Source organism: Cavia porcellus, unplaced genomic scaffold, assembly GCF_034190915.1.
Source record: "Cavia porcellus strain 051 isolate PalLab524CR breed Dunkin Hartley unplaced genomic scaffold, mCavPor4.1 scaffold_10, whole genome shotgun sequence".
NCBI classification, from domain to species: domain Eukaryota; kingdom Metazoa; phylum Chordata; class Mammalia; order Rodentia; family Caviidae; genus Cavia; species Cavia porcellus.
Genome location: NW_026947493.1, coordinates 49116831 through 49261009, shown reverse-complemented (window position 1 = coordinate 49261009; position 144179 = coordinate 49116831). Strand labels below are relative to the sequence as shown.

The window sequence follows — 144179 nt, the reverse complement described above, 5'->3', positions numbered from 1 at the left end:
GGAACTTTGATGTGTTTTATTGTTTTTTGGATAATTAAAATGGGTCCATCTCTAAAAGTTGAGAACAAAATAAAGAAAGAAAATGCAGGATGTAAACAGCATGGGTGGCTCCTGCCGGAAGGTCAGACTGGCCCAGCCCGAGGCTGAGCTGGCTTTGCTAAGAGCTCTGTAGTACAGTTTCGTTGTTTGCTTGTTTAAGGTTGCGGACTCTGAGGTCACTGAACCTGTGTGAAGTCTTACTTCTCAGCTGAATACCTGGAGAACCTTGGAATTGTTACCAAACCATTCAGAGCCTCAGAGAACAATAAAACAAGATGATAGCAGAGGCCTTTGCAGAGTTAGTTGCGTTGAGACTGTGTATGGTTTTCCACAGACACAACGACTTCAAATTTCTCACAGTGGCCTGTGGGTCCCCATGTGCTTTGATGTCTGTGTATGACTGTGGCCTCTCACATCCTCTTTGGACCTATCTCCTCTTCCAGGTACGCAGGACTCTGCTATTTCTTCCAGCTTCTGCATCTGCTGGCTCCTCTGCTCAGCCCCTTCTTGCTTTTCCCCTTTCATTCTGGTCTCCGCTCAGTGTTGACAGCACGGTGAGCTTGTGCACCTGTCCTCTCAGGTAGCTTTCCTGCTGCCCGCCCTGCTGCTCTGTGTCACTGCCATGCCTTCTGTACTAGCCCTCACTCGAGCCTGGCATAGTTACTGCTGTGGTGTTTTCCTGGAGTGGAAGGATCATGAGCACAGACGCCTGTTCTGTCTCCTTCACTGACATCTCCCAGTGCTTAGAGCTTGGTAAATATTTGTGGAATAGCTGACACACTGTCAGCATGCATTAAAAATTGCTTGTGATGCTAAATGTGATCATTTATCCCTGCAGAGAAGCGGTTGTCTGGGCTGGGGCATGGACACTAGAGCAGCGCCTGGCCTCGAGTTCAGTGCTGGGCTTTTCTTTCTGTACAGTCAGGGGTGCAGTCTCGGGTCCAGGCTCTGCAGTGTGCTGAGGAGGAAAGAGCTTAATCCTCATGAACCCCGTGTAGCAGTCCTGGACAGAGGAAGCCTCTTCTGAGAACCTACTCCACTGTGTGATGGTGATTGCAGTTCATGCTGAATCATACTCAGCCAAACAGTCAGGTTTTTAAAAGCACAGAAGTCAAAATAACATGTCCTCCCTCCTGTACAACTTGTTTACTTTTTGCCTTTTAAAAAGCAAATTGAGTTAAAATTCAAATATAAAATTAAGCATAAAAGCATATAGCTCAGTGGCATTTAGTACACTCACAGAATTGTGTGAAAATCACTTGTCAAGTTCCAAAGTGTTTCATCACCCCCAAAGCAAATTCTGTACCTATTCCATAGTAATAGCAGCTACCTTGATTCCCCTCCCACAGCCACTGGAAACCATTAATCTATTTCTGTCTCTATGAATTCACCTGCTCTGCATGTCCCACGTAAGTGGAATCATGAACTGTGAGCATTTTTCAGTGACTTCTATGTAGCATGTTCTCGAGGCCCATCCGCATCGTATTAGGTGTCAGTACTGCATTCATTTTCATGGCTAAATAATGCTCCAGCCGTACTGCCACAGTGCTTCCCAATGTAGTTGTACCATTTTACACTCCCACCAGCAATGAGGGAGAATTCCAATTTTTCCACATCCTGTAACACTTGTTATTTTCTGGTTTTTTGACTATAACCATCTGATAGGTGTACCATAGGATCCCATTGTGGTTTTAATTTGCATTTCCCTTATGACTAATGATGTTGAGCAGCTTTTCATGCATGGGATGTTGCCAAATCAGAGGTAGACCCAGTCTGGTGGCCCTGATGGAGGTTTACTGCATGGGAAAATGTATTTAGAGGATGTGCTGATTCTCCTTGCTTTTCTTTTCATTGCCAGGATGCTACTGGGTCTGTGTTATCTCCACGTGTGGCCCAGGAACTGGGGATCATTCCCCTCCTCTGTTACTTGGGAACAGTGTACCTGGCCCAGAGTGAGGGTAATTAAGCTAGGGGGTAGCTCACAGTGTAGATTATGGCTGTCCCTGACCCATCTAACTTTTGACCTTGGGCGCCATGAATCAAGATCTTTGGATTGGTGTTTTCTTGTCTATAACTGAGTTCAGCAATAGGAACTGCCTCAAAGATTGTTGTAAAGGTTAATATCAAAAGAAAGAGTTAATATCAAAAGCCAGCATTCAGTAAGGGCCAGCTGTTTTGTTCTCAGCACTTGGTATTTCAGCTTCTGGGGGACACAGGCTATGGAGCTCCTGTTTGTTCTTCTGCTCTGCTCCCCAGCCCCCTCAGGGTTCTTTATGAGCTGGGTCTTCCACTGAACTACATAGGGACTCTCTTCTTGGTTATGTCTGTGCCAGTCTTCAAAGCAAAAGGAATGTGGTCTCATGTAACAGTGTATCTCCTGTCCAAGCAAGACTTTGATGAAACTTTTTGTAAGCGGTATGTCTCTGATCATCAGACATGGGGCCAGGAACACAGGGAAGAAACAGAATTTAAAGGCCAGATTAGTCCCCATACCACAGTCACCTGTGCATTTTGTGGCGGAGAGGAAACCTTGCTTCTTCTTGGTGCTCAGGCCTTGGTGCTCCTGCAGTGACCAAATCCTGCCTGGATCCCTACAGTGTGCAGCTGGGCCAAGCTAACCTGAACCCATGGCTTCCTCTGCCCCATCTGTGATTCTGTTTGGCCTTAAAAATCTTAGTCAGGAAAGCTCTTAATTTGAGGGAAGAAAAGAAAATTACTTTGAACTTCTACTTGAACTATCCTTTTGAAGCCCTTTTCCTAGCTACAATGAACAAAACTGTTTTAGATGATAAGAAGCATTTCTTTTTTAGTATTGGGCATTGAACCAGGGCCTGATGTATGCTAGGCAAGTTCTGTCACTGAGCTACAGCCCAGCCCAGTGGAAAGTATTCTTGCAGTGGAGAAGCTCGGTGCCAGATAGAGTATAAGGAAAGCAGGGAAACTACCTTGTCTGTGTCACAGGTTCTGGCCTAAGGGAGGGCCTGGGGCCTCTCCTGCCTATGCGGGGCAGGCAGACTAACCGCTCAGGGACCCTGCTAGCCACCTGTGGAGCTCTAGGCAGGTGACAAGAGCAAGGGCTGAGGGTCACATCCAGCTCATACTTGTAGTTGGTTCTAATGAGTGCAGTCTGGCACAGTGGGGTCTAATCAGTGCATTCTGCGATCAGCATGGTGCCATACCAGAGCCTCACAATGACTGACCCAAGAGAGAACAGCCCACGGCCTCAAGTCAGCAGATTCATATGGAAATCCAGCCTGCTTAGCCCAAGGCCAAGCGAGGGCGGACTCCTGCACAGTTCCAGGATGGGATCAGGACAGCTGGGCTCCCTCTCTCTCTCCCTGCAGAGTTCCAGAACTTCTTCCTGGAATGCTCAGCCTTGCCTACCAGTCATTTGTGGGTGTACAATGACAGAAAGCCCAAGTTCGTTGCAGAGCTGTAGCCCACAAGGCCTCATTTCTGACTACTTACCAAATAAGCCCATCGGATCGCTCAGCCTGTGAGTCACTCCTCTCCTCATGTTGCCTGTTAAGAATCACCAAGAAGAGGCTGGAGGCTGAGTTGGGACAAACTGACACCTTTGTGTTAAGGATGAAGCCTCAGAGAGAGGAAGGGAGGGGTGGCCACCTAGCTTCTGTTTGTGCCATGGGCTCCAAAGCCCTGGCAGAGATACTTTCTGTCTCCAAATCTGTGCACATCTCTTTTGTCCCACAGTGACATAGTGCTTTCTTTCTTCCTTTTCTTTCACCAAAATCTAACTCTAGAGGTGTGTGGTGTGGGATAATCCTATATTCTGTGATTAGGCCTTAGGAGACACTTTGGAAAGGGTGTACATAGATACACTTAGTGGTGTATGAGTGGGGATCCACATCCACACACCAGCTCTTAAAGAACCAAGAAATGTGTGCATATATCTACCTATCTATCTGTGGATCAGTTGTGATTGGATGCCTCTGTTGGATAGACTCAGTATGAAATGGAATAGGCTGCGCGCTGTGCTCCAGCCTCAGGACCTTTGGACCGGTTGTTGTCTTTGCCTAAAATACTTTCCTCTCAGATTTCTTCACAGCTCACCCTATCTCCTCCTACATGTCTTTGCTCTTCTCAGGTTCAATGCCCAATACTAAAAAAGAAATGCTTCTTATCATCTAAAACAGTTTTGTTCATTGTAGCTAGGAAAAGGGCTTCAAAAGGATAGTTCAAGTAGAAGTTCAAAGACATGTAGGAGGAGATAGGGTGAGCTGTGAAGAAATCTGAGCAAAAATTACCTTCTCAGGGCCAGAGCTGTAACTCAGTGGCACAGTGCCTGCCCAGCAAGCACAAGGTCCTGAGTTTGATTTCCAATACCAAAAGAAAAAAAAAATTTACCTTCTCAATTGACACGCACCCTCTCTCTCTCTCTGATCCTGATTTATTTTCTTCTAAGTCATAAAACATCCACAATTTTACTGATCCTTTGTGTTTACTGCCTGTTTCAGTGCATTATACGTAAGTTTCCTGGAGACTTATTTTGTTACTGCAGTATCCCAGTGCCTAAGGCAATACCTGAATGAACTAATAACAAAAAGACATGAAAGGGACCTTTTATACCTAAGCCAGTGACCATGACAGTGGAGGGAAAGAAGACTAGAATCAGACAGTCTGGACTTGAGTTCTGCCCATGTCACCCAAAACCTGTCCTACCTGAAATCCCTGAAAGTGTGGGAATCTCGTTTTCTTCACCTGTGGAAAGGGAATGATAATATTTAATAGTTTATTTTGGGCTTGCTGTGCTCCGGCCATTTAAAGTTCATTGTGATCTTAGCCAAGCAACAGTGGGACCATCAGAGACAGTGACTCCTGATGAGAGAGTGTTCGGTACTCAGTGTCATCTATGAAACGTTCTTACTGAAAACACTTACCCTGAGCATAACAGACCATCTGACCCAGATTCAAGGTAACAAGAATATCAGGTCTAAGTGCCGGGAAGACAAAACAGGAAGATTCAGCATGTGGGGTATCTGTCAAGATGAGTGGCCCAGTCACTGCCAGCACATTTGTTTCACGAAAAATTATAAAAATAAAGGGCTATTCCAGATAGAATAATGTATGGAGATGTGATCTTTGGTTGGAATACAGGTTTTTTTGTCTTTTTCCTTTTTAACGGTACCGGGGATTGAACTCACGACTGCCTGCTTACAAGGCAGGCGCTTATGCCGCTGAGCTAAATCCCCAGCCCCTGGAATACAGTTTTTAAAAACATCTTTTTGAGGGAGGGGAAAAGAAAAGAAGGGAAAAGTAAAAAGCCTGAAAAAAAAGCGGGGGGGAGAGAACATCTTTTGGCTAGGCAAAATAGGAAACACATAATGTGACAATCACTTGACTGAACATATAAACATGTATACAATATAATGAACAAGTATAAAACATGTATACAATATAATATTGTGCCAATAAAAGAGAATGTACGATTGTATAACACAACATAAATCTATCTCAAAGCATAGCATGCGTTAAATAAAACAAACTCAAGAAAAGAAAACTGACATTTAGATACATTTGAATATGAACTAAGATCTCAATGGTGTTAGAAAATTGTTAACACTGTCAGATGTGACATGGTACTGTGATTTCACATGAGCATGTCCTTACTTTCAGATTTTAGTGTGGAAGCATTTGAGATGAAGTGTCAGGATATCTGCAAACTAGAGAGAGAGAGAAAGAAAGAAAGAGAGAGAGAGAGACAGAGAGAGAGAGATCAGTTTAGCTAGAAGTAAATCAGGCACTTCAACAAAAAATTGACAACTATTGAATATAGTTAATATATCATAATGGATACTTTTTACTTTTTTACATGTAAAAAATTTTGTATAATAAAAAGATGAAACAAAATTTCATGGATGGCAGGCATGACTAGGAGGTGGGAGGATTATTTGAATTTAGGAGCTCAAAAATTTGGGCAATTCAGCAAGACTCGAAGCTCCAGAAGAAGGAAGGAAAAAGAGAGAGAAAGGGGAGATGAAGAGAAGGGCAGGGAGGAAGAGAAAAGGCCTCCCCCAGAACCTCTGTGTGTCCGCAGTGTCTGAGAGGAACATTTGGCCCTTGACCTCAGCAGTCCTGGGGTCCCCTTTGCCACAACTAAAAGGTTGTGTGAGTTGGTTTTGGTTTTGTTTTTTAAAGACAAGGTCTCCAGGCTGGCCTTGAACTCACTGTATAGCCCAGGGTGACCTTAAATTTGTGGCAATCTTCCTGCCTCAGCCTCCTAAGTGCTGGGATTACAGGTGTGCACCATCATACCCAGCTTGTGAGTTGATTTTTAAAACGTTCTTTGATAAGAAATTTGTGTATATTTCTGTTAGTTTTCAAAATTGTATTCAATTTGTTTAAATAATACATTGGAAAAAAGCCCTCTCACTTTCTCTAAATTTTTAACTTCAACTGACAACTTTTATTTATAAATTCACTACATTTTAACATTGATTTTTAAAAGAGATTTTTACATCTTACTTAATTAAATCCCCTTATATATTTTAAACTGGATTTATGAATTTAGTATACTTGGGTTTATTTATAAGCACTTCAAATGCCTAACAATCAGAACATTCCCAAACACTTAAACTATCCTAATAAGTGTAATAAATTACACTTAAAAATATCATGCATCTCAAGTTCCCATAAACATTCCAGTATTGTTTACAAACCTAGTAAAATCACAAATCTAAACAATTACTCAATTACACAATTTTAATTGGAGTCACGAGGCTAATATCTTAGATTCTTTAATACTGACTCCTCTTAAACTTTGCAAACACTTAAAATGCCCACTGTGCACAGATTATTCTTAACCCTAATAGAAAATTAATCATCCTTCATTTGAACTCTTCCCAGTCAGCAGGCAACTTAGACGGGAAGAAGCAATGAGGTTGAGCCAAGAAACTCACAGTCTTCCGTCTCAGTGGATCAAGGTAATGCGGCAGATGTTGCTGTGACATGAGATCCTTTCCCCTGACCCTGGCACACACGAGGAGCCGTGATGACAAGATTGCCCACCTGGGAATGTTCAAGGGGCTCCATCGCCTGAGGCTCGCGTGGTTTGCGTCTCTGCCTGTTGATTCTCAAACTGCATCACCACATTTATTCTTGGCCTGACTCTGCTAGAACCGGGCCCCACAGCTCACCCCCACATTCTTTCTGCCTGGAGGAACCACAGCCCTAGCTCTCGAATGGCCAGTGGATTCTGTGATCCTCCAATGTGTTGTTGAGCTCCACGCTCAACACAAAGTCATGCCAGGAGCCCAGAACTCATGATTGCCTGCCTTAGCGCCATGCTGTGGTGGCAGGTTCTCTGGGACAGGGCCACAGGTCCCTTCTTTAGGGAGTTTTATAAATCTGTCTTGGGGGCTGACACTTCCCCAGAGCACCAGGGGCCGGGGGGAGCAGCGGTTCCTCACCAGGAGCCACACAACCCAACCCATGTGCTCTTCGAGGCCCTCTTCCACCTTCTCCAGTCCCCAGCCCCGGGAGCACCGTCCATGTGTGAGGGTGAGTGAGGTCACTGCAGCTTCCTTGCACCTCCGAGCCCAAGAACTCTGTCTGTGCGACTCTTTTCCTGAAAGAGTTTTAAATTCTTAGAGTTTGAGAAGGAAGATGCAGGAAGAGATTTTCTCCAAATTTCTCTTCCTTTCCTTCTCTGTCCCTCTCCTCCTGTTCCCTTCTTTTCTCATGTCATTCTCTTCTTTCTTTCCTTTTCCCCCTTTCTTCTTTGTCTTCTCTTTCCTCTTTTTACTATTTAACCTTTTTGCTTTTAGAAAAGTATAAAGTATTTCATGCATGCAAAAAAGAATAAAGGTTAATATTAAGAAGACTCCATTATCTCCCACCCAATGTATTAAGAGTTTAGCTTTGCTGTAATTGTATCACATATCTATATATTGGGGGGGGGGGGAATTGAAGCTCCTGAATACTCATCTTGTGTTTGATCTTTGTTTTATTTTACTTTATTTTGTTTTGTTTTTGAGACAAGGTCTCACTGTAGTTCAGGTTGTCCTTGAACTTACTGTGTAACTCAGGCTGCTCTGGACGTCTCGGTGAGGCTCCTGCCTCGGCCTCCTGAGCACTGAGATTATGCACCACCATGCTTGGCCTTTTGTCAGATCTTCTTCTTCTTCTGCAGAGGTCAGCAGTATTGGAATTTGGTGCTTTAGCATCTCATGTGTGCTTTTATTTAATATGCACATTCATAATAAATCAAAATAACTTACTTCTTTCGAACTGTTAAGTAAATGGTATCTCATTATGTATCCATTGCCATTTGTTTTTTTCTGTGCAGCAATATGTTCTGACATTTATCTATGTTGACATATAAAGAAATAGTTTATTCCTTCTTTCACCACGTTTCAATACTCCTTTGAATGAACACATCTCAGTGGAATCACTTTTCTCTTGATGGAAATTTATTTTCCTTTTAGCTGTAGAAACGTACTGGAGTGGCTCTCCCATTCACATCCTCTGATGTGCAAGTGAGGATTTTGCTAGGCATTCTGTAAAGGAGTGAGGATGCTGAATAATCCAGCAAATGCATCTTAAATTTCACAAAATATAGGAGTGTGTGTATTCCTGCCAGCAAATTATGAGAATAATTCTTTTCCACACCTTGGACAGCCTTTCATATTGTCAGAGTTGTTTTTTGGTGTTTTCCCCCCACTTTTGTGTATGTGATAGGCACAAAATATCCCACTTTGTGGGTTGAAATTGCACTTCCATACTGGGTATAGGGGTGCACACCTGTAATCCCGGTACTCTGGGAGGCTGAGGCAGGAGAATTGCAAGTTCAAGCCCATCCTGGGCAACTTAGTGAAACCCTGTCTCAAAATGAAGCACTGAAAAACAAAAGCTCTGTGGATGTAGCTCAGTGCGAAGGCCCTGGTTCTATCCCACTATCAAAACAAATTTTTAAGAAAATTTCTCTGATTACCAGTGAGGCTGAACATTTATTTACTGGCCCTTTATTGCAAACCTTTTCAGTCTGTGGCTTTCTTCTTCCACGGTCATGGGCAGGGGCAGCCCAGCTGTTTTAAAGGGGACAGTGGTGACAATGCAGAGGAAGCAAGAAACTAGTAGTTCCAACAGACATGCAGAGAGAGATGTTTCTTTTTTGTTTTGAGGTGCTGGGGATCGAAGCCTCGCGTGTACTAAGCAAGTGCTGTGCTACTGACATATGCTCGCTACCTCTGTAACACTTGCTTTGTTAGTCTGTAGTATACAGTAGTCGCCTATATACATAGTTATAGGAGGAGCCACTGCTCACGGTTTTCCTGTTCCTCTCCTGCCGACTCTTGACTTACAGGCCCTCCACTGCCCCACTAGTTGGGTTCCCTCCTCTGATCGTCCATCGCTGAGCTCCCAATTCTTAGCTGAAGTTCATTTACCTGGGCTTGGGCCATACACAGCCCCTGGCCCCTGGCAGCTATACATTAAGATCTTCCTCTCCCGTCAGGATGGTTTATTTTTTCCCTGGTGCCAAGGCCAGCATGAAGTCACCTCTGTGGCATAAGAACTGTGAATCTAGATGTTCTGTCTCTGGACCCATGGTGACTTCTTCCCCTCTGCAGAAGCTGGATTCTAGATACACAAGACTCAATATTTCCCAGAGAAAAGCAAAGACTTTCTTGGTGTCCTAAATCAGAGAATAGCACCTCTTATTTTTTTGTACTGATTGACTTTATGCCTCACTCCATTTTTTCAGAAAGAAAGAAAATGATATTAGAGTTTCTGTCACTTCTCTTTGTCGTAATTTATAAAGAACACGCCTTCCTCACCAGGGAAGATGCTGACTGGTCTCTCATCTCCCCACTTGACCAGAGGACTCAAGTGTGCCAGCCTTTTGGACCTCAGCAAATTGTAAACAGTTCTATGCCATGGACTTTTAGAGGTACTGCATAAATATTCTTGGTCATGAATGCTAACACTTAGACATTAAAAAGTTTATTGAATATGTTACCTTTTTTAAAGAGCTCCATTGAAATATAACTGGAGTATAACTTACCTTTTGAAGTGCACAGTTCAATGATGTCAATATAGTCATAGATATGTACAACCATTGGTACATGAATTTTAGATTCTTTTAATTACCCCAAAGAAAAAGTTGTACCCTTGGGGCTGGGGATTTAGCTCAGCGGCATAAGTGCCTGCCTTGCAAGCAGGCAGTCGTGAGTTTGATCCCCGGTACCGATAAAAAGGAAAAAAACAACAACAAAAAAAATTGTACCCTTTAGCTAGTATGCTTCTGTCACCATGCCCACCCTTCAGTCCTAAGCAATTCTTGATCTGATTACTGTCTCCATGAACTTTCCTCTTTAGCATATATAAGTGGACCATATAATACATGGATTTTTGAGAACGGTGTCTTTCACTTATCAGACTGTTTTCAAAGTTTATTTTTAGTGTAGCATGTACAGAATTTCATTCCTATTTAGTCAAATAATATCTCATTGTATGGCTATATCTCTTTTCATTTATCCATTCATCTATCTATTGATGGGTATTAAGACTGTTTCTACCTTTTAACTATTGGAAACAGTGCTGCTATGAACACTTGTGCATACATTTTTGTTTAAATACTTATTTTTAATTCTATTGAGTGTATATTACCTAAAATTGGAGTTGTTGGCTCATTTGGTAATTCTGTTGAGGCAGGAGATTAAGGCATAGCAAAGTGTTTGGGCAAGTTGGTGTGGCCTGTCAACCACAGAGATCCAGCATAAACGTGCAAAACATGCCTGCATCTGGTACTAGAGAATGCTGTCTTCAATTCTTCAGGCACAAGATCAAGTGGGTGAGCCAGGCATGATGGCACACACCTGTCGGGTGGCTGAGGGAAGAGGACTGTAGTGAGTTTGAGGCCAGCCTGGGCTACATGTGTGAGTTCAAGGCCAGTCTGAACTATACAGTGAGACCCTGCCACAAAAACAAAACAAACAGCCGGGCATGGTGACTCATGCCTGTAATCCCAGCACTCAGAAGGCTCAAGCAGGAAGATCATTGCAAGCTTGAGAACAACCTGGGCATTAAAGTGAGCTCAAGGTCACTTTGAACTGTGTAGTAAGACCCTTCTTCAAAAAGAAGAAGCAGGAGGAGGAGGGGTGGGAGGAGAAGGAGGAGAGGAACAGAAAGAAAGAAACAAACAAACAAACAAAGAAAGGAAGAAAGAGAAACAGAGAAAGAAAGAAAAGAAAAGAAAAAAGGTCAAAAAGGTAGAATAAGGAATATAAAAATGACATCCATTAAACTCATGGCTGCCATGAGACTTTTTACCAGCCTCCTCGGCACTGTCTCTGCAGAGTGTATTTTTCTATTTTTTTCCTACTTTAATGGCTTTCCTTTAACAAATGACCTTGCTACTTTGTTTCCTGTCCAGTTCTTTGCTCAGATCAGCAAGAACCTGAAAGGGACCCCTGGAAAGAGCACAGCAGCCCAGTACCCCAATAACACTATGCTTAACGGGTTTTTTGGGGGGGCTTCTGAACCATTTTCTATGACAGTTGCATCACTGCACATTCCCAGCAGCAGTGTACAGTATTCCAGTTTCTCCATGTCGTCACTAACATTTATTTTCTGTTTAAAAAAAGTTATGGCAGCCACCCTGGTGGATATGAAATATTTCACTGTGGTTTTGATTTGTATCGTTATGATGACTAATGCTGGACATCTTTCATATGTTTGTTGGAGATTCTGTTCTTCTTAGGAAAAATGTCTATTCCAATTTCTTACTCGTGTTTTAGTTGGGATATTCTACTTTTGTTGCTGAGCTGCTTAGATGTGTTTAACCAACACTTTCCAAGAATAGCTTGTGTGCCAAGTATGAGACTATGACATTTGGGGAAAGAAATACAAGAGGTAAAGTTGTTGACTTGTTTTAGCTAAGCTGTGACCATGAATACCTCTAGCAAGGGACCTGATCTATGAGAATTCAGTGCCGAGGAGGAGGTAGCATCTTGGCTGATCAATTCTGTTGCAATTCTGGGGTCGCATGCAAAGAATAAGACCTCAGCTGGACCCAGGGAAATGGGGACTAAATGAAGTTAGAAATTGTTGTTGGAGTTGTGAATACAATAAAAATGCCCAACAGAGCCCAGGGAGCTAGTAAATACACAATGCTAAGAGTGAAGATGGGGGAAGGCAAGCAAGTGGGAAGACAACCATGAATGAGATGATATACAATGAAAAATGGACAAGGCAAAGCAACAAAATTAAAAAGAAAAAATAGGCCGGGGATTTAGCTCTGCAACATAAGTGCCTGCCTGGCAAGCATGAGATTGTGAGTTCAATCCCTGGTACAAAAAACAAAAAACAACAACAAAAAGAAAAACATACATGGAAAAAACCAAAGTGTAAACCTTGCAGCAGCCACCAAGAATGGTTCATAGATACAGCAACAGTGAGATGTGGCAACCTGTGCTTTGGCTGCTCTTGCTCAGGTTTGTGAGTATAGCTGAGGAAAGGTGCCTCAAGGTTTTGACACCCAGTGGTGTCCTATTTCCTGCGGGGGGCTTTTGTACTAACCTCTAGACTGGGGTTTGCAGGGCCTAGGACTGCCCCAGGAATCTCTGCTGAGCATCTCTGGAGTCACAGTTAGCTCTGCCGTATGTTATCACCAGTCAGTTGCCCATCAGTATCTCAGCTTGATGGCCTCTCATCATGCTTCAGGTGAAGGATTGGAGCCTCTCTGGAGGGTAGAAGTTTCACTTTCTACCCAAGTTCAGTTGGAGAGCTAGTTCGCAGCTGGGTAAACTGCTCTCTTGGCCTTGTCGAGAAGCCATGCAGTGCCACAGCTCCTGTGTCCTGAGCGCCAAATGCCAGACAGAGAGGAAGGAACCCAGGATTTAACCTAGACTCAGGTGGGCACCTCAGCCAGCCAGGACTAAACACCATGAAGCATAAAAAAACAGCTACGCTGCCAGGCTTGCTCCGAACTGAACCTTCAGTACAGAGGGGAGTGAGTGATGGGCTGGGAACAGTCTTTGGTCCTGCAGCACGTTTTCAGTAACATCCGCTGAGCTCAGTGTTCCAGGGGACACAGCTGGGCTAATGGTGCCCATCACCCCTTGTGCATGTTGGACATTCCTAGGTTACTCCCAAGGTCACAGTGACAAAAGTCTTCATACTATGGGTGGAGACATTTTTCATCAAATATTTTGGCCTTTGGTCCCTTGAGGACAGAGAACCTGTATCCCTTGGTCATCTTCATTTCCTTGGCACTCAGCAAGTGGCATCAGTTTAGGAGCTGCATGTTTGCCTTGTGGTTCTTTCATTTTTGTCACAGTCAAGAATGACACTGGGTTATGAAACTACTCTAGGACCTCAATAAGGGATATAAGGGAAGTAAGTGTAACTCTCAACCTGCTAGATGCCAGATACACTGAGCTCGTGATCCACAAAGTCAAAGGATGGGTTCTGAGGAACAACAGAGGCTAAACAAGAAAATGTTTTCAATGAGAAACAGCTCCTGAGAGAGATAGGAGGGAACCTGGAAAATGGGTTGCCAATGAGCCCACTTCTCAAAGGAAGTTTTATGAAGCAAAATCATGATGTGGGTACAAAACTACATTTTTCAAAGATGGTTTCCTCCCCACCTGGCTAGCCAGCTCAGGTTACTCACCATCCTCACTGTTGCGCATCCTCGAGCTACCTCCTTCTTCACAAGATAATAAATTCTGGGAGAGGCCTTGGGTCAAGGCCTTTGTCTCCCCATGCTGTCCTGGATCAGGCTTAGGACCTCCTGGCTGACCTTAACTTTGAACATGTCTTGGTGTCTTTACTCTCCCCATGGGTTGCATTGGAGATGGTAAGTTGGAATTAACTTGCTGGGATTCCAATGGCTTTTCAATGGGATTACAAATAAAACTTTCTGAATTATAAGGAAGATTAGAAAAAGGATTGAAATACTTAGATTGCAATATTCATTACTTACATTGCAATAGAAAGTGGGTCACATAGCAAGTGTGCCTGGAAAGAACAAGGACCTTTTTTTTTGAAGAGATGAGTCAGGAGGTCAGGGTTACCTACTCAGGTGACTGATGGGTATCTAGACTTTATTGCATCAAGTAATATTAATTATAGTATAATGTGTTCTCATCTTCTGCACTGACTCCTTTGAGGGCCTCACCCTGTCTGACTGCCTATAATATTTCTATCTAACTTAACAGTCTACAATATTCCCCCCTCTGAAGAGGGGTGATGACCATTCTGACTACATCTGGCCAAAGAGCGTTGTGATCGACAGTCAGAGATATCCCACAGAGGATCTATCTAAAAGCCCTCAATAAATGCTGGGCTTTCTTGTCTTAGGTAGGCATCTAGCTTAAATCTAGAGAAGGCCACAGAAACAGTTTGGTATGGATGGACCAAATAATATAAATGACACTATTATGAATATAACCAACAAATGTTTCTGCCAAGAGGAACCCCAAAGAGCCCCAAAGAGGATAAGAAGATGATCCAGGTAATTTCAGAATCTATGATATTAACTCATCTTTATTAATTTTGTTGTTGTTGTTTGTCTTTTTTTTTGAGACAGGGTCTCACTGTGCAGTCCAGGCCAGCCTTGAACTTATGGCAATCCTCCTGCCTCAGTCTCTCAAGTGTTGGGATTACAGGCATGCAGCACCATACCTGGCATTAACCTGCCATTTAATATTTTGAATAGCCATTGAGATATTAGTAGAAGGATCAGGAATGCATGAACAATATTCAACTTTTACAAAGTACCTCCTTGTGCTGCTGTTAGAATGTCTAATGCCATTTGTTTTTGGAGTTGGCTTCCTCATTAATTTACTTCTTCATTTAGGACAGAGACCAGTTGAGGTGTAATTTAAGACCCATTGAGTACAGTCAGTCAAGGCCTCATGTATAGATTGACATCTTCTAATCCTAGGTGGAGAAAGATAGAAGCCAAATAATCATATCAATGAAACACACTTCTAGCCTATTGGTGCCATAGGTGGGGGTAAGTTTGCAGTTTGGTCAGTATTTTTGATACTCTTGTTTTGTAACCACTCAAGTCCCAGCACGAATCTCTCTATCCAGGGACTAGCCAGGGTCACAAATTGGTTCCACAGGACCAATGAGTGCCACTGGGGGCTTCCTTTTTAATTCTAGAAAGAGTAAACCAGTCTATCAAAACCAGTCTTAGACCTATAAAGTTCTACATACACAGCTAGGGTAGGGTCCCGCCCAAGTATTTGATAAGAGTTAGGCCAATGAGAGTAGGAGTGATTTCTCTGTTCCCAACATAAGGGAACTTTCTACTACGTTGTCCTATATTTATAACCATCATCATATAAATACTGACTTTCTATCCTTCACTGAGGTATAAAGCCTTGTCAGATAAATGAATTCTTCTACTGGGTACTAGTCCCAGGGGAAGATGAGGAACTTTCAAGCATCTGATGTAAAGTCACTACTGCATACTTTGCCTTTCTCATCCCATTTTCTGTGAAGGAACTACCATCACAGAACAGGATCAAATCAGAGTCAGTAAGGGGTGTGTCTAACAAGGTTTCTCTGGCTGCATACTGTAGGAGATGACCTGGGTGGCTCCCCTTGAATGCAGAACAATTGTTTTAGCATTAGTAAAAGCAAACCTTGTCTCCTTGTATTGATATGCACAGAGCTGGCTCTGCTCTTTCCTTCTCCCTGCAGTTGGCTCTAAGCAATGCTAGTTAGGCTAGCTAAGGTACTGAACTGTAGTCCTGAAGCCAGCCGACAGTTTTCTATTTCCTTGCACCATGTTCCTTACAAATGGTTGAGTATAGCAAGATGGCAGAGCTATATAGGTCCAGAAATGTCAGCTGGGTTCAAGCCACAAGATAAGCGCCTATGATTTCCCAGGGCACAAGAGTTTACATATCAGAAACTAAAGCCTACTAAATTATTCAAATGCTACCTCAGTTGAGTTGCGCAGATTGGTTTTTCTGCATATCCTTCTCCCTGCATATTGCAGCGGTGTGTTTTTTCAACCTGGCCTGCTCAGCTCACATTAATTCCTGCCAATCTCACTGTCACTCACCCTTGAGCCACTCCCTTCTTCATGAGATAATGAATTCTGGGGGAGGCCTTAGATTAAGGTCTTTGTCTGCATATTCTCACCTGGACCAGACTCAGGACCCCTTGATTGCCCATGACTTTAAATATGTCTTAGCCCTTTATTCTCACCATGAGATGATGGATTAAAATTAACTTGCTAGGATTCCAACATTTCAATGGGATTACAAATATAAGTTTCTTGAGCTATAAAGAGGATAAAAAGGGGTTATAGTATTTGTGTTACAATATACACTATTTGGACTAAAATACATATGAATGGAGAATTACTTGTTCAAAGTCATGTCTTTCAGCCTCAATTTCTTTTTTTTCCAGTAGAAAGGTAGCAGGGTTTAAGGGGGAACATGTCTTTATTTGAATGGTAGTTCTTTCTATCAGCAAAGTGTGGTATTTATGATGTTCTTTGTCTGATAATCATAGGTGTCCTTCGGAGGAAGGAAGTCCTGCCACAATATGAGGTGTAAATACAATGAGATCTTTGCCTAAATTCAGCTTAGATGCTGCTGGTATTAGGAGAGCTTCAGTAACCACAGCTCTAAGACATACAGGCCATTCCTTGGCTGCAGTGTCTAACTTGTGACTCAGGTACCCAACAGGCTGTTGAGCAGGTCCTCAATCCTACAAAAGCACTCCCAAAGCCCTGCCCTGCCTTCCATCAGCACACAGATTAAAACGGTGTCTTGTCAGTAGGCTCGTGCTGGGGCATTTGGAAGCACTTGTTTAAGCTTCTGGAATGCAGTTTGGGAATCAGGTTCCCAGGTTAAAATATGGGTATCTAAACCAGGCGTGGTGGCTCACACCTGTAATCCCTGCACTCGGGAGGCTGAGGTGGGAGGATTGTTGTGAGTTCGAGGCCAGCTTGGGCTACAAAGTGAGCTCAAGGCCAGCCTGAACTACATAGCGACACCCTGTCTCAAAAAAGACAATATATATATATAGTTTTTGGGCTTTCTTTATAAAGGAGTATAGGAGTCATGTGATTGCACCATACCCTGATATCCAAAGGCAACAAAAGCCTTTATTCCAAGGGATCCACTTAGCTGTTCGGGGGTCTTGGGTTGTAGGAAGGAAAGCATTCCTTTCTGCAGCCTTCAGAATATGATAAGACCCAAGTATTTTACCTCAAGGCCGCAAATTTGTGCCTTAAACCTAGAGACATGTCTTCAGGAATCATTTATGTCTCCATGAGAAGGAGACAGCATACCTGATCTGGGTGCATGTATATTACAGAGCACAATAAGATATCCCTCCCCAGCCAGGTATGGTGGCATGTGCCTGTAATCCCAGCACTCAGGAAGCTGAGGCAGAAGAATCACCATGAGTCTGAGGCCAGCCTGGCTACAAGAGTGAGTTCAAGGCCAGCCTGCACTACATAATGAGACTCTGTCTCAGTGCCCTTCCCTAATACCCCAAAACAACTACAAAACAAAAATGAAAACAACCCCCAAACCTCTTATCTCCCCAAGTAGAGGAAATAGACTTTCAGGCATAATTAAAAAGGAATGAGTTGAAGTGAGAGAAGAGAAAGCCAACCCAGTTACAACCTAACGGTTGTAAAAAATAGCAAGTTACCTCCTCTTTGACGACTCCTTTCACTGAAGTATGATGGCTGGAAGGAAGGCCAGGGGTGAAAGGAAGGACCAAGAGATGTGCCAGTGTCCAGCAGTAGGCTTGTTTCTTTTCTCTCTATAGTCATGATTGCCCAGGGCTCCTTCATAGAGATGACAGTCCAGTCATATGGAGAGGACAGAGAGTGCCCCCAGCCCTTCAGTCTCACAGGACCAGCTGGTAAGTGGGTGTGATCCCTGGGTCCTCCACCTCAGGGGGCAGTCTGATTTCCCATGGTCACACCTATACAATCAGGGAGTGGCTCAGGGGGCCTCTTGTCATGATAATTTTTATCAAGTCCTTCCTAAGGTGGCTTATCTTTCCAAAACAGCAGAGGGTGAGTTATGGAGCTTTCTTGGCGCTCTGGGAATTAGACTTAGGGTCTATTCCCTTTAAGACCACAACCAAGACAACCACTTTCTCTTGGTCTTTTTGTTTTCTTCCCTTGGCCTCTTCTGGGTCTTGATTATAAAATAGAGTGGTTAATTCTCACTAAAGAATCAAGTGAGCTATCTGAGCAAAAGCTATCTTTTGTAGCTTTTTCCTAATATCTGAGGTTGACTGGGTTATAAACTTGACTTTAATGATAATCCACCCATTTAACATTAGTAACCAGGGATGTACATTTCTTTTTTTTTTTTTTATTTTAAAGAGGGTAAAACAAAACATGACAAAACAGAACAAAGCAGATCAAAAGAAAACAATGTAAGTGACACAGATTTCAAAGCAAGACAACAGGAGATCAATATTGGCTACCATAATGTCTGTTTTCTTCTAAATAGTTGCCTATATTTTCATACACAGTGAATTAATACAAAACAAAATAGTATAAAACTGATCAAAACAGAATAATGAGGGCATTACAGGTCTCTAGACTGACCTCCACAGTGGTTGCATTAGTTTACACTCCCACCAACAGTGCAGAAGGGTTCTTTTTTCTCCACAGCCTCTCCAGCAGTTAGTTATTGGTGGTTTTCTCATCCTGGCCATTCTTCCTGGAGTGAGATGGAATCTCTGTGTGGTTTTAATTTGCATTTCCCTAATGACCAATGATGCTGAACATTTTTTCATGTATTTATTTGCCATTTGTATTTCTTCATCTGAGAACTGTGTATTCATCTCAGATGCCCATTTTTGGATTGGATCTTTCAATTTCGAGGGTCCAATTTTGTTTCAATTCTTTATATGTTCTAGATACAAGTCCTTTGTCTGAGGGACAGTTCACTAAGATTATTTCAAAATTCATAGATTTCCTTTTTGCTCTGTTGGAGATTTCTTTTGACATATAAAAACTTTTTAATAAGACAAGATCCAAGTTATTGATTCTGGGAAGTATTTCCCATGCAGTTTGATTTTTGTTCATGAATCTCTGCATATCCCTATGTCTTCAAGATTTCTACCTACTTTGTCTTCCAGCAGATTTAGTGTTTCTGTTTTCATATTTAGATCTTTTATCCATTTTGACTTTAGTTTAGTACATGGTGATAGGCATGGGTATAGTTTTAGTTTTTGGCATATGGAGAGCCAGTTTTTCCAGCACCATTTATTAAAAAGACTATCTTTATTCCAGTGAAAATATTTGGCCCTTTTGTCAAAGATAAGGTGGCTGAGTGCGTTTATAGTTGTAGTTGTACCTTCTAATCTATTCCATTGGTCTTCAGATCTGTTTTTATTCAGGTACCATGCTGATTTTGTTACAGTAGCTTTGTAGTGTAACTTCATGTCAAGAATTGTGATGCTTTCTGCCTTGCCTTTGCTGCTTAGAATTGCCTTTGCTATTCTAGGTCTCTTCTGGTTCTGGATGAATTTTAGGAATGATTTCTCTAGATCTGTGAGGTATGCTAGTGGCATTTGATTGGAATTGCATTAAATCTGTATCACAATTTTGGGAGAATGACCATTTTTACAATATTTGTTTTTCTTAGCCATGAATAGGGAATAAGGAATTTTCTGAGATCCTCTTCAATTTCTTTTTTCAGGGTATTATAATTTTCACTGAATAGATCTTTTGCTTCTTTTGTTAGATTGATTCCCAAGTATTTCATTTTATTGGATGCTATTCTGAAGGTTGTGGCTTCTCTTATCTCTCCTTCAGTGAGTCTGTTGTTTGTGTATAGGAATGTTACTGATTTTTGAGTGTTGATTTTGTAAGGGATGTATGTTTCATCAATATCTCTTGTAAACAATCTAAGAAGGCAAAAATGTTCTCATGATGAATAGTTGATAGTTTAAAATAAAGACATTTCTCATCCCTCTTAGACATTCAAAAATATATATCTGAAGATGTCTCCTATTCCAATCTCCCATCTAGTTGTAGGCCAGTAGGATGGGGACTGCTTTGACTCCAGTAGGAACTGGCTATTTCTCCAACTATTGATCTCCTAGTATTCTAATATTAACAATGTGGTGGTCATCTCCAAGTGTAATGGCAACTTTAAATTCTGCTTATCCCTCATTATAGGTCAATGTTTGATTTAAGAGTAACACTACATCTTTCCAGCCTAGTTCACAGGTGTGCGTAAGTCCTCTGCAGATCAAGATGCCTATCAGGGTCAGCTGAAAAGTTTTCCAGATCTTGTTTGATCTGTTTTAGGTTACTGAGGGAAAAGGACTCAGAGATACAGATAGTGCCATGTTTGCTTTTTACTTCTTAAAAGGAATAATGTCTCTGAGGGGCTGGAACAAAATCATTAAGGATGGATATTAGCCCAGTAGAGACTTGACACATAGCTGGCTTAGAAGCCCTGCTTTTAGGATCTGAAGGGCCAGGAGCAGAAACTTTGGGCACAATAGTAGTAGACAAGGCTTTGATTAAAGTTGCCTTGGAAAACATATCTTTAAGACCCAAAGGGCAAAGGAAGGCTATCTCAGCCTCAGTGATAGTAGATGCATCCGATTATGTCTGAGGGGCCAGAGGTGTCTTGTTTTCTCATGGTTTACATTTACATCTCAAGCACCAGTAAGGATTATTGCTTAATATAAAGAAAGTCTGAACATAGGGCAATTCTGACTGGTTTTCCTTCTCTTACAGTACAATTTTAGTTGTGAAATAGTATCATAACCAATACTTCCCTTCAGACTCCATTTTGTCTCTAGAAGTGAGACAATTTGCCTATGAGTCATCACCCTGTTTGGAAAGGTGAGAATGGGGGCTCTCAAGAGCCAAGATCATCTTCTCACCAGGAGAAGATCAGACCAGAAAGAAAACCAAACCAGGTTCCACGTTCCTTCAAGAGTGCAGAAGGGGATTGGGCCTGACTGTCACAGTGAAATCTGTCCTCTAAGTCTGAGGAACAGCTGCAGGCCTATTGCTTTTTAGCTGGCAGATGGAGGCCTGTGACTGATTATTAGGCATGTGTATTTCCTAAATATAAACTAGATTTCATAAAAAGCCATTTTATAATATTTCATAAATTTACATCTTGGTTAGTATCAAAGTCCACTAGGGGACATGCTAATGTTACTTTTCCTTAGCACTGGTGTCTAATACATTAAACAGCTCAAGCAAGGAGCACCAAAAACCAGCAATTAGTAAGTCTAAATGCAGCATACACAAAACAGTAATACACAAAATGTCCCATCAAAGAAGCATCATAATTTTCCCATATTCTCAATTGAAATTTATCATCATTTTAACAAGAACAATGCATTATAAGGCAAGGCATAAAATTCAATCACAATCAATTAAGAAATAAGGATGACAATTTTTGATTACTTAAATGAGGCACAATCTAGAACCCATGAAACAAAAAGCCAACTCTTACTTCCTTCCAATTATCTCAAGGGGGCCTCCAAATAATATTAGATTTCCAAATGCTACCGGGGAAGTAAATGTCATTTCTTCTTGCTAGATGTCCCATATGCTGAAATTTTGTACCACAAAGTCAAAGAATGAATTCTGAGGAACAGTGGAGGTTAAGAGTAGGAGCTCCTGAGAGACAAGAGGAGACCCAGAAAATGTGTTGTCAGCCAGCCCACTTCTCTAAGGAAGTTTTATAGAGCAACATTGGGAGGTGGATATAAAATCATGATGTGGGTATAATATGGGATAAAATCAACCAATGTGATCACAAGAATGGCTTACTAGGTAATGTTTATCCAATGGGGAATCAAATCACATAGCAAGTGTACTTGGAAAGAATAAGGATTTTGTTTTGGAAGAGATGAGCTAGGAGGTCCTGGTTACACACTTGGGTGACTGATGGGTATCTAGACTTTATTGCACCAACTAATATTGATTATAGTATATTATTTTTCCCTTGGGGAAACACATAGGTTTTGCCATTCCAAATTTATCTTTAGGTCTGGCCTTCAACAAATTCACATTCAGCCATGGTTGTAATGCATTTTCATCTTCTGCAATGACTCCTTTGAGGGCCTCATCATGTCTGACTGCCTATGTTTCTACCTAACTTAAGTGTATATAATAAAGCCATCTGCTCTGGTTACTTATGGATAGAAATCCACACTAAAGACAAGCCTCTGTGGTCTTTTAAAAATTGTGACAGCCAAACTGAGGAAGGAGGATCACTTGAGCCCAAAAGTTTGGTACTATCTTAGTTAACACAGTGAAGTTTCATTTCTTAGGAAAGAGAGAAAGAGAGAGAGAGAAAATGTGGTGATGCTATCCAGGGCTGGAAGTATAGCTCAGAGGCTGGCTGTGGGCGGCTTAGCATACATGAAGCCTTTGGGTCAATTCCCAGGAACTCCACAAAAAAACTGTGGTAATAGTCACATAACATAGAATTTTCAATCTTGCTTATTTTTAGATATACAACTCCATGTGAAGTATACTCATACTGTTGTGCAACTGGTCTCTATGTATTTGTCCTCCTTCTAGGTTGAAACATCTTACCCATTAAGTAACTTTCTTGTTGGCAATCTCAATTCTACTTTATATCTCTATGATTTTTGAAAATTCTAGGTGTGGGCTGGGAATTTAGCTCAGCGGCATAAGCACCTGCCTTGCAAGCAGGCAGTCGTGAGTTCAATCCCCGGTACTGATAAAAAAAAAAAAAATTCTAGGTGTAACATATAAGGGAAATCACACAATATTTGTCCTTTTGTGACCTTTTTGCTCAGCATAAGGTACTCAATGTTAATCCATGTTGGAATATATATCATTTTGTTTGTTTGTTTGTCTTTATTTTTTATTTTATTTTATTTTATTTTATTTTTAATTTTATTTACGAGGAAAAAGAGAAAAACACAAAACAAAACAAAGCGGTGTAAGGTTACACATAATACAGAACTACAAAAAAAAACATAACAGTAAGAAATCACCTGTTAATAGATTACATATTATCATCTTGGAAATAGTTGCTCAAATCACAGTATCAAAGAATACAAAGTAGACATTCAAACAGAGAGACTGCAAACAGCTGTGTTCAATGATCCAAAAACATTAATATAGTCAGCTATTTAACACCCCTAAACACACTTGCTGTTATATCCCTTAGAGCGCTTTTGTTTTTTTCCTCCCTCTCTTTTTTACAACAAAATTTACACATTTTGGATTTTATTACTCCTTAGTTCTTATTACTTTTTTCGGGGGGGAGAGAATAAAGTCAAATATGGCAAAACAAAGCTGTCAGTCAAAACCAAGGATAGACATAGCACATGATGTAGAACAGAGTACAAGGTTATCAACAATGGTTATCAACGTTGTCTCTTGTTTCCTTAAAAAGAATTGTCTATCTCATTAGATATTATAAAGTTGGACAAAACAGTAGAGAACAAGACCAATAAAACTGAGGCATTGTAAACATTACAGGACTTCCAAAGGAGACAATAGTTAAACCAGAATGGGTATCTTAGTGAATCTTATTGCCTTCAAAGTAGTTGCCTATACCCTCAAACTTGATACTATCGCACAGAATGGAACAGAGTCTAATCAGTCAAAACAAGATCGTGGGAGTATTACAGGACTTCAAAACAAGTTAATAGGAAATCAAAAAGAGTTACTATTATATATCCTAATTTTTAAAATTTTTCCCCTTAATTAAAATAAACATAAGAAATAACTAAATAATTTTTTTAAAGAATAAGGGAGAGATTGAGTTAAAACAGGACATAACAATATAACAATAGAGGTCAAAGCATGACTGTTTCAGCAACCTCGTGCTTCATCACCAAATAACCTGATTTAATAGTAGTTACCATAGTGTCTTTTTCCTTGAAATATTTGGGTAAAACTTCATATACTATAGCTTCAAATGTTTCCATATCAAGAAGCCCGGAATAAAGCCTTTCTAATTAATAAGTGAAAATTTTATGAGGCTTCAAGGCCACATAATGGGGAATCATGATTTCCACATATTTTTATATATTTGAATCATTACTTACATTAGGGAAACTATTCGGTATTCATACATGCGAGATTGATTTATTTCACTTATGAGTATGGTCTCAAGCTGCGCCCATTTATTGATAAATATCTCCATGTGATCCTTCTTTATAGCTGAATAATACTCCATTGTATAGAAATACCACAGCTTTTTAATCCATTCCTCAGCTGATGGACACTTGGGTTGTTTCCAAGATCTGGCGATTACAAATTGTGCTGCTATAAACATAGGTGCACATATATCACTGTGGTATGATGCTTTCAGTTCTTCTGGGAATATGCCTAGAAGTGGAATAGCTGGAATAAATGGGATTTCCAATCCCAACTTTTTGAGAAATCTCCAGACAGACCTCCACAAAGGCTGTACCAGTCTACACTCCCACCAACAGTGCAGGAGAGTTCCTTTTTCCCCACAGCCTCTCCAGCATTTGTTGTTGGTTTTCTTGATCCTGGCCATTCTTTCAGGAGTGAGATGGTATCTCAGTGTGGTTTTAATTTGCATTTCTCTAATGACCAATGATGATGAGCATTTTTTCATGTATTTATTTGCCATTTGCATTTCTTCATCTGAGAATTGCGTATTCATCTCAGATGCCCATTTTTGGATTGGATCTTTGAATTTTGGAGGTCTGAGTTTTTTTTAATTCTTTATATGTGTTAGACAAGAGTCCCTTGTCTGAGAGAGAGTTCACTAAAATCTTTTCCCAGTTTGTGGGTTTTCTTTTCACTATGCTGGAGATTTCTTTTGACATGCAGAAACTTTTTAATAAGAAGTGGTCCCAGTTATTGATTCTGGGAAGTATTTCCCGTGCGGTTTGAGTCCTGTTCATGAATTCTCTACCTACTCCTATGTCTCCAAGGCTTCTATCCAATTTGTCTTCCAATAGATTTAGTGTTTCTGTTTTAATATTCAGATCTTTGACCCATTTAGATTTTAATTTAGTACATGGTGATAGACATGGGTCTAGCTTTAGTTTTCGGCAAATGGAGAGCCAGTTTTTCCAGCACCATTTATTAAAGAGACTGTCGTTCTTCCAGTGAACCTGCTTGGCTCCTTTATCAAAGATAAGGTGGTTGAGTGTGTTTGTAGTTGTGGTTGTATCTTCTAATCTATTCCATTGATCTTCAGCTCTGTTTTGATTCCAATACCATGTTGATTTTACTACTGTTGCTTTGTAGTATAATTTCAAGTCAGGGATTGTGATGCCTCCTGCTTTGTCTTTGCTGCTTAGAATTGCCTTTGCGATTCTAGGTCTCTTCTGGTTCCAGATGAAATTTAGGAGTGATTTCTCTAGATCTATAAGGTATGTTGATGGTATTTCTATTGGGATTGCATTGAATCTGTATAACAGTTTTGGGAGAATGGCCATCTTCACAATGTTTGTTCTTCCTATCCATGAGCAAGGGATGTCTTTCCATTTTCTGAGATCATCTTCAATTTCCTTTTTCAGTGTATTATAATTTTCACTGTATAAGTCTTTCACTTCTTTCGTAAGAGTAATTCCTAAATATTTCATTTTTTTGCTTGCTAATGTGAATAGTCCAGTTTCTCTTATTTCCCTCTCTGTAATTTTGTTGTTCGTGTATAGGAATGCTATTGATTTCTGAGTATTGATTTTGTATCCAGCCACATTACTGAATTTATTTATTGTATCTAAGAGTATTTCAATGGAGTTTAGGGGGTCTTCTATGTAGAGTATCATGTCATCTGCAAACAATGATAATTTAACTTCTTCTTTTCCTATCTTTACCCCTTTTATTTCTCTTTCTTGCCTAATTGCTCTGGCTAGTACTTCCAGTACTATATTAAATAGGAGTGGTGATAAAGGACATCCTTGTCTTGTACCCGATTTTAAAGTAAAGGCTTTCAATTTTTGGCCATTTAGTATGATGCTGGCTGTTGGTTTGTCATAAATGGCCTTTATTATATTGAGGTAAAGACCATTTATTCCAATTTTCTGTAAAGTTCTTATCATGAATAAGTGTTGGACCTTATCGAAGGCTTTTTCTGCATCTATAGAGATGATCATGTGATTCTTATTTTTGGCTTTATTGATATGGTGGATTACATTTATTGATTTGCGTATGTTGAACCATCCTTGCATTCCTGGGATGAATCCCACTTGGTCATGGTGTATAATCTTCTTGATGATTTGCTGGATCCTATTTGCCAATATTTTATTGAGGATTTTTGCATCTGTGTTCATTAGGGAGATTGGTCTATAGTTCTCTTTTTTAGTTGGGTCTTTCTCAGGTTTTGGTACTAGAGTAATATTTGCTTCCAGGAATGACTTAGGAAGGATTGCTTCCCTTTCAATTTCATTGAATAGTTTGAGGAGTGTCGGCATTAGGTCTTCTTTGTATTTCTTGTAGAATTCTGCAGTGAATCCATCTGGGCCTGGGCTCTTCTTGGTGGGTAAGGACTTAATTACATTTTCAATTTCAGTAACAGAGATTGGGTTATTCAACAGTTTTACATCCTCTTGATCTAGCTTTGGCACTTCATATGCTTCTAAGAATCTGTCTATTTCTTCTGTGTTATCAAACTTTTGAGAGTAGAGGTTTTCGAAATAGGTGTTGATGATCTTCTGTATTTCTATTGGGTCTGTAGTGATTTCTCCTTTTTCATTTCTTATTGCATGAATTTGAGCCTTTTCTTCCCTTTTTTAAATAAGGTTGGCTAGGGGCTTATCGATTTTATTTATTCTTTCAAAGAACCAACTCTTTGATTCATTGATTCTTTGGATTGTTTTCTTAGTCTCTATTGCATTGATTTCTGCTCTGATTTTTATAATTTCCTCTCTTCTTTTGGCTTTGGGCTTGACTTGCTCTTCTTTTTCTAGCTGTTTGAGGTGTAGCATCAAGTTATTTATTTGTATTCGTTCTGTTTTCCTGATGTGGGAACTCAGTGCAATAAATTTTCCTCTCAGGACGGCTTTCATTGCATCCCACAGATTCCGGTAAGTTGTATCTGCATTTTCATTTTCTTTTAGGTATTGTTTAATTTCTTCTTTAATTTCCTCTGTGACCCACTGATTACTCAAGAGTGTGTTATTCAGTTTCCATGTGCTTGTGGGATTTTTGCAGTATCTTTTATCATTAATTTCTAATTTCAGAGCGCTGTGATCCGATAACATGCAAGGGATGATTTCAGCTCTTTTGCACTTGTTTAAATATGTTCTGTGAGCTAATATATGGTCTATTTTAGAAAATGATCCATGTACTGCTGAGAAGAATGTGTATTCTGATGTTGTTGGGTGGAACATTCTGTATATGTCTATCAAACCCATTTGTTCACAGGTATGATTCAGTTCTGTTATTTCTTTGCTCATTTTCTGTCTGGTTGATCTGTCCCTTGGTGTCAATGGCGTATTAAGGTCTCCTGTTACAATTGTGTTACTGATAATTTGAGTTTTCATTTCTGTTAATAATTGTTTTATATAACTGGGCGCTCTGGAGTTTGGTGCGTATATATTTAAGATAATTATCTCTTCCTCTTGGAGTTTTCCCCTTACGAGTATGTAGTGACCTTCTTTATCCTTTATGGTCATTGTTGGTTTAAAGTTCATGTTGTCTGCAAACAGAATGGCTACTCCTGCCTTTTTTTGGATTCCTGCTGCATGAAGAATTGTTTTCCATCCTTTGACTTTCAGTCTGTGAGTATCCTTCTGGGTTAGATGGGTTTCCTGTAAACAGCATATGGTTGGATTTTGTTTCTTGATCCATTCTGCTAGTCTGTTTCTTTTGATTGGTGCATTGAGACCATTTACATTAATGGTTATTACTGTTAAATGCTGGTTAATTGTAGGAATCTTATCTCTCTGCTGTTGCATCTTTATCTTTCTGTTCTGTTTAATTATTTGCTTTGCTTAGTGGTTTTTTCCTTTGTGTATCTAAACTGTCTTTCAATATTTTTTGCAGGGTTGGTTTGGTGTTCATGAAGTTCTTCAGCTGTTCTTTGTCATGGAAGTATCGTATTTCACCATCTATTTTGAATGATAGTTTTGCAGGATATATCAGTCTAGGTTGGGAATCATTTTGCTCTAGGATCTGGAATACTTCACTCCATGCTCTTCTTGACTTTATTGTTTGTGATGAGAAGTCTGCTGTGATTCTGATAGGTTTTCCTTTATAAGTGATCTGTCTTTTCTCTCTGACAGCTTTTAATAATCTATTCTTGTGTTGGATTTCTGGGATGGTGATTATTATATGTCTGGGTGTAGTTTTATTTTGGTTATGACTATTTGGAGTTCTATATGCTTCACTGATCCTGATGTCAGTTTCTGATCTCATGCTTGGGAAATTTTCAGCTATTACTTCTCTAAATATCCTCTTGATATCCTTTATGTTGTCTCCTTCTTTTTCATTAATCCCTATCATTCTTATGTTATTCTTCTTTGCATCGTCTTGCAGTTGTTGAATTGTTGTTTCCTGATTCCTTGTTATTTTTAAAAGATCTTTCCTTTCCTGTTCACTAGCTGCAATCCTGTCTTCAAGGTCTGAAATTCTATCTTCACTTTCATTAAGGCGGTTTTTACAACTTTCAGTGGAGTTTTTTATTTCCTGTATATCTCTGTGCATCTGCATTATGTATTCTGTTTGTTTCTTATATTGCTCGTCTAGGGATTCTCTCTTTTTGTTTAGTTCCTCCAATTTTTTATCTGTGTTTTCTTTAGATATATTTAGAATCTCTTTCATTTCTTTTATCATTTCTTCTTTTATCTGGGAGATTATTTCGAGTTTGAATTTCTTTAAAGCTTCCTGGAGTTGCTTGTCAACTTCAGTAGCTATTGTGTCTGATATATGAGGTGGATGGGATATATTTTCTTCTAAATACATTCCTCCTAGGGTTTCCTGAGATGGGCTGGAGGTTTGAGGTTGTAATTTGGTCTTTCGTTTTGTCATTTTCCTATATTTCTGTGTTTCAAGTGTTATTTGAAAGCTTCCTCAGGATCTGTTGAAAATCCCCTTCTATGTTTGCAGCTACTGAGACTCTGGCACCATGCTACCCCAAGCCATTGGGCCTGCAGAACCAATGGCCCTCCTCTGCTTGTTCAGAACTCCGCAGTTCCAGACAAGCTGGGTCTCAGGGACACTGTGCGCCCACCTGCCCCTTGGAAGCTCCACAGCTCTTCAATTGCAGCCGGGTTAGGGTACTCACCACAGGCCACGGTGCCTCAGGAGCCTGTGATCCCTCCCTGCTTGCAGAGATATCCACAGTCCTCCAGACAAAGGAAGGCACGGCAGCAAAACAGGCTGGGCTTGAGGGATAGTGTGGGCCCGCCCACCGGTCGGAAGCTCAGCAGACCTCCAAGTGCAGCCAGGATGGGGAGGCGGATGTAGTGGTCTCTAACCCGCTGCTCCACTTCACTGCACCCAGAAACCTGGGGGGTCCGGAACAGTCTGAGATTTGGGCAGAGTGTGCTGAGCACTCACCACAGGCCGAGGTGCCTCAGGAACCTGCGATCCCTCCCTGCTTGCAGAGATATTCAGTCCTCCAGACAAAGGAAGGGGCTTCTCTGTTTGTTTGTCTTTAGAGGCAAGGTCTTATCAGTTGCCTTTGCTGATCTCATACTCCTGGGCTCATATAATCATCCTTCAGATTCCCAAGTAGTATTGTTAGGGTACATTTATAATGTAAGGGTACATATAAAATAGCAAACTATAGAAATTTCATGACACAAATTAGAGAGCAATTAGAGATTTCTAAATTTCTGCTGCTTCTGCTGAATTCAAGTGACCTTGACAGTGTCTAAAGCCTATCTGTACATCTCTGATAAGCACTGAGTCAGAGTAATTGTCTATAATTTAAAACACACTGGGTTAGTCAAAGATACCTTTAACTCTTACTGTGCAAGGGCTTCCTCCCCTTGTTCCTAGAGTGTTTCTATATTATGATAAACAACTCCTTTGTGTCAACAAATCTATTTAACAAATCTGTCAACATATGGCTCAATGCATGTAACCAATTATGTAATGTTTTGTCACTTGCTTTGTACTTCCCACTTCTAAATGGCTGTATAAACTAAGCTCTTTGTAAACTCAGGGCTGTTGCCTTTGGGAATGATCCTGCAACAGTCCAATGGCATGGAGATTAAGCACTGCCTTCTTATCTCTTCAGTGCAAAGAGTCTTCCTTTTGGTTTGACTTGGGAATTTCCCTGTTACATGTCCTCAGACTACAGGTAGTAATTTCAGTGCCTAGCTTATTTCTGTCTTTGCTAAAGCTGAATAATAGTCTATTATACATACATGCCATAATCTGTTTAGCCAATCATCCATGGGATGTTTGCTTTGCTTGTGCCACTTAGCTGTTGTGAATAATGATACTACAAATATGGGTGTAAAAATGATCTCTTTGAGCATCTACTTTTATTATAGACAGCTAAGTTAGGTAGAAATATTATAGGCAATCAGACGGGCCTGGGACCTTGAAGGAGGCAGTACATAGGATACAACAGTGGGTGGAGTTGCATTTGTTGAAGACCAGTCCTCAAGACAAAGATGAAGTGACTACACCTACTTCCCCAGGAATAAACAGTAATGGTGGATATTCTAAATAGGCATCAATCACTTGAGTGGAGGACCAAGACCTTGACCTATCCCTTCCAGAAAAAGTCCTTTCTCTTCCCATGTGCACTTGCTGTGTAACCTGTTTCCCTGTTGGATCAGTATTACGCAAGTGACTGTACTTGTAATCTCATTGGTGGATCATATTGATTATATCTGCCTCACGACTTTGTACCCACCTCATGATTTTGCTCTATAAAACTTCCTTTCAGAAATGGACTTGGAGGAAGCATGGTGTGGTAGCACATGCCTGTAATTCCAGCACTTGGGAAGCTGAGGCAGGAGGATCATTTCATTTCGAGTTCAAGGCCAACCTGGGCAACAAAGTGAGTTCAAAGCCAGGTTGAAATGCATAGTAAGATCTTGTTTTAAAAAGATGAGAAGTGGGCTCAGGGCACACACATTCTGAGTCCCCTTTGTCTCTCTTAGATAGAATCTGTCATTCTCTCAAAAAATATTTCCTACTCTTAATATTCATTGTTCTTTAGTATTCATTCTTCGATTTTGGGGAACACAAACTCAGTGTATTGGACATCTAGCAGGTTGGGAGTTATAATATTTCCCTTATATCATTTGGATTATTTAGATGTCTTATATCATCTCTATATCATTTTCAGTTCTTTTTAGTATATTCATAGAAGTGGAATTGCTGATTCATATGGTAATTCTTTCTTTTTAAATTTGGCAATTCTGTTTTTAATTTTTAAGGAACTATTTTCCAGAGCAATTTCTTTTCTATTCTTTTCTTATTTCTCTTCCTCCTCCTCCTCCTTTCTCCTCCTCCTCCTTCTTCTTTTTCTTCCTCTTCTTTTTTTGAAAGGGTCTCACTATGTAGTTCTGGCTTGTCTTGAACTCACTTATATAGCCCAGGCTGGCCTCAAACTCATGGTGATCCTCCTGCCTCAACTTCCTGAGTGCTGGGATTACAAGCATGTTCTGCCATGTCTGGCTATTCAGTGCAATTTCTGTCAAATAAAAATAATTATGTTGCAGTCTCATAATTTGGCACAGTGCAATTTCTGGTTCTTTCTCAGTCAAAATGCCCCTGAAAGGTAAAAACTTCTAAATTGTTTCAGGACATGGAGGCAGCTGTGGACAGTGCAATTAAAGAGACTCACAAGGACTTCTAGAAACTACTTCAGAAAGTGGCAAGAACAATAGAATAGGTATGCTTGAAGTGAGGGGGCAGTACTTTGAGGGGATTTAATGGCAATTTATCTTTTATTGCAATCAATTCTTTAAAATTTAAGCATTTATATATATATATGTATATATATATGCATATATATATATAAAATATATATCTCACACCCTGTGCATTCTTTCCAACAATGGCATTCTAATCTTTTCAGTAACTATTCTCCCAAGACTCACATCCCCTGAGTAACTGTCACTTGAGTAAAAAATATAGACTCTTTTCTTCTGTCATATCTTTCAGACTCCCTAGTTTTTTGTCTTATAACTGGGTTTATCTGCAAATAAATCTGATTTTGGATATCTAATAATGGGATATGATGGAAAAAATAATAATAGGTAGAGATGAGACAAAAACACAATTTTAAAATTAGACTTTTAGAAAAACAGCACCTTCAGGACACAAAGTTATCTAGTATTAAAGTGCCTTTTTCCCCCTCCAGGAAATTCATTCCTAAATTAAAAAAAAAAAAATACAGTAGATTGTCTCTGTGCTTTTCTCCTGTTGAGATGAGCCTTTCATCTGAAAACAGGCCATCCTTTTACATGTAAAGTAGGGCTTTCCCCTGTTAAAGGAACTCCCACCTTTCTACCTGTGGGTGGGTTGTCACTTTTCTCCTGTACACTGAGCCCCTCCTTTCCACAGATTTGCAAATTCCAGGGTTCTTAAACATATAACTCCCAGCTCCATAGCAAAACAGTTCTCTGGACAGTCCATGTTCTATTGTCTCTGAGTGTGTACTTCTTTAATTCTGCCTAATAAAACCATTCTAGGCCTCTCACTGGTGCATCTGTGACTGTGTTCTGGGGAGCTGGGGACTCCTTCTAGAGATTTATTTCTAGGTTTTTTTGTACTGAGCACAGAATTGGATAAAATGATCACAAAAGGTAGCAAGCTTTTATATTTATTTAAAGTAGGAAAGAAACATGCTATGCAGAGCAAGTGATGGGCCAATTAAAAGTAGAAAAAGAATTATTCTCTACAGGATGAGAGCAGATCACCGTGAAAGAATACAGTGGCCAAGAGCTTAATGGCCAACATGTTTGTATCTCCCATTCCTTAGGCTGCAGACCTAGGCCACCCTATCAAAAACCTGCTTGCATTCTAGTTGAATTGTTAGCATTTTCTAATTGGTTCCAGATGCAGGATTTTGCAGCACATGTCCTGGATCTCTGTGACTCACAGGTCACACCAACTGGTTGGCCACACCCTAGTCTCCAGTTGATGTCTTCTAACTCTTGTTTGATGAGCCTCAACTCAGAGGTTCCCAGCTCCTTCTTGGATCTCATATGTGACAATATACTAGAAGCTTGAAGGCTGATTACGGAATCTGTTTCAGCCCACAAGCTTCCCCTGCCAGAGAGGATGTAGTGGAATGACCTGGTAAATTCTGCTATTTTCTGCATTTTTCTCTAGCTCACAAGAACCTCATTCTTTTCTTCTTAGCTGACATTTAACCTATCTTTGAAGTTAGTTAATTTTCCCCCATAAAATACTTCTTTCCTTTTAAGATGAATTATATCAGACTGATATTTCCTCGTGGAGAATAAAGCAGAAGTGCCCCAAATTGAAAAAGTTTCCTATCCTGTGGCTCACTGAGTTAAACCTGGAGGCCAGAATGAAACTAGTTCCCCAAAGCCAGGTCCAGAGAAGGAAATCTGGCAGGTCTGTGTTCTCCAGACTGCACAGGGGCTCACTGCTGGTCTGTTCAGGTAAGGAGGATGGTTCCGGGCTGTCAGCTGGCTGTGAGAAAGTCTCTGGGGACGCGCTCCAGGCGGTGGAGGAGCAGGAAGTCGGAGCAGCTGGAGGAACTGTGGTTAGGGAATCTCCCCCGGGGCTGCAGCTTTCGATCCTCTGAGTTCCTTCTGTGACAGCCTATTCATTTCTCCATTCCTTGGCCAGATTCTTGGCTTCCCAGCTCTCAGGCCTCCAGGGCCTGTGCTCCAGTGGGCTGGATTTGGGGGTTGTCATGAGAAAAGCATCCCAGGTTCCCTTCCAGGAGCGTTTTAAAGACCCTTCAGCATCTCATGGTAAATCTCAGCAAAGGTAACACGGCCAGGCACTGGCAAAGTTCAGAACACAAAGGACAGCCTCTGCACAATAGGGTCTTCTATTTCTTCTTCATCTTCCTTTTCTTTATTTTTCTTGAAAGGATAAACTTTTCCATTGTCATTTCAATCCTGGAGAAAATGTTATTTACAAGAGTCAGACTGAAGTTCTCTTTGCATCTGCCTTGGTGCTCATCTGTTTCAAAACATAGCTGATTTCTGTTTTACTCTCTGAACTCGCCAAGGCTGGCCAGATGTTCTGAGGGCCGAGGGAGGGCTCTCCCTGTTTGATTAGCATCACTGCAGTGTCAGTGGGGCAGCCTCTCACACTTTTCTGGCCTCCCCTTATCTTTGCACACAGGTGAGGAAAATGAGAGCAAAGGGCATATAAATAGTAAATTCCTGTCTTCAGAGCTGCTCTAGAAACAACAGAGCAGGAAAAAATAAAAAAATAAACAATGTTGTTAGGGCACTTGGGAAAGTCCCTCATGTGGGAAGGCAGGAGGTAACATATACATGCTTTATAGATTAGAAGAGGACCAGGGATTTGAAGTGCCTAAAAGTCATACAGAACAACACTTACTGAGCACCTACTGTATGCTTTGCTCTATGAGAGATGTCAGGATGAGCATTACTGAGATAAATAAAAGAGGACCTCTGTCTCCAAATAACTAATTCCAGATACTAGGTATTTGTGGCATATTAGAAATGTATTTGGTCTTTGTCCTTACTTCCTGGCACAGAGCTCCTAAAACCATTTCCAGTGGTGGGAATGTCCTTTGTTATCCATAACCTATTGCAACCATACCTGAGTTTATGCTGTAAGGTGACATTGTGAGCCCTTAGGGAATTTACAGGCCTCCCACAGAAGGTACTGGAAAATTTCAACACCCACCCAGAAGAGAGAAGACAGGATAGAGACAGAATTCATTCACAGTGACCAATGATTTGATCAATCAGGTCTACATAGTAAATACCTGGATAAAAATTCTTTTTGGAGGGTAGGTACCAGGAATCAAACTCAGAACCTTGCACTTTCCAGGCAGGTACTGTACCACTGAGCTATATCCTTGGCTCCAAAAATTCTTGAACAGCAAGGCATAGAGAGTTTCTGGGTTGGTAAACACATCTGCATTCCTTCCCACACATCTCAGTGTATGTAGCTACCTTGTGGTTCATCTGTGTCCTAACTGAAATTGTTCAGTATTATTTTCCTGAGTTGTAGGTCATTCTAGGGAATTAGGAAGCCTGACTAGGGGTTATGGGAAACCTGAAATTTGTAGTCAATTAGGCAGATATGTGGATAGCCTGGGGACCCCATTTGCAGCTGTCATCTTAAATGGGGACAGTCTTGTGGGACTGAGTCTCTAACTTTGGTGAGTCTGCATTACGTAATTCCGGCGAGTGTCAAATTGGATTGAGTTAAATTGGTGTGACACCTGTAATCAGTCCCAGCACTCTGGAAGACAGAGGCAAAAAGATTACAAACTCAAGCCCAGCCCCAGTGACTTAGGAACCTAGTGAGACCCAATTCAAAGTGAAAAAGAGGCGGGTAGAGTGGTGATGAAGCTCAGGCCTTGGAGGTTTGGACTCCAACATATCTTTTGGAAGGGTTCGGTTCAGTCCATAATTCTGAGCTTTCGAGCAGGAATGCTACAGGATGCTGCGCTGAGGACGTTCATATGTGTATCTGTGTCAGAGCAGAACACCCAGGCCTGGATGAGCAGGGCTGGTGGGGGAGACAGCGAATGTGCTGGCGGGCTGGGATGGAGGAGCCAGGCTCAGTTCCTCCCTAGGGGGAGGGGCTGCCTGCGGGGTGATGTCCAGGTGGACCACCCAGAATGCGTGGGCAAGGCAAGGGGACATTTTTCATGACTGCTATGCGCACACATCTCTCCCTGCAGCATGGTTTCCATCACCTTGACAGGAAAACCCCAAACTTAGCATCTGGGGTGAAGATGCTTTGTTTTTCTTGCTAATCAAGCCTCGCTTTTGGCTAGTGGTGAGAAATGTTTCAAGAGACACAGCTCAAAAGCTTGTTAGGAGTTTCTGGATGACACTGTGTAAATTCTTTACAGAAATAAGAGCAAAGTAAATGAGAAATAATTACTCGGTGGGCAGAATTCACTGGAGTGTGAGGCTGTTGATCCTTAATACTTTTTTCAAAGACCAGGTAGGTCATGCTAGTGTTTTAAGATAGCCATCATAATGCAGAGACTATGAGGCAAAGTAATAGCTGGAGGGTAGTCAGCACCGCTCTACCTTGGCACTCCCAGGGAAGCAAGGCATGTCCACTTTGACTTGGGAACGGTTCTTGGCAGATTAAGTTTGGTGTTTCAGAGACCAGATAGGCTGTCTCTGTGTGCAGACTGATAGCGGTCAGTCCTGTCTCATCTTTGGCACATGAAGACAGTTCATTTGAACTTACATGTATCCATTTGGTGATAGTTGAAATGTATTTTGTTTTCCCCCAGGGTTCTCATGAAACACTGCCTGCGCATTTAAGCGAATGCTTCTGAAGCCAAGCAAACAAAATTGCCAAAGAACAACAGTTTCCAGGTTTCACTTCAGAAGAAATTTTCCTTTGGTGGCTTTAACAATGGATTCAGTTACTAGAAACCCCAGTGCAAGGTTAAAAACTCCATGTGCTATCTGTTAACACTGCCCTTCACCTTTTGGGCCTCTGCCCCGGGGCTGGCCACACAGACTCTTTCTTGGGCCAGAATAAGGTTTCCGACATGTGACTCAGCACAGGGCTTAGGTCCAGGCAGCAAAGATCATTGTTTCTTGTCTAGTTTCTACTAGAAGGAAGTTCCCCTCCTAACCTTATCCATCAGCTTTTAGGACTTCTGCTGAGGCTCCTGTTAAGTCCCCAGGTTGGGTCCCTGGGCATGTTACTTCTCAGCAACTATGCAGAGAATTCCTGGGTCCTAGCATCTGTGTCTTTCCTGAAGACCACTGCTAGATGTCCAGGCTGACAGTTCTTATCATCCTGCATCCCAAGTGCCACATTTCTAAATCAGATTCCCTGTCTGTGGATTCTGTTCCTTCCCTTGGCTCCTCTTAGATGCTGAGCTGTGTTCAGCCACCTGAGCTTCCTAGATAAATCAGTGCAGTCAGCTGTTCAGCCCGAATGCTCAGAAGCTCCCATGCCGCTGCTCCCTCCCTTGCGGCCCCCTCATAGCTGAACAGCAGGACTCCCCCAGGATCTGCCCTCATTACTCATCTGCCTGTTTCCTGTCTCTTTTCAGTTTAAGACAAGTCGTTGCTAAGTTAATCAGGCTTGCTTAGCCTGCAGCTTGCCATCTTTCTGCCTCAGTCTCTCAGCCAGTGTCTTGAAATTTTTACAGTAGTGTAATGGGTCCTCTTAATTCACAGCTCTGATCATGTTTCTGTGTTCCTAAAGATTTTTGCAGAGTTCCTCTCTTCCCTATTGAAGGACCCATTCTTCACCCTTGAAGAAAGCTGTTCCCTGGATAAGAGCTCTTGATGTAACATGTCATTCTCTTCCCTTACTTTATATTTTAGCCACAGTGAGAACAATTCTCCATTTTTGGACCTGTGGCTCTTTCCTGTGATGTCCAAGCCTCAATTCCAACCTTTCAGATTTATCTCAACTGCTATTTCTCTCCTCCTCACCTTGCTGAAACCTTACCACACAGTGAACCTTCATTTGTGGGATGCACACATAAATGACAGGCCAGAGAATGTATTCAAAGTCACATTTATACTTGATTAACTTCAAGCTACTTGAGTATAGGCCCTTAGGCCTAACAAATGCCTGTGGGCGAATACTGACCCTATGTTGCTGGCCCTGAGCTCAGCACTTCTGGGCCTTATCGGCCTTCCATTCCCTATTCTTCCTTATAATCAGACACAGGCAATAAATGTGGCACGGAGAGAACTACTCCCCTCTCCCAATCCCCACTAACAGTATACTTTGTTGGAGGCAAAAGCAAATTTCCAAGATTCGGGTCAACATCAATTTAGAATTATTTCTGCCAGTTGGAAAAGAAAACTTTGAAAAAAGAGATTTAACTTGATTTTCCTTTTTTGAACTTGGGAAAAATTTGAAAGAGATAGCCTTTCAATGAAACAGGATACTACACACACACATACACACACACACACAGCCTGGCTTTATGTAGCTCAATCCTGTCAAGCTAATCTAATCTTTTGTGACATAGCAGCAGACTTGGTAAGTCAAGGGAGAAAACAATAGTTGGAATTTATCTTTGCTGGTTTAGAAACTTTTGATTCCTGGGTTCCACTCAATATGATTATAATTAAACTGGTTGAAATGTTAGAGAGAGGGACAGGACCAGGCCTGGCTGAGGGCAGAAGTGGTGCTCCCTAGGGAGTGAGTTTTGAGCTCAGTGGCCCTGAATGCTCACATGAATGGATCAAATGATAGGCCAGAGAACATATTCAAAGTCGCATTAACGTCAAGGTGTGTGTGTGTGTGTGTGTGTGTGTGTGTGTGTGGAGGGGAGTGGATGGGGGGTAAGTATAGATGAACAACCAGCCAGAGAAATAACTTTGTAATTACATAAGTGATCAACACAAGTGTGGTAGGCTGATTAGAAGAGATTTCACGTTTAGGAAAAACAGCAGCACATACCCATGTTAATCAGCAAAGCAGTGCTGTACTGAAAATATGATACTGGGGAAAGAAATATAACATATAGGAATCCTGCAGCTCTAAACTCCACAGCCAGAGATGGGAAGAATTTGGATAGCACTCAAGGGAGAGCTCCAGAAGTAAACTGGACTGGGATGTGGGAATAAAAGACTTGTACAAAAATGTTAAATGAATTAGGTTTATTAAACTTGGAGATGGACAACCTTATAAGGGCATAACAAACAAAAAATAGAAATTGGTTTAAGACTCCAACAGATAATAATAAAAGGAAGTGTAAAGACGACTTTTGGTTTTAAGGTTGATAAATGGATCTTTAAATTAGAAGAGATTCTACTAGCATGGTTTGTTGTGTGCTCCAGGCTAGCGGGGAGACAGGCTTGATAAACTGAAAACCATTGTCCTCACATCACACTGTATGGTACCACTTCAAAGCACTTACATAAAACTGTAATTGAAAATCAAGAGGTACCAGTGTTCCCATTGCCTTCAAATCTAAACATATGAGGAAGGTCTTCCTTAAGACCTGAGCTAGGAACATTAGCAGTGAGATGGGACTTTCCTTGAATGTGTTTGTAGATACGGTGCAGATGTAATCTGTGGTACAGTCAACATAACACAGGTAATACTATCCTTTCTGTTTTTTTGTTTTATTATAAGCAAGCCCTTGATAGTCTCTAACCTAGAGATTGGGATTGCTGGAAATTTGAGTGCATGGTACCCTAAATTGTTGTCTGTTCTCAAATATTATCCTACTCAAACATGTTTTTAACTAAAACAGAGCATGGCATGTGGGGAAAAAAAGAGCATAATGATTTTCCTTACAACCCTGCTGATAACTAATAATCACACAGTCAGTGGCATGTAAGTTAATTCTTTAAATTTAATCAGTCCTTTATAAAACTTCCCAATTAGTAAAAGTTGGCTTATGTAACAGCCTTTAATATTGGTCACTATTTAAACAAGACATTCTAAAAAAAAAAGGTAATCATATAATAGTTCATAGTAATTTACAAGTGGATGGTATACATTTAGATACAGAGGTAGAAGTTCACTTTTACAATGTTTCACTAATACACATATACCAAATTCAAGGCACAAAATAGTTTGTTTTACAAAAAAATACTGTAAAAATGTCATTTGCTGTTCTATAATGTGAATAAACTTTTTAAAGGAATCTTTACACCCTTCCATAATACTCTATAGAATAAGATTTGTTTCCCCTCACTAATCACAGTTGGCACAAAACAGTGACTTTTTAAAAGTGTGGAAGTTCCCATTATTAGAACCTGCTTCTTTGCAGAGCTGCTGTGTATTCTAGACAAGAGTCCATCCAACATTACAAAACACAGCAAATCCCCGAGGAAAGGGCACTTTCTATATGCAGCAAAATTCATAGGCAGAAAATGAGTGATCTTTTTTGAGTAGGTCTCCAAACAATGGTTTTTCAGAGATATTTAAAACTTAGCTAATGCTTTAGTCATTATAAGCTTAAGAAAAGGACCTCATTACTTTACTGTGATGCTCAGGCATCATCCTGCCTCCAACTGGTGGGGTTTTCAAAATTCATTTTTTAAAAGAGCTGAACATACAAACACCACAAGAAAGCCACACAGGCTTTGCAAACTGGAGCTTAGAAAACATAAGAAAACACAGCACTATCAGTCCTTGAAGTTGCAAGGATGTCAGTTGGCTAGAGTTTAATAATAAGAATGAATATGGGAATTCAGAAAAATCATACACATGAAACACACTGTAGTTATCAATTCTAGACTTTCCATTCATTATAAAATGACAGCCCAAAGACATCTTACAGTGCTCGTCTAAAGATTGGATTGGTTTTCAGGTCCTGTCTAAAAGGACCCTATTGGCAGTAATCTATACTCACTTTTACTGATCAAATTTCCCAAGTACTTTAGTCAGTTAATTTACATTTTATTATTTTAAAAAGTTGATTTTAAAAAAGTCAACATGGGGTTAGAATCCACAATGTCAGTAATGCTGATGTGTACTGGACTGAAATATCTTGATCATCTTCTGATAAAAATGATATTCCATACAAAAAGATTCTTAGATTCCATTTTTTGCTTCATTATTATTTGTGGCTTGTTTTCTTTGAGCAATAAAAGGGTACATGCATTTGTCTGCTCCCAGGAACCGGTACATGCATACAACTGCTTCGAAAGGAAGGATGCTAAAAAGAAAAGGCAGAGTTAGCAAATCCAAGCCTTGCATTAATTGAGGTCTTGGGGCAAGCAGGGAAAGACCTGACCAATGAGGGGACTCAATTACCTCTTCATGAAGGTCACGATGTACATGAGGCGGGGGGTGCAGATCATGGGTTGGTCCGTGAGGATGGCCTTCATGGCCTGCTTCACACAGTAATCAGGCTTCAGAGGGGGCAAAAAGGGCTCGATTTCTTTCCTGAAAGTTTCATATGGTTAAAAATGAAATTAAGAATACAATAGGGGAGATTGAAAATGTGTATGAAAATGCTAACCATGATGTTATCTGGGCCACAGAAGTTTCAGTGTTTTATTTTCTTTACGGTGCTTTTCTATTTTTCTCCCAAGCTTCCCTACTATGAACATGTTTTATTTGCAAAAAACGAGTTCGAAAAAAAAGCACATTGGTCTGATTTTCTGATTGTAAAATCAGAAACTTGTGTTTTTAAGATGCTGTAGGATGTGTTTCAAAATGTTTTTCTGTATTTGTCTTTTGACAAAAAAAAAAAAAAAAAAGAGGAGTAATGTTTGGCATAGCAAACATTACTACTAGGTGTAATTAAAATGAGTGTGTGTAAACAGTGGCATGAGTTCTGAGGGCAATAACAGCTCTGTACTTTCCAGGACATGGAGTAGGGAAGGCTACAGCACACTCTCTTGGGGCCTCTGAATGAAGGGCACACAGACATGCTACCTTTGGCTAAGTCATTAAAGTACAGGTTGAAATTATAATACAGTTTATTGCTTTGCCTCTTCATTGTCCCACCACAGCTTCAAATACCTGCACCTGCCACTATGTTAAATAGGAAACAGCTTCTCAAAACCCTTGGCAATGGGTTCCTATGTATGAAAGAGGAAAGGACTATTCACCATAGACATGCATATACACACATATAGAGGCTAATATGCAGAGCTAGAGTTCATTTCTTTTTTCTCTGATGCTGAGGATTGAACCCAGGGCTTTGCACATACTAAGCACATGCTATACACTGAACCAAAACCTGTCCCACCCCTAGAGTTCATTTCTCAGTACAGACTTGGTGTCCGCCTGAAATCTGAATGACTCAAATCATCCTCCACCTACTTTACTAATTTGTCTGGTTAAGAATGGCCTGTAACCAACAGGGAGCTGGGAACTGGTTGGGTTATCTTCCTTATGCTGCAAAGCACCCAAGCAAAGATCTCAAAGCGAGCATGTCTCTACAAGTTCCTCTTAATGATTCATGGTTGCGTTTATTCTGCTGAGCTCACGTCAGCTGTAACTTGGTATTTATATTCCATTTTCTTCCTTTTAAGTATGTATTTTATTGCAGTTTTAGTAAATTTAAATGGCTTTTCTCATTCTGTCAGAATGAATCTAACTATATAGATGTGCTCTAAAAGAGAAGTTTCCAAATATGGAGTGCAATATTAAAGCCTTTTTAGGAAAAGATTTGTTCCCCTCTGTAACAGTGACATTGTTTTACATGCAAACCAAAGTCAAAACATTGAGAACTTTGCTTGTGGACACTTATCAACACAGTGTTAGAAAAATAAAGTAACTCTTAAGGATGTAGCTTGTAAAACTCTGAGCTCTATTTTCCTTGAAGGTATAGAGAAGTTGTTTCCTATCTGGTGATTCTGGTAATTTCTGCAAGTTAATTCCAGAGTGGCACCGGTCCCTTGCTTGTCAATCTTATATACCAGTTTACAAAGCTTTCAAGCCTCGTCCAGTAGAAACTACAGGTATGTAATTGTCAAATGGCAGCTCAAATGCAAAGTGACTGTGTGAAGATCCAACTCCACATATTCTCCCCGTGTTCGCCTTCTATCAGTAACAGGGTAAGTTCCCACTGACCTGATTCGGCAGCCTCTGAACATGCCAGTGTCTACAAGGTAAGGGCAAACCAAAGTTGTTTTAATTCCATCTTTTTCTGCAGCCTTTAGCTCATGGCTCAGGGATTCATGAAAACCCACAACTCCAAATTTACTGGCACAGTAATCCTGAGTTAGAGGGGAGAGAGAACAGAAATGCTAAATGCAGGCACGAATCCCACCGCCAGCCCCAAGTGTCCTTGGTCTCACTGCTTTATTATACGTCTGCCTCAAAAAGCCGTAGGTGACCAAGTGAAGAAAGTGAGACCATTTGAAAAGATATCTGATGTGGTTCAGTGCAGAAATAATATTTTCAAAGCAACAGCAGAAACAGATGAACACTTTTTGCCACATCAACTAAGTATCACATTACGTTGAGGAAGTTATTGCAAAGGATTATGAACACTAACAGGCTGAAGTTAAAAATGCACAGAGGTTCACTTTGAAGTGTCTGGAAAATTTACAAATGGTCTCTTGTTCAGTGAGAAAGGCTGAAAAACCTGTTTGTTTAAATTAATGCAAAAAGAACAAAGGCAAGTCTCACTTAGGCTATATGTTGTTACCATCTGACTTTCTCTTCAAGGCAAAGTTAAAATGAAAATGTAAGTATACCTTGTAAACTTGAATTAGAATTTAATGAAAAGGCATATGATATAGACAGTCCTTATCTGTGACCCAAATTTAAGCTTAGGAATGGAAATACAAATCCCTTAAATGTAGAAGCCATCTATCCTGTGTCCTTTTGCATATTCCTATGAAATGGCTTAAAAAAAATTCTGTAGCTGGCGGTGGTGGTACACACCTGTAACTCCAGCACTCAAGAGGCTAAGGCACAAGAATCCTGTAAATCTGAGGCCAACTGGGCTACATAGTAAATTCAAGGCTCGGATACACAGTGAGACTTCGTTTAAAAAAAAAAAAAAAGCAATCCTCCTGCCCCAGCCTCCAGAATGCTGGGATTACAGGTGTGCACTACCATGGTTGGTGGTATTTTCAATTGTACATGCACCCACAAGACACAGAGCACAGAACAATATATGCACACATGCTTTATAATTTGAGCATGGTGAAGAACGGTTTGCTGAAGCTCTGTTTTATAAACTTCCAATGTGGAGCATCGACACTGGCCATAACCACCTTGTCTGATGAGCTAACACAAGGTATCTCACTTTCACAGTAAGTAGACCAAAACAGAATGTGAACCTTTGGCCTCACTTATCTGTTCCCATGGCACTGCCACGGCCCTCCACAGTTTCATATTTGACCCTGTGCCTCCCACCATCAACAAAAGGCTGCTGATAATACGGGGCACACTGGGAACTAGGCCATCTGTGTCTCTTGTCGCTACTTTGTCGTTTAGTAAAAATGACTTCATGGCAAGAAGAGGTAGAATTCTATTTTTGCAGCTGGTCCTAGGGTACTGGGAAACTCAATGTAGTGTGCCAGCAGTGTGCCTTGGTGAATGTTCAGGCAGTGGTACTCACAGATATATGAATATTCATCACAAGATGAACTGACGGAAGGAAGGAAATGCTTTGTATCTCACTAACCTCGACTCCAGCAGTACTGAACAATCCCAAGGAACTTGCAACTGTCACAATATGACCATGATTAATCTCCAGCATTGTAGGAAGAAAGGCTTTAGTTGTCTGAAAGAAAGGTAAGATTCAACCTTTTGAAATGATATCATGAGTTTCCACCAGAACCCATCCAAGATTAAAGAACACACGTTGGCCCACATGATGTCACATTTCCCAATTCATTCATATTTTGCATTTCTCCCAAAGGTTTAGTTGCCTGGTTATCTTAGTATGCATCACTGGCAGGGAAGGCTTATTATAAGTCATGACCAAAAGGAGTGTAGCACATGACAAGTGCTATTGGGGACAATGTCCCAAGATGAAAAGAAAGCCATTATTAAAAGTTTCTTTATCATCTTCCAAGTAATAACTATCTGCTAATCTGAACTACTCCCAGGTCAGGGATGTTCCTATGCTCATGACATCACAGTGCAGCCATCTCCTGGTCCTTGGGTGACCTCCAGCCCTACCTATACCAGGTGCTGCGTGATGGTGGTACTGTGGTTCACAGACTCATTTCTCCCCGATTCTGGTTACACATGGAACTACACAAGAACCAAATCAAATTTCCCCATAAAGTCAACATTGAGCCTAACCATTGAATTTGATTTGGTTCTCCTCTAACTCAGTTTGTGACCAGAGCTGCAGAAAGAATCAAGTTTGTGAATGGAGGTACTACGGCATTAACATCTTCCGTATGCCTGTGTCTAAATGGTGAGAGGCCCATGAATAAAGAGCATCGTGTTCCAGCATCCAAAGATTTACTGCCAGAATGTACTAGGAGGTATTTTATGATGTAAAAAATAATAAAAGTACTATTTTAATGAAAAAGGCATCATAATTCTAATGCTTCACTTGTACAATTCTGAAGGATCACACTCCACTATCTGGGTCCCTGTATGAATTCTCCCACAGGAGTAGGAGGCTGGTCACTTAAGGAGGCAGACTGTGGCAGATTCACTGTGGAGAGGAAATCAGGGGAGACAGTGATTTATTTGTGTGTGTGTGTGTACTGGGGACTGAGTCTATGGCCTTCAAACTGAGCTACATCATTAGTTCTTTTTTAAATTTTTGATACAAGGTCTTGCTAGGTGGCTCAGGCTGGGCTGGAACTTGTGGTTCTTCTGCCTCTGAGCTGCAATTACAAGCATGTGAACTGTATATGGTTGGCACTGATTTCGTTTTTTCTAAATTCTCTTTTGCTTCCATTCTCTTTTTTAGATACAAAACTGAATTTAAAAAAAAATGCTTCAAATTAATATGATCTGTTAACCATTCTACCCAGTTCCAAACAGTTTTATAATCTGCTTCTTAAAGGAAAGCAGCAAAGAGCAATCTGTCTACTGTTGAGTTACAGTCTGCTGCCAACACAGCTTCTCAGGATTTATGAAGTTAAAAAACAAAACGCTACACAGCAGACTGAAAGAGGAGTTGCATTCCCTTTTTGGAGGATTTTCTGGCTAAGGTGTCATTGAGTTTTTGCATGAATTTTTAGTTTGTGATGGTAACTATTACATATATGAGATAAGTTACAGTGATTCTGTTGATTTTAAGTTTTTCTTCTTTCTGATCCATGAAAATAGTAATCAGATAAATTCCTGTAGATGTAAGATCTTCCCAAATCTGTCTGCAATATTCCTATCCCCCAGCACATGTGCTGTTTGTCCAGGTCTCCTTCTAGGAACCAATGCTATGCTGCTTTTTACCTGTGTTTGTATCCACGAACTCTTCTATGCCAATCTATCCACAGTTCCTTCCTATACAAGTCAACTATGATTCTGATCACATAATTATATAGTCTTTTATGCATTTCAAATGCTTCAGGTCAATTTTATCACTGGAGTCTCCTAATAACTCTTTTATTTTAAAGGTACTTAAGAGAGGTAAGCCATTGTCATCATAAGCACCATCATCAGTGCTGGGGGTTGACTCTGGGCTCTTGTACAGGCGAAGCACACACTGTATCACTGAGCCATATCTCCAGCCTGTGCTATCTAATATTATTTTAGACCAGCTTGACTTTGAAGTTCTTTATGATATATAGTTGGTACCACTATATTTTATGGTGTTTTAATTTTGATTGTTTGGTACTTATTTGTCCAGCAGTTCCTGGAAGATACAGGTGAGGCATCCAAACATTAAGGCAGAATCACTACACAGTGCCAGGTGCTGCACAGCAGCAAGTAAATGCCTGCCCCCTTCTCTCTCTCTCTATTGTTGGTGGTGCTGGGGACTGAACCCAGAGCCTTTTTTTTTTTAAATTTTGTGACAGGGTTTTAATAAGTGCTAAGCTGCCCAGGGCGGCTCACACTTCTGATCCTCCTGCCTCTCCCCAGGCAGGCATGTACCACCACACCTGGCCGAGCACACCTCTCACTACTGCATGTGCCCATCACATTACTGATGGAAGAGAGAAACATGTGTTTCTTTGTAGTACTAAACAATATATGGTAAATACAGCAATTATTACATTACTATTATTTTGGTGTACCTGATATTTAAAAATGTCAAGAACTGGTATTTCAGGTCACTACAAGTTTTAATTTTAGACTCTATAACATATATAACCATTATACCACAGAATTGAAATAAAGTAACACCCAAAAAAGGAACACTATATTCCAAACTAAAAATATATCCTTAAGTAATCAATCTAAAAATCTTTTAAATATCTAATTTGAAGTGGATTATTCACATATTAGCTAAAAAGAATAAAATTATCCTTGATATTAACCAGAGATCATTTTTAAGGACAGATACTCCAGAATGTACAATGGAGTTTTATCTCCTGATAAGCCCAACAGAAGCTGAAAATATTCCTAAGTCAAAAGTGCATTTAATACCCCAAACCTACCTATACCATGGCTTAACTTGGCCTACCATAAACACGATCAAAACACTTGTGTTAGTTGGACATTAAGAGTATCATATACCATATTATCAATAGTCTGGGAAAAGATCAGTCAGAAATTCAAAGCATAGTTTCTAACAAATATGTTATCAATTTCAAACTATCACAAATTGGGATGATATTCATATTTCAAGTTTGCCTATTGCTGGAAAGCAGAGATAAATTTAACATGAAGAGCCATTTTTTTTCCTTCAGTATTTAAGTTTTTGGAGACAGGCTCTCACTATATACCGCAGGCTATCTTAAACTCACTTACGTAGCCCAGGCTGGCCTCAAACTCACTGCAATCCTCCTGCCTCAGCCTCCCCGTGTTGGAATTACAGGCATGTGCCACCACACCTGGCTTGAAGAGCCATTTTTTAAATCTTACATTCTTAACCTAGATCAAGTACAAGGACTTATTACTAAATCCTAAGAAATCATATGCAATCTAAATATCATAAAGAATGTGCTACTTGCCTACCAGGCAAATCTGAACCAGTGACCTGCTTGCTTATGTGGCCAATGTCCACACTAACATCAGCTGGAAGCTGGCTGATTAGAAACTCAAGACACAAAGCAGATCAGTTTCTAATGAGGTCACCAAATTCATGTGTTACGGTGCTGCCTGCAGGTTTTAAAAGACTAACCCATATCTCCACCACAATATAAATGCAGGTGACAGAAGATTAACACATTCCTAACTGTATTTTAAATTTCATTTGGTGCTAGGTTTGAATTAATGTTCTTTCTCTTCCCCTGAAACGAGTCTAGCACTACTAACTTATTCATTCAAGTAATTCTTAAACATATATGCAGGTATTGTGTTATGATCTGGTCAGTGATAAGTATAAAAGATAAGAGCTGGTCCCAATTCTTGTCTCTCAGCTGAATTTACACTTTCTAGCATAAATGCTAGAAACTGGGTTAACTGGGTTAAAACAGTATATCAAATGTAAGCCAGTTCTAGTTTATCTCTCATGTAAGAAGGGTGCTGTGACTGCATATCCTAAAGAGTGTAACCTGTGTCTGACTCTGCTTCTATGTTACACCTGTACCCCAAATTGTGGAGGGCAATTAAGCTAGTAGCTTTGTATTTGAGGGGGAAAAATGAAAAAAGAAAAAGAACCTAAGTATGGTTATATAAACCAATCTTTTCAAGTATACTGTTTGAGGAAATATATTTCAACTTTGATTAGCAAGTAAAGTGAAACATAAGTTGGTCTGTTCTCTTAATGCGAAGCCTATTTTGGAGAGGGACTTGTTTTTAATTTTTAAAGTAGTAGTGGTTTAATGTTCAATTTAAAACGTGATTTCTTTGCCTAATCAGAGACAAATTTGACCTTCTATATATAAATGTCTGCATACTGCATAATACAAGATAAAGGTCTCTATTCTTTACTTAGGAAGGCTTATCAATCTTATGTAATAATACAGTTACCACAACAATTTGTAACAGTATTAACAACAAATAAGTTACTGAGGAAAGCAGTAGGTAAAGTAAGCTAACCAAGCCACAGTCAGCCTTGGAACCCAGACTTGTTTTCTGAAGCTGCATCACTCTCTTGGTTCCAATGGTGCACTGAGGAAAGGCGAGCCTAGGACAAGAGCACTCACATGAGGACCGCTTGGGGTAGGTTCTTTTAAGCCTGTGCTCAGGGTTCTGCTGGAGCCTATGGACCATGTGACTACTATGTACTTAGGCTGTTAATTATTTTCTTGCTGCCTGAATGGACATGAGTAGTGACAGCTTGTGCATTATTTTCACAAGCAAACTCCTGCTGAGGAGTGGGATACATTATTAAATAATCTTTGACCAACACTAACTCCATTCCTTACTTTGCAAGAAAAAAAGTTATAAGTGGGTGACTAGAATGCATCACATTTTGAGGAATTTTTCCAAGTAACCTGACTAGTTTTCCTTTCTAATTACTCTAGCCCTCAGCAGTCTGGTAATGACATCTGAGATAGCACAGCATATTCTGTCCTTGACACAGCCTGACAGCACAAAGAAACCCGGCACTTTGCAATGAATTATTAATGTGCACAAATATTGTAGCATGTATGAATTGGGGACCAGCAAAAGGTGAAGTGCTAGTTGCCATGACACCAGTCAGTTCAAGCTAAGGTTCATGATCTTTAACTTCGTCTCAGAGAGTCATTAGAAGCACACACAGGGCAAGTGTGAAACACACCAAATGACTTAAGTACAAATTCATGCACCTGCTACCCTGGGGAATCTAAAAGGGACAATTCAGAGGATCACTGACCAACAGGGCTGCAGTGTTGGATCAACTATAAGGAGATATTATCTACATCATTTAACACCTAGTGATGGATTTCTACATGTGATTAGTCTCCAGAGTGAGCTGGAGTGCACGATGGCTGGTAAGGTTTGCTAGATGCTAAAGCCACAGAATTGTACCAATTGTGATTAGTCTCCAGAGTGAGCTGGAGTGCACGATGGCTGGTAAGGTTTGCTAGATGCTAAAGCCACAGAATTGTACCCCATTGTTATCTTCTCTTATTCAAATATCCAGGAAACAGGAGGAAATCTAGTCCCTCATGAGGAATATGAGTGGCTCTTGATTTTCATGGTCTCAATGTCAGTAACCTATATTTGAATGAAGAAAGCTCAGAGAAGTTGGAAGGTCTTAAGGTTTTTATTTGCAAAAGAAACAAAGAAAATTCTTTAATAACTGGACTCTGATTTAAAGTACAAAGGCAGAACTTTGATTACTTATGCTTACTTGTATCAAGAGCCTCCAATATCATAATCTACTAGCTGACAGAATTGCTATGTGACTAATAAGGAAAAAAGAGATATTCAAATGGAAACTGACATTCCCATGAGCCATGCTTCGCAAGTCTAATATCTCCATAGCTCCTCAGGGTTGCTCTTCAAAGCACTGGGCACTCTGAAAGATAACTATAAAGGTCACTTTTACAGTATAAGCAAGATCTGAAACAGCAGTGTAAGTGACTGCACATGGACATGACATGTCATAGCTGGAAGAATCTTTGAATGTTAGGTTTACGCCAAGTTAACTTCCAACATTTCTGCCCTCCAGGTCACTCTTGGTGCTCTTAATGACAGACTGTGCTGTGCACAGCCTGCAGCTGCAGTGTCAGGACCAATTAGCCAAAAGCCAAACCACAGAGAAGTGAAGAAACCTGCTATCTGGCAGTCTGGCTTTTGAAATTTTGAGACAGATGACATCTCAGAGGTGTAGGAAAACACTCAGAATGTGTTTTCCATATTTGTTGCAATCCTAAGCTCACAGATACAGAGAAAAAGCAAAGTTAATTTCTTACAGTAGAAAAGGGCCCCTATTTTGTATTTTTGTATATTTGTATAACAGTCCCATGACTCATTTAAGAAAATGTTATGTTCTATAAGAATTACTTTCAAATATTTATCTCTTTTTGAATGTCTAAGAAGTAGATTAATTTCCAGAAATAATCACAAATTATATTACATTGAGAAATGGATTAACACCACCAGCATACAAAGGGTGAAGTTTTCTGATGTAGGTTGAAGGGTTTTCAGATCTCCAAATGATTATATGGCATTTGAAGAAAAAAAGTACAGTCAAAATTCCATTGAATAAAGAACACCTAACTTTAAATGCTTATGATAACCCTCCACTGCAAACAACTTTTCCTTGTATTTTGTTTTTTCTGCCGTATTACTGCCATAGTAACATCTCTACCAGAATCAGGAAAGATTATTCTCTTGCTCATTTACAAGGCTAAAATGACATCTGGTGGCATTCTTCTCTGAGCACTCAGTCACTGTTCCTGCAAAACCACAATTCAACAATAGTTTCTTTTTTTTTTTTTTCTTTTTTTGGTACCAGGGATTGAATTTACAACCTCAGGCTTGCCAGGCAGGCGCTTAAGCTGCTGAGCTAAATCCCCGGCCCTAGTTTCTTTTTTTTTTGAAGGTGCTGAAAATATGTAGTAAACTTTGCTAAAAAGACTAATGGGATAAATCATGTGTTTAAGGATTAGAAATGGTGATGTACCACCAATTATCTAGTGCAAGGAATACACGGTCAAATGCTCTTAATTTTGTAGATTTAAAGGTATGACCTTAATAACTGTAATAACCATCAGGTGTGATAGCGTACATCTGTAGTCCCAGCACTGAGGAGACTGAGTGAGGATCACTGTGAGTTTGAGGCCAGCCTGGCCTACAGGTGAGTTCAGGACCGGCCTGAACTACACAGAGAGATCCCATCTCAAACAAACCAAACCAATGCAACACAAATATATAAACCAAAGATTAGAAAGTTTATTTTGATCAACAGTATTTTTGTTGTTGTTGTTTTGGTTTTTGTCTTTTTGAGATAGGGTTTCACTACGCAGTTTAGGCTGGCCTCAAACTTACAGCACTCTTCCTGCCTCAACCTCCCAAGTGCTGGGATTACCAGCAAGTCTGGGATCACAGGCATGTGTCACCATCCCCAGCCTCAACAGTGTTATCTGAAAACAGTAATCTTCACTATAAAATTATTTAAATTGGGAGATAAAGCCTAATGATTTCCTGCTAATATACTGGCTTTAATTATTAAGCTGCAGTTTGACAGGAGACATTCTGAACTTATGCAGCTGCACAGCAGTTTGTTCAGTTTACTACTTGGGTATGCTGCAAAGAAAGGTCTCTGAGTCAGTTATGCAACAGAGCCCTAAGATACTGAAACCTGGAACTATTGTCCGACTTAACAAAATGTTTACCTTACTTTCTATCAGATTGAGAAAAATATTCTCTCTGGATGTAAAAGAATATAGAATATGTCATAAGAACCAAATTTGAACCTATCTTACGTTTGCCATCCTTGAAGGGAGAGGAAAGGAATGGGGGAAAACGAATTATGATATATAATGTACAGATACAACTTCCCCATGACAAATGTGATTATTATGTATGGCAAACGTGTGCTAATAAAAATTTAAAAACCTTCAATAAGAAATTATTATTGTGAGGCTACAAGGACTAGCTTAACATTTGAACAGCATCAGCAGTTAATACTTAACACGCATGCACAAGAATACTCCTACAGTTGCCCTGCAACCAAGAAGCTAATAAAAGAACTAGGCTTTCAAATGAACACCTAGATGATGACACCATTAGTTATTCAGCAAAAATAAATGCATCATTAACTTGTCTTCCCACTGTTAAGGATGGAATGAATCTACCCGAAGGCAGAAACTCAGATGCCAACAACATTCCCTTACATTTTAGGGCTTGCAATGCAGAACTACCAAAAATGAGGTGACTTAAAGCTCAATTTGTTTGGAAAGTACACTGGTCTTTGGAATCCAAAAACCCACAGGGTTCTGACTGCCAACTATTTAACCTTCTTTTTGTTACCTGTCCTCTTTGAATCTTGATTTGACAAAAAGAGATCTTCAAAGATTTTTAGCTTAAAAATGTTGGATTCAACGAATTCTTTCTTAAATTCCTATCTTGCATTCAAAATACAAGTTGTAGCACTGAGGTGTTACTTGCCTAAGACTCTTGTAAATGACTCAAAGAAAGGTACTGACTCCATTAGTGGAGTTGCCAGCATTTGAGGATCAGTAAAAATATTTATTTGTTAAACATTTATGTTGCATGGCTGTGCCTTTTAACATAATATGTCTTGAGTTCACATCTTTTATCTATTAAAAGTATCATAAATCATCTGCAAAATAATCCTTTTTCTGTTTTACTTGACTCTGGCAGCTCAGTGTGTTAAACGAGATGATGAATACTGAACACTGTTTTAAAAATGCTCTTTCCCCTGATTCTCCACTGACTGGCCCCCAGATGATCAAAGGAGAGTTCAATGAACTCCCTCAGGCTCAGGCCCCTCCCCCTATTTAATAACCCTTTATAGAATAATGAAAATAACCCACAAAATTATAGCCAAATCACCTGCCAAACAAGGGGCTGTCATGGATCTCTTTGCTTTGCCCCAAACTCATGTGGCTGCTCAGCAGTTGTAATAAAGACTGATCTTTCAAAGGGCAGAAGGCTTTGGTTCTGCTCCAGTGACCAATAACCACTTCCATGAGTCATAAACACATGCCAGGTGAGCGAGGGCTCAGGCCATCAGAGTGGGAGATGCCTTGCCCCTGTGCCAGTAGCACAGCTCTTGTAATTCATAAGGGCAAATAGTTCAAATTCTTCTATGCTTTCTAGTTTGCTTACTACACAGTCCTCAAAAAATTAACTTCTTTACTTAAATACAGGCTAGCTATAATCAAGACACTACTCCTGAAAAGTACTTTCTTTCTTTTTTTTTTTGCATTACTCAGGATTGAACCCAGGGCCTTCCTACTGATTCTTAAACATGCACTATAACATCTAGGGAGTCTTTCAATCCTATCAGTAGGACTGATAGGATTTCCATAATCTAAGCTCAGTTAGGTATTGCTAGAAAACAAAAATAATTCCAGCACTCCGGGAGTTGAGGCAGGAGGAGGGCAAGCTCAAGCCTAGTCTGGACAACCCAGTGAAAATCTGTCTCAAAATAAACATAAGAAAAATGATGTCTGTAGATAGATGCAGCTCAAGTGAGAAGGCTGTGGGTTCAATTCCTGGTACTGCAAAACAAAACAAAAAACAAAAACACTCTACGAGTTCCTTTAAGAACTTCAAGGATTACAAAAATCATCTCTTCATAAATCAGTGGTTTTTGAATTTTACTGCACCTTAGAATCAATGCATTATTCCTGGTGTCTAGGCCAGGCTGCAGACCAACTCTACCAGAATCTCCACAGGAGAGTCAGACATTGGGAGGCATTTTCCAGGTGGTTCCAGTAAGTACCAAGTTCGAGAGTCACTGTTATAGAAATTCTCAGTCTCAGCACTATTCACTTCTTGCAGGATAAATATGTGTGTGTGTGTGGGGTGTTGTCCTGGGTCTTGTAGTAGGTTTAAGAAGCATCTCTCTCCTCTTCCCACTGGACACTGATAGCAGGCTTACAAGAAAAATGTCCCCAAATGTTGCCAGTGTCCTCTGAGAGAAATATCATGAGGACCCACTCTGGAGATGGGGCACAGGCATCAGCAAATCAAGTTCCAAATGCTCCAGTGATGATTACCTCCTAAGCTCTAATTTTCATATTGCTATAACACTGTTCTAGAAAACAATTTTCTAAGAATATACTGTGTGTGTGTGGGGGGGGTACGAGTGAATCACAACTTATATTTTCAGTTAAGCCCTCATCCCTTTAATTTATATTCCTTTAAATCTCTACTTGACAACTAAATAAGAAATACATTTTAAAGTGCTGATGATCCTGCCAGTCACAGAAGAAAAATTTTTAAACAATAATAGAAAACAGCACTAATCATATCAATTGGAATTCTGGCTAAACCACCCCAAATGTTATTACTAAATTTGTGAGAACTAAAACATAAAATTTCCTTTCAAGTGTAGCAGACATATGTGGGACACCATTCCTCTGGTCACCCAACAATACTGGATACTCTCAAGTGCTAAGAAGTGGGCTTCAAGTAATACCCAGCAACACAGGCAAGGTCCCTATCCTCCCATAAATTAATTCCCATAAATTAATTTGGTCCTGGGCAAGAAGAACACAGCTCTTCACTGCATGGCCCAACTTCCTGCCTCGCTGCTTATGGCTGTGGGGGAAGCATACTGGAAGAAAAAGAAAAGTAAAGAGCCCCTGGATTCCTTTTAAACACTGGACCCAAACTGAATTTAATAACCCTAGGTCAGGGTAGGTTTGTGTAGGCAGAAAACATGATCTGACATTTTTCTAGTCTAGTAGATTTCTAAAGGGCCGGTTGGTTAGCTCAGAAACAAAGGGAAGGGAGAAATGGGAAAACGAAAGGGAAGTAAGTGAGGAACAGTTCTTTCTCCAACACTGACATGGGCAGGAATCACCTGTGGTGACATAAAATGCAGACACTGATTCAGGGGGTCTGGGGGGGCCAGGAGCCTGCCTTTCACACATGCTTCCAGGGGTGCTGATGCAGCTCTGCCGGACAAGCAGGAACAACCTTCTAGAATGAGTCCAGGGCACCCCTCTACTCCAAGCCTCAAGTGGCTTCCGGTGAATTTTCCCTAGGCAGACTGGTGCCTCCTCACTGTTCTCACTGTCCCTTCCCTGTCCAAATAAAGAGTCTCCAGCATTCGGTATAGATGACTTTGGAAATCTGCACACTGACTGTATGTATATTTGCATTGGATCCTTTTTTTTTTTAGCTTTACCTCTCTTGTTAGTATAAACTCTCAAAAAGACACTTCAAAGTCCTTTCCCTCTTACTACAGAAGCTTTGAAGCCATCAAGACTTCATGTGGACTTATCTACTCATTTCCCTCTCCCACTTTCCACCTTTTCCTTGGACAAGTAATCCATAGACACTTTCATGGTTTGGTAAGCCCGTGAGAAAGCCACACCTAGATCAGACCTTTACAAGTCAGATTCCTGGGCTACATACATGGAAAAACTGTTGGCTATCAAAAACTGCACAATTTTCTTTTTTGAGATAGAGCTCATTAAATTGATCAGGCTAGCCTTGAACTTGTGATCTTGCTTCTATCTCTGGGGTGGCTGGGATTACAGGGCTTTACACCCAGCTAAAACTGCACAATTTTGAAAATCCATGATTAATACATCAAAAGGAATTTATAGAGCTGTCTGGAATTCTGATCCCAGAAGATTATTATGTAATGGAATAAAGGTTTTACATTTTTTAAAAGATAAAAAAAAAAAAAAAATTGAAGTAAAATGCCACGTTCCCGAAATTTTGGTGCCAAGTACTTGCAGAACATTGTTTGGCCTCTACTTGTAAAAGAGCCCTTTTTATTTACTACCTTGTTGTGTGGAGTTTATCAGACCTGGCATGTGAGCCAAGAAAAGATGAAAGACACTGGGTCAGGATGTACTGCACTGTTCTCAAGGATGCAGGTACCTCAGATACAGACCATGACAAGGTACAGAAAAGGCACAGGAGGATTCCTAGGTTGGGCTTTGGTAATAAAATCCTAGTTTGGCCTTGGTTCTTCAGGCTAGAATTTTACATGCTTGTCTAATTTATAGAGCAGACTTTCTGGGGATATTAAGCTAGCGTTAATCGGTTATTGCTAAACTAACCATGCTAATAAAAAACCCTCAACATTTGAACATTAATTCTTACATTATTCCACAGGGCAAGAATTGTGAGTGACTCATGGGGACATCTACTGTACCAGGAGCTTTGAACGTGTAGGCGGGGTAAATAGTATTCATACTCGTTCAGGCCTGGAGCTCTAGACTGAGGCTCTGGGTCCTAGCTTCTTTCCTGACTGCTAACCTTGGGGAAGTCTTGTGGTCTCTCTTGAGACTGATGCCTTATCCATACAAATGGGGATAATTTAATTCGGAATTGCCATGAGACTTCAGAAAGTGTTTATGAAAGGCTTGGTAAACTTGAGTGCTATATAGTAAATGTACACAAAACTCACTAAGCATATATTTGCAGGCTATTTTAGTCAGAGGGTTATTTTTGGTTAGGTTGTTTCCACGGTTCTTGGTTCTTACTATGTATAGTTTCCAGTCCTCTCTGCCCTGTGCCAGACTAGACTTCTGGTTAAAACCAGAATCTGTATCTGCCCATGGCAGGAACCCCTGAGAACATGTTCTAAGTGGCTGCTTCACAGACCTGGCTCCTTTCTTCCAGATGACACTGGGACACAACAAAAACCCTTTCTAATAACACCTTTCTCTAATCTTTTTCTTCAGTCTTCTTTTCACCAAGAGAGAAAAACAACTATTTTAACCATGAATTATAATGAAGAGTTCAGCAAATATAAAAAACTACAAATTAGTTTAGGATTATTTTAAAGTAACTGATTACTCTTCATGGTTATTTCTCAAGAGATTGTAGAACCATCCAACTTTTAAAAATCTTTGAGAAATTAGTAGGGGGCAGTATCTTTTTTTTTTTTTTTGGTCTTTTTCCTTTTTACCAGTACCAGGGATCGAACTCATGACTGCCTGCTTGCAAGGCAGGCGCTTATGCCACTGAGCTAAATCCCTAGCCCAGGGAGCAGTATCTTAATGACAATTTTCAGGTAGAAAAATTCAGGCTTTGAATTGTAAGTTCCACTTGTCCTCAAAATACCCACGTATTTACACAAGTTACACTACAAATATTTTCCCAGCTACATTGATTTGGGAAGTGTTATTCTGAGACCCACAGCTTAGAATAACACTAAGAAGCTCAACCTTGTTAATATTCAAAAATTCTAGTACTAAGGTGTTTGAAGCAAAGGCAAGAAATTCACATTTTATGCAAGCAGCAAGTAAGAGAAACACTTGTGAGTTATCCAAATCCAAAAAAACAGTGTTTAACACCACTGTCACCTTTCACACATCTTTGTCTGATCTTTTAAAGTTTCACAGACCAAGTCATGTTTTGTTTCCAAATGTGAATTCATTTTAAGTGGCTTGTCATTGTAAGGGGCTAATTTGACAGCACTCAAGATTTTGGCAGTAATTGCCCTTACTTGTTAAATATTCTAACAGCATTTGCTGCAGTGTTGAAAGTTTTATGATCATTATGAGAGGATATTCATTTTTTTCCCTTGTGGTTCACTTAATTTTAGTTTCAGAGCATTTAGGAAAATGGTCCCTGACAGGTGTGAACTTGAGTTTTAAGAGAATTGACAAATAAAGTAGAAAAGAAAAAGGAATTCAAGAACGGGTCTTGCCGGAGAAGATCATCAATAGAAGATGTTAGCATTCCTGCAGATGAAAAACTGCCCTCTACGGTGGAGATGCACAAGCTTTTATAAACCCGTCCAAATAAGTGAAACTGGTCAACCAGGTATGTCAAGGTAAACATGATCAGATCCAGGGACCATGCTCAGCTAACCGGTAGGTATTCTCAATAGCAGTATCTTCACAGAGTGTTAAGAAAATACAGACCAGCAGTAAGCTGTACCTATCCATTCTGTATTTTCAAAGATTCAAAAATATACATCCTTTGAATTAATTTCCAACTATACTTACATAGGGTCACAACCCAAAAGGACTTCTAGGTCAGTTGGTGGAGACTAGGAGATAGTTCTTTTTTGAATAGCTTACCATACTATCTTCTGAGATAAGAAATCACTAACCAAAGGAGATCAACACATTTAAATCTGATACCTGGAGATACAGGATCAAAACATGAACTTAACTCATTCAAGTGAGGTAAAGAATAGTTCCCTATTTCTTAAGGACTATCAGGTTTTGTCATACTCCAAAGATCAGTTACAAAGAGCCCTTTCTCTTAGGAAAAAAAAATACTGTGTTACTTGTAGGAAATAAGATACAAATCAACCCTTCCAGTACACCCCCTAGTGGAACTTCAGCATAGTACACCTTGGGGGTGGGGAACACTGGATATAGGTTGCAGATCCTTTATCCAAAATGCTTGGGACCAAACCTGTCGTGGTGGTACATGCCTGTAATTCCAGCACTGGGGTGGCTGAGACAGGAGGATCACTGTGAGTCTGAGGCCAGCCTAACACCACATAGTGAGTTCAAGGCCAGTCTGAACCACATAGCAAGGCCTGGTCTCAAAAAATGAAACAAAACACCAAAAACCCAAATGCTTGACACCAGTTCTATAATATTTTCATATACATGATGAGCTATCTTGGGGAAGGGTCTCAAGTCTAAGCATGAAATTCACTTATCTTTCATGTATACCTTGTACACACAGCCTGAAAGTAATCGTGTACCGTATTCTCAGCGTGTCTGTTTTGAATGCACTCCTATCACATGAGCTCAGGTGTGGAATTTTCCACTTGTGGAATCATGTTAGTGCTCAAAAAGTTTCAAACTTAGAGCATTTCAGATTTTCAGATTAGGGAGGCCCAACTTGTACTCAGGATTTATGTTGGCTTAAATGGACTTCCCCAGATCCAATTGCCATGACTGTACTGCAGTCACATGCCTTCTACTGTGTTTGCTGCCAAAACAAGGAAGCAAATACAGCACATTACTTACACATTTATCTACCTATGCCAATATTTAGATAACACAGAGGCAAGCTGGCTACACGTTACAATTGAAAGAGCTTGTTTAGCTTTCGAAAGAAATAGAGCAGAAATTCTGGGTGAATTTGTTATTAACATTCCTTAACTCAAGAAAAACCCTGGGCCAAGGATATAGCTCAGTGATACAGCACCTGCCTGGCAAATGCAAGGTCCTGAGTCCAATTCCTAATACGGGGAAAAAAAGAAAGAAAGAAAGAAAAGAAGAACATTAAGAATGCAAGGGTGTTCCCATTTAAAATTTTTCTATTAAGTGAAGTTTTCAAATTGATAGTAATTTTCTCAGATTGCCACATCAATTCTCCAAATCCACTAAATCCATCCACTAGAATTTACTAGATTCTACAAATCTAAAAATGATTAGAATAAAAACAAATTTAAGGGAAAAGAAAAAAAATTAAGAGAGATGTGATCATTCATATACATTTAACCATTGGGTTTGTAGCTCTTTTCCAGGTGGAGTGACCCAATCTTGCCTGCAATAAATGGCCAAAGGCTCTCCCCGAGGCACTCTTCCATTCTATTCAATCAGTGTTAGCATGAGTGGGGATTAAAAGAATGCTTCTATTTTGACTTGACTTACAGATTAATTTCTACTTGGGCAGATAATGAATAAAGCTTTGGATATAAGCAGGGAGCAAAGAACAAATACTAACTTTAATTCCGGAAAATCAAGATAAACAGCATAAGCCACTCTGATCAAACAAAAAGGAACTGTTCCTTGAGCCAAGAATCCAATGACTATGTCACAGGGCCCACCACCCTGCTATATAAAGACACCATGAGGTCAACATGACAATATTTTGAATTTGTGCTTTTCTTTTGCAATACTAGAGATACACTTTTTCTGAACTATTCAACTTCTGCTGTTTCCCAATAAAACAGGACTCCAAAGGAGAAGAGCCAGGCAAAGGTTTTTGCACGAAGTATGACTACCCAGGGCTCCCTCGGAGACAATAAGGGGTCTACCCTGGCTGGAGCTGGACTATGCCAAGGGATGGACAGGGCTGAGCGGGGAAGGCAGGAGGAAATCAGCTTTGGAAGGCTGGAGTTGCTCTCCATTGTGAATAGTGTGGTCACGTGAGGGTTCTAAGAAAGCATATAAAAAATGCAATTCTGCTTAGAATTGCAAAGAGCAAAAAAATGGAAATAGGGAAAGTATGTAGAGGCCCTTTTGAGTTGGGACAAGCTACAGGAGGCACATGGTAGAAGAGAGAATGGAAAGGAGGGGACTAGAGCACATGGTGGCCAGAGAACAGCTGGGATTTGGTGACCCATTAACGTGTGCAGGATGAAAACTGAAGACAGTGCTGATGTGTACAAGCCTGGGGATTAGCTAATTGGAGAATGCAAGATGGAGTAAAGAAGAGTTTGGTGTTGAGCTGATTTTAGGGAATGTGTGGAGCAGACAAGACAACTGTGTGAACACTGTGTGAACCCATGAATCAAGTCACAATGAGACAAATGAAACAGATGGCCCAGTTGAAGAGGTACACAGTGAGACTCAGTTGGAGCTCACAAAACTAAAGTGCAAATTTCAAAGGTGGCAGGGAGGGGAAGAAGATCGGAAAGGGAGGAGAAGATGTAAAAGTGGATTTTCATAGAAATGAAAGCACCTGAGTTTTGAGGAGATAGTCAAGCAGGTTACATTCTGTGGGAAGGTCAAGCTGCACACTGCATTTGGCAATAAGGGAGCACTATTATTTGTTCACATAGTTCAGAAATTACTGCACTGGCCAGGTGTGGTGGTGCATGCCTGTAATCCCAGCACTTGGGAGGCTGAAACAGGAAGATCACCATGAGTTCAAGGCCAGTCTGCAACTACACAGTGACACCCTGTCTCAAAAAAATGAAAAAAAAGGGCTGGGGATTTAGCTAGGTGGTGTAAGTGCCCACTTGGCAAGCATGAGGTTATGCATTCAACCCACACAGAAAAAAAAAAATTTTTTTTATACTGGCTACTTAGCAATGTTCTAAAGAAACAACATAATGAGACATAGATTAAAACATATATCAAAGATGTTGGGAAGTTTTTTTTTTTTGAGGCAGTGTCTGGTTCCACGCTTACATTAGTTATATAAAGTGACATTTTGTGTTGTAGATTTTCATTTCCAGTAGCAGTAGATTTGGGCCTACTATGTAATAATACATCAAAGTTCAAAGAGCATGTCATCCTATTTTGTAAGTATTGATACACAAGCAGGTGTTATCAAGAGATGTTTTCTTCCGTTTTCAACTACAATCACAAGAATTAAGAAGACAAAGTATGTCAATTTACAACTCAAGACAAAGATTATTTCTAAAGCTCCAATGTTTTTATGCATACGACATTCACTTAATAACAGAAACTAGTTCTAGTGCAGAATTCCAAAAAACAGGACAGGAAACAAATTCTAAGTTCTCCTACCTATCCTAAAATAGGGAAGTGATAGTCTATATAATATTTAGTCTTAAACAATTTTTAATATTATGGTATGGAGGAAGATGTAGTGGATATCTTTATAGAAACACAATAGAAATTATTTTTTAAAGATCTAAACCTAAGAGGACCTGAACGAAACTAGCTTTCTCGAACTAGACAACAGAGGAATACAGTATGTGAGATTAAAAACCAGTAAATCACGTAAGAACTTAAACATTAATGATGAGGGACCATTCATGAGATATTAGGTACATCCATAGCACTAATGTCTTTAAGTGCTGCATTACTCAGATCTAGCTGGTGGGCTTTTAGTTTTCTTGGATGGATTTTAACTAAATAGACTTTAGACATTTGGATATAGATAAATGCCTAATTCAGTAATTAGTATTTTAAAACTGCGAAACCTTTTAAGTTAAGTGGTCTATTAATTAACTACCAATTATCTTGTCTGACTACCATATCAATAGAAGTAAATTACCGACCAGCTATTTGACAGATTTAGTTCTTTTCCATGCAAAATTTTTTCAGAACATAAAAGGCCTAGAGTTAAATGCTTTTGCTTCCCCCTTTTGGTTAATCAAGGATCAATTTGCTGCTCAAGTATAAAGGCCAAATACAACTCTTTGGTCAAAAAGAATCTATAGATAAACTTTGGCTTTTAGAAATAACAAGCCAAGAATCTACTTCCTCTCTGAAGAAATAACAAATGAAGCAATGTTAATAATTTGGGGAAAGGTGAGGTTACAGTTTCTGCATGGAGGACAAGTTACCAAACTTCAAAGTGGAACAGACAGGGATTTTCAACTTTTTCATCTGACTGTGATACAAATGGAGAGAAAGTGCCTCTCTGAATGATTTCTACACTACTGTTAACTACGGAACATGACACTGCATGCATTTGCCTGAAAGGTCCTAACTGTAAGTATTTCATAGCAGAACGTGCTGGCTAAAAAAAAACCCCAAATTCAACACTTCTTGACTTAATGAGCAAGAGAAGGTTCTTGGGAGTTGATCTGGTAGTAGATCAACACTGAACAGTAAGTGTCACAGCAAACTAGATGGCTGTGTCAGATACTGAAAAGCTTTCAAAGAGTGTTGAAATGACATAAGAAAAGAACTACTATAAGAGTTCTCTCCTTGAGGCCTGGTCACTAGGAAAAACAAAAGGTTGCCATCCATTGAATTTAAACTTAATTCAAACTGGTATATCAATAGTAACATTCTCAAAGCTCCTAGCCTCACATCAATAAGCAGAGTTAATACACTATAGTAAAAATGAGCACATTCACCAGGCATGGTGGGTTACATCTATGATCCTAGCACTCTGGGAGGCTGAGGTGGGGGTGGGGGCAAGTTTGACTTAGCCTGGGCGATTTAGTGAGTACTTGTCTCAAAGAACTACAAAGCAAAAAAGGATAGGGATCAGAGCCTAGTGTGAGAGTTCTAGGTTACTTCTTAGTATCACCACACACAAAAAAAAGAAACAAAAATCCCCCCCAAATACACAAATGGAAGAATGTAAAAACTGCTTAGGAAACAAAAGATATAAACAAAAATGAATGTGAGCAGCCCCATTTTGAGGGATCAGTTTTAGATTTAGTCCAACATAATGCTAATATTCTAAAGTTTGTAACACAGACCCATGTGAGTATTCTCTGACTAGGTTATCTTCAAAAAATTCAAGCAGAAGCTTAAATATCAAATTATCAAATATTTACTGAGTGACAAGAATGGAATTCTCTTTTGGCAGAAGAAAATGAACAGAAGTACTCTACATGGCAAACTGCCTGCAGACAGCATGCCATCTACTCTGGGTACAGTGCAGACAAAGTCACACCAAAAAGCACATCCCATGTACCAAAGGATGGGAATGACAATGACTGTAAGAAAATTCATGGGAAGAAACAAGTTAAATGGCTTTTGCTTTCACTGAACTACCGTTTAACTGGAAAACAAGGGCTTGGCCCGGGGGCCTCAAAGGGTCCTTGTAGCACTAATACCTAAAAATGTCAGGAAGGGTTGGAATAGGGAGAGCTGGCTGTATGGGAAACTTGAGTGGGACTTAAAAGCCACATGGAATGAAAAGAGAAGAGTTCCAAGCAGGTGGACTAGTAGGCGGGGTGATCTGGAAGTAGGAGTGCCCACAGCTTTTCAAATAGAGCCCCCATGATATTCTATTTCACTGCACTCTAAGTCAGGATTAGCATACTATTTGTTATTCTATGCAAATAAACATTAATTGCTCCTTAAAAATCTGGCTCAAGATGATCTGTTCAAACAACTGAATGAGATCCCTTTGCTCAGCTGATCCACACTGTAAAATATATGGGGCAACTTTTCTTCCCTACCTGGACACAGTCATCATTTCTTCTGGATGGAAAAATAACATAAACCAAGGTCAACACATCTTTGCAAAATCACCACTAACATTTTCACCTGACAGTACTACTGTAAAGGGAGCTGAATTCAGAGGCTATCAACAACACTATTTAAGCTTCCCACCTCAATTACAGTAAAAATTGTAATGTGTTTTTAAAAATTTTTTAGTTGCTAAATCTCAACTTCTTAAAAGGTTTGTAAGTCTTGGCAAGAAGTCAGAAATTCCAAATCTAAAATGAATTTTCTGACTCAATATTGAAAATAAATTCTTAAGTTTAGATGCTTAGGGGAAAAACAGCTGGAGAATTCAGGAGCCTCCCATATTTTAATATGAAGTGACGTCATTACTGTCAAGGCTTCCAAGAATCCCTAACTTGTGTGATTAAGCAACATCTCAAAGCACAGTAAGGACACTAGGAAAGTAGAATGCTCCTTAGTATTTAGTCCCAGGATAAAAATTTCTTATTAGAAATTTGAATCAGTTTCCTCTTTATGTTAGAAACGAGCCTATTGTTAGAAGAACAGAATATTAATTTATGAGCATTTTCAAAGCCAACACTATGGATCTTCTGTGCTTGACACACTGTAAATCAGCACTAATTTTATAGGATTTGTAGGAAAGGACAACGGGCTACTTTCCTGCTAACAAAAGATTTGGGGTTTCTTTAAAAAAATCTGGTTACATTTAAAATTTCCTAAGTCAACAAAGTAATAGGTCGGGGAAAGTAGTCAAGTAGTCAAACTTTCAGAGTACGTGGTGTAGGTAAAAGTTTAGTTATGAACTCTTGCATCATCTCAATCAAATGTTACCAGGAAAAAAAAAATCCAGTGCCTGTGTGTTCATATTGACTGACTAAAGGTTGCGTGTGCGTTTAACGCTATTGACCAGAATCAGCTGGCATTTCTATGGTCGCTTCTTCCCTACCATACTTCAGATATGGAAACTATGTTCCACCTACAGTTTGCCTTTCATTTTTGCCCCTTTCATTTCATATGGTGATTGTTTGCTTTATTTAGAAATATAAATGCACAAGAAGATTCTTCTTCATAAATTGTACTGCCAAGTTTATTCACTTGGACTGGCCTTTACCTACATTATTCCTTTGACACTTGCTGCCTGTTCTTATAGACCCAGAAGCAGAAAAACTTCTAGTCCCCACACCACTGCATACAATCAACATAGCCTACTTCCATCACACCACAGGCACACTTAGGTTCCCCCCACTATATACAGCAACCTCAGTCACATAAAACATAGATATGACTTAGCTCAGGTTATTTACATGCTCATTTCTAAAGGTTTGTAAAAGGACTAAATAAAGCTAATATTTAAAAATAAAACATCTTCCAGGATCAGGGAAGAGGCTCAATACTGAATGAGTACTTGAGTAAGTACATCTAAAGCCAGATTAAGTGTTTAAGCAATCGCTAAAAAATTAATGAGGTTTAATGTGACCTATTTAGGAGAAACAGTTCTTTGTTGTGTTCTACTAGAAGACTAATCTGCTGATGAAAAAATACATAAAAGCCTATCTCCTTACAGCCACCCCCATCAAATCCAGGGCTTTACACTTGCTATGCCAGCCGCTCTACCACCAAGCCACACCCCCAGCCCTCATTAGCCGTTTTTCATGGATATGTCTATGACAGTGAGTAAACAGTGTACAGTTAATTATAGCAGCGTTTCACACCTACCTTTACTGAAGATAATTCAGCTGAAAAGTTGGGGTTTCTTTGGAACCAGAAGCAGCAAGACACCCCACCTTGCATTTCTAGATGCTGCAGTAGCTCTGATGGCTAGAAGCTAACATCGTTGAAAACCCCTGTTTACCAGGTCTCACAACCCTCTTCTCCTCTCTGGTTTTAGTGAAGCGACTTCTGTTCTCGTTTCAGAAGCACCCTTTCTCTGAGAAAGTCCTGAGATGTCCTCCAACAGGACAATGTCATAGATCCTATAGATAGTCAGTGGTTGTTAAATGACTGCCAGGGTGGCCTGACCTCTCCCAATGGACCACAAATGCTGATCTCAGAATCTTTGGCACTTTCTAAAATGTGGCTGAGCAGTAATTTGGAAGCCTAAACCCTGACTTTAGGAATTCATAAGAACAACCAATGTTTTATAAACTTGACAGAAAGTAAAATAAACAAACCCAGGGTTTTATACTCCCTCTTGTTATTTTTATGGCAATCTTTCAAACTAGTTCACAATGTTCAATCTTCTACCCTCTAAAGAAATACTAAATTGGGGGGGGGGGAGAAAGCAGTGATTTAATAGTAATCAACATATGTACATTGTAATTCATCATGCGGGAATAACTCACTTTAAGGAGACATTGCGGTAAAAGAATGCAGGTGACTTTTAAGCTGGCATTGAGTTTTCTCTCCTTCCAACCTTCTCATTGAAGGGGCCCAGGGATAAAACAAAACAAAACGATGTTTATATTTACCCAGAAGTGTGCATGGCAATTGACCATCATAGTTCTCTCAATGAGCTCATCAGGACATTCCAGAAGGTGATGTCCGGAGACCACACCAGCATTATTGACCAGGACCGAGACCTCGCCAACTTCCTTTCGGACCCGCTCAGCTGTAAGGTAGACATTTTCTCTCTTCCCCACATCACAGGTGTAGGTAAAAACCTGCAAGTTACAGTGGGGCAGAATTTCCTCCTCACCATTCCCAGCTGTCCTCAGAAGTCCAGATGAGAAGAAAAATGGAACAGAGAAGGAGGTGCAGAAAGTGAGTCACATGGTAATCAGTAGGACAAAGATTACACAAAACAAAAATACTACAGTGAGCTTCAAATTTCTAACACCATAAGGCTTGCCAATGACTGAACTTACAGCTGTTTTCCTTCCCCCAACCCCCCAAAGTCTTTGGGAATTACAGCAATTTACTGGATAACTTTGCTTAGGGGAAAGTCATTTAATTGTGACAAGCCCAATACAAGTAGACCACATGGGATCAGCTTGCTGGAGTTAAAGACACCTGCAAAGAACTGATCTCAGCCCAGAGAATAACACACACATTATGCATTTTCTTTTTTGGAGTGGGTGGGGGGAAGAGCTGAGAACAACACACATTATACATTGCCTTGGTGGGGAGGGGGGGACAGTGGCCAGAAACAGCTAATATTTAGGATAAGCATCCTTAAAATAGAAATTCATATCAAGGCTCACAAGTCAAAACTTAATAATGTAATTCACCCAAAGCCACAAAATAAAGTTTCCCTGAAAAAGCAGAGATTACTAGTTTTATAGCCGATACTCCTAAGAAGTAAGTATCCTTACCAATCAAGTTTAAGGTAAATACACAATTTTACCACATAAGAACTCAACAAATTTAAAAACCAAAATCACACTGCTGGAAAATGAATGTTCTTGTCTTTAGGTTTTGGAAGGGAATGCACAAAAATGTGTACTTGCTCTCTCTCCATACAATGAAAACTTAACACTTTCGAACAATTAAAAAAGGTAGATGCCAATAAGTTTGGTAACAAGTAATCAGGATAGGGGAGGAGTTTGCCTAAGTCAATCTTCATGCGTTTCAATGTTTTTCTTGGAAATGAAGAATTTTGCCAAAAAGCAAAAGTCATCATCAGATTTCCTGGGCCAGTATTTATTTATTTGTTCGTTATGATCTCCATTTAGGCTTTAAAAAAAAAGTTTGATTCAGACTAATGTACAAAAAACGCAGACTGGGATAACCAAAATCATGGAAGAAAGTTACAAGGAGGTTGAAATTCTTCACGCACTTTCTCTAGAGATTGGGCATCTCTCATTCAAGCTCTGGAACTAAAGCACTTATCACCGGTGAAACAATGTAATTATCCCTCCATTCGCACACGGTGCTACAGTTAGAAACCATCCACGCTGCCCTACTCTAAGGAGGGCGCGACCACAGTAACACAGATACACGCTTCAGTCTAGTCTGGGAACAACTTCTTAAAGACACTTTAGTTTCCCATTACGCCGCGCAAGTCAGAGTGAGACAATTTTCTAGATCCCCAATGTGTGGTAACAAGTTTCCCCTGCCGTCTTTACTCTGAGGGATTGGGAAACACTAGAGTCGGTCCCAGACACAGGCTCTCCGCTAGGACAAGGTCTGGCACTCTTTTCCCTTCTACCACAGAGGTGATCATACTATGTGATCACGGGACAAATTCCGCCTGCCTGCCGGAAGACCAGTAGGATTTTGTTTTTCCTCGAGAGCGAGGCTGTCCGTGAATCGGACTCCCGGGTCCTCCGGGGAGGACGCGGTGTGGGGAGGGGTTGACCCAACAATGCTCGGCGCGGGTGCGAGTTACCTTGCAGCGCTGCGGCGTCGGCCGCCTCCAGGTCGCGGTAGATGTGGCGCACCATGCCCGCCGTCTCTTCGTTGCTCTGCGTATTGATGTCCCAGAGCACCAGAAGCGCCCGGCGCCGGGCGAACTCTAGCGCGAAGAGGCGGCCCAGGCCGCTGCCGGCGCCCGTGATGAGGCACACCTGGCCGGCCACGCTCTTCTCCTTGGGCCGCACCAGCCAGCGCGCAGCGGCCAGCACGAACGCCCAGAGCACTTTGAAAGCGACCACGAAGAACTCCACCACGATGTTCATCGCGACGCCGGGGGGCTCCGCGCGAGCTCCGCACTCGTGTCCTTGCCCACCCCGCGCCAGGCAGCCTAGATCGGAGCTCCGGGGCGACTGTCACCGCGGCTGGGACGAGAAGCCTGCGCCCCGCGCCCGCGCCCGAGGTGCCCGCCCGGCTGGAGTGCGCTACGCCGCGCCCCGCTTGCGCAGGGCCACCCTGCCCGAGCTCCGCGCGCCTGTCCCGAGCGCCCGCCCGCCCGTCCCAGTCCCGGTCCCGGTCCCGGTCCCGCTGCAGCGGCGGTGACAGCCGCGAGTTAGGCGCCGCGCGCCGCCCTCATGGCCAAGCCGCCTTCGCCTGAGCGAGCGTCCGCGGAGCCCGCGCCGCTGCTCCCTCTCACCCCGGGGCAGGGGTCGGCGGCGGAGCCCGCACGGGCCGGCTGGCCGCCGCAGGAGTTGTCAACTTGACCCAAGTTGCGACAGGGTGAGAGAGTGGGGTGCGGGGCGGCGGGGAGCCGGGAAGGGGTGACCCGCTCGGCGCGGACGAGCGCTGCCCAACGGCTTGCAGTTGCCCCGCTGGGCTCGGGCGGCCCTGCGCTGCGCGCTCCGCTGCTGTCACTCGGGCACCGGGCTCCGCGGCGGGGCGCCGCTCGTCAGTCGGAGCGCTCCGGGCCGGCTCTGAGCGAGCTCCACGCTCTGCACTATATAACCCGCGACCGGGAAGAGCCGGCGGCGGCATCGGCAGCGGCCCTCCCTCCGCTCGGCCCTCCCCGCCCCCGGGCGCACCCCGCCCCCAGCCCAGCCCCCGACCCCCGCCCCCCGCTCGCCCGCCCGCCGGCCCTGAGCCGCGCGGGGCAGCCCCTCGAACAGAACCGTGGTCCTAGTCTCCAGCCCTTGTCTCACCTCCCTTCGCAGCTCACACCCCCTGCATGGGTTGTCCCTGCCTCCACCTGCGAGGCCCTGAGGTCGGTGGAGCCCTGGCTATCCTCCTCTGGACGTCCTGTCCTCGCACTTCCCTGTGTCTCCACTTTGGTTAGCCAGGCGACTCGGGACTGCTTGGCCTGCGATCAGGCGCTGCAAAAGACAGCCCCGCAGGCTGGCGGCGTGACGAGAGGGACCTCGACCGCGCGGCAAAGGGGTGCGGCCGACTGTGACTACCGGGGGCAGAGAGCCGGGAGAAAGCCAAAACAGACTTTGAGTTCGAATCACAACTACCCGCTCGGGGCATGTTTCCAAAAGCTCATGTTCCAGACTGGAGTCACCAGCGCCGTGGTTGCCGATAGCGTGGGCCGAGCTTATTCCTCCCGCCAGATGGGCAGTAGAGTGAGGAATGTCGGGATTTGTAGTTCACACCCGCGAGACGCTCATTTGATCAAATTACAACCTGTCAACGCAGCATAGGGATTAGGACCCCCACGGAGTCCCCAAGGAGGAGTCGGTAGTTAAAGTGTAATCGATGCATTTATTTTTCCCATAATAAATTTTACCCAGAAGTCCATTGAAACAGACTAAGTCAAGCAGTTCTTAATTTTACATCTGCGAAGCGAGTTCTTAATTGTAGGCACTTTTCTGGCTTTTCTTAGGACAGCTATAAGTCGTGGGGCCTTACACGCGCAGTCTTTAAGTGGACAGTGCGCATGCGCTAACTTCCTCTTTTCCGGCTGGAACCATGGAGGGTGCCGAGTAAGTTGCTTTTAGTTGTTTGCAGGATCCTTCTCCATCCTCTGTAATAGAGGCCTTTTGTTTCATTTTCACCCCATCATATACCTTGGCTCACTTATCTATGTGTTTGTGACGCTTTCTGACATCAGTAAGGACCCCTGGCTAGGATGAGCTACTGGTAGTCTTGGGGCGGAGGTTCTGGAAATAATAGGAACGAGGCTTGAAGCAGAATATGTGCCAAACCGGCCGGTTGGGTGACGTCCTCAGTGGAAGATCTTTCCAGGGAGGCGCAGAACGTTTAAATTACGTTCGGCTTTGGCTAGCGCTTGGCCCAGGTTTCTGCCAGCAAGCAGTTGCTTTCAACATGTGGAGCTTGAGACCTGAGCCGGAGTGGTGGTTGGTTTGGTTTTAATTTTAAGAGGTTTCCAGGCCCTTTAAAAGTCAGTACTTTTTAGTAATTTTCTAAATTGTCAGCGCCCTAGATGTTTTCCATTAGCTGGTAGAGGCAGGGATATAAGTTATAATAGATGTGTGGTTAACGTCACGTTTATGGTTGCCACTTAAGTAAAATGGTGTGTGTTGGAAGTGAAAGATAGAGTGGCATGGAGAGAATCACAGATTTCCGGCATCTTACACTCAAGTGTGTTACAGCAGCAAGCACATCAGTGGCTAGACGTGGTGACGCTAGTTCAGTTAAAATAGTTTTCAGGACAAAGTGATCGTAATTACAGCTCTGGAAAGTTTTGAGCTGTTGATGACATTGCTTGCTATAGAGAGAAGAAAAAGAAAGTTCCCGCTGTGCCAGAAACCCTTAAGAAAAAGCGAAGACGTTTCGCAGAGCTGAAGGTAAAGCGCCTGAGAAAGAAGTTTGCCCAGAAGATGGTAAGTAAACTTTGGAGGTACTTGCACCTATGCAAACCTTGGGGGTTGGGAGTGAGAGTGAAGGCAAAATTCTTAACGCAAGACTTAACTCACTATTGTGCTGAGTTTCAGATGAACACATCTTTGGGAATGTTATCTGCTGTGCAAGAGAAAGTTTTAGGGAAAGATTCAGGAACTGGGGTTACTATTTGTGTTGAGCTAAAAATTATGAATAATTGGGATATCGTTTTTAGCTTCGAAAGGCAAGGAGGAAGCTCATCTATGAAAAAGCCAGGCACTATCATAAAGAGTACAGACAGATGTACAGAACTGAGATTCGAATGGCTAGGATGGCAAGGAAAGCTGGCAACTTCTATGTACCTGCAGAGCCGAAATTGGCATTTGTCATCCGGATCAGGGGGTAAGTTCAGTTCTTAACCATATTGTGGTTTTGTGTATTTATTTATTTATTTATTTTGGTATCGGGAAGCGAACTCACTACCTTGTGCCTGCCAGGCAGGCACTTAGGGTGCTGAGCTAAATCCTCAGCCCTGTATTCTGGTTTTAAAGGAAAAATTAGAAATCTGTAGAGATTTGTTAATTTTAGGAGCACTGATTCCAAAATGTTTGGACTACAATATTTATATGTAGCTAGAAAGAGGAGCAGTTGTTATTTTCAGGGTTCAGTGGCAGGCCCTGTGTTCAAGTTCCCGTGCATTCTGTAATTAAACACAGGTTCAGTGGTTCAGTGTCCTGCAGTTTTCAGAGGTTAAAGTATACTTTGTTTTAATGACGAATTGTTCCAAAGTGGGAAATGGTAAAAGGAATCTTCAAGAGGAGGCAAGTTGGAGGTACACATTTGACTAGGTTAAAGGAAAGCCAAACACCAATGGCCTTGAGTTTTTGTAAAGCGTTCTTAATTTACTGGGTTGGATTTAGGTTTTTTTGGTTCATCATTAATAAAAATTCTGGGTGCTGGGGATGCAGCTCAGCTACATGGTGTTTGCTTGGTTCCCAAAAAAATTCTGATTAAAATCCAGATAAAAATTTTTTTGATCCTTTTATACTGCAGTATCAATGGTGTGAGCCCAAAGGTCCGTAAGGTGTTGCAGCTTCTTCGTCTTCGCCAGATCTTCAATGGCACCTTTGTTAAGCTCAACAAGGCTTCAGTTAACATGCTGAGAATTGTGGAACCATATATTGCATGGGGGTAAGAATACTTTTTCCTTTTATTTGGTAAGTAGGCTATATAAAACAATGCCCTTAATTTGATTATGTCTGTTTAATATTTTTAGGTACCCTAACCTGAAGTCAGTAAATGAACTAATATACAAGCGTGGTTATGGCAAAATCAATAAGAAGCGAATTGCCTTGACAGATAACTCATTGATTGCTCGATCTCTTGGTAGGTTCTGTTTGTTCAGAGAACCTTTGATAGATCAAGGTGATGTTTTCTGTCCTCTAAACTATTATAAACCTGTCCTTCACTTCATTAACTCACCTTTCTGTGACAGTGTTGCAATGCAATTCAGACTGGCCTCAAACTCAATGGTGGTCTTGCCTCAAGCTCCCAGATACTGGGATTACAGGCATGGGTCACCATTCCTTACTCATTTTAATCCTTTTGTTGAAAATTTGTTAAAGCTTCATCTTGCATTAAAAATTTTCAGGTAAATATGGCATCATCTGCATGGAGGATCTAATTCATGAGATCTATACTGTTGGAAAACGCTTTAAAGAGGCAAATAACTTCCTGTGGCCTTTCAAATTGTCCTCTCCACGAGGTGGAATGAAGAAAAAGACCACCCATTTTGTGGAAGGTGGAGATGCCGGAAACAGGGAAGACCAGATCAACAGGCTTATTAGAAGGATGAATTAAGGTGAGATGCTGCCTCCTGAGAGGAGTTGTCTTAATGGTAAAAGTGATTTTTTTTTTCCCCAGTAAGTATTCATTAGTCTTTGGTGGGGACAGGGATCTAGCTTTTGATTAGTTGATTCAGTTACTCCTTTGGGAGACCTTTCTGGAGGGAACATACCCCACCCCTTTGTCATGTCTACTTAAAAGTTGAGATATCCTTTAAAATGTAATTGAACTCTTACAGCTTTAAATGGAAATATGTTAGTTTTTGGCTTCCAGATTGTTTAATAGGTTTATTTTTCCCTTTCAGGTATCTACCATGATGTTTTTATGATTTGGTCAGTTAATAAAAAATCTGCTTCCAAACTGAAATGTATTGGTGACTTTTTTGTTAGTCTGTCTTTTCCTTTTGTTAACTGTAGTAGTAAATATTGTCAACGTGAGGGAATTCAATCATATCAACAGCCCTATTTACATCAAAGCCCATTAGTTTGTTGCTTTTAAAAAATAGGAAGTTTCCATACAAATAATGTCAGAAATTTCTTTGAATTCTCTATTCATGGTTTTGAAAGCTATTTTTCCAGGTTTTTAAAATTTTTTTGTATTTTTACCGGTACCAGGGATCGAACTCACAACCATGCACTTGCAAGGCAGGTACTTACGCTGCTGAGCTAAATCCCCAGCTCCTTTTTATAGTTTCTTTAGGTTAGTGATTTCTGGGGAGAAACCAAGGAGATACATTATGAATCAAATTATGCTTGAATTTTTGTTTCAGAAATGTGTGTGCTGTTTCAATATAAGAACAGTACATTAATCACTAGGTGGAACCAAAGAGTTTACATTTTGAAATGTCTTTAACTGTGTAAATGCAAGGTGCAGTCCCCAGTCTTTGTATGCAGTGTTTTGAGAGGTAGAGAAGGCATTAAAGCCAAGTCTCACTTTCCAGATTTTAGGTAAACAAGGGTCATCATTAGTGAAGCTGGGCATGGTGGCAACATGTCTGTGATTCCAGCACTTGAGAGGCTGAGGAAGAAGGACTGCAGTGAGTTTTGGATTACATAAGGAGATCCTGTCTCAAAAAAAACAGAAAAATTAGTTTGGGGAATAGTTAAGCAGATGGTACATTGCTGTCAGGTGTGAGTGGTTAATGAATTAAACATTAAGAGATCCTCCTTGGGATAGAAATAACAGAAGTGTTACCCTATACAGGGTAGGGATGTTTAACAAGGGTTTTTTGTTTCTTGGTTTTTTTTTTTAAAGGACAGTGTGGTTCCTAGCAAAATTGAGAAGGCTCAGTGGGATCAGAGAGCCAGAGGATGGGGAAGTGAAGTCTTAGGAACACGGCTTGAAAATTTTACCTCATTTGTATTTCCATTTCTGTGCTTTCACAGTTGGAGCTTTTTCCTAGGTCGTCTTCTAACTCTCCTGTGTTTGTTAATAGTTGTCTTACACAGTGGTTGAAATGGTATCTTTGAAGGTTTGTGGTTTGTGTTAATGGGGCTGGTTTTAGAACCAGACTGCTTGGGTTCACATTTAGGCAATTGATGTGAACCAATAAATGTAATGGAAATAGTCATGCCTAGGACTTCAATGATTAAATGTTTCAGGTTACACAAAGTGCTACTTGGTGTTTGTTGTGTAACTTAATGTGTACAATAGTTAAAATGGGTAATAGTCTTGGGTTTGATGGGCAAGACATTACAAATAATGAGGTGAGTGCTTTAGGGGGATGTACAGGATGGAATAGATGCTTTGGGATGTCTGGAGCTCACTTTCACTAGAATGATCAGATAGTTTTCTTTGTGCTGCTTTTCTTGATGGTTGTCAAAGCAGCTGAAACACTGTTGTTCCCTTCTCTCGGTAAAGTTTAAGGCCAGATCTTTTAAAATTTCAGTGTCGGATATACAGCATATGCTGTTAAATGCATGTATCCCCTTGTAGCAAGTTATTACCACAATTTAGGTAGCTAAAATACTTTGTCTTAATGTCTGATGGTGTTAGTAGAGCTGGGGCCCTTGTTACTTCAAAGTTTACAGAGAATGTTCCCTTGCATCTTCAAAATGGAAACTGCTTCTCTGTCTTTGATTTTCTTGCCTTTTGTGAGAGCACCATTATTGTGATGTTGGGCTATCAAAATAATCCAAGATAGTCTCCCCATTTTAAGATCCACAAAGTAAGTCCCTTTTGTTGCCTCAAGGTTACTGTGCACTGGTTCCAGGAGAGCATTTGGGAACCTCTGGGCCATTTTTTGACTTAATTTCTGGCTGGCTGGCTAGTCTCAAAACAAACTTCATATGATCCTCTTTTGTCATAGAATTTCTTGGAATCTCAACCTTGTTTTTTTTTTTTTTTTTTTTTTGGTCTTTTTTCCTTTTTATCAGTACCAGGGATCGAACACATGACTGCCTGCTTGCAAGGAAGGCAAAATATGCTGCTGAGCCCCTCAATCTTTTTCTGTTGCTCTGCCTAACCACTTAGAGGACTTGATACTTAACTCTAGTCTGTCACTTAGGACAGTGCTGCTACTACCTATCAGAGGAGTAGACTTAAAATTTTGATTGAGGATGGTGGTGGTACATCTCTAATTCCGGCACTTGGGAGGCAGGAGGATTGTGATGTGAGGCCAGCCCAGACTACATACTAAGATGCTGTCTCAAAAAACAATAAAATTTGCATTTTCTAGTTGCTGTTAAATTGAAGTCACTGGAGTTAGGGGATGTTGGTAAGGAGGAGTGTTGACTGAAATTGGGTTTATGGAATGATGTAACTTCAGAAATTGTGTAGAGATAATGGTAGACAGTAATAGAGTGTAGTAGGGGGCTGCAGTTTATGCTCTGTAGACTGGAGCATTTCACAAAGGCAAAATTTAGATACCTGAGGATCTTTTGAGAAAAGGTGAAGTAGCAAGCAGTGGAGTAATAGCCAAGGGGACTATTTTAAGGTACTGGAGAATGAACCTGCATCCCCAGCTGCTTTGCATTTGTGGGGTTATACGAAATGGCCCAGGTCAGCTTGTGATCATCCCACCTCAGCTTCCAAGTAGCAGGGATTACAGGCAGTGGCCCTGTACCTGCCCTGAAGATGGCTTCCCCAGTGGTGGGGAGGGATTGGGCTTGCAGGCTAGGCACGTGTCCCCCACTGTGCCCCTGCCTTTGGCCCCTTACAAAGAGGCAGCACAACATGTTGCTTAACACTGTCCTGCATGGGTTTTTACACTTGGTAACCCTGAGTTTGAGTCGGGGTAGGTGAGGAGCGTGTGCTGTAGGCTTGTTAGGTATCTCTGTTTCTACACGTGGGTTTTAACTTTCCCTCACCCACCTCCATACATCCAAGTGTTGGACCAGTATTGTATTCCAGGTCTAATACTGTGCAAATCAGTGCCAGGCTTCACACTGGAAGGACATCTAACTTCCCAAAGGAAAAGAATTTGACTTTGTTGCCTATATGGAGATAACTGGACTAATACAGGATTAGAGAAATCGAGACATAGGGCAGCCTGGTTTCTTTTTTGAGTTCCAGGTACAGTCCAGTATAGAAGCTGTTGGGCAGCCCCTTCCCACCCTGCCTTCCTGACCACTGCCACCCGGCTTCGGCTCAGCATTTGCCCCCACTTTCAGCCTCCCATAGCTGTAATCTTGAGGGTGACACCGTTCTATAGGGCTTGACAAGAGAGGGCACTAGTGGCCTAGTCTCCCAGACATACTCTGCCCAGTGCTGTACCTGGGCCCATTTGCATGACTGGCCTCTCGGCCTCTCAAGCGGATCCCAGCAGGAGCGACCGCAGGCTCCTAGCAACGGCGGCCTCGGGTGGGCGCCCGGGGCATCCCCGGGCAGCAGCCGTTGAGCCGCTGGCGGGGCTGAGTGGCGGGCACGCTGCGCTCCGGGGCTTCGCCGCCGGGCTGCCAGCCGCAGAGCATGCTCCCCGCAAGAGCTGCGCCAGTACGAGCTCGCGGCCGGCCTCCCCGCCGGGCTGCCGCCCACCGCCCCACCATGCAGCGCCCGGGAAGGGTCCGAGGCTCGGCTTGGCCCCCGGCCGCCGCTGGCTCCCACGGTGCACCTTGCCTCCATTGGCTACGCTGCAGCCACCACCTGCCGTGGCGCCGCGGGGCAGGCACCCGAAAAAGCCTCTTCCAAAGCCCCTTCCATCTGCAGAGCCGCGGGAACCGTGAGTGCCTGAGGGCCGGAGCAGAGGGGGCTGGGTCTGAGAGGGCCCAGAGACCTCACTGGGTCGGGACTGAAAGGGGAGGATGCCTTCCGGAGGGAAAGCAGCTCAGACAGGCTGGGGGGTCACTCTGGGGGTTCTCTGGGCGCACTCGAGGGCGAAGAGCTGGTAGAAAGCCCTCGGCATGCGTGAGGACTTGACGGACCAGACCAGAGCTGGGGATGAAATGGAGAAAATATTTTTCCTTCACACTTAACTTCTGTAACAGATCCGTCCATTAACTGCATGAGCCTTGCAAGGTCTCCCCTCCATCTCTCCCAGAGCTTAAATGGGAGGGGTAGGGGAAGATGTGTTGGTTTTCCTTTTGACTGCCAGGCATCTCTCTCATACTTAACAACCAACAAGATGTGCCAGAAATTTAGACCCTGACCCTGTTAATTAGATATCCTAGTCCTGGTCATTGCTTTGCAGCATTTCTGATCTACCCAACTACAATTTGTGTATTACTTTTTTTCACTAGGGCTTAAATACACCACCAGCAAATGCAGGTAGACTATTCTGTAGACTCTTGTACTGGTCCTCCTTCCAGTCTTTTGGGGGCCATAGACATTATGGAAGCTAAGCTTCTTTCCAGACAAATGCAAACAATTTTAGGGTATTCCCTACAGCACGAGAATCTCAGTCTTTAAACTTTGGTGCATGTATTACATACCTATATAGAGATACATGTATGGGTATGGTGCGGTAATGTTTCATAAAAATACGTGACTAACATTTCCTTTTAAAGTTCTTGAATTACAGTACATTGGTACTTTTCATTGAAACAGCATTAAAGTATGTAGAATTATAGGTGAATAACATCTTTATTATCTACTACTTTCTTTACTTTTTAAAAACTTGTTAGGGTTATCTTTGTGTTTCTTTGTATTTTGGTCATGAATGGAATCATGTGGGTTCTTTGGAAAAATTGCTTTCTCTCTCTCTCTCTTTTTGAAACAGTCTTGCTATGTAGTTCAGGCTAGCCCTGAATTCATTGTGTACCCCAGGGTGGCTTCGAATTCACAGGCATTCTCCTGCTTCAGCTTTTTGAGTGCTGGAATTACACACGCACTTTTTCTCAAGATAGGGAGAATATTTTATGAATTTACTTAAGTTTGCCTGAGTACTTCAGAGTTTAGATGTATCAGTTTATGTAACCATTTCTTTTTGAGATTGGTTCCAGTTTTTCACTATTACAAACAATTCAATCATGAACATTTTACACGTAAGAGCCATTCTATAGAACAAATTCTCCCTGAAGCATATTTGCTCAGTCAGATGTATACACATTAAACATTTTGCTAGGATCTTGCCTTCAAAAACTCTGTGCTGACTTACCCTTTCATCAGCAGACCATGGTAAAGAAAAAATGTTTATTATTATTTAAAACTGATTTAAACAACAGCTTTTCCTTCAGTTTTTATTACATGTTAGTCACCGTGCTGAGCACTTAAAAGAGATTTGTTTTTTAAGACCATCTTGCTATGTGGTTGAGGCTGATCTTTAACTCACTATATAGCCCAGGCTGGCTTTGAATTTGCAGCAATACTCCTGCCTCAGCCTCCTGAGGGTGGGATTATGGGCATACGTTGCCATGCCTGGCGTAAGAGTTTTAAAATTTACTCCTGAGTCAGGGGTACTATGAGAGCCAGAACTATGATTATGTAGCCATTGAGGGGCAGAATCAAGATTAAGATCCAGATTTGTTTTATTCCAATACTTTTGTTCCTTGTAGGATTTGAATGTCTGCTTTATCATGGGCTGAAACTGTTTCATTGGGTTGAGAGCGTTTATTTGATGTTAATTTTTTTTTAACTTTTTTTGAGACACAGTTGCAGCATGTAGTTCAGACCAGCCTTGAACTCATTATGTAGCCCAGGTTGGCCTTGAATTTGCAGGGATTCTGCTGTCTCAGCCTCCCAAGTACTAGAACCACAGGCATGTACCACCATGCCCTGCTTGTGTTAATTTATTTCTTTACTGATTTATAGAATTAGACATGACCCAGTGCCTCCTACTATATTGGTTCCTCTGGATTGTCTTTTTCCTCAGTCACTTCGTTGCTTTTTCTTTATCTTCTTGCCTTTCATGTATTTTAAGAAAATATCCAGCTTTCTTCTGTCAAGGTCTTTGTCAATTTTAATGCTACTTCTAGCCTTAATTATCATCTGTAAGTAGATAACGCTTCACATTTTCATCTCCAAACCAACCCAATAGCCCGTCTCAATTCCTTAACTCTGATCCAAGTAATGTATCTCTACTAGATATCTTCAGTGTTGGCATACACCTGTAATCCCAGCGTGTGGGAGGCTGAGGCAGGAGAATTGCTGTGGACGCAGGGCCAGTCTAGACTACATAATGAGGCTTAGCTGGACTACACACAGACACCTTCTTCCCCCAAAATAGACAGCCTATACTTATTTTATTTAAAACTGGATATGGATACCTTATTGCTCTCCAGCCCTAGATTAGCATCTTCTTTTTGAATTTAATTTAATTCATAGTTCTGTAATTTTCTTATTCACCTTAGTTCCTAGCCTGAGTCATCTTTGACTCCTTTTTTTCACGCCAAACTTTCCACTGTGCAGTCTGTTAGCAGTCTTTGGATTCTTACTGGCACCCTCTGAACCACTGTATTAATAGCCTCCCTGTCTCTCCTTAATTCCATCTCTGCTAGATTAATCTTCCTAAAGCAGACCAGTGACTGTATGCCACACCCTGTTCCACAACCTCCAGTGGTTGGAGGACGCTACTTTGACCAACATTCAGATTTATCTAGAATTTCACAACAGTCTTTCATTTCTTGAGCTCTCACAATACCCTTATTTGAACCCCTCTTTCCAGGAAAACTAGAATACTTACATTTCAATCTCTGTGAACATCTTTCTCTTCTGTGTCTTTGATTGGAATGCTTCTACAAACACGTCTATTGTCTAAATCCTATTTAAATATCATTTTATTCTTCTGAATCTTTTGAATCTCCTTCAGAGAGTATATCTCCCTCCTTTTAAATCCTCTAGTAATTTCTTTATCTTCTAAGGGTTTAACTTCACACACAGTGCCTTATAGTTGTATGAGTGGTGGCTGTTTATTTCTTCTGGGCTGGAAACTGGATGAAGACAGAATCTCTAGTTTATTTTTGCATTGCTTGTGCACACAGCACACTGATTTGACCATGGTGCATGCTTGATGAGTATATGTGAGTGAGTCAATAAATTATTTGGGAATACAAAATGATATGTGTACAGAAGTTTAATTTTCCCTCATATAAGAGTTCTGAATGGTTTACCTGATCAGTAGGGGCCTTTCTTCCACTTATCAGTTTCCTTGTGGCCCTGGTGGCCTGGGAGTCCAAACCACTGCAGGCACCTGTCACAGTCGGCTATGAGGTTCCCAGCTGGGTGCCGGGATCTATCACAGCCCGAGTCAGCCTCGTCTTCATTCAAAGAGCAAAGAAGAAGTCAAGGCACATCTGTTAAAATGAAAATCATTTATGACATACAAACAGTAAAATCAGATTTCCAGTAATAGAATGATGACATGTGAAGACCAGGTCCTAGAAGGGAGGAACTTTATGAAATTTAAAACAAAAATTAGCCTGAGTGAGAGGGAAGCTGGCAAAGGAAGAGTGCTGAAAAGACCTAGCTCAGTCGTTACCCATCCCAAGCCTGAGAGACAGTGAAAATCCAGTGGGCTCCATCGGACTCCCAGGGAATCAGTGTTAAGAATACAGGTGTTAATCTAGAGCCAGGAAAACCAGAAGTGGAGGATAAATATAATGGAAATGTATTTCTATTTGTATTGGTATTTCAAGAATGTGAAAAACAGCAAAATGACAAAAGGTCCAGCTGACAATTTTAAAACGCCAGGAAACAGATCAAGTTGCTTAATTAAGTATATTTACAACGCTATACTTAGTATAAACAAGAAGGTGCAGCCAGGTGTAGTGATGCACACCTGCAGTTCCAACATTTGGGGGGCTGAGCAGGAGGATTGCTGTGAGTTCTAGGATAGCCTGGGCTACAAACTAGTTTAAAGCCATCCTGAATCCTGTCTCAAAAGAAAAGAAAAAAAAAAGACAAGAGTAACTTGATGAAGCAAATTGTGCATTTAAAGAGCTAAATTTTCTAACACTAGTGAGATGTGCTTGACGTCTTCAAGAGAAGACTTCTGAATTGCCAGATATGTTAAAGATAATTATCCTTGTGAGACTTCACTGGAGCAAACAGCTATCAAGGTTAGGAGCTGAAATGGATGCTTTTGCATGGTGCCCTAATATAGCACTGTGCTGTCTGTATTTCCAGTTACCTCAGAGGAGAAATAAAAGTTCCAGGAGGCAGTGAGGTTTTTGTTATTCTTAGGTGTTTTGTTTGTGTGGCTTCCTCTTTCCCTTGAACCTGGAGTTGGTCAAGTACCTAAGTATTCATGGAAGTAAGATCTTACATTGATACTGATGTCATAGGAGTTCACCTGGGTTAGGACTTTATCTGTGTATGGAAAGCTAATCCCACCAGGTCAGTCCTAACAGACTGGGATTTTCTTTAGTATAAATAAATTTTATCAGCTTGTTTACCATGTTCCTTAAATATACACATGCTTCTTATAATGTTACCTTGAGCACTCTACTAAATATAAATACCATAATGATGCATCTTCAGAAAATGGGGTATTCTTCCCAGGTGTGGTGGCGCATGCCTGGAATCCCAGCACTTGGAAGGCTGAGGCAGGAGAATCATTCCAAATTTGAGACCAACCTGAGCTATAGAGTGAGCTCAAGGCCTGTTTGAACTACATAGTGAGACTGTGTCTCAAAAAGATAAAAGTTAAATAAATAAAAATCAGAAAATGAGGTATTCTAGGTGAAATTTTTATTATATATGCATGTTTCAAAAATTGTAATACACTTCCCAGCCTTTAAACAAAATGCTGACAATTCTTTTTTGCCTTGATTTGTAATGTGAAAGTCAAATTTTAGGCCTGAGAGCTAGGCATGGCAATGAGAGCATGCCTGAAATTCTAGCATTCAGATGGCTGAGGCAGGAAGATTGTGAACCCAAAGCCAGTCTGAGCTACATAGTGAGATCCTGTATCAAAAAAGAAAACAACAGAACAGCCAAAAAAGTGGGGCAGGGAATAAAGCTCAGTGATAGAGTGCATGCTGAGCATGCCTGAAGTCCTGGTTTCAATATTCACCATCTGACAAAAAGTGAAAACTTGTACTGTGTAGAGCTGTGCTCCCTTAAATATAACACACAGAATTTTCACCAGACTTACGTTACTCAGATTGCTGTGTTCTGTTGCATCCCTTGAACAGCTTGAGGTTCTCTGATAAGCTGTATCTGTTGTCTTGTCTTCTGTCACTTGATTATAAATGAGTTTGCAAAGAAAAAATTAACTGAGCTGGGCATGGTGGTGCATAGCCGTTACCCCAGCACTCGGAGGCTGAGGCAGGAGGATCACTGCAAGTTGGAGACCAGCTTGGGTTACAAAGTGAGCTCAAAGTCAGTCTGAACTGCAAACTGTCTCAAAAAGCAAAAAAAAAAAAAAAAAAAAGAATAGTTAACTAGATATCCCATGCCTAGTTGAGGTATTTCTTGAAATGTAAGAAAAAGAAATGGTGCCAAATGGTTTTTTTGTTTGTTTTGTTTTGATTTTTGCAGTTTGATTTTCAAAGTTAACATTTTATATTTTCCAGCTTCACTTAATAGTTTATAAGTTATATTGAATTTGGGAAGGAAATATATTTTTAATATTGTTGTAGTTTAGGTGGTATTTCTAAAATAACCAATATTTACTTGCTTTCTTCTCTATAATGTAAAAACTTCACTGTTAAATCATGTTCACTGAGCCATGATTACTACATAAAGTTTTCTTCTCCTTACACATAAATACCATCAATAACATTATTTTATAAAGTTTGAATTAATACTTAAATGGTAAGAAATCAGTGTAGTAACTATATGTGAAATATGAATATAAAAAACACATAGTCTTATGTTCATTCCATTTATATTTTTATTGTTTTCTCATATTTAACAGTTGGATTTTTATTCTCATTAAACTGTGTACCTAATATGTATAATAAAAAAATCCAGTCATATATAGTAGTCATTTAACCAAAGTCAAATAAAGTGTTGTATACCTTAGGAAGACATAATAAAATTTATCAAATTTACCTTTGAAAAAAGACAGGATTCTGCTATGCCTTGTGGCTTATGCCTGTAATCCCAGCACTTGAGCTGAGGCTGGAGGATCACCATGAGTTCAAGACCAGCCAAAAGACCTTGTCTCAGAAAACCAAAAAGGAGGGAAAAAAGAATCCAGCAACACAAATAGAGAAAGTAAAGACAAAGCAAATCTGCTTTTTAGAAATTTGTAGAATGTTTTACGCTTGCTTACATTTCAGTTTGGGGGAAGCAGCTAACAAGTCTATTCTTGAAAAGAGGAGCAAGAATTTTAGTGGGCAGTTAACTCTGCCACAGTTAATTTCTGCTTAACAAAATCTCTGGGATTTAGTTTGATCATCACTTGCCCATAAAACAAAAACAAGCTCCTCCTACTTTCCCTGGGTCAGCAAAGACTCTTTTGTACTATGAAATGTGAACCTAGCTTGTATTTATCATAATGAACTGTCATTATTTATTCCAACAGATTTTATGTTTTTATACACTAATCATTTCTGCATTTCGGCCAACACACTGCCTGGCATTGTGAATGAATACCTGTACAGTTTTCTCAATGAATCTTCATTGTTCCTTACTCTGAGAAGGAGAGCTTCTCTTCAGGAGTCATGCACACACATGATTGGGAAATCAACACTGGCCAAATTGGCTTGTTGAGGAGGGGGAGCATATCCAATCTTTGGTACTCCTGGTACACAAATTTGCCTGTCCTCTGCTGTCTCCACTCTTTCCATCAGACTCCTGTGTGAAGGTTATACTGGGTCCAGACCTAGAACTTGCTATGTATCCAAGCTGGTCTTGAACTTGTGAACCTCCTGTCTCAGCCTCCCAAAGTGCTGGAATCACAGAATCAGAATCGCAGAATCAGAAGCATGTGCTGCCACCACACCCACTTTGAGCCTTTGATTTGTTTGTTTGTTTATTTATTTGAGAAAATGTCTTGTTATGTAATTTAATCTGGCCTTGACCTGACAGTAACCCAGGCTGGCCTTGAACTCACAGATCTTCCTGATAGACTTCCTAATCTGTTTGGCTTATAGGTTTGTGCTATTACACTTAGGCTCTTTGATATTTTTTAAAACTATCTTGGGGTTGGGGATTTAGCTCAGTGGTTTAAGTGTTTGCCTGGCAAGTGCAAAGTCATGAGTTTAAATCCTGGTACCAAAAAACCCCCCAAGAAGTATTATTATGTGGCAAAATATTAAGAAAGGCTAGGTGTGGTGGTGCACACCTACATTCCTAGCAGTGTAGGAGCTTAGATAAGGGGACTGTGACCATTTGCATTTTTTTTTTTTTTTTGGTAATGTTGTTCTTGAATAAGGGCCCTCTATCGGGTATCATTGTTTTTATATTTTTGGTGGTTTTTAAATCTTTATGTATAAAAGACACTGAGTTCTTTATTTATGTCATTGTTTGAAAGTTATTTGGGGAACATGTGAACAGTGTGGCTGAGCGGGCTGACGTGGAGGATCCCCATTTTACCTCAGTATTTTTCAGGTGTTGAGTAGGTAAAATATAAGATAACTTATGACTATATGGCTGAGGCAGGAACCAAGGGAAGGAAATCCCCAGGTGCCTGAAATGAAGGCATGTTTACAGAGAGAGCCACCACTGGGCCATCTGCTGAAAGATGGGGTTCACAAAGAGGTATTGTTCAGTTACCATGACTGCATAACAAATTTCTCCAAAATGTAGTGGTGCAAGACAGCGATGTATTGTGTTCCTAGAGTCCATGGGGCAGGAATTCAGACAGTGCACAGCAGAGACGACTTGGCTTTATTTCATCAGGTCTGGGCCACAGCTGGCTGACTTAAAGACTTGGGGTCAGAATCACCTGAAAGCTTAATCACTAACATGTCTGGTGGCTGATGCTAACTATTGGCCGAGACACAATCTGTGGAAGTCAGCTGGAACTTTCGTACGTGGCTTCTGCATGTTACCTGACTTCTACAGAAAGTGATGGCAGGGTTTCACAGGTGAGTGTCCTCACAGAGGAGGACATCTTTTTTCATGGCCTATCTTGGAAACTGCAGTGTGTGGCTTCCTTTGCAATTCCTATGGCTGAGGAAATTAGTTTCAGGGAAATGAACACAGTTCTCATCTCTTGATGGAGGAGTGTAGACATCACACTGGAGGAAAAGCATGTGAGAACAGATCTGTATCCATTCATCCATCTTTGAAAAATAAAACATGTTGTTAAAGGAGTTAGTGAGCTAGGAGTTAGGGTTCTATTAGGCAATAGAGACAGCAACCCCAAAACTCATGACTCTTCAGGATTCTATATCTGCCAGATGTCCTTCAGCTCTCGGGGACCTTCCCAGAGCATGGTCAGGCAGGCTATTGTCTCAAGGGTACATGGGCTCTGCATGGACACTGCAAAGATTTGACTCTAAAAAATATGCAGTCTCACCGGGGGTGGTGGCTCACGCCTGTAATCCCAGCACTCGGGAGGCTGAGGCAGGAGGATCATTGTGAGTTCGAGACCAGCCTGGGCTACAAAGTGAGCTCAAGGCCAGCCTGAACTGCATAGTAAGACCCTGTCTCAAAAAGACAAAAAAAAAAAAAATGTAGTCTCCAATAGGGTAGAGATTGTGATGCTTATACATTGTCCAAAGCTGTCTTCAAACACCCCAGAAAAAGAGCCCTCATGGGCATCTTACTCAGAACCCTCTCATGGCTACTGGGAGCTTCACTTCCTTTAATCTTTAACTTTCTTGCTTTTGTGTTTTCTTTGTGTCTTTGTTTGAGGCAAGGTCTTCCTGTCTAGTCCAGGTGACCTTGAACTCACTGTGTAGCTCAGCCTGGCTTCACCCATGGGAATCCTCCTGCCTCAGTCTCCCCATGCTGGGATTACTGGTGTGTGCCACCACAGCAGGATCACCTTTGTATCTTTTAAATAAATTTGGTTGTATCCTACTTGCTATCCTCAGTTTCATTCTTTGTCACTGTGGACATAACCTCAACATTCCAATAACATATCTGGGGGCTCGTTTGGTGTTCCAAGAGGAGGTAAGCAAACCTACACTGTTTTTTTTTTTTGGTGTCAGAGATTGAACTCAAGACCTGGTGTTTGCCAAGCAGGCACTTACGCCGCTGAGCTAAACCCCTGGCACCAGCCTACAGTTTCTTGCACTCTTTGTTTTCATTTTGTATCTTTCTGTTCAGAACAATATTGGGACCCCATCAACCAATTAAATATAATTAGCATGGTACCTGACCTTGAAGGTTCAAGGAACAAGTTCACTGATGGGGGGTGAGCTGATACCCCTCTAACACAAGTGGGGGAATAGTGGCCCAGGCTCACCTCAGTTTTCTTTCCCCACTTATCCTTCCTTAGCAAGGGACTGATCTCTATTCTTGGTGCTCTTGGCTGTCTGTGGCTAACAGACCTTGAACACATGGCGCCTTTAACTCAACCCAGGTGTTAAAGGGAACAAATAGCCTTTCTCTAGCATGACTCACTTTCTTGGCTAGCCAAGCCAGGATGTAAGAAAGATCTCATAGGGTAGTACCTCAGTTCAAGAACTTAATTTGTTTTATAACTGGAAAAATAGCCACATTTGTTTGTAGGAAAGATAGTCATGATTGTGTTTATCACCCAATGCAGATTTTCAGACAAAAACAAAAATGTACCAATTGCTTCTGTTTGTATGCCAAACTGTTTTGCAAGCAAAAGTATTCATGAACCAAGGTACCAGTATATCTTGTCTTGTATGATTGCACTGCTTTGTTGTTGTTGTTTTGCTTTGTTTTGTTTTTGTCTCTTTGAGACAGAGTTTCACTGCAGTTCAGGCTGGCTTTGAACTTGTAGCCCAGGCTGGCCTTGAATTCACATCAATCCTCTTGCCTCCATCTCCTGGGTGCTGGGATTACGAGCATGGGTCATGCCAGGACTGGTAGCACTCTTATAGGAATGGGTCAGATAGTTAAAAGCCCTAAACATACCCATTATTTCAAGTCTCCCAAGCAAAGATAACACAATCATAAGACAGAGCATTATAGTTTCCTCTTGACTCAAGACAACTCCCATATATCTGTGAAGTTTGCGTTTATGTTTGTACAAGAAAAAGATAGTCTTTGACATACGATTTTTTCCTGCACCCTAAATGTTTTTCCCTGGTTACCTTTGAGATTCTTGTTGTTAATTCATTCCCTCCCTTTTGAGTGACATTCTTTGTGGTGCTAAAACTCTTCTTCTACCACTCTTATTGCTAAATTACTCTCCTAGCTTTCTCAGTGTCAGGTAAACTGGTGCTTTCAGACAAATGTTATACTTTCATGTCTGAGGCTGATGGGATAAATGGCTCTTAAATGGTATACAGCTTGCACTGGGTCCTAATGGATAACAAAGTCAGGTTGACACCTCTAGGGATTCTAGGGGACAGAGAGAACAAAAGTGCACTGGAACAAATCTTGACTGACTCATAAATTTAATTTTAGGTTCCAATTTGAGTTGGTATTTTTTGTTTGTTTAACTGATGCATAAAACATTTTTTGTACACTGAGATAATTCTTAAAGTACAATTACAAGCACTGGTTTTCTGTTGCTTTCCTCTTAGAGTAAGGTAAGGATGCTACTCACTTAGGACCATGGGGGATCCTGTCCTGGCTCTACCACCTGCAGCTTCATCTTCATTTGAAAGCCCCACTTTGCTTTAACTATTAAAGGGAACAATGTTGACCTCAGTTCTAGAGCTAGAATTTTCTAGAGCTAGACCTGACCATCTATCTTCTGTGAATACCATCATGTTAAAAGTATCAGGGCTGGGTGTGGCAGTGTACGCCTGTAATCCCAGCACTTGGGAAGCAGAGGCAGAAGGATTGCTTCAAGTTTGAGGCCAGCCTAGACTATATAGTGAGTTCAAGGCCAGCCTGAACTACATAGCAATACCCTGTCTCAAAAAGAAACAGAAATGTATCAGAAGCCAGACATGGACACAGTGGCACATGCCTATAATTACAGCACTCAGAAGTATAAAGAGGTATCAGGAAGACTGATGGCCAGTCTTTTCCTAACCCCTTAACTAGAGCTGGAGTAAGTTTGTCTTTTAACCTGCTTTTCTGATTATGATTAAGAGCCCTACCAACTTACTGGGGAGAGACATGTAGCCCAATTACATACCACCATACTGTCTCCAGGACAGCCACCCTGTCTGCCATTGGTAAAAACAAAAGTTAACCCTGAGGTATGGGCAGTTCAGGGAAAGATAAGACATTGGCATTGTCTAATTCCATCCTGGTACAAGTTCATCTTAGATATCTCATCTCCTGTCTCTACCAAAAACAATATCCTCTAATACCTGAGACAAAAAAGGGACTACCATCTCGAGTCAGAAGGCTTCCTCAGATCTTTTAATAGTCCCCTCCATGCCCCACCCATCTTAGACATATAAAGCCTAATGAGAAATAGAGGCTGGTTCAAGACTTCTGATTGCTAAGACAGTGGTACTACTACACATAGTGGTCCCTAATCCTTATTACTTTATTATTGCAGACTCCAAGAGATGCTAAATGGTTTACATTCTTAGACTTAACATTGGTTAAGTGCATTGGGTGACATATTGGAGTTGGGCCTGAATCAGGAACCACAGTGGCTTCAGTTGGCCACTCCTGGCCCAGAGAAGATGGTGGGATCTCCTTGGGCTGGGTCATGCCCTGGTCAGGAACAATAGCCAGGGATGAAATTGTCCCAAACCAGTTCCATCCATGTGGCACACACTAACGTGGTGAAGGCCCCCACTCTGGCTCAGAGGGGGAGGGGCCAGCCTACACTGCCCCTGCTTGCACCTCAGTGATCAATAGCAAACTGGAGAAGATAGCAATCCCTAGCCAGCACACTTCTGAAGAACCATAACCAATACATAAAGGGGCTTGGACCTCCACCATACACCTATCTGGAAGGAACCAGAAACATGACAAGAAACAAGAAAAAGTCTCCAGCCATTACCTCAGGGAATATCTGTCCAGGAGAGGTAAACACAGAAGAGATCAAGGGCAGCAAATGTGCAATACTGGACACAGAATCAGCTGGCATAAAGAAATATCTTCGTGATATTATCGAACTCAAATCTGAAATACTAATACAAGTAAAGCAAAATATAAGAAGATTAATAAAAACAATAGTAAGCACCTCTCAAGAAGATGCAGATGGAAGAATGGAGGAACACAGAAAAAGGAGGGAAACTTTCAATGAAGAATATAAAAAAAACCTAGAATATATGAAACAGATTCAAAGAGATTACCAGGAAATTTAAAACTCCATTGAAAGCTGGCAAAATGGCTTGAAAGGAACTAAAGATAGACTATCAAACCTTGAAGACAGGTTTGCAATGAGTGATTATAAAAGGAAGATCTCTTAAAAATAACAAAAAAAATCTCTTAAAAATAACAAGGAAACAGGCAGTGTTATGGTTTGATAACTAGTGGTCAACTTAACGCCAGCTGGATTACATCAGCATGCATTGAGAGAAGATGCTCCACCTGAGGAGGGTAGCCAGGATAAGTAGGTGGAGAAGAAGAGAGGTGTTGGGAGGGATTGAGGCATGAAGGAGGCATTGTGGGTTCTCTTACGAGTTGCTGTCTGAGCTGTTGGTTCTCCTGGAGAAGTTTTGGTCTTCACATTGAGCATTGCTTCCTGGCTCTGGAGGGGAAGACATGTGCTGCTTGGTCTCCAGGATGAACTCATCACACTGCTTCCTGGCACGTACCCAACTGTGCCTGTCATCGGAGGAGCTCGGGGCCTCTGTGTCACTGAGGACAGCTGTGGTGCCTTTCAGGACAGCCCCACTCTTTGTTGTGAGTGTGACTTCTTGTCTCCAGTGTAGAACCCTCATCCCACTAGTACAGCTCCTTTATCCTGCTGGCATAGACTTTCTGGCTTCCACCACTGATCCTTGGGTCTTCCCGGCATGAATCCATAAAAGAGACTGGCGTGAGTCCTTCTTGTGGGCTCTGGACTTCCAGTTGGACTCATGGAGGCATTGTCCCGAGCTCTGGGTTTTTATCTGGACTCATGTGAGACATTGCCATGGGGTTTAGACTCTTGACTAATTAATCTATGTCGGTGTTGCAGATAGGTTTCCTGCATTCTCCTGTGTTAACTTCCAGTGACCATTATAAAAATATTATAAACTCCATGTCCTGATCTGAATTGTTCTCTGTGTACAACCCCTGACTACAACAGGCAGTAACAATACAAAGGCTAGAAGATAACAAGAGGATCTATAACTTAAGAATAAAGAATGTGAAGAAGAAGCAGGGGTAAACACAAAGGAAATACAAAGATTATTCACAGAAATAATTAAGGAAAACTTCCCAAGCATAGGAAAAGGAAATGATATTCAGATAAGTGAGGCATACAAAATTCCAATCAGCTGCAACTAAAACAGATCTATACCCAGACATACAATAATCACATCCCAGAAATTCATCAAAAAACAGAATATTAAAAGCAGTCAGAGAAAAGAAACAGATCACCTATGAAGGAAAACCCATCAAAATCACGACAGACTTCTTGACACAAACCATCAAATCACGAAGAGCTTGGAGTGAAGTATTCCAAGCCCTGAAAGAAAATAACCTCCAACCCAGATTGATATACCCTAAAAAAGTATCTCTCAAAATTAATGGAGAAACAAGATACTCCCATGACAAAGAGGAACTGGGGGAGTTCATTACCACCAATCCAACCCTACAAAAAATACTGAAGGACATTCTAGAGAGAGAGAGGAAAAAAAAACCACCAAGATTTCAGGAACAGTGGCAGAGAGGCCTCAATGAACAGGGCAGAAGGTGGTGTGAAGGAACAAAGTAGACAGCCAATGGCAGAAAAATAGCATAGCAGAAACGAGGCAGAGAAGGTTGGCCATAATTGCTAACGTAGATGGCCTTGATACACTAACAAAAAGAAACACAGGCAGAATAGATCAGGAGATAGGGTCCATCGACATGCGCTGTATTGGAAATATAATTAACCTGAAGGAGGGTTTATGGATCAAAAGTCAAATATGAGAAAACAATGCTCTATGTGACAAGAAACCAGAGAGATATAGGGGCAGGTCATCCAGCAGCTGCAGATAGATTGGAAAGACATGATACTTTTGTGCAGTGGAGAATTACTCAGCTATGACAAAAGAAAACCTTGAGGCTTTTGTAGGTAAAGGAATACAACTCAAGATCAAGCTCAGGGGTAAAAAGGTTCAAAAATAGCGAGTTGCCCCCCTAATCTAAAATCTAAAGGAGTTAGTGGGACCCAAAATGTACAATGCACCCTGTGAAAGTGAAAGGAGAGGAATTGCCTAAAAAAGGAAGGCAGAGGAGATTGTTAATAGTGCATCAGGCTTTAAAATCCACATTATTCTCATTGCTCTGTTTAGTTTGATTATATTCTGTTCCCGCCTGTCTACTTGTACTGATTTGAGGGCACAGACAGCTATTGCAAAAATAGCAGAATATACTATGATAAACATCCTTTATTTCCTATTAATTTAATCTGAAGCCCTGTATAACTTACACTGTCTTATTATGACTAATCTTATTTGAATCTGGTTTGTTAGATTGCTGTCTAGTCTTGACTGATTTTATTCGAATTTATTATGTTTGGTAGTATCAAGTCTGAGAGTATAGGCAACTACTCTGAAGACGACAAGATTCACTAGGATATCCATTCTGGTTTGACTATTACCTGCTTTTGAAGTCTTATAATGTCTTCAATGTTTTGTTTTTATTAATTTTATTATGTACTGCTATGTTCAATTATACCATGCCTGATGATATAGACAATTATATTTAAGATAACAAGAGACATCATAGTAACTATTGTAGATCACCTTATATTGTGGTTTCATATATCTTTTTCATTTCGTGTTTTTCTAGGAATTTGTTTTGTCTTGTCTTGTTTTTTCCTCTAAAATAGAAAGGATAGGTGAACACATAGAGACTCATGTATGCGTAGAACTTCTAACCAGTTAATGAGAATTGATTATATAATGCACAATGAAGTGAACAGTTACTTTGAAGAAAGAGACACTAAGGTCTCTTAGTGCTGATTCCATAGCATCATGATGTGAAATCCAACAATACCATTATTCTTTGTTCAGAGTGATTTTAGTCTGTTTTGATTTGTTTAATTTCAACATACGTGAAGGTATGGACAGCTGTTTTGAAGAGAATGAGAGACACTATGGCAGCTGTTGTTGACTTCCTTATTGTCTGGTCTTGAAGACCCAAAATGCCTTCATAATCCTGTTCTGGTCAATTTAATACTATTTTGTTTTGTATGAATTCACTGTATGTGAACAACTATTTGGAAGAAAACAAGAGACAATGTGATAGACAGTGAAGATCTCCAGTGGTCTTGCTTTGAAATCTGTGTTTCTTACATTGTTTTCTTATGATCTGTTTTGTTCTGTTTAATTTTACCCTCTTTAAAATAAAATTTTTTTAAAAATTACCTCCTCAGGACAAAACTGTCAGCCTTCAAGACAGGTTACACCTCTACTTCTTAAGCATTTTGGTTGTGCTCTAAACTTTGTAGGAACCAGCCTATGAGTTTCCCTAACTGGGAGGCAAATGAGAATAAAAAACAAAAAGATAGAGTTGGTTTAGAATAGGGGGACCATGGGGCTCTTTCCTCTCTTAAGCAGAGTCCTGAGCATCTGACTCACTTCACTTTTATTCACTTAGACATGGTCAGCAAACAATTAGAGCAGGAGAAGATTCATCTGCCTTCTATGAGCGATAGTATATGATCAGGTAAGCAACCAGATCTCAGCTGTGTTGCATTTTCTTGGAACTGCAACAAGCCAGCACACCTACACCTGCCCAAGGAGCACAGCATGGCGCCTTTCTCCTTTGTGCCCCAGATGAGGTCAGTTAGGCCTGGATCCTCATCATCTGTTCTCCTACAAACCTTAACAACACAAGACCCATCCCAGGGCTCCTCTCTCTTTCTCTGTAATGTCTCCTTCCAGGATAACAAAACTATGATGAAAATCATGGGAGATGTTACTGGGAACATTAAAAAAAAAAAAAGTCCTAGGTACTATACCTTAACTTCTCTTTTTGGGAAAAAACTTGTAACTATTCAGGAACAGAGACAAGATCTGTATTAAAACTAAGTGACAGCAATAATCATATGTGAGGTTATTTCTGCCAAGGTTTGTGTCTCACGTTGAGTGAGACAAGATTACCTGGTTTCTTAGTTTTCTCTTATCGCCTGAAACATTAAGGTCAAGCCCCCTTACAATTGCACTATTAGGATCGGTGATTTAGCTCAGCGGAGTAAGCGCTTGCCTTGCAAGCGTGAGGTCATGAGTTTGATCCCCAGTACCAAAAAAAAAAAATAATAATAATAAAATAACAAAAAATAACAACAACAACAACAAAACACAATCGCACTATGCAGACTCCCTTCTCAGCACATGGATGGCTGACTTTCTGGAGCCATACTTCCTTCCACAGGACCATGGTGATCCTGGGATCCCAAGCTCTCTCCCACTGCCTTAGGCTCACAGTCCAACTGTAGGTGGCCTGGCTGCAGGACAAGGCCACTGATGTGTCCTTCACAGACACCGACCTTTGCTTTTTCTGCAGGAGGCACCTATCATACTCTGTCTTGAGGGAAGAAACACTGTTGCCAGTGGACTCCCTGACATGTGACTGTCAACCAATCCACCTTCCCAATGTCTGGATTCATCTCTAATCTGAGCTCCTTCCTAGAATAGTCTCTCGCCCAGTGTAGGTTCAAGACCTTCCTCTTTAAATCCCCATGGGGTGGGCCTAGGTCAGTGGTGGCGAACCTATGGCATGTGTGTTGTTTTTCTTCGGAGAAAAGATAATGCATGAGTTGTTTCTGCTAAACTAAATCCTCAGTATTCAGGTTTAATTGCAGTGTTGGTACTTTGTGATAAATAAGTGGGTTTTAGGTTGCAGTTTGGGCACTTGTCTCTAAAAGGTTGGCCATCATGGGGCCAAACTTTTATGAGACCCTTCATAACTGTATAGTTTTTTCCCATGCATGAAAACTTTTTTGGCTAAGTTTGTTTTCTTTTTAAAAAATTTTTTGGTACAGGTTAGATATGCATCCTGATAACACTGTCATAGAGAATTTGTTCCTGTACATGATATATCTTAGTATCTGGTTTTCCCCATTCCCCTTCCCTCCCTTCAACCCCTTTCCTTTCCTTATGTACAGAGGTTTGTTTCCATTTTCTCCTTCTTTTTTCTTTTCCCTTCCTTCCTTTCTCCTTGCCCTCTCCCTAGTTGCCCTTTCTTTTTTTAATTCCTTCCTATTTCACAATATCTATTACTCATTTTGGCTTTATTGTAAGTCAGACTATTTATTTATTTTGAAGAGAATAAAAGCAAATGAGAGAAAGCAAAAAGGGGCCAGTCCAAACGAAAGGATGGACAGAGTACATGACTTAAAACCAAAATACAAGGTGATCAACAATGGTTACCATAGTGTCTCTTGTTATCGTCAATAGAATTCCCATATCATCAGGCATAATAAAATTGAACATAACAGTATGGAACAAAATCAATAAAGCAAAACATTGGAGACATTATAGAATTTCAAAAGAAGATAATAGTCAAACTAGAATGGGTATGATAGTGAATCTTATTGTCTTCAAAGTAGTTGCCTACATCCTCAGACTAGATACTATCAAACAAAACAGATTCGAATAAAATTAGTCCAAACAAGACAGTGAAAGCAATACAGGGCTTCAAATTAAGTTAATAGAAAATAAAAAATGGTTACCATAATATATCCTGGTATCTTTTGAATAGCTGTCCATGCCATCAAATCTACTACAAGAATGTAAATCAGATTTTATTGGCACATTGTAGATGTATATAATGACCACATTCACCACAGAGACTTGGTACCTTTACGTGATGTAACTTGTTTTTTGTTTTTCCATTCTCCTAATTCATAATAGTAAAGAAGATGAAGGAATGGATGTAAAGGAAGAACAAGACAATATGAAAAAGAAATAGGAGGACTGGGAAAATGTCCTGTGCATTTGGGACCCTTTGGCACAGTGAGGTGTCAGGAGTATTGAGCTGAGACACCTGGCGTAAAGTTAAGAGGGATTATAGATGACTCACGTGACTTTTGCCTAAGAGAGTGATTGAACGTATCTAACTTCCTACTCCCTAAAATCCCACTGAATGATGAAGAAGGCATTTAAAAAATTAACACAAATTCCTAAGGATTTAGAGGCTAATAGAAAAGATGAATGGCGCCGGACTTCTCAGAGTAATATCAGAAACATATAGATGATGGAATAATAAAAATTTGGGAAAATAGTTTCTAAACATAAATTCTCTTCCCACCCATCCATTATGGTTTGTGCTTAGATGTCGCCTCCAAAGCCTCACGTGGTCATAGGTGGGGCTTTTGAGAGGTGGCTGGATCTAGAGTGTGTGATGCCGGAATTGATTCATGGTGCAGTGCTAGGATCAAGGGCACTAGGGTTATGGATGTGGGTGCTGCCCACCCTAAGTAGTCAGGATAAAATGGAAGGGGTAGAGAGTGGTGATCACCCCTTACTTGCTTTTGCCTGCCTGCTTGCTGTGGACTGTTTCTCCTCGGTGATGCTCCTCTGCCATGCCACCCTGCCTTGGAGCCAGCCCCTATAAACTGTGAGCTAAATAAACCTCCTTTAACTTTGGGTATCAGGTATTTTGTCTTAATATGGAGAAAAATAACTAAGACATCATCCTAAATTATCAAGTGTGAGAGTAAAATGTAAGCAATTTGTAGACATACAGGTTCTCAAAAAATTTTGCCTACTGTGTACCCTTTCTTAAAGGAATAAACTGAAACAAAAATCTTTATACATACACTTTAAAAGTTAATGCAGTATTAAACTGGCTCAAAGGTAGTCAAAAATCAGTGAAGCTGCATCATGGGCCCAGGTTTTATGTCTGAGATTAGGAGAAAGATTCGATTCACACAGAAAAAAATTGACTACTTTGATTATATCAAAATTTTAAAGTTTTCTGATAGAATAAAGGACTCTATAAACAGGATAAGATTTACTAATAAAGGAGAAAGCAATTGAAATACACATAACAGGTAAAGAAGTGTTCAGAAGAATTACCAGTCAAGAAGAATGAGAAAACACTCTATACAAAAATAGGCAAAACATAGAAATAGGCAGTTCACAGAAGAGGAAACCAAAGTGACCAGGAAACACTTTTTAGGGAAATATAATAGAGCAATTATTTTACAAGCACGGATTAGCAAAAGTTAAAATGGCTTATCATAAGTGTTCATAAGAATGTGGGTAAATAGAAACTCTTGTAGGAACACAGGTCTATATAACCACTTATTCAGTACTAACTTAAATTAGTACAGAGTGAATAATCTAGTACTAATATGTGAAGTTAAAAATCTGCATACCTTGGGACCCAGCAAATGTACTTTTAGGAATGTCACCCTGGAGAAGTTCACATATACGTAGTTGTTAGTTGTCAAATTGTTTGCAACATTGGAAAATTGGAACCAATTTGTGACCACCTGTAGGAAAATCCACACTTTCATAGACTTATAATTTATATGATACATACTGTCTAGTAGTTAAAATGAATAAACTAGGGCTGAGGGTTTAGCTCAATGCTGTACACGCTTGCCTGAGTATGAGGTTATGAGTTAGATTCCCAGTATCAAAAAAAAAAAAAAAAAAGAACAAACAAGATCTAAGTTAAAAACACAATTCAGTTTCAAATGAGCGAAAAGCAGTTGCAGCACCCTGAAAGGTGGACTCCCCTAATGCACACATTCCCAGTTGAGGTCAAAGATGATGATACTTTCTGACATCAGCTCTCAGATTGTAAGCAAGTTTCCTTTCACTGCCTAATTAGTACTGCATTTTTGCTGTTGATTTTGCTATGTAAAATGAGGCTAGCGAGGTGTGATGGCACATATTGTGATTCCAGCACTCTTGGGATGCTGGCGCAGAAGTTTAAGCCCAGTTACCTTGGCAACTTTGCAAGACTCTGTCTCAAAAAGACTGGAGATGTAGCTCAGTGCAAAAGCCCTGAGTTCAAACCCAGTACAAAAAAAAAAAAAAAAAAAAAAAAAAAAAAAAGGAAAAGAAAAGAAAAACAAAGAAAGAAGATGTAGTGTCTAGATAAGTTTCTTTTGGGTACCAATTATAATATTGTTGGTAGAGGTCAATGTTTTGGTTTTTGTTTTTGTTTTGAGACAGGGTCTTGCTATATAGTTCAGTTTTGAAGTCACCATGTATCCTACACTGGCTTTGAACTGTGATCTTCCTGCCTCAGCCTCCCCAAGTGCTAAGATCACAGGCATGTACCACCACACCTGCCAGAGGTCAATGTTAATGAAGTAACAATTTAATAAGTGATAACCATTTAACAGTGTGATAACAAGTGATAACAATGTAATAACAATTTAATAACCCTTAAACAGAAACACATAAAACAAAGTTAAATATTGATGAGTTGCTGAAAATATTGACCAGAAACTTGCAGGATCCTAACCTTGTGCTTCTCCCAGAAGCAAAGTTCAATATTTGCTAACTCAGTGTTTATTACCAATAAAAAAAACCTGACTTTCATTGTGCTTTGTTTGAAGTAAGCTTTGTTAATTCATTCACTTATTCTCTGAGTCCTCTAACTAAGCTTCAGAACAGAGTGCTTGTCTGGTTTGGTTCTCTGTTACATCTTCAGTGTTGACATGATTGACATTGGATTCATTTTTGTTAAATGGATAATTGGAAGAATGAATAATGAATAAGTGAAAATTTACTTAACTTTTCTTCTAGTTCTAAACTAGGTAGTAAAATGAAAAGGTTGCACACAGCTATAATCTTGGCATGTGGAAGCTGAGGTAGCAGGAGCCTGAGGTGGAGGCCAGCCTGAGGCCAGTAGCCTGAGTAGATCAGTGCAGACTACATTTTCAGACCTTTTCTCAAAAAAACAAAAATGAGGGAGGAAGTGTAAAAATAAGAAGAATAAAAATAAAAAAGAAAAACTTAATTTAAAAATATTTCTGATGTGTCACCATGCCTAGCTGGGGCTGGTATTTTTGATTATTTGTCAGCAAGACCTTATTTTCAGAGAGACATGGTATAATATCATGTGATGAATACTGTAACAGAAAGAAGCAGAGGATTCTGTAGGAACACTGAGGGCTCAATCCAATCTAGAATGGCAGACAACAGAGCTGAGCCCCGAAGGATTTTCAAGAGTCAGGCACAGTGTCTGACAGTGTTTCCTCTAAAATCAGGAACAAGACAGGGATGTCTACTCTAACCATTTCTGTTCAATAGTAGTTGAAATTTTAGCTGGAGCAATTAAATAGAAGAAATAAAAGGGATTCTAATAAGGAAGGGAAAAGTCAAATTATCCTTATTTGCAGATGGTATGATTCTATAATTAGGTGTCTCTAAAGAGTCCACCAAAAGATTTTTAGAACTGCTAAATTCAGTAAAACATCAGGATGCAAAAAATGAACATTAAAAAACAACAGCTTTTCTATACTCCAATAATGGGTTAGCTGAGAAAGAAATCAGAAAGACAACCACATTCACAATGGCTTTTTAAAAAATTCCAAATTAACAATCAAGGAAGTGAAAGACCTCTAACAAAGATGATTACAGAACACTAAAGAAAGAGATTGAAAAAACAAAACAAAACCAATAGAAGATGGAAAGACCACCTGGGTTGCCAGAATTGATATTGTTAAAATGGACATATTATTGGAGATGATCTAAAAATTCAGTGCAATCCTCATTAAAATTCCAATGGTGTTCTTCACAAAACTAGAAAAAACAAACCTAAAATTCTTATGGAAACACAAAAAGTCCAGAAAGAATGGCAAAGCAATGCTGAGAAAAATGAGCAAGGCTAGAAGTGTCACAATACCCAGTGTCAAATGATACTTCAAAGTCATAGAACAGGGGGGAGGAGCTAAAGATGGCAGATTGATAAGCAGCAGAACACAGAGGCTCCTTGAGACAGACAAGTCAGATGCCAGAATAAAACATCGTGGAGAGGTCTGGAGAGAGGGAGATGGATCCTCTTGACCCAAGAAGAAACTAAAGAGAAAAGATCTGGTCAAACATGCAGTCCAGGGGTATCATTGGAGCAGCTAAGATTAGTGGCTGGGGTGCTCTCGCTGAAGTGCCCAAACTCCTGCTGCTGCAACTTGCGGAGCCACCTGAACTCTCACCACTGGACTGGCTGGAGCCATGGTCCCACTGAAGTTGGGGTCAGCGAGCCCAATGGCGAATAGAGCCAACAAGGGACCTGCATTGACTCATGGTGAGTGCTGGGAATAATACCCTCCCACAGGAAAGGAGCAACCAACTGGAGGACATGTTGGAATTGGGCAGGGCGAGCAGGAACAAGGAACAGCAGTGACTTCAGTCCATTGTTCCTTTCCCAGAGCAGATTGGTGGAATCTGCTTGGCCTGGGTCATGCTCTTGGCTGGGACCCAATAAGTCATCCCATATCAATTCCATATGTATGGCACACACTAACTCAGTGAAGGCCTCTGCAGGTTGACTGACCTGGAGTGGAGGGGCCAGTATACACCACCCCTGTTTGCACCTCAGTGACCAACAGCAGACTGGAGAGGGCAGAAATCCCTAGCCAGTGTGCTTCAGAAGAACCATAATCAACGAGGAAAGAGGTGGGATCTCCTCTATACACTTGTATGGAAGAAACCAAAAACATGATGAGAGAAAGAAATAAGAAAACCCCCCCAGTTTCCAACCCTAAGAACATTGATCCAGGAGAGGTGAATACAAAAGAGATTGAGGGCAGCAAACATGTATTATCAGACATGGCATCAGTGGACATAAAGAGATATCTTCAGGACCTCATAGATAAGCTAAAAAATGAAATATTAATGCAAGTAAAGCAAGATATAAGTAGATTAATAAAGGAAATGCTAAGTATCTCTCAAGAAGACACAGATGGAAGAATGAAGGAACACAAAAAAAAAGGAAAGAAACATTTGATGAAGAATATAAAGAAAACCTAGAATACCTGAAGCAGATTCAAAGAGATTACCAGGAAATTAAAAACCCCATTGAAAGCTGGCAAAATGGCTTGAAAGAAATTAAGGATAGACTATCAAAACTTGAAGACAGGTTTGCAAGGTGTGATTATGAAAGGAAAGATCTCTTAAAAATAACAAGGAAATAGGCAGTAACAATACAAAGGCTAGAAGATGTCAAGAGGATCTATAACTTAAGAATAAAGAATGTGAATGAAGAAGCAGGGGTAAACACAAAGGAAATACAAAGGCTATTCACAGAAATAATTAAGGAAAACTTCCCAAGCATAGGAAAAGGAAATGATATTCAGATAAGTGAGGCATATAGAACTCCAGACACTTACAATCAAAAGAGATCTACACCCTGACATATAATAATCAAGATCCCAGAAATTCATCACAAGAACAGAATATTAAAAGCAGTCAGAGGAAAGAAACAGATCACCTATAAAGGAAAACCCATCAAAATCATGACAAACTCAACACAAACCATCAAATCAAAAAGAGCCTGGAGTGAAGTATTCCAAGCCCTGAAAGAAAATAACCTCCAACCCAGATTGATGTACCCTGAAAAACTGTCTCTAGAAATTAATGGAGAAATAAGATGCTCCCATGACAAAGAGGAACTGGGGGAATTCATGACCACCAATCCAACCCTACAGAGAATACTGAAGGACATACTAGAGAGAGAGAGAGAGAGAAAAGGTACCAGGATTTCAGGAACAGTGGCATAGAGGCCTCAATGAATGGGGCAGACAGTAGAATGAAGGAGAAAAACAGACAACTAATGGCAGAAAAATAGCATAGCAGAAATGAGGCAGAGAAGGTTGGCTATAATCTCTAATATAGATGGCCTTGTTACACTAAAAAAAACCCACACACACACAGGCAGAGTAGATCAGGAGGCAGGGTCTACTGAGATGCTCTGTATATATAATATATAATATATAATATATAATATGTAAGATAATGAACCTGAAAGAGGGTTTATGGACCAAAAATCAAATATGAGAAAACAATGCTCTATGTGACAGGGAACCAAAGAGAAATAGGGGTAATTTAACCAGCACCTCCAGATAGGTTGGAAAGACAGGCTTTTGAGGTAAAGGAATACAACTTGAGATCAAGTCCAGGAGTGGGAAGATTTGGAACCATTTAGGTTCCAATAGCAGCTTGCCCCCCCAACCTAAAAATGAGGGAGTTGGTGGGACCCAAAATGCACAGTGCACCTTGTGGGAGTGAAAGGGGGAGGAATAGTCTAAAACAAGAAGGCAAAGGATATTGTTAATAGTGTATCAGGATTTAAAACCCACATTACCCACACTACTCTGTTTAGATAGATTATATTCTGTTCCAATTTGTCTACTTGTACTAGAGTTGAGGGCACAGACAGCTATCCCCAAAATAGTAGGATATAGTATGGTAATCATCCTTAATTTCCTATTAACTTAATCTGTAAGTCCTATGTAACTTATACTGTTTTACCATGACTGATCTTATTTGAATCTGGTTTGTTAGATTGCTGTTTGGCATTGACAGATTTTATTCAAATGTGTTATGATTGATAGTATCAAGTCTGTGAGTATAGGCAACTACACTGAAGATGACAAGGTTCACTAGGATACCCGTTCTGGTTTGATTATTATTTGTTTTTGAAGTTTTACACTGTCTACAATGTTTTGTTTTTATTAATATTGTTATGTACTGCTATGTTCAATTATACTATGTCTGATGATATAGACAATTCTATCGAAGATAACAAGAGACAACACAGTAACCATGGTAGGACACTTTGTACTGGGGTCTTGTATGATTTTTTCATTTCATGTTTTTATAAGAATGTGTTTTATTTTAATTTGCTTTATTTTGTTTCTCCTTCTAAAACATAAAGGAAAGAAATACATGTAGAGACTCATGCATGCTTAGAACTTCTAAACAGTTTATGAGAACTGATCATATAATGCATGATGAAATGAACAACTACTTTGAAGAAAAAGAGACACTACAGTACCCAGTGCTGATCCCGTAGCATCATGATGTGAAATCCAGCAATACAATTGTTCTTTGTTCAGAGTGATTTTAGCCTGTTTTGTTTAATTTTAACATACATGAAGGTATGGAGAACTGTTTTGAAGAGAATGAGAGACACAATGACAGCCATTGTTGACTTCTCCATTGTCTGATCTTAAAGACCTAAAATGCCTTCCTCATCTTGTTCAGATCAGTTCTATACTGTGTTGTTTTATGTGAGTTCTCTGTATTTGAAGATATGGTCAACTGTTTGGAAGAAAACACAATAAGATACATAGTGAAGATCTCTGATTGTCTTTCTTTGAAATTTATGTCTCTTACATTGCTTGCTTATGTTCTGTTCTGTTGTGTTCAATTTTACCCTTTTAAAAATAATAAAACAACACACAAGTCATGGAACAGAAATGCCATGGGACTGATGCAAAAATAGATACACAGACCTACGGGATAGAAGCAAAGACAGAGAAACACCCTTGCAACTACAGCCACCTGACTTTGGAAAAGTGGGCCAAAAGACTTAAGCTGCTGAGCAAACCGGACATCCATATGCAGATCCCTATCTATCACCCTGTACAAAAACTCGATCTAAAATGAATGAGAGACCTAGGTGTAACACCTCAAATCTTGGAATTTCTACAAGAAAACAGAAGAAACAATTGAAATCATAGGCATAGGCAAAGACTTCTACGTTGGACTCAACAGCACAGGAAATAACAGCAAAAATCAACAAATAGGACTACATCAAATTAAGGTTCCTGAACAGCAAGGAAACAACCAATGCAGTGAAGAGATCATGTACAAATGGGAGAAAACCTTTCCCAGCCAGGCTTCCAATAAAGGATAATATCTGGAATATATAAAGAACTAGAGAAAAACAATAAAATAGCCCAATTGATAAATGGGTAAATGAATTAAACAGACATTTCTCAAAAAAGTACAAATGCCCAATAAGTATGTGAAAAATGTTCAACATCTTTGGCCATTAGAGCAATGCAAAGGAAAATTATAGAAAGACAATAAAAATCATAGAAAATATAAAAACAGTAATTGCTAATAAGGATTTGAGAAAAAGGAACCCTTCTGCATTGCCAGCAGGAATGTAAATTAGGGCAGCCAGTGTGGATATTTCCTCAGAAAAACTAAAAACAGAACAACCCCATGATTCAGCTATCCCATTGTTTGGTATATACCCAAAGGAATTAAAGTCAGCATGCTATGTGGACACCTGCATGCCCATGTTGATTGCAGCACAGTTCGCAGCAGCTAAGATATGGGACCGATGGATGAATGGATAAAGAAAGTGTGGTACATACATACAATGGAGAATTACTCAAATGTAAAGAATGAAATTATGGCCAGGTGTGGTGGTGCATGCTTGTAACTCCAGCACTCAGGAGGCTGAGGCAGGAGGATTGCTGTGAGTTTGAGGCCTGCCTGCTCTACAAGGAGAGTTCAAGGCCAGTCTGAACTGCATAGTAAAACTTGATCTCAAAAAGACAAAAAAAAAAAAAAAAAAAAAAAAGAAATTATATCACTTGTAGGAAAATAAAGCCAGACTCAGACAAACAAGTAGCACATATGTGACCTTTTTTTAAAAAACCATGAACATAGAAGGGCACTGTTATTGGACAAGAAGAAAGCAATGAGGGAGAGGAGTGTCTGCGGGGGTAAGGGAGCTGAGCTACAATCACAATATGTAACATGCATGTATAAAAGTACTTACACCGAAACCCGCTGGGCATGGTGGCACATACTTGTAATCCCAGCACTTGGGAAGCTGAGACTAGAGGATTGTGGTGAGTTCAAGGCCAACCTGAACTGCACAACAAAACCCGGTCTCCAATAAATAAAATAAAATAAAATAAAATAAAATAAAATAAAATAAAATAAAATAACTAAAAATAAAATTAAAAAAAACAAAGAAAAAATTGTAACATTTAAAAAACCAGGCCAGGTATAGTGTGGCATACACCTAAAACCAGCACTCTGGGAGGCTGAGGCAGGAGGATCTCTATGAGTTGGAGGCCAGCCTAGACTACACAGGGAGATTCTGTCTTAAAAAAACAAAATAAAATAAAATAAAACCAAAAGGTTTAAATAGCCATATTTTAGGGTAACAAAATGATGTAATTATTTTACAAATGTTAGTTTTAAATAATTATGTCAACTCTGGTTCTCTTTTCTATTCGATAAAGCATTTGTTTTATTTTTTATTTTAAACATTCATTTATTTGTTTCTATTTTATATGATTGTAATATGTAATAATTACCATCATCTTGAGGACTATCTATCTGTATCTACATGGCATCTTGGTAGTTTTTACTCCTCCACTGCTCCCATGCTGCCCATCTCCTCCTACCCTAGACCTCTCCCCATTTGTTTTAGATGAATTTTATATTTACTGCCATAGAACATAGATAGTTTTTAAAAAATTATTAGATCTTCCTACAACGTGTTTTATAAATGGTCCTTTCATCAATCCTATCAAGTATTCATAGGTTCTCTGTTTTCATTAATGGTAGGTAGCGGTCATGTGGATAGGAAGTGTCAGATCAGAAACAGTTGTTTTTCCATTTAGCACATTCCTTAAGGTACACATATTTGCAGACATGGTCTTAAAAAAACTTAATTATGAAAAATTTCAAACATACACAAAAATTCTGAGGCCAGTATAATAAATCCTCTTGTCATGTGAGCTATCTTGTTTTTAGATTTTGTTTGTTTTTTGAGACAAGGTCTCTCGATGTAGTTCAAGCTGATCTTAAAGTCACTATGTAGCCCAGGCAGGCTTGAAACTCAATGAAAATCCTCCTGCCTCAGCCTCCTAGGTACTAGCATTACTTGTGTTCACCCAACTTTTTTTTTTAAGGTCGAGTCTTACTATGTATTCTAGGCTGGCCTTTGGCTTGCTGTGTAGCCGTGGTGTTGCTGAGTTTTGGACTCCTGGAGTCTCCTCCTGACGGAGGTTTTTAGGCTTTTTTCTGTTCTGAGCAAAGACTTGATCAAGATAAGAACAAATGATAGCAAAGCTTTATTAAAGGTGGTAAAAGAATCAGGCTCTGCAGAGTGAGTTTGAGCCAAGTAAAAGCAGGAAAAGAAGCTCACCCTTTAGCATGAGGGTGAGAACACAGTAGCAAAAACTGAATGTGGACAGTGCTTTTGTGTCATCCCCTCCTCAGGCTGACATCATCCTGTGGAAAACCTGCTCTGAGTTCTCAAGAGAAGTCCCCATGCAGGGCTTTGGGAACTATTCTGCATGTGTCCTAGGATTTTGTAATTAACAGTTCACACCTACTACCCCAGCCAGTTTTGCCATGCCCCAGTCTCCCATCTTACTGACTGGCCTTGAATTTGAGGCAGTCCTCCTGCCTCAGCCTCTTGAGTGCTGGGATTACAGGTGTGTACCACCGTGTGTGAGCTTTCTAATAAAGTCCAGTTTAAAGAGACTTTTCTCTTGACATTTTCAGATAAAATGCCTCTAGAATCGACACAAGCCTCATCTCTCCTGAAAGAGGGCCTTTTAATAGGGAAGGAGGCAGTCTTGAAGCTGAAAGCTTTGTCATCATCTCCACTTTTATAAATGATGAAGAGAAAGAGAGACTTAGAATAGACTCTAGACTGTAATTCTCAGAAACATAGTCCCAATGGCTGCACTATCCTTCCTAAACTGATATACACAGTTAACGCATCCCCAATCAAAACACCAACAGCATTCACCACAGATCTAGAGAAAATGATTCTCAAAATCAGAGGGAACCAGAAGAGACCCAGAATAGCAAAAGCAATCCTAGGTAACAAAAACAAAGCAGAAGGCATCACAATCCTAGATTTGAAGTTCTATCACGAAGCTAGTGTGATAAAAACAGCATGGTGATGATCAAAAGAAGACAGACTCTGAATCAATGGAAGGGAACAGGAGAAGCAGATACAGCTCCAGACACATTGAGCTATTTGATCTTTTTTTTTTTTTCAGTACTTGGAATCAAACTCAGGACCTCACACTTGCCAGGCAGGTGCTGTGCCACTGAGCTAAATCCCTGGCCAAGCTATTTGATCTTTAACAAAGGGACCCAAAACATATGCTGGAGGAAAGACAGCCTCTTTAATAAATAGAGGTAGGAAAATTTGATATCCACATGCAGAAGACTGAGTCCAGACCCATACATCTCACCATGTTCTAAACTACAAAGTGGATCAAAGATCTAAATGTTAAAACAGAAGCATGTGATCGCTGGAAGATAAAACAGGTAAAACTCTTGAAGACAGAAGCATAGGCCAGGACTTTTGGAACAGAGCTCCCCACCACAGCACAAGAAATAATACTAATAATTAGCAAATAGGATTATATCAGAATTAAAAACTATGCCCATAAGGGAAACAACCAACAGAGTGAAGAGACAACCCACAGAACGGAAAAAACGCTTTGCCACCAATCCCTTGGGCAGAAGAATAAAACCTAGAATATTCTATAAAGGGATCAGGGATTTAGCTCAGTGGCACAAGCACCTGCCTGTCACGTATGAGTCTGATCCCCAGTACAAAAACAAACAAACAAAAAAGGAACATACTATAAAGAACTCAAAAAGATTAGACCCCCCCAATAATGACCAATAAAAACTGAGCGACCAAAATGAATGGACACTTTTCAGGACAAGTACAGATGGCCAATAAATGCATGAAAAAATGTTTGACATTGCTGGCCACTAGAGAAATGCAAAATAAAACAACACTTAAATATAACCTTACTCCAGAAAGAATGGCTACCATCAAGAAATCCAATAATAACAAATGCTGATGAGGCTGTGGGGAAAAGAACACTTCAGCATTGGTGGTGGGCGAGTAAACTAGTGCAGGCACTGTGGAGATCAGTGTGGAGATTCTTCAGAAAACTAAAAATAACTGGGTGTGGTGGTGCATGCCTGTAATCCCAGCACTCGGGAAGCTGAGGCAGGAGGATCACTGCAAGTTTGAGATCAGCCTGGGATACATGGTTGTGTTTGATCCCTGATACCAAAAACAAAAACAAAAAACAAAAAAACAAAGCCAAAATAAATTTCAGGGGATCCAACTATTCCCCTCCTAGGTGTCTTCCCAAAAGAGTCATATTACACTGATAGGTGCATACCTATGTTTATAGCTACACGATGTATATTAGCTAAATCTTGGAAACAATCTAGATGTTCAACAGATGAATGGATAAAGATATGGAATTTATAACCAATGGGAGTACTACTCTGCCCCGAAGAAGGACAAATTTGAGGCATTTGTAGCTAGATGGATGCACTGGAGACCCTAATGTCAAGTGCACATAGGAAGCTAAGTTATCACGTGGTTTCTTTCACATGCAACACCCAAAACACAAGGAGCAAGACAAGAGATAGGGAGATGTTTTTCAAATGGGAAGGGGAACAAAAGACAGGAAGGAGGGAGGAAAGAGAGAGGAGGAGAGAAGAGAAAAAGAGAACAAAAAATTGGAAAGAGCTTTTGAAAACGGAAAGAGTCGGCGCAGGGAGGGCTAGGAGGACGAGGGGATGGCAAAGGAAAGAACTAGGCTGTGTTGTGCTCAGGTGTCAGCTCCCCAGTGTAACCAGGCACTACAGATAAGTGCCAATAAAAAAGAGAATAATAATTCTAAAAAATGGGAGAAGCCTGGGCCAGGCCGGGGCCAGAGCACTTGGCAGGTCAGGCTGGAGAGGCCCACGGTGCCATGCGGGCCTGGGCTGTCCCTTCCCTGGTGACCTCCCCGCGTGGCCTAACGCGCTCATCTCACCCTGTGCCCAGGGCTGTCTGTCCCCTGCTCTCTCCTTCGGCTCCCAGCACTGCGTTTCAGGCCAACCCCACAGCACAGCCCCAAGCCCAAGGACTTCCCCGCTCTTTACTGTTAGCTCATTTTTCTCCAGGGCTGAGTACAATCCGCACGGTTTGGCACAGCAGGCTCCTCAAGAGCGGCCTTCTTCCTCCTCCTTCCCCGGCTTCCCCTTTCTCTTCATCCCTTCTTCCTTGCCTCCTCCCTCAAGTTCTTGTCCTGTTTCTCCCTCTCCGTCTCTCACTGGGGCTCTCTCTGCAGCCTTTTCCTCTGCAAGAAGCCTGCACCTCCTCCGCGTCTTTGCTGTGTCAGCTTCCTCTGAAAGTCGCTGATGCCCGAGTGTGGGTTAGCACGGTTTTCTTTTTGGGGGGTTTTGTTTTGTTGCTCCAGCATAGGCCTCACTACACTGTACTATCCACTTCTGCATCTCTATTTCCTTTACTGGACCAGGAGTTGCTTGTTTACTCCAGTGCCCCACTCGTTCTTGGTGTAGAATCAACCCTCAGCAAATAATTAGTTTTGCGCAAGTGAATGAGCATAGCTGGATCTGACCAACCCTGATCCTTTCATTGTGAAGACTATAGAAAATAGAAAATGGCCAGCAAAGATTTCCAGGAGCTTAATAAACTGTGACCGGGCTCCCACTGGACTCCTGAGGTAGGGGCTACTTTTGCTCCTGGTCGTGTTCTCCTTGGGGTTTAGCAATGCCGTGCATGTCACAGACGCTTAACATATATGATCGAATTGAATATATGTAATGTATTAAGTAAGTAGGATATGTGATTATTCTTCTGTCTGTAATTAGAATAAAAATAATGACTATCCTCAAGACATACTCATTTTCCATTGAGCATGGACTTTGCCTTTTTAAGCAAAAATACATTTTATAATAGTATTTCTGAGAAAGTTCTGTGCATTGTTCTCCTGCAAATGAGAGCTCATTGGACTTTATATTTGTTTATATTACCAAATATCTGTAACTTGCAGTTTGAAGCAATTCACTAAAATATTGTAGAATATAAAAATTCTGGCTACATGTTTTTACTTTATTCTTAAAAGCCTCTTGTTTTAAGAAGCTAAGGATATATATATCTACATGTTATAAGTAAGTCTAGGTTAAAATTTAATCCGCATGATGAAAAGCAAATGGGAGAAGATATTTACAGGCAGTGTCTTGTTTTCTTTGTTTCGTGCCCTGTATCTGAAATAGCATCACATTTTCATCAACACTGTTGAAAGAAGAAGAAAAGATGTCAGTGCTGTCCCCTGAAATGACGCCCGAGACTTCTAGAGTCACCAGAAGCTCGCTGGACGGTTGTTTTCTTCTTGAGAGTAGCTGGAGGAAAGCAGTGTTAGCAACACAGAAAATAAGGAAAGGTAATTTCACTTTTATTGTTATTTCCTGTAAGATAATGTAGAAACAGTGCTTCGAGTTTGTGTGTGTGTGTTTAAAGTAGCCAAGAGACATCGTATCATTTCTATGACATTTATGGGCTGGCAGTATATAAAGTTTCTGGAAAAGGAAAATGGAAACAAATTATAATTAATACATTTCAGTGAATAATAGAAACAAACAAACAAACATTCCTCTTCAACCAGGCCTGATGGTGCAGCCTGGGCTACATAGTGAGTTCAGGGCCAGTTTGTAATTCACAGTGAGAGCCTGTGTCAACAAACAAACAAACAAAAATATAAATTCTTCTCTTAATAGTCAGTGCATCACTATGTTTGTTGGACCATGCCCCTTTTCCTAAATACTGTTCCTTTTTATATACTTCAGGTTAATTTTTATATTTTGAAACATCCAAATTTTTAGCATTGCCTTGGATGTGTCCTCGGACAGGATTTTATATTGTATAGTTGTTCTGTAAAGACAGTATCCCCCTTTACGTTCAGACTGCGATTGTATTTGTTGTTTATTTTGAATTCTGCCTGCAGGTTTGTTATGGAGATAAAATTCTTGAAAATAGTAAAATTCAAACTATTTTATAATTTCATCCCTTGTTTTGTTTTTGTGGTACTTACAGCATTGAGCCCAAAGCCTTTGCACTGAGCAAACCCTTTCCCCCTTTTTTTAGACAGGGTCCCATTAAGACTTAAACTTGCCAAGGGTGGGCTCAAACTTGGGATTCTGTTGCTTCAGGCTCCCGGAGTCCTGGGATTCAGGTTTGTACCACCAGGCCCATTTCCTCCTGCTTTTGAGAGCGTGCTATGCATATTTTATAAACTAGCTTTCTCGCCAGGTTCCCATTAAGGGTACTCAGAAGACACTAGTTCATTTATCTTTCAGCTGTCCAAATCTAATGTTGAAAAGTGAATATATGTTTCTGAGAAATAGAAAATTTTTTTCTCTAAAACAGGAAAAAAAATCAAATGTTGCAAAGTAGTACTTTGAATGTTTAATGTGACAACCCCAATCTCAGTAAATACTGTGTTGCTGGGCCGGCCTTGCTTAGCAGAGAGGCTATGTTTGAAGGCCACACGGACTTCAATATCTTGATCTCCTTTTCCATTTAATGCCTTTGTTTTTATTTTAAAAAATAATTTGACGATCCCTTTGTTGGTTGAGATTTGAGGTCAGTAAAAGAAGCAATATGCTATTTATAGATTTCGTGTAAAATTTCGTGGAGACATTTAATGCCTAAGGTCAAATTATTTCATCTCTTGTGGAGGTAGGTATTGGCCAGATTGGATATGCAGAATAAGGGACTTTGGGGCCACAAGCTCCAAACCTCCTGGAATGCACAATTAAAGATTAAAAGATAACCAACACGGCCACAAATCCAAGTAGGATCAAAACACACTGCCTTAAAGGATCTCTGGCCCTTGTCCTCATCATACTCCAATATACTACTTAGAGTGGCCCTAAGGAATTCATATCCGCTATATGAATTCCTGCAAGATACCCTTCTTTGGTCCTTCATCCTTGCTTCCTGCTTCTGTCAACAAAACGCCACAAAAACTTCAGGTCAGGGCTGTTTTTTCCTGAGACTTTCTCACATTGAGGGTCTCAGTTAAAGCAGACCCTCTCTGCCCATTTGGGGTTTAAACTGGACACTGGCTTCGAGTAATCTCTTATCCTTCATACTGCACAGTGGGTACAACCTGGGCCAGTCTTTCACTGTTGGCTCACATGGTCAGGTATTTATCCCTCTTGATTATTTATTTACAGAAAAGCAGGAAAGTAGAAAGAGTCACAGCAGTAGATAATACTAGACTTCTTTCAAATACTTATTTTTAAATTTTAAAACAATTTAATCTAATTATAAATAGATATTAATAAAGAAAATATAAAAATTATCCTCTTGGGGCTGGAGATATAGCTCAGCGATGTAAGTGCCTGTCCGGCAGGCACAAGGATGGGATTTGATTCTGAGTACCAAAAACAACAAAACAAAAGCAAAAAATATTTTACCCCTTATCTCTTTGACTTTTTAAAAAATTTCTATGACTCTTAGAAGTGCTTTTTGTTTAAATGTGATACAATATTCTGTATAATTCTAACTGAATAAACTAGTGAAGGCAGTGGACAGTGACAATTGAAAATCTGGGAAGCTGTCATTTTTTTCCTTTTCCTAGTTGTTAATCAACTTAATCTACTCCTTCCTACAGTCTCTTTGGTGAAATTTGAAAGAAAGGTCCTAGATAAATTATAATTGCTTGACTTTTGTTACTTAATGATTATTTACATTTCATTGTTCATTTTAGTATACAGTAAAAGTGGGAGTATATGTTTGACCCAGGTAATTGTGATAATATTTTTAAATTAGAATACACCACCACATTTGGTCTAGAAGAGCTTAAAGAACATGTCAAAATGCCACACTTACCAAGACTGCAGAGGTGCCAACAGAATGAAAGTTCAACTCCGGTGGAAGTTCACAAACAGCTACTGCACGCTCACATGGAGATGCCTACAGTCAGGTAGATCACTCGTCAGCTCTCGCTGCATATCTGTTTGTCATAATGCTGCTGAATGGCGAGGTCTTCCTGGCCAATCATCTAATTTTTTCCTGCCAATCATTATTTTTTCCATAAAAATTTAACTTATAAAATCTAAAGTTAGCCATTCTATTATTCAGATTGACAAGTAACTACTTTTTTCTGTTTTCAAGTGATGTTGCCAGGAAAGAGTTAAAGATTTTCTTTAAAACATTTTCATTGTCCTCTTCTAGATCCTGCCTATGAGAGCAGCAAATTTTAATTCTCAGCAGTATAAGAGGTTTTTGTCCCTTGAATACTGAATCTTGGGTTTCAATTCCAGAATGACTGAACCAGGGCTAGGAAAGATTGTGGATGATATCTTGGCCTGGTTAAACTCAGTGTTGACTATCAGGAATGAATTTTTTAGCCAGAAAGTCTCCCTGACTTTGAATATTGTTGTTTAGGAGCATTGCCTGCTTCCTTATCACAAATCAGACCTAGATACCAGTAAAAGAAAATCTTTCTCCATAAAAGATCTATCTATAAGTTATCTATAACTAATAAAGTTTCCTATTCTGTTCAATGTCAATTTATATGCTTGTTTGTTTGTCACTACTACTTGTTTATTAATAAACACTACTTGTTTATTTTGCCAGCCTTAAAAATTGGAAGCATTTCTGGCTTTCTAAATTTCAAATTTCTTTAGAGGGGACTATTTATATTTGCATGTTTTCTTTCTGTTGTTAGTAACGTTAAAGTCATTCAATTATACACAGCATTCATGGCTGGAATCTTTGAGTATGCCAAAAAATGTATATACACTTCGTCAATTTGCCATACTAATAAATGTCTGGAAGCTGATGGCCACAGTCTGAGGGTCTCCTGTAATTATAGAGGCCAAAGGTGACTTGTACTGATCTATGTCTCAATAAATTTAGTATTAAAATATTTATACAACAAATATTTACACAAGCTTTTCTTTTCCTGATATATACATTGCTTGGTGGACTTTTGTATAAGCATGGTGGGTCATGCGTATAATCCCAGCATTCTGGGAGACTGAGACAGGACGCTTGAAAGTCTGAGCCAAACCTGGGCATCTTATCCACTCAGTGAGACCCTATCTCAAAAATCAAAAATCAAAGAAAAAGGGCTGTAGGTGTAGCTCAGTGTGAGGACCTTGAGTTCAATCTCGATTCACACACACACACACACACACACACACACACACACACCCTAAAAGAGGAAGGAATGCAAGGATGCGGAAGGAAGGGGAACTATTTGAACCATGAACATCAGACCTACTGAGGTTGCCAGGTTACATCATTACTGAGATGGACACTCAACTCCCTCATCGGTTTCCTGGCCCCGGTGTTATTTGGCCGGAGCGGGAGGAATGTAGTGGCCACCGCGGCTATGGACTCGGTTTCGGTGCACACCGTTCTCACGCGAGCATCTTGAAGAGACCGGAAGCCTGGGAAGCACCCCTTGAACGAGCCCACTTCACCTCGCAGTTCTGAGTCTTCATTTGCTTTTGCTGTTTCCACTGTCTTTCAGTTTTGCTTTTCTGTTTCACGTTTGTGATTTTTTAAAAAAAAATTATTTCTGAACATCTTGCATTGACTTGAGTGCAGGATAATCTAAACACATTTTATTTGTGTGGGGACACTATTCCTTTATATATAAAGCGGAATAGTGGTGACCAAGCCACTTAAAGTGCATGGAGTGTCTGTGAAATGTAAATGCTCTTTCTTTATTTTAGCTGTTTTTGAGAGAACATTTCAAGCTGTTTATTCCCCTCTGCACATTACACAGCACCCTGAGAAAGACCAGTCTTGGCTAAGGAAGGAAAGACCAGTCTTGGCTTGTTGTTTGTTCTGTGTGTAAATCCCTTGATTTCTTTCCCTCTCTCTGTATGAGAATATTTGATTTAAAAGCTCTGACAAAAGTCTCATGTTTTCTCAAATTTCTTTTTTTTTTTTATCGGTACCGGGGATCGAACTCACGACTGCCTGCTTGTAAGGCAGGTGCTTATGCCGCTGAGCTAAATCCCCAGCCCCTTTCTCAAATTTCTTAATGGTGATCAAGAATTTTCAGTGATAAGAATTTTCACAGCACACCGTGGGAGTATAATTGATCATAGCAATCTCATTGTTAATTGTAATAAATTTCAGGTTGATGGATAGATTAAAAGTGCACAAATAAGGAATATTTGTTATCTGACACAGCCACGTAACCTCTTACTCTTTATTTTCCTCCTTTTACAACTTCTCAAGCCATGAGCACACAGTTATAGTAAGATTTAAAGAAGCTGCATGTGGTAGCTTGCTAAGACAATGGTGTTTATATTGGTTTCTGATTGGAAGGGCTGGGGATTTAGCTCAGTGATATAAGCACCTGCTTTGCAAGCACATGGTTGTGAGTTTGATCCCTGGTACTGATTAAAAAAAAGTGCATATATATGTGTGTGTGTGTGTGTGTGTGTGTGTACAATATATATATATATATATATATATATATATATGGCTTCTGATTGGATTAGCTGTAACAGAGTTTCTTTATCCATTTACTTAATTTCCATGTGATATCTCTTAACAAACTAGTTTAGGGTTTGGGTGTAGTTCAGTGGTAGAGTTTATGCTTAGCATGTTCAAGGCCTGGTGTTTGATCCCCAGCACTAGAAAACAAAAATCAAAACCACCAAGTGTGTTTCATTGAATATTTGTTGCTTCCCTCTTCTCCACCTCCTCCTCCTGCTCCTCCTGCTCTTCTTGTTCCTCCTCCTCCTCCTTTGTCTTTTTGAGTCAGGGTCTCACTATGCAGTTTAGCTGGGTCTTGAACTCACTTTGTAGCCCAGGCTGGCTTTGAACTCACAGCAATCCTCCTGTCTCAGCCTCCCAAGTGCTGAGATTAAAGCCTCTTCTTGTATCTCTGAAAATAAATACATATTCTAGATTTTTATATGAGTAATTTTATAATAATATATAATCCTTAGGATAAAGAAGACTAAGAAGATGTGTACCATGGTACCACTTCAAAAGAAATCAAAAGGTAAACTGGTTCATCCATTTTTCCCACCTATGTCTTATTAGAAGTCATGTTCTTTTTTTTTTAATTAAATTAAATTATTGAGACAAGGTTATCCTATGTCGTTCAGGTTAGTTTTGAACTTACTGCGTAGCCCAGACTGGCCTTGAATGCATGGCAATCCTCTTGCCTCAGTCTCTCAAGTGCTGGGATCACAGATGTGCACCACCACACCTGGCTGGGTGTCACATTCTTATTTTACCTTTAAGCTCATTTTCTTTTTATTGGTTTGTATTGTTTGTTAAAGCTTCTTTAAGGCTTTATTCTGTAAACTCAGTGGATATTTGGTTTGCTACGTACATACCTTTTTAACTGTCAGGACTATGGAATAGGGCTTGTACCTCACGTCAGCCAATTAACAGCTTACAAACTGATTTTATTGGTTTGAGTTTTGACCTTTTAAATCCTTCAACACTGTGACAAAAGCTTAAAACCTTGACTTCTATTCAGTCACATTACTTTCTTCTTCAAAAACAGTAACTCCTGTTTCCCTGAAGACTAATGTATGAATTTCTTAGCCTGGTTTGAACTTTCACCACCTTCCCCTAACTTTTTATACTAGCCTCATCTACTAACAAAGTTTTTTGAAAAAATTTTTATATGAATCTTGTATACTGAAGACATCTCAGTATAAAAATTTATTCATACACCAATATTTTGGGTTCCAAAAGGTACTTTTAAATCAATTTATTCCTAAGTCTGTAGTTAGTACAGGCACCATGATATATTCCTACCATATGTGAAGAGAGAGTTGTCCTTTGAAATTTTAAAATCAGGAGTTCTTATCTCCATATTCATGATATATTTTATCAGAATTTTGTTTTTCAAAAGTATGAAAAATCTGTTGATTCAGGCTATTACAGCTTTTAATGATATCTTCAAGATTGTAGAGAACTTCCTAGTAGTTCCGGTGTCTGTGCTCTGCCTCATTTCCTACTTTCATGTGTAACGCGAGCTGTTACATCACAGGACCATAATACACGTGCCATAGTGCATGACCAGCATTTATGTTCTACAATAAGCTCTTAGTACTTTCCTCAAGTAATTTTACCCAGATTAGTGGTAAAGATTCTTGAGCTATATGTCTAAGGTTTTCTGTTTTGTCAATTCATTGTTCATGTAGGACAGGATTTTTCGACAGTAATGGTATTAACATTTTGAACCAGATGATCAGTTGTGGGGTCTATCTTATGCAACATAAGGTGTGTAGGAATCAAGATCAGCATGGTGGCACCACTTGTAGTCCCAGAGCTTGGGTGGCTGAGGCAGGTGAGCCACAGCGAGTTCAAAACCAGCCTGGGCCTACCTAGTGAGTTCAAGGCTAGGCTGAAGCACATGGCAGGATATTATCTTAAACAAAAACCAAACTAAATCAAATCAAGACAAAACAAAACAGAATCATCTATTGCGTTTACCCACTAGATGCCACTAGCATCCCTCAGTTGAGAAAATAAAAAATGTCTCCAAATATTGCCAAACATTCACAGGATAGCAGTCACCCACAGCAGAGAAACACTATCCTAGGTAAGGCTTGTAAGGCCATGTTATTTGATGCTTGTCCTTCAGACTACCAAGTGGCTCATCCTTTATTTGGGTGTGTTAGTTATTTCCCTATCAGTCTAAGACTTTTTAAGCCTTATTTGGTTTTCATTTTTATCATACTTGTAGTTGTCTTCTCTTAGTGTATTCATCATTTCAAATGAATACAAGCTGAAATTACTAAGTAAAGCTTCTATGGACAATCTTAGTAGCAGTCTGACTTGATAGTAACTTTTAAATTCCATCTATGTGAGTTCATGAAGAAAATATATTTCCTTTCTTCTATATGCCATGTGTAACTCCTGCAACCAACAAGTGGCATAAAACAAAAATGTAAATGTTAGTCAGAACTTAAGACTTTGTTTTGCATCTTACTGCAGATGAACATAGCTGTCTGTTTTCCAGGCAGCTAACTTTATGGCTTTTCCAGGGTGGGTTCTGCTATGATTTGGATATATGTGTCCCTCTATAACTCATGGTGGAACCTGGTAACCAATGGAACAGCATTAAGAGATGAGGTTTTTTGGGAATGATTGTCGTGAGGACTTTGCTCTCATTAGAAGATTAGTGCTTTTCTAAAAACCCTGGTGTGAGAAACCAAAAGAGTAAATAAGGACCAAAATATACAATATTGTGAAATGGGAAGGAATTGTTCAAAAGGAAGGAGGAACTAGGTAGGGACACGGTGAAAGGAAGGAAGGGAAAGGGGGAGAAAATGGTTAAAAAAAAGAATAAAATGGAAACAAAGCTTTGTAAATAAGGAGGGGAAGAGAGATCAAAGGGAGAAGAAGAGATAGGAAAAAAGAGGAATCAGTGTATCGTATACAGGCACAAATTACTTATGATGAATATGATCATTACGCATATCTAAAATGCACCAATAAATGTAATTTTAAAAATTAATTAATTTAGAAAAAGGAGGTAAAAGTTTGGGGATACAGTTTTTTTCTAAGCTGGTTAGAAGCATAAATGAAATGCAAAATAGAAATGAGCAGTAGACATCTTTGGCTTGCTTCTGACTGTCAAAGGGGATGGCTTTACTATCTCTTCAGTAAGAATGATGCTTCCCGTAGGTTTGGAGTAGCTCTCCTTTAGTAAGTGAAAGATGCTGCCTTTAATTGTTTTCTTCATAAATCAGAGTTTAATTTTTCCACATGATTTTCCTTAATTGATCATCATCATTTGTGTGTGTGTGTGGTCGTGATGGTGATGGTGCCGGGGACTGAATCTGAAGTCTTAGCACTGAGTACATACCTAATCACCGGCTTCTTCTGTTTTTGTTTTTGTATTAGAGGCAGAGCTCTGCCTAAAAATCTCAGTTGTCCAGGCTGGACTTGAACTTCTGATCCTCTCGCTTCAGCCTCCCGAGTGCTGGGATTACAGACATGTGCCACCCCACTTGGCTTTATGAATATTTTTTGAAGTGACTTGATCTCATAGTCACAAGGGGCATTTTAGAAAGCAGATATTGGTATTTCTTTTTCAAAGTAGGTATTATACAAAGATGTAGTAGTGTTGTATAGTCATTTATAGAACAGACATTTCACTCACTATGTTTTATAGAATTATTCATCATGCTTAATTTAATCTTAGTCTTGATTTTTTTCTCTCTAGACTCTGGCTTCAGTGACCCTCTCATTGGAGCATCATCTGAGTACTTGCAGAGACTTTCCAGAATGGCCATATTGGAGTACAATACCATTCGTCAGGAAACATCCAAAAAATTTAAAAAAGGCAAGAAACAAGAGCAACGAGACTGCTGACAAACGTCATAGTGTGGTGCTTTCTTCATCTGCTCTTAAGTTCATTTGCAGTTTTCCTTTCTTTTTTTTTGATATGTGATATGATGTGCAGTGATTTACATACAATGGAAATGTAAATAGGAAATAAATATTTTATGTCACATATGGAATAACTTCTTTTGTTAACATTAGAAATATACAGTTGAATTATAGGGACATAAAATATAGGAGAAATTATATTCCATGAATTTTATTAATTAATTAATCAATTAATTTCCACAATCCTGAGATTGGACAGAGGGCCTTTGCACTGTACATGCACAGCCTTTTTATCTATTTGTTTTTATTTTGAGGCAGGATCTTGCTAAATCACTAAGGTGCCCGAGTTAGACCTGAACTTGCCATTCTTCTCGGTCTCCTGGAATGCTGGGGTTACAGGTGTGCATTATCATGCCTGGCTTGATTATGTCTTCCGATTTAATTTAATAAATATTTTTGAGTGCATGTTTGGTGTTACCAATTTTCTCATACCTCTGAGCTCTTTTACTGAGGGTTACCGGTTTCTCCCTCTGGGCTTGAGGGTGATGGAGAATGAAGTTGATGACACAAAGTGGGGAACACACAGATTGTAGCTTATTAGACAGAAAAAAGCAAAGCTCTCTCTAGCTGAGAAGGGCTCCGAGGGAGGAGATTGCGGGGGATCTAGGTCCAGGGGTTTATATGTGGACTTCAATGTGAATACAGAACAATGCAGTTGCCGTTTTTATTTTTTTATTTTTTATTTTTTTTCAAGATTGATGCTTTTTTTATTTTAAAGAAGATGAAACAATGAAAACAAACCAGTGTAACAGATACAGGACTTCAAAATCTTACAAAATCAACAATAGTTACCATAATTCCTTTTGATGTCTTCAAAACAACTGCAGAGAACTTTGAACATAGTAAAAATCAAACAATAGAATAGAAATATAATAGCAAAACAATGAATGCAATAAAGGACAGTTGCCGTTTTTAACCAGGGCCCTGACATCAGGAGGGCAGACTCCCTCTGTGCCCCAACTTCTCAGGGCTTATTATCTCAGTTTACCCAGGCTCTTGCCTATTTTTATATCACTTAGTCTTATGTGCCATGAACTTGTTTGCTAGATGCTACAGAAGCTTCAAGGAAGAGTAAGTGTAGTTGGGGTTAGAAGGGGAAGGATCAGTAAAAATCCCTCTTTTTTTCCTCCTGATTGAGTTTGGAAGCAGCTGTGAGATATTTAGTAATATGAAAGTGACAATAATAGTTTAGTTTGCTTATATTTTATTTTATTTTGAAAGTATACAACAGAACAAGACAGAATAAAGCCAATGAAGATTGTACAGTGAAATTGGTACAGAACTTCACAGAAGATTACTGGGATAACAGTAATAGGTATCACAGTATATTTTGTTATCTTTATAATAGTTTTTCTTTCAATCACGTATATCAAATTGAGATGAAATATGGAACACTATAGAACTTATCAAAACAGAATATTGAATAGAGCAGTACCATTAATCAGAAAAGAGCAAAACAGTAATAAAAATATTTGCCTTCAAAGAGATGGTAGAAGGAAGTCCCTCTTATTTGCTGTGGTCAACCTCCCAGGAGATGCTCAGATTTCTGGCTCCCATTTGCTAATGGGAAGTAGGGGAAGTGGGATATTTGACTCTAGGCCGTGCATCAGTAGGTTCATTATTGCTTAGCAGGGAGGCAGGCTGGTTGTTTGGTTTCACAGCCTCCTAAGTTCCAACATGGCGTGGATCTCAGGAGCTACTGCTGGTTCTCCCCCTGGAAGGGCTGCAGTGTGCCACACTGCCACTGCTTACCAGGGAGGGGAGGTGCTTGCTTGGCTTCCCAGGGTCCTAAGTTCCAACATGGCTTTAGTTTGCTTATTAAACCCAGATGGGTGATCTTAGCTCAGACTGATTGCAACAGTAGGCCTCCCAATACAAGAACTTCAGACTGATAAATGATCACACCTGGGAGAGCTGACCACCCTGGCCTCACCTGCCACCTCCCTGTGTGGACAGGCAGCTCCCCAAGGTCAAGGGAGGATGTCAAAAGACTTCCACCATTTTCACAGAGAGGAGGAGGAAGGTCTAGGTCAAAAGGAAAGTCCTCCTCCAGAAAACTGGAGGAGTGGAGAGAAGTGTGCAGTTCTCTGAGAAATCAAGGCTGCCAGTGACTGATTCTATATAGTGGAGAATCACAGCACATTGCAGGGGGTGAATGGTGTGGTCTGAGAAGGCTTTAGAGAAAATGTGGTGTTTGAAATGGGCATTAAATACAGGAAAGGTGGAAAGGGGAGGGCAGGGGCTGGGGATTTAGCTCAGCGGCATAAGCACCTGCCTTGCAAGCAGGCAGTTGTGAGTTCGATCCCTGGTACCGATAAAAACGAAAGACAAAAAAGAAAAAAAAAAAAAAGGAAAGGGGAGGGCATTACTAGAAAGATGGAAAAACGTAAGCAAAGGCATACTATGCACTTGGGAACTATGCTTTGGAGCACTAGGTAGTATAGAGCAGATACACAAATTCACATGCAGACGGACCAAGCCAGCACCAGCCTGCCTGACCTAATCAGGGAAAGGCCAGTGAACTGGGAAGTATTATCCCATTTAAAAGGGCTCTGGCTGCCTACCTTCAGCTCTTTATACCATGTGGTCTAAAATAGTTTTAACTTTTCATAAAAAGTGAGAAACTGATTTTTTGGGAAACTTTTCAGTATATAGATGTTGGTGACTAACTTAAAATAAGCAACTCTGTCAAAATTTAGAAAACCACTGTGTGAACCAAAGAAAATGACATATGCAGGCTAAATCTGACTTTGTGGAGTTCATCTTCACAACCCTGAGGAAAAAGGAAGAGAAAGGCCGGCCAGGCTTAAGTGATAACTTGATATTGTATGGTAGAGAACCTCAGACAGCAAGCATGAGTTTATATTTAATTGCAATGGGGGATTTTGAGTCTGAAAGTGAGTTAGTGCTTTTGTGATTCAGGAAGATTCATTCAAGTACATTGAGCAGGCTGGATTGTAATGGGAGAGAGTGGGGGTGGGGAAATCATTTTGGTCATCACAGAAATCAGGACAAGAATCTGCGAGTTGGAGGTAGAAGTAGGAATGGGAATGAGGGACTGAATATAGGGTGTCAGGAAAGGAAGGCTCAAAACTAACTCAGATTCCCAATCTTAGCAGCAAGAATCTCAGAGGTAGAGGTGCTGCTTTGGGAGGAGTGCAACTTTGGGTATATCCAGTTTAAAATGGAATCAGAACACCTTCATAGAGATGCCAAAATTGGATTTGAAAAGTCTGTCTTTAATTCTGAGAAGATACTAAAGCTGGAACCTTGGGAAACATTTGCATAGCAAAGGTTATTTTCCCAATTAAAAAAAACGAGAGAAATAAGCCCAAACTCCTATAAGGATGGGACAGGAAGACAAGAAAATAGGAAAAAAGCCATCACAGGTAAAAGAGAATGAACATTTTTTATGTCCTTGCATGTCTTGTATTTATTTACACAAATATAATATATATATACAGTTCCCAAGGGGGATGTCTTAGTTATTTTTACTCATCGCTGAGACAAAATACCTGAAGCCCAAAGTTGGGAAAGGAAAGGTTTATTTCTTACAGTTTTTGGAGGTTTCAGTCCACACTCAGTTGGCCGGCAGGCATGGCTGGGCTGCAGTTCATGGCGGCCGCCAACAGCAAACTCAAACCAGCAAAGAGCAAGACACACCTTCTTCCTGCCATTACATCACATCCTGGCTCCACCCTATGTGGGTGGAGCACTGACACCATCAATCCAAGCAGTATACAATGAACCATCACATATGAACAATGCAAACTCGTGAGGCCTGGGGGACACAAACATAAACCATGACAGGGGATAACCAAGTAAACTTAAATGGTTATATTTGTGCTTATGTGTGAATTTTTTTTTGAGACATGGCTTTCTGCCCTTGAACTCACTATGTAGCCCAGGCTGGCCTCAAACTCACAACAATCCTCCTGCCTCAGTCTCCACCACGCCTGGCTCCTACATATGAATTTTTATTGAGAGTGATTTAGATATTACCTGTACCTTTTCTGTCTTCTGATTACTCCTCCAAGTGTATTTAATTTTTTAAAAAGAATGAGGTGCAGGAGAAAAGTTATTCTCCCTCGGGGAGTGACTGGATGGATGTGTCTTCTTCCCAGTTCCTGCCTTGTTCTCTGCTCCCTGGCCACCAAAACAAGATCAGCGTTTCCTCTACCGTGTCCCTTCACCACGCTGCTTCCTGTTTTGGAGACAGCTGCCCGTGAACAGTAACCAGGAGCCAAATTAAAACTTCCCTCCTTTAAGTTGCAGGTATCAGGTATTTTGTCCCAGTGAAGAAGAAAATGACTAAGACAGAAATCTTTCTTCCTGTGGCCCTTGAACAAGTAAACTTGCATATGCTCGCAGCATGAGCAGTCTGTGAGAGGAGGGCGATGGAATGGGGGGAACAGCAAACTTTGAAGCAAAGGAGTTGGAGTGGACGGGGAAAACCATTGCAGGGAGGGGCCGCTGTCTCAATCCGTCACCGGAAAAAGTCACGGCAGTGTCTGATAACAGCACACATGGAGTCTGAGTGATGGTGGACTCCTGGACTTTGCATACAGTCAGCCTTAAATCAGTGTTCAGGATTCCTGTCTTCCAGGTGTCTTCTCTTTTTTTTCTGATATTGGGCACCAAACCCAGGACCTTGTGCACTCTAGGCAAGCACTGTACCACAGAGCTGCCCCCTGTACTAACGTGGAAGTGGTAGCTATTATCAAAAAGTGGTACATGTTATAGGTATCTCCCACAGGCTCAGGGGTTAGAGGCTTGATGTCCCCAGTGCAGCAAAGTTGAGAGGTGGGCTTAGGGGAAGTGACTGTGACTTAAAGACTCTGATCTTATCAATGAGTTAATTCATTCATGGAGGTGAGAGCTGGTTGGAGGAAGGAGGTCACTGGGGGTATGTCCTGGAAAGGCACTTCTTGTCCCCAGCCTCTGTCTCTCTCTTGCCACTATGATGTGAGCTTCTTTGCCCCACCACAGGCTCCCACCCTGATGTCCACCATACCACAGGCCCAGAAGCAATGGATGCAAGTGGCCATGGACTGAAACTCCTAAAACTGAGCCAAAATAAACCTTTCCTCTTTCAAGTTGATTTTCTCAGGTATTTTTTCACATGACAGAAAGCCATTTGATACCCCAATTCCTTGAGGTGTTTTATACCCCTAGCCTCTTTCCTCTCCAAACTTGACTTGGATATTTGCCTTGGAAGTCGAGGGTCTGGAGATTATTTTTCCCAAAAAGATGAGAAAGTGGTAGATGTCAATACTTCCTCTTCGTGGTAGGTTTGAACCTTTAGGTTTTTTTTTTTTACAGTGGAGCACCCACAAGACAAACGCACTTGGTCTTGGTAAATGTGGCCTCTCCCATGGCATTGCTGTGATGTATTATTCAAGGGAAACTCCCTTCTCCCCATGGATGATGCCAGGAAAGAAAGAAATGAGGTATATGAAAAGTCTTGTCCTTCCTTGATAAAGACAGCAAGAATTATTACTCAAATGGTTAATTACTGAGGAGTGGCTAGCTACTCTGTGCCAGGCACATATTAGACACTGTCATGGTTTGAAGTGGCTTTCTCAGAAGACATGTTTGTGTCTTAATCCCTGGGACCTGTAAATGTGACCTGAGTTTGGAAAAAGGGTTTTTACAAACACCATTAAATTAGGATCCTTGGCTAAGGGCATCGTGGATAATCTAGATGGGCCCTAAATCCAACTGCAAGTTTTTGTAAAAGGTAAAGGGACACAGAAGAAGAGGAGACCAAGTGAACACAGAAGCAGAGAGTGAAGCTATGTCAGTTGCAGAGCTGCCGGTCACCTGGAGCCACCAGAAGGTGGACGAGGCCAGGAGGGACTCCCTGACTGCCCGTGGAGGGAGCATGGGCCTTCACTTTGGGCTGCCTGTGGGATGGTGAGAGTGAGTTCCTGCTGGTTTAAGCCACCTAATTTGTGTTTATTTGCTTTGGCAGCGCTAGAATTGAAAACTAATGCTTTACATGCACTATTTCTAATCCTCGCTACAATTGGTAAAGTGAAGGTATTATTTTTCCATCTTATAGACAAAGAACCTACAATTTAGTAACTTACTAAGTTCCCACAGCCGGTAAGCTGCAGAATGAGGGTTTGAAGTTGAACTTGGCTGAGTACCCAGCCCAAGCCTCTGCATCATGGTACAGTGCTGTTTCTGTGTTCCTCGTTCCTGGCAGGTCCCTGCTGGTCCTATTCAAAACCATTTGTTTTGCTACATTTGTGATGGGCTATTTGTGTTGGGCACTAGATTAAGGCTGTGATTGCAAAACTGATTTTCATAATTTCCTCCTTCTGTGTCTGGAGGAGGGCTTCAAGCTTCAGGGAGAGAAAGCCTTGCTTTTCTGAAATATTGTAGACCTCTAAATAATAGTTTAAAAATTTTAGTAATTAGCATCTCTGAATTTATGGATTTGAAAACCCCTTTCACTCACCTGTTAGTGTGTGTGTGTGTGTGTGTGTGTGTGTGTGTGTGTGTGTGTGTATGTGTGTGTGTGGTTGTTGCTATAATAAGATACCTGGTAATGGTTAATTTATAAACAGTAGAAATTTATTTCTCACAGTTCTGGAGGCTATCGAGTCCAATATCAAAGTTCTGGCAGGTCTGGCATCTGCGGACAGCCTGGTCTCCACTTCCAAGACAGTTTCTGAACACTACAATACTCCAACGGGGAGGCCCTTGCTCAGGGCGAATGGCAGAAAGGTGAGGGGACCAGCTCTCTGAAGGGACAGCTAATCCCACTGGCAGGGGAGGAGCCCCGCTGGCTTCATCACCTCTGACTGCTGTCACATTGGCAACACCTGTGTTTTGGAGAGGACACATTCAAACCGTGGCACTCACATGATTTCATCTGAGCCTTGAAAGATTACATAGTTACAGATGGAGGTAGGTGAGTGACTTTATGGATGAGGATAGTACCTAAGTCAAGTGGATCCCTTATGTTTCTGAAAAAAAGCAGGCCCTGTCACATTGTCACCATAGACCTTTAAAAACACCTCCTTTAGTTCATAACAGATTCATATAACCAGCTATATAACACTTCTCTGGTTTTTCTATCTGAATTTTTCTGCATTTGCAAAGCAGGGAACTGCCACCTGGAATTATGCAGAGCTGGCTGCTTTTTGAGTGGGCTTGGGCTGGTGAATCAGTGACTGAGGTCAGCAACAGCCCCGGGTTATAAAACAACTGAGCTAAGACCTGCTGTAGAATAAATATTTGTGATTCCTCCTGCAGTTCTTTCTTCTTAATGTGTGGTGTTTTCAAAATGCTTAGTCTGTGTACTGATTGATGCTTCTGCTTAAAGAGGTCTAGAAGTTGCCATTGGTACCTGGTGATCCCATCAGAGGATTAAGTTAAACACAGAAAAATAATGTGCTCACTGGCATAGGCACAATTTACAGTTCCTAGAATACAAGTCGATACCTACACAAAGTGGGTATGTGAGGAGAGGAATACTTTTTGATTCACTGAGAATGTTTGGTTTGTGCATTTTTATATGAAGCTAAAGAGATAGTAGTCTCTAATTTTTGTACAGTTTTATAAACCTGAATATAATCCTAGATAATATGTGCACAAAAAGAAACAAAAAGTCTGCCTTCCCACAGCTAGATCTTGGTGAAATAATATTCAAGGGCCCTTATCCTAAAACTGATTGCTTCTGGTGTAGTGAACAGATTTGAAGTTTAGGCTTATAGCAGGTTGTTTTGATGAAAAAGACAGAAGAGAAGACCCCTTTGGCTCATAGCAAAGCAGGCTAACTTCATTTAACATAAATACATTTTTTTTTTTGGCTTTTTTTTTTTTCTTTTTTATCGGTACTGGGGATCAAACTCATGACCGCCTGCTTGCAAGGCAGGTGCTTATGCCACTGAGCTAAATCCCCAGCCCCCATAAATACATTTTAACTGGCTTTCTATTAGTACATATTTGCAGTACATAATGATTTTAATTATCATAGGGAGCAGCTAGAGCAAAAAGGGGAAGAACAAACCCCTTTTCCTCCCTTAAGTAATACATCTTAATTCTTTTTATATTCTCTGTCCTGTCCCTCTCTCCCTGTTCCTTCTAACTCTTGGTTTTCTTCCCATTTTTAAATACTTCATTTCCATCATTTCCCATTTCAATTTTTTTTTTATCCTCTTTCCCTCCCTTTCCCCCTCCACTTTTGTTTCTACTTTTATTTGGAAAAGATCTCCCTATTTCTTTATCTATCTTCTGTTTTGCTAGTTTCTATTTTACACTCTCTGTGTCCATATATATAGACATATACATTACATTTATTACATATATATTATATATATACACACATAAATATATACATTTTAGATGAGATCGGTATGTTCAGGGTGCTATGGCCATAGACAAATATATACATTTTAGCATGTTAAATATATTACAGTTTGATTTCCTATTTAGAAGATTTGGTGCATACACTTGAAACAGTTTCTGACAACTATCTCCTCCCCACAACTACAGATCATGTGTTACAGTTAAACTCTAAAATGTGCGCTAAAAACCTCATGTGTTCAGAGGTAGGGTTTTGGAAGGTAATTGGACATGGGACTACTATAGCTGACTTGCTATTAGGAGGTAGGGCTTGCTGTTAGAAGGCGTCCCCTTGAGGGTGTGACCAGGAAGGGCATATTCCTCCCTTCCTTCCTTCCTTCCTTCCTTCCTTCCTTCTTTCTTTCTTTCTTTCTTTCTTTCTTTCTTTCTTTCTTTTTATTTTGAAGGTAGTAAACATACAACAGAACAAGACAGAACAAAGCCAGTCGAGACAATGCAGTGAAATTGGTACAGAACTTCACAGCAGGATACCGGGATAACAGTAACAGGTAGCATAGTATATCTCATTATCTTCACAGTAGTTGTCCAGTCAGTCAGGTATAGCAAAATCAAATAAAAAACAGAATATTATAAAATCAAAAGAGAATATTGAATAGAATAATATAATTAATTGTAATGAAACAAAACAGTGAAAGCAACATTTGCCTTCAAACAGAAGATGGAAGGAAATCCCCCATATTTGCTATATTGCATACGGTCATCCTTTCAAGACATGCCCAGACCTCGGTCCCCAGTTGCTAACGGGGTGGGTGTTGGGATGTTTTACTTCCAGCCTGTGCACCCGTATGTTTACAGAAGCCACTGACTGGGTCTCCTCCTGACTTGCACTGGAGGGAGGTAGGCGAGTTGCCATCCTCTGCAGCTGCCTGGGTTCCATCATGGCCAATTTTCACAGCTGCCTCCTGGATCTCCTCCTGGCTTGCGCTGGAGGGGAGCGCTTACCACGAAAGCAGGAGATTTGCCGGGAAGGGCATATTCTCGTCTCCGGTTCTGCCCTTAGCTTTTGTTTCCTGACTGCTATGACATGTGTCTTGGCTACTTTTCTCTCGCTGCTGGAACAAAATACCTGACACTCAAAATGAAGGAAGGAAAGGTTTATTTAGCTCACTGTTTGTAGAGGTTTCAGTCCGTAGTCAGCTGGCTGCAAGGCTGGTGGCATGGTACTGGGACAACACTCAAGGCAGCAGCCAGAGCAAAAAGGAGAAGAACAAACCCCTTCTCCTCCCTTGCATTGCACACAGGCTACCCCCCCCCACACACACACACTTAGGGCAGGTATAGCACTCATAAAATCTCCTTGCCCTCCTTTGCACAAGATAAGGAAGGATATTTACAAAGTAAGAGCCCCGGCTCCTGGCTGAGTCGCTCAGTTAAACTTCTGAGCTTCTCAAGTTGACACAGTGTATCACCCATAACAGTAGGAGGAGCTTTCTGTACCAGACCTACCTGAGCCAAGCATGGACTGGCAACATGGGTCAGATAAATCTCTCCTCCTGTAAGTGGTGTGTGTCAGGTATTGTGTCTCAATGGTGAGGAAATTTTCTACAATTTAAAAAAATATTTTAAAGTACCTAAAACATAAAATTCACCATCATAGCCATTTTTGAATGAACAATGCATAGTACTAAGTACATTCACATCTACCATCTTGAGCTCTCTTCATTTAGCACTGATTTCTTTTCTTTTCTCTTACTGTATTCTTTTTTCTTCACAGCTTCACTCTTGAAATTCTAACACATAGATAAAAATTTTTTGAAGCTTTGTGCCAAAGCGGGGGTGGGGAAATAGACCATCGAGCAGTTGGGGCGGAGGCTCTTGTTAAAGCCTCAGGTTGAGTGAGCTGCTGAGGCCTTCGGCTGTGTAGCGGAAACCCTGCTGTAGCGAGATGGCTGCCTCTTCTGGAGCAGGGCAGGAGGACCGGGCGACTGTGGGAGAACTGAAAGTGCTCACCTGTCAGAAGAAAATGAAAGGTTTTTCAGTCTGTAAAGTCACGTCTTCCTCAACTTAATGAAAGCTTTTTATGCCTTGAGACTCTTCCACTGCCCCCCCCCACCCCGGTACCAGGAATCAAACTCAGGACCTTGTGCATACCAGGCAGGCGCTGTGCCACTGAGTGAGATTCCTGGCCAACACCGCCAAACTCTGATGGAGCCTTTGGTTCTACCAGAGGAAGAGAAGAACAAGGTCTTTTGCATTGGTAGACTCTGATAAAAAAAAAAACAAACCAAACCAAAACAAAACAAAACAGATGGGTACAGAGGAGAAAAGTCTCTGTGTTCTGGGAATTAGAGCTTGAATCCCCACATGGCAAGGGTCTGAGAATTGACAGTAGGGGCCAAGACATCCACAGCTGCCTAGAAGTGGCTGGGTAAGGAATGCAGCCATCTTGATTCACAGTTTTGAGTAAGACTGACGTTGTTTGGGAAAGACTTCAGGTATTGATGGAAAATGGTCTTAGAGAAGAGGAGGCTGTAAGCTACCATGTAGTGTAGGGCTGTGGTACTGCTTTAATGGACTGGGTAGGACTGCAGGTTCAGAGAGTCCTAGTAGTGTGCTGAGATGAAGACTCAATTCAGAAAGCAAGATGTGCAAGCCTGTGCGTCAGGAGAAGTTCATGAGCAGGAACAGAAGGGAGCATACACAACGCCGTAAGGAATAAATGAGTCCTGTGAAAGTCAGTGCACTGGAAGTCATTCTTATAATGCGGTAAGGTTAGGAAGAAGTCTACTCATGAATTCTGTACTGGAAGTTGTACATGGCCTTGGGAAAATATTTCCATTTAAGAACCCAGTTTCTGTTTGTAGAGAGATGATTCACATCAACCGTTGAGCCCACAGTGTGAAGGCTCTGGGGTGGACATTAGGAGGTGACTAGAATTTGGTGCTTACCTTCAAAGATTGTGTACACTGGCCTGGATGGGTAAGCATGAATTGTTGCAGGAAGAAATGCCATCAATACTGTAATGTAAACCCGTATCACTGATTTTCTTTAAGACTTTGTTATGGTTTGAATTGTAAATGTTCCCCGAAGGTGTAAGTGTTGAAGGCTTGCTCCCCAGCTGATGTGCTACTGAGAGGTGGGAGAACCCTGAGGGCTGGCTGGAGGAAGTGGGTCATTGGGCAAACTCTCAGACAGTCCTTTGTCTCTCTGCTTCCTGGCTACTACACAGGGAGAAATTTCCTCCCCCACATTCCCCCAATTCCCCCATGATGTTCTGTTTCAGGAAAAATGAAGTCAAGTGACCATGGACTGACTGAAAGCTCTGAAACTGTGAGGCAAAATAAACCTTTCCTCCTTCAAGTTGATTTTCTCAGGTATTTTGTCACAGTGATGGAAAGTTGATTTAGTATTCAAAGTAGATTAGGTCAGCACATGAAATACAGTTACAAGGAAATTTATTAGGAAACTTATAATTAACCAATTTATTTCAATATATATTGACCTCACATGTTAGTGCCTCCAGGCACTAAGTTAGTCCCTGGAAATCCAAAGCCAAAGAAGTCACTGTCCTTAAAGACTAGACACACAAAAAGGAAAAACTGAGAGCCACACAATGTAGTGAAGCAGAGGCTTCAGGGCCCCTGTGCCGCTGCATCTCTTTCTTGGGTGCAATTTCCAGGACCACTTGGACACTGAAGCATTCTAATCAATGAAGTCTTTGAAAAAGTGACAGCCACAGACCTGAAGTGCTGCAATAGACAGGGGAAGAAGGAGAGGCAGTGGTAAGGGGCAGGAGGAAATGCCCACAAGGAAAGGGAAGGGAAGATGATTCCCTAAGACCCTGGACATGTTATCGCCAAGCACCATCCTTCCGTGGTGGAACCTTTGTAAGAGAGTGGCCTGAGGATGCCTGCTAAGTATATGATTGAATTCATCTACCTCATTCTGTTTCTTTGCTTGAAACATGCTCATCACAGCTTGTCCATGACCTGGGAAGGTCCACAGGATCTGGGTATGGCCTGAAGTGATCTCTTATCCTTCTTGAAATTCACTCTTAAGGAGTCACGGAGGTGCCCTTACAGGCAGACTGAAGTCCCAGATGGTTGTTGAGGGCTTCTGCTGTTTTCAGAAGCTGGGAAAGTGGAATGGCACGGACCATCTAGCAACATGAAGAGAGCATCTTAACCCAACATGCCTTGAATCAGGCTGCTGTAACAAATAGTCATAGACTGGGTGGTAACCAATAGTTATTTATTAATAGTTTTCTGGAGGCTGGAAGTCCAAGATGAACACATCAACAGATCTGGTATCTGAGAAGTGTCTGCTCCCTGGTTTGCAAATGGCCACCTTCCTCATAGGAAGATGCAGTGTATGACATTTCTATGGGATGGAGAAAAAAGGCAGTGTGGGGGGAAGGTCTTTTGTTTGCTCTTCTTTTTATAAGAGCATTAAGCCCCATTAGTGAGGGATCTGCCCTCAATAACTAATTACCTTTCCAAGGCCACACTTCTTGATATCCTCACGCTGGAGAATCAAGGGTATGGTTTGAATGTGTATCCCAAAAGCTTATGTGTTAGAAACTTAATTTCCAAATTCATATGTTCATGTAATTTGGCTGTGAGGCCTTTGGGAGGAAATTAGGATTAGACAAATCCTCAAGATAGCACTAATGCCTTCGTGAGGAGTCCTCGCTCTGTGTGGCCACATGCTGCCATCTGCCACGTTAGGACACAGTAACACGGGCCTTGCCAGAGGCTGAGCAGATGCTGGCTTCATGTTCTTGGATTTCCTGGTCTCTAGAATCATGAGGCAAATAAACCTCTATTCCTTAAACATTACCCAATGTCAAGTATTTTGTTTTGGCAGCAGAAAATGGACTAATACAGAAGGCTTCAACATGAGTTTTGGGGTCTCACAAGCATTTAATCTACAGTATAACAGGATGGAAGTTTGAAATTCACATTGGAATACAGGTTGAGCAGGTAGGTCTGAAGCCACATTGCCTGGAATCAAATCCCCGCTTTGCAAGTTGCTAGCTTTGTATGTAGCTGTGATCAGATTTCTTTGTCTCCTTCATATCATCTAGAATATGGTGATATTAGAAAAACCCAAAATAATAATAATAGTGACTTCTCTAGGGTGTTGAGAGACTCATCTTTGTAAAGCTCTTCACACAGTGTCTGCCACATGGTGTTTATGTTATTATAGCAGGATGGTTCCCACCCCACCTCTCAGGAATTGAGCAAAATCTCAGAGTGTCAGGGGCAGCGTGGGAAACAGAACAACTGAATGAATAGTACTGTAACTCGAGAAGGGTTGATGGGCCACTTTCCCTTGGTTCAGATGGGGTCGAGTGGGATACAATTACCAATTCTTGGTTTTCTTTTCACTCTTAGCCGAAAGGGTATAATTTTAATAAGATGAAAGGAGGCTTGCAGGCTTCTGATAACAAAGATTATCACAGGCCACCCTTATGTGTCTGCATCTTCTCTGACTATCTGAAGCAAGGAATCTGCGGTAAAGGGGTGATGCGGGCACACCAGCTAGACATTCCTGGGGGAAGGAGGGAGTGGGAAGAGGGGCACGACTGAGTTCTCTTGGTGTTAGAATGGGGGCAGTGATTCAAGTATGTTTAAGGAAGATTTCTAAGAACACTGCTGAGCTCTCATCTCCTAGGGTGGCAGATCTGATTTCTTAAATTGCCTGGCTGTTTACAGTTTTGAATCTAGGAAAAATCTGTGCATTCTTGGTTCTGTTTTTGAAATAGAATAAGCAAATGCTTATATGGGAGTTTAATTCAAATGTTTTTCTACATTCTCTTAAATAAATCTTTCCTTCCTTTCCCCTTCACTTTCCAGGCAGAGGATCTTGCTGTCTAACTCTGTACTTCTGTATATTTTGGTTCAAGAAAAGAATATAGAGTCTAGAATTCCCTCTCGCAGCCACATCCATACTTCTTCCTGCCTTCTGCTGGCCCATAATGGCATTCTTCCCCCTGGAGTGGTATTCTCGTTATTAATAGTCTTATGGCCTGATGGTTAACACTGATGCAGCAAAGACCCATGAGTACAATTCACTTGAGATTGTTCACCAGCCAGTGACTTCTTTTTGCCTGAAAAGAGCAATGTTCACTTGCTCCTCCCTGATCCCTGAGTGGCTGAGGAAGTAGCACCAGGAGTCTAAGGACAGTCAACTAAGAGTTGTTAGATTTCTCCATTTCCATGGAGACCTGTGGAGTGCAGATGAAGACACGGGGCTTAGTAACTACAGCTGACCTTTGCCGATCTGTATTAGTGGCTCTACTAAGCATTTAACAGACATTACTTCATGTATTCCTCACAATAAACCCAACAAGACAGATATGACTGTTAGCGCTATGAACCGCGTCTTCTGGTGAGGTTCAGAGCAGGTAAGTAACATGCCTGAGCTTGCTAGTGTAGTTAAGGAGAACTGAGATTTAGAGTGTCTGCCTAATGCCAAAAGCCGTGTTCTTTAGCACTCTACAGCACTGCATGACATGGGCTCCTCTGGAGGAACATAGTAAAGGCAGGCTTTGGTTTTTCTTTTCTCAATGTGCTTACAGTCTAGATTGAACTGGAACATATGTAATAGTGTCTTGCCTCTGAACTGTTAATAAGAGAGAATATATGAAGGGTCTGATTTTGTTATACGAGCCATGACTCAGATGGGTACAATTATGTCCCAACGTGCGGTTTGGATTTCCTATTCCCAAAGGTGTTTGTGTGTAGACCTGACCCTTGACTCTTCTAAATACAAATGACATACTAAGTGCAGTTCCTCCAGGAGAGGGGTGGGCTAGAAAGGAGGGAGTTACTTTGGCTTACAAGATATTGCAGATATAAGTCCATCTTTATTGACTAAAAAGTACAGTTTCCTCCAAGAGTAACTGACCGGAGCCGCGGGAGACAGGAGGCCAGACTCGAGCAGGATCAGCTCTCAAAGTTTATTGCGTACAGCGAACCGGACCTAACAAGGTCCGCCACCCTCAACGTTGGTTCCTCTTCTGCCCGTTAGGGGCAGGGTCAGTCTCTTATAAGGGAAAACAGCATCCAATCATAGCAAAGCAAGCCCAGCAAGCTAATAGGCTAGCGTCATCGGTAGCTGGGCAGATGTGGCAATTTGGCGGGCTTGTTCGGGCCGGGAAGAACCCGGAAGCAGGAAATGGGCGCCATCTTAGGGGACCGGTCAGGCGGCTCCCCACAAGTAACAAAGTTGCAGATCCCACAGTGTGACAGAAAGATGAGTTTTGCTAATTATTGCGGACTTACTTCTCTCAAGAGCATTCTTTGCCACTATCTGTGTTACAGAAGGTTATGGTTTGTATCTACAAGTCCTCCCAAAATCTCATGGAGTCATACGATTTTTTCCGAGGTGGCCGAATCTAGTGTGGATTGATTCAGCTTGCAATGCTGAGATTAAGGGTAACTCTGGATCAGTTCACTAATCGGATTGGCATCGCCCTAATCCTGGTAGACTAGATGCGATGTAAGGCACGGGAAGAAGCTTGTCTTGATCTCTCTTGTTGCTTTTGCTTCTTCTACTACCATGAACTATTGTCCCTCTGCCAGGCCACCCTGTCTTGGAGTCAGCTGACTATGGATTAAAACCTTTACAAACTGTGAATGAAATAAACCTTTCCCTTTTTAATTTTTGGTGTTGGGTATGTTGCCTTAGCAGCAAGAAAAGTAACTAAGACACAGAAGTAACACAGTATAGACACTCTGAACAAACAAACAAACATTAAAAATGCAGAAATGAGATGTGCCTTAGGCTTTTCACTGAAGGGAAGGCACATAAGCAACTAATTCTATCTTTTTGTGTGTGTGGTACCGGGAATTGAACACATGACCTCATGCTTGCCAGTTAGGCACTTATGCCACTGAGCTAAATCCACAGCCCAAGCAATTAGTTCTAATGCTGGATCCACATGCAGACACAGAAGTTTGTGTGTGATTCTGTGTGAGATGTCAGAGGGGCTAGTTCTACTTGCAAGTTACACAAGGTTCTCAGTGTTTGAAGGAATCACTGATAAACAGAAAAGAACAGGTTTGGACATTTCAACAAGAAAATATGCCTTGGTTGGCTTGGAGATATAAATGTGTATGTTGCTGTATCAGAACAGGGGGTTTTGACTGAGGCATGAGCTGTGTGCAGCTGTGTGGAAGGTGTGAGTGTGGGGGTGGTGAATATGATTTATGACAAATAAGCAGCAGATTTCTTTCTGTTCTGAACTTGTTTCAAAACAAAGCAGGAAAGAAAGCACTACAGTGTAATTTTCGAGGTTTCCTTTTTGTAGATAGGTTCATATTTCCAAGTATTCAAAAGGATAATGATTCCTTTGGGCTATGGCCAAATTTTGGCCCCTGGGTTCTTCATTAGAGTAGAGCTCTAGAAAATAAAGATAGCTGTCTTCCAGTTACAAAGGACAACACTGATGATGACTTACTGTCATTTGAGCAGTGTCCCTGGAAAACTGGGGTGAGACCTTTGACTATTTTCTTTTTCATGCAAGAGAAGAAATTTTTTTAAAATTCAAGAGAAAATAAAGAGGAAAAAAAAGGCAAACTCTTAAAGCTTTTGCTTCTTTACTCTTATCATCCAGGTGACTGCATGAATAAATATGTTTTTATGCAAAAGAACCACTGATAGATTATTTACTGAAATTTGCAGAAGTGCTTTTTCATAATGGTAAACTTTCAAACAGACATTAAATCTTCAAATATCAAATAAAGAAACAATGCACGTAATAATTTATAGAGGTTCCAAGCTTACAGAGTCCAGTCTTTTTTTTTTGAAACAAGGTATTATGCCTTGTGTCTAGATGTCCCCCCAAAGCCTCATGAGGTCATAGGTGGTGCTTTTCAAAGGTGGCCAGATCTGGAGTATGTGAGGGTAGGAGCAAGGGTGTGTGATTACTAAATTATTCCACTGATTGGCTTTGCACAGTTCTAGGTAAGATTAAGGGTGCCCCACTGTGGGTGTGAATGTGAAACACGCTGAGGGTAGGTAGGATGGATAAGATATAATGGACAGAAAGAGAGTCCTTGCTTGTTTCGTGTAGCTCACTTGTTTACTGTGTTTTGCCTGCCCTGCTTTGCACGGCCTGTTTCTCCTCTGTGATGGCCCTTTGCCATGCCACCCTGCCTTGGGGCTAGCCAACTATGACCTAAAACCTCTACAAACTATAACCTAAAAAAATTTACTCCTTTATCATTGGGTGTCAGATATTTCATCTCATCAGTGAGAAAAATAACTAAGACACAAGGTAACTAAGCCTATGCTTGTTGTGAGCTTGTGATCCTCCTACCTCAGCCTCCTAAGTAACTGGGACTACAGGCATAGCTATTTATATCTGCTACTCAGTTAATTGGTGTTGCTTAAAAAGTTAGAAACAAAGTGGGGAAAGAGATTTACTTGGGAATGTTGTTTGAAATCACAAAAACTATCTGTATAGATAAAAGGACAGTTCCTGTGTTACAGCAATTTTAGATTTACCCGTGTTGTGGGAAATATGAGCAATACTCCAGAGAAGTGGAGGGAAACAAGTTATTAAGCTGGCTGGCCCAAAGGAGTCAGGTACTCCAAATTCTGAGCCCCAAGCATAGGGTTTGCAGGCCTTATAAAGGGCTGCTTGGTGGGAAAAGAGAAACAAGCTAAGGTCTAGAAACAGAACAAAGGCAGTTATTCAGAGGGGCAGTTCTATAACTTTGAACATCTGTGGAGTAAGACAATGGGATGAGGTGAAGCTATTTGCTCATCACATCAAGGTGTTGCTGGTGTGGGAAAGGAGGAGGGGGCACAGAAAGTTGCAGAAACTGCTGTAATCGTGTGGCTAAAAGATGGAACGAAGAAAGAACATGGCATCATCTGCTGGACAGGGCTCAGGATTGAGCCCTTGCAGGGAGAAAAGGGGGTCCCAGGTCTATTTTTCTGTTTCACCAGGAGCCACCAGACATCATCTCAGGTAGTTGGAGAGACGTGAGTACTTACTGTGATCTCAGATTTACCTCTCTGAGCTCTCCTGGAAGGTGTATTCTGTCCAGCTCTGTTTCCGGATCCACATAGAAGGGGCCTGAGAAAAAGAAGATTGGGAACTGGAGCAAGACTATTGGAATTCAGCCTTTCTTCTCCAGTGGTCAGCAAGAGAAGTGGACACAACAGCTCTAACGGGAAGCCTGAACTGTAAATGATAAATAGAGATAATGAAAACATATTTCAACCTTAAGAAGAGACAGATCTAGCAGTAATTCCTCACTCTGACCCCTGTGTGTGTGAACAGAGACTTCCCAGCCCAAGGAATCACAGGGCTCTTCATTATTCTGGGGAAAGAACTCATTATTAGCATATAGATGCCTATGGATTTGTGGGTCTTATTTCTCAATGCCCTTCTTTCATGTTTGTTCACTTTTCTGAGACAAGGCCTCTCCACCACGCAGAATTACCATGGCTAAATTCATTTGACGTTGGATGACAAATTGCATTTGAATTTGACAGGTCGAAAGGTCAGGGCTGTGCTGTTAGTCACCAAGCTTGCTCACAGTGTGTCAGTCACAAGGACACACTGGCATCCTGAGCATCCCAGGCCGCTGCGGCCTCGTGGAGCCTGAACTCTGCTCTGCGTGGCTTCCTTGTGATGGACTTCATCCAAAGGAGGGGCACAGCTGAGGATTGACAGAGGGGACCACTTGAAAGAGATCTTTCTGAACCCTCAGTAAGAAACATTTTTTTTTATTTAAAAGGAAAAAGAGAAAAAAACAAAACAGTGTAAGGGTACAAGTAATACAGAACTATATATAAAAAAAGAACAGTAAGGTATCCCCAGTTAATAGATTACACACTATCATTTTTGAAACGGTTATTCAGCCCACAGGATCAAAGCATACAAAGTGAACATTCAAACAGTGAGACTGCAAATAGTTGTGTTCAATGATCCAAACAAAAATATTAATATGGTCATCTATTTAACACACCTAAACACACTTGCTGTTGTATCCTTTAGGGCACTTTTTTCCCTCTCTTTATTACAACAAAATTTACACATTTTGGGTTTTATTGCTCCCATAGATCTTATTACTTGTTTTGTAAGAGAATAAAATCAAACATGATAAAACAAAGCTGTCAGTCAAAACCAAGGATAGACATAGCGCATGATGTAAAAACAGTACAAAGTTATCAACAATGGTTACCACAGCCTCTCCAGCACTTGTTGTTGGTTTTCTTGATCCTAGCCATTCTTTCAGGAGTGAGATGGAATCTCAGTGTGGTTTTAATTTGCATTTCCCTAATGACCAATGATGACGAACATTTTTTCATGTATTTATTTGCCATTTGTATTTCTTCATCTGAGAAGTGTGTATTCATCTCATTTGCCCATTTTTGGATTGGGTCTTTGTCTTCAAGGTTTCTACCTAATTTGTCTTCCAATAGATTTAGTGTTTCTGTTTTAATATTCATATCTTTGATCCATTTAGATTTTAATTTAGTACATGGTGATAGGTTTGGGTCTAGTTTTAGTTTTTGGCATATGGAGAGCCAGTTTTTCCAACACCATTTATTAAAGAGACTGTCGTTCTTCCAGTGAACCTGCTTGGCTCCTTTATCAAAGATAAGGTGGTTGAGTGTGTTTGTAGTTGTGGTTGTATCTTCTAATCTATTCCATTGATCTTCAGCTCTGTTTTGATTCCAGTACAATGTTGATTTTACTACTGTTGCTTTGTAGTATAACTTCAAGTCAGGGATTGTGATGCCTCCTGCCTTGCCTTTGCTATTCTAGGTCTCTTCTGGTTCCAGATGAATTTTAGGAGTGATTTCTCTAGATCTATAAGGTATGTTGATGGTATTTTTATTGGGATTGCATTGAATCTGTATAACAGTTTTGGGAGAATGGCCATTTTCACAATGTTTGTTCTTCCTATCCATGAGCATAGGATGTCTTTCCATTTTCTGAGATCATCTTCAATTTCTTCTTTCAGTGTACTATAATTTTCCCTGTATAGGTCTTTCACTTCTTTCGTAAGAGTAATTCCTAAGTATTTCATTTTTTTGCTTGCTAGTGTGAAGAGTGTGGCTTCTCTTATTTCTCTCTCTGTGATTTTGTTGTTAGTGTATAGGAATGCTATTGATTTCTGAGTATTGATTTTGTATCCAGCTACATTACTGAATTTATTTATTATATCTAAGAGTCTTTCAATGGAGTTTAGGGGGTCTTCTATGTAGAGTATCATGTCATCTGCAAACAATGACAATTTAACTTCTTCTTTTCCTATCTTTACCCCTTTTATTTTTCTCTCTTGTCTAATTGCTCTGGCTAGTACTTCTAGTACTATATTAAATAGGAGTGGTGATAAAGGACATCCTTGTCTTGTGCTTGATTTTAAAGTAAAGGCTTTCAATTTTTGGCCATTTAGTATGATGCTGGCTGTTGGTTTGTCGTAGAAGGCCTTTATTATATTGAGGTAAAGACCATCTATTCCAATTTTCTTATCATGAATGAATGTTGGACCTTATCGAAGGCTTTTTCTGCATCTATAGAAATGATCATGTGATTCTTATTTTTGGTTTTATTGATATGGTGGATTACATTTATTGATTTACATATGTTGAACCATCCCTGCATGCCTGGGATGAATCCCACTTGGTCATGGTGTATAATCTTCTTGATGATTTGCTGCATCCTATTTGCCAATACTTTATTGAGGATTTTTGCATCTGTGTTCATTAGGGAGATTGGTCTGTAGTTCTCTTTTTCAGTTGGGTCTTTCTCAGGTTTTGGTACCAGGAATGACTTGGGAAGGATTGCTTCCCTTTCAATTTCATTGAAGAGTTTGAGGAGTGTTGGCATTAGGTCTTCTTTGTATTTCTTGTAGAAGGAATTAATTAGTTGTTCAATTTCATTGATAAAGATTGGGTTATTCAGCAGTTGTACATCCTCTTGATCTAGCTTTGGTACTTCATGTTTCTAAGAATCTGTCTATTTCTTCTGTGTTATCAAATCTTTGAGAGTAGAGGTTTTTGAAATAGGTGTTGATGATCTTTTGTATTTCTATAGAGTCTGTAGTGATTTCACCTTTTACATTTCTTATTGCATGAATTTAAGCTTTTTCTTCCCTTTTTAAAATAAGGTTGGCTAGGGGCTAATCGATTTTATTTATTCTTTCAAAGAACCAACTTTTTGATTCGTTGATTCTTTGTATTATTTTCTTAGTCTCTATTGCATTAATTTCTGCTCTGATTTTTATAATTTCCTCTCTTTTTTTGGCTTTGGGCTTGACTTGATCTTCTTTTTCTAGCTGTTTGATGTGTAGCATCAGGTTGTTCATTTGTATTTGTTCTGTTTTCCTGATGTGGGAACTCAGTGCAATAAATTTTCCTTTGAGGACAGCTTTCATTGCACCCCACAGATTCCGGTAAGTTGTATCTGTATTTTCATTTTCTTGTAGGTATTGCTTAATTTCTTCTTTAACTTCCTCTGTGACCCACTGATTACTCAAGAGTGTGTTATTCAGTTTCCATGTGTTTGTGGGATTTTTGAAGTATCTCTTATTGTTAATTTCTAATTTCATAGCGCTATGGTCTGATAGCATGCAAGGGATAATTTCAACTCTTTTGCATTTATTTAAATATGTTCTGTGAGTTAATATATGGTCTATTTTAGAGAATGTCCCATGTACTGCTGAGAAGAATGTGTATTCTGCTGTTGTTGGGTGGAATACTCTGTATATGTCTACTAAGTCCATTTGTTCACAAGTGCGATTCAGTTCTTTTATTTCTTTGTTGATTTTCTGTCTGGTTGATCTGTCCATTGGTGTCAATGGTGTGTTAAGATCTCCTGTTAGAATTGTGTTACTGCTGATTTGGATTTTCATTTCTGTTAGTACTTGTTATATAACTGGGTGCTCTGGAGTTTGGTGCATATATATTTAAGATCGTTATCTCTTCCTCTTGGAGTTTTCCCCTAACCAGTATGTAGTGACCTTCTTTATCCCTTTTGATCATTATTGGCTTGAAGTTCACTTTGTCTGCAAACAGAATAGCTACCCCTGCTTTTTTGGGGGTTCCTGTTGCATGAAGTATTTTTTTCCATCCTTTGACTTTCAGTCTGTGAGTATCCTTTTGGGTCAGATGGGTTTCTTGTAGACAGCATATGGTAGGATTTTGTTTCTTGATCCATTCTGCCAGTCTGTTTCTTTTAATTGGTGTATTGAGACCATTTACATTAATAGTTAGAACTGTTATATATTGGTTTATTGTTGACATGTTATCTTTCTGCTGTAGCATGTTTATCTTTCTGCTCTGTTTATTTGTCTGCTTTGTTTAGTGGTTTTTTTTTTCCTAAATGTATCTAGGCTGTCTTTCGGTATTCTTTGCAGGGTTGGCTTGGTGACCATATAGTTTTTCAGCTGATTTCTGTCATGGAAGTATCTTATTTCTCCATCGATTTTGAAGGACAGTTTTGCAGGGTACATCAGCCTAGGTTGGAAATCATTTTCCTTTAGGATATGAAATACTTCACTCCATGTTCTTCTAGACTTTATTGTTTGTGATGAGAAGTCTGCTGTGATTCTGATAGGTTTTCCTTTATAGGTCATCCGTCTTTTCTCTCTGGAAGACTTTAATATTCTATTCTTTTGTTCGATTTCTGGGATGGTCATTATTATATGTCTGGGTGTAGATTTATTTTGGTTATGGCTATTTGGAGTTCTATATACTTTACTGATCTTGATATCAGTTTCCAATCTTGTGTTTGGGAAATTTTCAGCTATTACTTCTCTAAATATCCTCTTGACATCCTTTATGTTGTCTCCTTCTTTTTCATTTATCCCTATCAATCTTATGTTGTTCCTCTTTGCGTCATCTTGCAGGTGTTGAATTGTTATTTCCTGATTTCTTGTTATTTTTAAAAGATCTTTTCTTTCCTGTTCACTGGCTGCAATCTTGTCTTCGAGGTCTGAGATTCTATCTTCACATTCATTGAGGCAGTTTTTACAACTTTCAATGGAGTTTTTGATTTCCTGTATATCTCTTTACATCTGTTTTATGTATTCTGTTTGTGTCTTATATTGTTCATCCAGGGATTCTATCTTTTTGTTTAGTTCCTCCAATTTTTTAACTGCATCTTCTTTAGCTATGTTTAGCATCTGCTTCATTTCTTTTATCATTTCTTCTTTTACCTGAGAGATTATTTCTAGTTTGAATTCCTTTAAGGCTTCCCAAAGTTGCTTCTTTATTTCAGTTACTATTATTTCAGGTATTTCAGTTATGTGGCATGTGTTTGCTTCTATGCACATGGCTCCTGGGCTTTCTTGAGTTGGGCTGGATGTTTGAGATTGCATTTTGGTCTTTCATTTTGTCATCTTCTCATATTTTGGAGCTTCAAGTGTTTTTCCAGGTGTGGGAGAGAGTTCTGCCAGCCTTGGGTGGGGTTCCCTGCAGTGGCCCCACTCACTGAAACTGGCAGGGAATCTCGGCTTGGTCTCCAGGCCAGGAAGAGCCTTCCCTGAGGCTGGGCGGGATTCCCAGCTGCCGCTGCTCCTCTCCGACCTCGAATGTCTTAGTAACTAGAAGTTTTGGGAGGTTTCAGTTCACATTCAGCTGGTTTCAAGGCACGGTGGCGTGGCTGAGGGGCGGCCATTCATGGCAGCTGCAAGCGATAACAGTGGGAAAAAAAAGGCAAAAAAAAAAAAGAAAGAAAAGGAAAAAACAGTAAGAAACATTTTAACCTGAGTGCTATTGGGTGAGAATAAGCCCTGTAGCCAAAGAGAGGTCCAGGAGTGTTAGGAGGGTGATGGAAACATACCTCTACGCTTCAAAAACACAAAGTAACAGAGCATTTAGACGTTTACGGCTGTAAAAAATGGATGGATGTGGTTTCTAATCCAAGTGACCTTTAGCACGCACCTATACCTGGTGGAGAAGATTCCATTGTGCTAGGTTTACATTAGTTTGATTAAAAGCAACTCACTGACCCCATGAGTACTCCCATGAGTGCTGAGTAGACAGTACTCATGGGAGTACTCTGTCTCTGTTTTCTACACAAAAATGTCACGCTATACAAATTGAAAGTGCATGAGAAGGACAAGCATTAATTCAGATTCTGCTAATCTTAAATTTTGCGCCATTCACACTGATGCTGATCAGAATTTAATTTTGCACCATTTGTAATAAAACGAGTCTTCATGGACCTTTTATAGTATAAAACAGATGGGTAAACAATAGACTCGGGAAAAAATTTTTTAAGTGCTTATAAATTCCAACTGATGTAGAAGCAACTGATATGCTAATTCAAGTTGTTTTTACCTAATTATATCAGAAGATCCCTTCAAGCCCTTTAGTAGGCTATGTTAAGACTTCTCTCTCCAGCAAAATATTTATTTCTTCCTTTCTCCAATCTATGGTATTAATGCCTTAAACTAAATAGGTTCTTAGGAAAACCTATTGATAATTATGTTGACAATAATAATAGTCATGTATACTTGTTACATGTACATTGAGTAATATGTCTATAATAAAATTCTATAATTTATGCTTTTATGAAGTATTTAATCATAGCTATCTTTTACTAAACTCTTATTTTAGTGAGATGCTAAATGCTTTATTGTCATCATGTTATTTAATTTTTCTCCAGTCCAGGATCAATATGACACTCAGAATGCAGAGGAGATTCAGGGAGGGGAGGCAGCCTGTCCTAGAGCATAGCCTGTGAATGGCAGAGGCAGGATATGAACTCAGATCCTCGTGATTCCAGCCCAAGGCTCTGAGTCACTACGATGTACTGCATTTATCTGGGGTATACTGGTCCCGTGTGTCTAGGTGGGTGGGATTTTTGCTGTCTGTTTCCATACTCTGCAGTACCTGCCCTTCATGAAGTCATTCAGCAAACATTTGTCCTGCCCTGCACTTTGAGATGATTGAAGAGTTGTAGTTAAAGACCAAACAAAAGGAAATATCTCTTACAGGAAGGACTTGTAGCAAACTCACAGATCACACTTTGATTTAGCTGAGGTATTGTCTTGTGTGAAACAGAACTCCAGAGCCTGCCTGATTTTCTTTTTCTTTTTAAAGTTTTATTTAAAGAAAGACTAAACAAAACAGAAAATAGGTAGAAATAATACATACATTCAGAGAAAAAAATGAACAGTAAGGAATCACTAGTTTATGTTTACATATTTGTCATTTTACAAAGAGTTGTTCAAGATACAAATATGGAACATGTAAAGTGGGAATTCAAATAGTGAGACTGCAAACAGTTCTGTTCAACTGTCCAACAAAAACTTGGCAACATGGTTGTCAATCCTATACACTTAAGCATACATGCAGTTATCCAT

General features: G+C 40.5%; 3 protein-coding genes across 3 annotated transcripts; 2 read left to right on the top strand and 1 right to left on the bottom strand.

Annotated features, from left to right (window-relative positions):
- Positions 1–39386: 39386 nt before the first annotated feature.
- Positions 39387–69175, bottom strand: Rdh10 (retinol dehydrogenase 10). Its single transcript, XM_023561679.2, has 6 exons — positions 68225–69175; positions 66366–66601; positions 44151–44249; positions 42584–42729; positions 40814–40945; positions 39387–40715 (listed from the first exon to the last, which is right to left on the bottom strand). The coding sequence occupies exons 1-6, from the start codon at positions 68511–68513 to the stop codon at positions 40592–40594; spliced, it is 1026 nt and encodes a 341-aa protein (XP_023417447.2). The 5' UTR covers positions 68514–69175; the 3' UTR covers positions 39387–40591.
- An 847-nt stretch (positions 69176–70022) lies between these two features.
- Positions 70023–73236, top strand: Rpl7 (ribosomal protein L7). The gene is made up of 7 exons (XM_063257457.1): positions 70023–70166; positions 70919–71027; positions 71261–71427; positions 72079–72216; positions 72302–72411; positions 72677–72886; positions 73175–73236. The coding sequence occupies exons 1-6, from the start codon at positions 70153–70155 to the stop codon at positions 72883–72885; spliced, it is 747 nt and encodes a 248-aa protein (XP_063113527.1). The 5' UTR covers positions 70023–70152; the 3' UTR covers position 72886; positions 73175–73236.
- Positions 73237–73375: 139 nt separating this feature from the next.
- CUNH8orf89 (chromosome unknown C8orf89 homolog) lies at positions 73376–118920 on the top strand. The gene is made up of 5 exons (XM_063257456.1): positions 73376–77029; positions 109335–109501; positions 111895–112048; positions 115044–115099; positions 118289–118920. The coding sequence occupies exons 1-5, from the start codon at positions 76599–76601 to the stop codon at positions 118435–118437; spliced, it is 957 nt and encodes a 318-aa protein (XP_063113526.1). The 5' UTR covers positions 73376–76598; the 3' UTR covers positions 118438–118920.
- Positions 118921–144179: the final 25259 nt, after the last annotated feature.

Bases quoted from the DNA above. Each gene is read 5' to 3' on its own strand.
- Rpl7 (XM_063257457.1), top strand. The intron at 72,217-72,301 runs GTAAGAATACTT...TAATATTTTTAG, and splicing joins GAACCATATATTGCATGGGG to GTACCCTAACCTGAAGTCAG. The intron at 72,412-72,676 runs GTAGGTTCTGTT...AAAAATTTTCAG, and splicing joins ATTGATTGCTCGATCTCTTG to GTAAATATGGCATCATCTGC.
- Rdh10 (XM_023561679.2), bottom strand. From the start codon at position 68,513: ATGAACATCGTGGTGGAGTTCTTCGTGGTCGCTTTCAAAGTGCTCTGG. The intron at 40,946-42,583 runs GTCAGTGGGAAC...TGAAACTTTCAG, and splicing joins TTCAGAGGCTGCCGAATCAG to GAAAGAAATCGAGCCCTTTT. The intron at 40,716-40,813 runs GTAATTGAGTCC...TTTTCTTTTTAG, and splicing joins ATCGTGACCTTCATGAAGAG to CATCCTTCCTTTCGAAGCAG.
- CUNH8orf89 (XM_063257456.1), top strand. From the start codon at position 76,599: ATGACTGGCCTCTCGGCCTCTCAAGCGGATCCCAGCAGGAGCGACCGC. The intron at 77,030-109,334 runs GTGAGTGCCTGA...TATCTGAAATAG, and splicing joins TCTGCAGAGCCGCGGGAACC to CATCACATTTTCATCAACAC. The intron at 109,502-111,894 runs GTAATTTCACTT...TTTTTAAATTAG, and splicing joins AACACAGAAAATAAGGAAAG to AATACACCACCACATTTGGT.